Here is a 111,892-nt window from a genome sequence, read left to right on the forward strand (position 1 = left end):
CCTAAAATGCTTGAAGAATTTAAACAAGATATGATGCAACACTATGAGATGACAGACTTGGGTCTGTTGCATCATTTTCTTGGCATGGGAGTGGAACAAACTGACAAGCATATTTTCATTCAACAAAAGAAATATGCCATGAAAATTCTTGAGAAGTTTGGAATGAGAGACTGCAAGTCAGTGGCAATTCCATTAGTGGTGAATGAGAAATTGTGTAGAGAAGATGGAAGTGAAGCAGCAGATGAAAATGAATTCAGACAGATTGTAGGAAGTCTACTTTATCTGACTGCCACAAGACCAGATGTCATGTTTGCATCTAGCTTGCTTGCTAGGTTTATGCACAATCCCTCAAAGAAACACATGGGAACTGCTAAAAGGGTGCTGAGATACATACAAGGCACATTAGATTTTGGAATTGAGTTTGCAAAGGGGAAAACAGCTACTCTAATTGGGTATTGTGACAGTGACTGGGATGGGAGTGAGGATGATATGAGGAGCACCTCAGGATATGCCTTCACACTAGGCTCAGGCATGTTCTCTTGGGCTTCCATCAAGCAAAACACAGTTGCTTTATCTACAGCCGAAGCTGAGTATGTGAGTGCTGCAGAAGCAACTTCACAAGCTAAGTGGCTCAGATTTGTGCTTGAAGATTTTGGTGAAGAACAGATAGAAGGGACTCCAATTCTATGTGACAACACCTCTGCAATTGCAATGGCAAGGAATCCAGTTCATCACCAAAAGACAAGACACATCAGCAGGAAATTTCATTTTATAAGGGAAGCCATTCAAGCAAAAGAAATTGAACTGGAGTACTGCAAGACAGAAGATCAGATAGCAGACATTTTGACTAAGGCTCTGCCTAAGGATCGGTTTGTGAGGCTGAGAAGCTTGCTTTGAGTGAAATCAGCTAAAGGATTAGAAGGGAGTGTTGAAATATAATCCTTCTACAGATTTCTTAGAGCTGAAGTCATTTCCTATTTTTCTGTTAAGTCTATTTTAAATGATGTAATGAGAACCATTAGATCATAGTCTAGGTGGATTCTCTAGCTTAGATTTGGTATGACACGTGTAAGCACCTAATAGGGTGACAGTTGTAATTCTGTTAGGAGAGAATCACATTTCTCTCTCTGTCAGACACACTATGTAAGCTGCAGATTGTCAGAATTCAATAGAACAGTGCCTTCCCCATTTTCTCTTCATTCTCTCTAGCTAAAATCTCCAGAATATACACCTCTTCCTAATCTGAAAATACATATATAAACAGAGAATTCTAACATTATGCATCTCATTTGAAACATGACTGTGACAACTTCTGCAGAATGGTTGCACCTCAGTTGAAGAACTTTGAAGGGATTTTATCAACTGACCTAAACTCTGTGAGTGCAATTGTTTATCGAAATGCTGAAAGATGGAGTTTGAGCTCACTATGGCCCTCTGTGGTTGCCCTGGTGTTATGGATATTACCAGGAGCCATGTGAGAACAGAATGTGATAAACTCCACTCCATGCTTTAATTTGTTTTAGAAGCATCAAAATGAAATAATGCTTCGGAAACTGCTTCAATTAACAGCTATCGGAAATCAACTTGTTTTTTCTTCTCTCTCGTATTGTAGTTCAACTTCATTAAACGGCAGGTTAAATTTATATTTACTACGGAAGTGATAGCATAACATGTGTTTACGGGTCACCGAAGAGAACCATCTTTCGGAAGTCAATTTCCTATGCAAGGTGCGTAGCTTTGATCAGCCTTTCACACCGATACATTCAAGTTGCTAGGCGGTAGGACACCGCTGCCATTTCATCCTAATCGTAAGGAGTAGGAGCCAGGCAGTTGGGCGCCGCCTAGGCCTCCTAGCCCCCGCCTAGGAGGCATGGGCTGGTCTGGGTGGGCGTTTTGCCATTGAGGCGTCGACGAGGAGCGATTGAAGGGCGCAGGAGGCGGCGACGCTTAAGGTGGCTGCTTGTTATGAAGAAAGACCGAGAAAGAGATGGAGTCGAAACAGCGAGAGGAAGGAGTAACCGCCAGGGAGTTGGGCACCGCCGAGGCCGCCTAGGCGGCTTGGGCTGGTCTAGGCGGGCGTTTTGCCGTTGAGGCGTCGACGAGGAGCGGTTAAAGAGCGCAGGAGGCGGCGACGCTTAAGGTGGCTGCTTGTTATGAAGAAAGACCAAGAGAGAGATGGAGTCGAAACAGCGAGAGGAAGGAGTAGCCGCCAGGGAGTTGGGCGCCGCCTAGGTCGCCTAGCCCCAGCCTAGGCAGCCTAGGCCACCTGGGCTGGTCTGGGCTGGCGTTTTTCCGTTGAGGCGTCGACGCTTAAGGTAGCACTGAGGCGCTGCATGAAGAAAGACCGAGAGAAAGAAAGAGATGAAGTCGAAACAGCGAGAGGAAGGAGTGTAGGCTACGCTGGGAAGAAGACATCTAACCTAATTTTTAATATAACTAATGGGTTGGGTTTTGTAAAATGGGCTTAAACATTGTATTAAAATGGCCCTATATTAAAAAAAGTAAACTTTTTTTAAGCAGTTTTTTTTTTTAAAAAAAAATATTAAGGTTACAGAAAATACAAAAGTAAAAGTTAGAAGTTTTCTTTTATATATTCTTTCATTTTGCATGATTTTGGTATAAATTTATTATACAAAATAATTATATTTATATATAAAAAATAAACATCTAAGTGACCCCTTAGGCCCCAATTACTCCTCTAAGCGCTAGACTCTATGCCCACTGCTTAGCGATTTTTCACTAGGCTTGAGCACATGTCGATTTGGTACGATAGAGGCCTTAACCCATCAACCGTATCGAACTTTCAGTAGAGCAAAGGAGGGTACAGTCTAAATTTTTTTTATTTTTATGTCCTGTAAAAATGTGATTTAAATACACTCAAATTTTTATATTTATTAAAATTTAAATTGAATACATTTAAACTTTTATACTTTATTAATTATAAAGGGAATGCTAATAACCTTCTCTCCAACCTTTTTTTTTGGACCTTCTCCATTTTCCTCATGACATGTGTCACTTCCTATACACTTAAAATAATGACATTAATACATCAAACAAACCACCTTTAGTTTTCCAAGTTTACCCTTATTAAATGTATTATCCTTCAATTTATCCAATTTTTCTTACAACTCTCTTACCATATGTAAAAAGTTAAAAAATTATGTTTTTAAAAAAAGAAATTTTCTATTTTTTTAGAGGAAAAACCGTTTTTTTTTATTATAAAAAAAAAACACAATGACCTTTAAAAAAAATCCACAAAAGATATTTCTTTTTTTTATACAGACAAAAGACGTCCTTCTAAGGAAGTTTGTTTTAAAAAGAAGTTCATTGATTGCATTTTCAAACCATTAATTCGGTAAGTCTGATTATTGAATTTTTTTTTTCCTAAACCATTAATTAGGTAAATCCTATTTATTGGAGTCTTTCAAAAAAGAAAAGAAAAACTAATGTTTTTCCTAATTTAATTTTTTAACAAGGTGATAAGAAAGTTGTAACAAATTTGGATAATAAGTTTAAGGAAACATTAAAATCCATACAAAAAATAAGGGTAATTTTGGAAACAAATGTTATCTTATTTGATGCATTAATTATATTATTTTTAGTGTAAGGAAAGTGACACATGTCATAAGGAAAAGAGAGAATGTCCAAAAAAGAAGGTTGGAGAGAAGGTTGCTAGCATTCCGCCTACTTTCTTCCCCTCCATGAATTGGAGTATTGTAGGATTTACATGAGGTGGTAGGAATGGCTATATTTTAATCAATAACACTACATCACATTGGCTAATCACATTGTTAGGAACCTTCATCATTGCTAAGCTGGATTAGTGATAAGCTGGCATAGTCAGTTTGTTAATCGATTAGTTAAGAAATTAGTTTCTAACCGAATTGGTTAATGAGAGCTTACAGCTATATTATGCAATTATTGTATCAAGAATGAGTTGTTTAGAATATTGTACTGTTTTGATAATTCAATAAGTAATACTTGTTACTCTGTGTAATTCTAGGGTTAAGGTTAAAAGGGATTTAACACACATAATCATATGTGACAACTGTTAAAAGTCTTATATAGTTCTGCTAGTAACTTTCTCTCCGAGGAGGGGCCTTGTGTCTGATTAGGTAGTTGGTAAAGCAAAGCTAACTAAGGCAATTAGGAAGATCAACCACACTAACTGAGACACAACCTGTGGGAGCATATATTTTCGTCTCCAATCAGGGCACGCCACGTGGAAAAGAAGATTATCTCTTAAATTAATTAATTAAACCAGTTTATCTGGCTAATTAATTAATTAATTGGGATAAATATCTTAATTAATATGATATTATCTTTATTTAAAGAGTTAATATCATTAATTAAGATATTATTCTAATAAAGAGAAGATCATATCATTTAATTCAGATATTATCTTCTTAAGAGATAATATATTTAATTCGGATATTATCAAAGCCGACTCGATCCCTACGAAACCCTAGCCCCGAGGCTCCTATAAATAGACGACCTCATTCATCATTCAAGGTACTTCAGAAAACCTACTCCTTATACCCGAGAAAAATATCTGAAGCTCTCTCTCCCTATCCACTCTCCATATTTTCTCCACACTCCTCCGGCCACCCGGTTTACACCATACATACAACTCCGTACCCTTTGCTTAGCTATTGTTTTCCTACAAACACTTGAACTAACTTAGGCATCGGAGGGCCTTTGGCCAACACCCCCCGGGTGTGGTCTATTTACTCCAGTCTTTTTTACAGGAATCGAGGAAGAGAGAGAAGGAAGATAAAGGTTCAAGGATCTAGAAGCGAATATTCTCCCGTGAAATTATTTGCACAAACACAACCCATACTCATACCGAAGGCAGTAGTGGGGAATTCTCCGCAATGGGAGAAAGCCCGATAGGGCAATGTCGCGTGGAGGTAGAAGAGGCAATGAAAGCATCGGCTCTCTTTGTGCTAGCAGTCGCGGTAAAACAGAGGATTTAAGCATTATATGTATGATCAGGCTTAAAACTGTAGGTGGCTAGTATAGTCCACTTGCTACTAAAGTTATTTGCAAATTGACACATTATCTACCACATGATATGGTATAGTCCTCTAGTCTTTCTCCAATGAGTTTTAACACCTACACACATGTTCCCCCAACCAAAAAAGGAGCCGTTCATTGGTATTTAAGTCTTCCACTAGTCTTCATTGATTGATTGGTAAAAGCCTTCCTCAAAGCCTTCTAAACACCCACTTTTGTCCCACTCCTCAGAACAAATGAGGAGGACATGTATTTTACTTTTTCATTTATGAGCACATGTATATCATTTTCTGATAAGTCTACCATTTGAATTTTCTTCATCATTTAATATGAAAATTACATAAAGAAAAAGCATAAAATTCCATACATTATTTCATTGACTAATCTGTCTTCCTCTAGAATTTTCTGATTCATTTAATATAAAAATTACAAAAAGAAAGAGCAAAAATTACATACATTATTTCATTGACTAATCTGTCTTCCAATAGAATTTTCTTCGTCGTTTAATATGAAAATTACATAAAGAAAGAGCGGAAATTCCATACATTATTTCATTGACTATCTATCTTCCTATAGAATTTTTTTCGTCATTTAATATGAAAATTACATAAACAAAGAATGGAAATTTCATACATTATTTCATTGACTAATCTATCTTCCTCTAGAATTTTTTTCGTCATTTAATATGAAAATTACATAAAGAAAGAATGGAAATTCCATACGTTATTTCATTGACTAATCTATCTTCCTTTTTGTTTGTTCCCCCAATACACGATAGGAACTCATACACATCAATAAGTTTAGACATAACAGAAAATTGACAGAGCAATTAAGGAAAGGCAGTGTGCATGTGAAGAAGTGAGAAATGTAAAAATTTCAACATGAGAAAGAACTAACTGTTAGCGTTTGTTTCATTGAATGATGGGGAATGCTAATAACCTTCTCTCCAACCTTCTCCCTTTTTCTCATGACATGTGTCACTTCCTATACACTTAAAATAATGACATTAATACAACAAACAAACCACCTTTTATTTTCCAAGTTCACCCTTATTAAATGTATTGTCCTTCAATTTATCCTTTTTTTTTTTTTACAACTCTCTTACCATATGTAAAAAATTACAAAATTAAAAAAATTCTGTTTTTTTCAAAAAGAAAATGTCTATTTTTTTTTAGAGGAAAAACGTTTTTTTTGTTGTTAAAAAACCAAAAAAAAAAAAAAACACACACACACACACACACACACAATAATGACCTTAAAAAATTCCACAAAATATATCCTTTTGTTGTACAGACAAGAGATGTCCTTCTAAGGAAGTTCATTGATTTCATTTTCAAACCACTAATTCAGTAAGTCTGATTATTGAATATTTTTTTTTCCTAAACCATTAATTAGGTAAGTCTTATTTATTGGAGTCTTTCAAAAAAGAAAAAAAAACCTAATGTTTTTCCTTATTTAATTTTTTAATAAGGTGATAAGAAAGTTGTAACAAATTTGGATAACAAGTATTAGGAAACATTAAAATCAATACAAAAAATAAGGGTAATTTTGGAAACAAATGTTATCTTATTTGATGCATTAATTACATTGTTTTTAGTGTAAGGAAAGTGACACATATCATGATGGAAAGGAAGAAGGTCCAAAAAAGAAGGTTGGAGAGAAGGTTGCTAGCATTTTCCCTACTTTCTTTCCCTCCGTGACTGGGAGTCTTGTGGGATTTACATGAGGTGGTAGGAATGACTATATTTTAATCAATAACACTACGTCACATTGGCTAATCACATTGTTAGGAACCCTCATCATTGCTGAGCTAGATTAGTGATGAGTTGGCATAGTCAGTTTGTTAATTGATTAGTGAAAAAATTAGTTTCTAACCAAATTGGTTAATAAGAGCTAACAGCTATATTATGCAATTATTGTATCAAGAATGAGTTGTTGAGAATATTGTACTGTTTCGATAGTTCAATAAACAATACTTGTTACTCTGTGTAATTCTAGGGTTAAGGTTGAAAGGGATTTAACACACATAATCATATGTGACAACTGTTAAAAGTCTTATATAGTTCTGCTAGTAACTTTCTCTCTGAGAAGGGGCCTTGTGTCTAATTAGGTAGTTGGTAAAGCAAAGCTAACTAAGGCAATTAGGAAGATCAACCACACTAACTGAGACACAGCCCATACTCCTACTAAATGCAGTAGTGGGGAATTCTCCGCAATGGGAGAAAGCCCGACAGAGCAATGTCGCGTGGAGGTAGAAGAGGCAATGAAAGCATCGGCTTTCTTTGTGCTAGCAGTCGCGGTAAAACAAAGGATGCAAGCATTATCTGTATGATCAGGCTTAAAGCTGTAGGTGGCTAGTATAGTCCACTTGCTACTAAAGTTTTTTGCAAATTGACACATTATCTACCACATGATATGGTATAGTCCTCTAGTCTTTCTCCAATGAGTTTTAACACCCACACACACGTTCCCCTAACCAAAAAAGGAGCCGTTCATTGGTGTTTAAGTATTCCTATAGTCTTCATTGATTGATTGGTAAAAGTCTTCCTCAAAGTCTTATAAACACCCACTTTTGTCCCACTCCTCAGAACAAATGAGGAGGACATGTATTTTACTTTTTCATTTATGAGCACATGTATATCCTTTTCTTATAAGTCTACCTTTAGAATTTTCTTCATCATTTAATATGAAAATTACATAAAGAAAGAGCGGAAATTCCATACATTATTTCATTGACTAATCTGTCTTCCTCTGGAATTTTCTAAGTCATTTAATATGAAAATTACAAAACGAAAGAGTAGAAATTCCATACATTATTTCATTGACTAATCTGTCTTCCTCTAAAATTTACTTCGTCGTTTAATATGAAAATTACATAAAGAAAGAGCGAAAATTTCATACATTATTTCATTGACTAATCTATCTTCCTCTAGAATTTTCTTCGTCATTTAATATGAAAATTACATAAAGAAAGAATGAAAATTCCATACATTATTTCATTGACTAATCTGTCTTCCTTTTTGTTTGTTCCCCCAATACACAATAAGAACTCATACACATCAATAAGTTTAGACATAATAGAAAATTGACAGACCAGTTAAGGAAAGGCAATGTGCATGTGAAGAAGTGAGAAATGTAAAATTTTCAACATGAGAAAGAACTAACTGTTAGTGTCTGTTTCATTGAATTATGGGGAATGCTAGTAACCTTATCTTTTAGACCTTCTCCCTTTTTCTCATAACATGTGTCACTTCTCATACACTTAAAATAATGACACTAATACATCAAACAAACCATCTTTTGTTTTCCAAGTTTACCCTTATTAAATGTATTATCCTTCAATTTATCCAATTTTTTTTTTACAACTCTCTTACCATATGTAAAAAATTACTAAATTAAAAATTTTTGTTTTTTTTTTAAAGAAAATATCTATTTTTTTAAGGAAAAAAAAAAACACACACACACACACAATAATGACCTTAAAAAAAATCCACAAAAGAGATATCCTTTTTTTTAATAGATGTTCTTCTAAGGAAGTCTGTTTTAAAAGGAAGTTCATTGATTGCATTTTCAAACCATTAATTCGGTAAGTTTGATTTTTTTTTTTTTAAAACCATTAATTAGGTAAGTCTATTTGTTGGAGTCTTTCAAAAAAGGGAAGAAAAAAAAGCCTAATGTTTTTTCTTATTTAATTTTTTAACAAGGTGACAAGAAAGTTGTAACAAATTTGGATAATAAATTTAAGGAAATATTAAAAATTCATACAAAAAATCAGGGTAAATTTGGAAACAAATGTTATCTTATTTCATGCATTAATTAAATTATTTTTAGTGTAAGAAAAGTGACACATGTCATGAGAAAAAGAAAGAAGGTACAACAGAGAAAGTTGCTAGCATTCCTCTAATTATAATTAAGATGGTATTCACAAGTGACACATCAGTCAGGTGTCACAACATGGGACTATTTCAAATTATCTTCTCTGTTCCTTTGTCGGGCCCACATAAACGAAACAAAGTCATAATTTACCCTGGAAACAGACAAAAACAGTCCCAGAACAGAATTAGATTAAATAGCACTCATTCCAATACGATTCTCTATCTCTCATCCAGAATTTAACAAAGAATTTAGTCCAGAGGTACCAGACTGTCATACTGGGTAGTGGCTCTCCAGTTCTTCAGGACGAAAACAAATTTTGGGTTTTCCTAGTCTCAAGTCATAGGTATGTGTAGCTTGTAATTTTGTTTTAAGATCAGCTTATTTGATTGGCATGTCAGCATGAATGCGCATATTTTTAGGATTGCAATGGAATTCAGTAGTTTATTTGACAAACAAAAATTGTTTAGGATTGCAATGGAATGGATGTTCGCCAAGTATTTTAGATTCTAAGTAAATCTATTGTCCTTTGCTTGTATTTTTCGATGTTTATGTCATATCATCAAGGATGGATTGTTCGAAACTCGAAAGCTATGATTGATCAATGTTTATGTTCCCAGGTAAATGGCCTCCGAACCTGTCAATGTGAATGAGTTCCAAGAATTGGCTAGGCAAGCCCTTCCAAAAATGTACTATGATTTCTATACTGGGGGAGCTGAGGACCAGCACACGCTAAAAGAGAATGTTGCAGCATTTCGCCGAATCATATAACGTTTAAACCTGCTGACAAATACTGTAAGATACGTATAATTGTTTGAGTGATTCCTGTGTCTTTCTTACAGGTTGCGCCCTAGAGTTCTTGTAGATGTTAGTAGAATTGATATGTCAACTACTATATTGGGTTACAAAATCTCAGCGCCTATAATGATTGCTCCTACAGCTATGCATCAGTTAGCACACCCTGAAGGTCTAAATCTTCTTCCCAGAGTTCTGAGTTGAGATTGGTTTCAGACACTAACTTTTACCTGATCTTTATGTTTAATGCAGGAGAGGTTGCCACTGCTAGAGCAGCAGCTGCGTGCAACACCATAATGGTATTTTTTATGAGTTATTATGACATGTATTGAGCTAATGTGTGTAGTTTGGTATTTGAATTGTAGTGTTTTTCATTGTAGATTTTGTCGAACATGTCTACCTGCACCGTGGAGGAGGTTGCTTCCAGCTGCAATGCAGTTCGGTTCTTTCAATTATATGTATTTATTCTCTCGTGAGCTCATTTTAGTTTCGCTAAGCTAAATTTGTTCTTTATAGCAACATTTCTTCTTGTTTCCGCTATATCCTGCCAATCAAAGCTCAAGCTATCAAATGGTACCCTTTCTGTAACAGGTTCTCAAGAGACGAGATATATCAGCTCAGATAGTTCACAGAGTTGAAAAAAATGGTTACAAGGCTATTGTCTTAACTGTTGATACTCCCAGACTTGGTCGAAGAGAGGCAGACATAAAGAATAGGTTGAGATCATCCTGCTTTTTTTTTTTCCTTGTTTCTTGATGCTGTGCAATTTATTGCTTTTGAAGTACAATAGGAGGACAGTAACTTTTCTGTGCAAATCAAGTCGAATGTTGTGCGTTGAACTATATATGCATCTCATTTGAAACATGATTATGACAATTTCTGCAGAATGGTTGCACCTCAGTTGAGGAATTTTGAAGGCCTTTTATCAACTGAAGTAGACACTGTGAGGGAATAGTTTTATTGTGAAACTTTTCATTTAAATGTGCTATATTTTCCTCAGTTGTATGCATGACACTTTCTCTGCAGGATAAAGGATCAAACTTGGAAGCTTTGATCAAAGGAATCTATGATACTTCTTTGAGCTGGGAGGTATAAGTCAGTAGACTCCTCTGATTATATGGTCATATGCTTCTAGCCCATATGTTTAGAGACCTTTTTACTAAGGCTAATTTCTTTCTTTCCCTTTCATGGGACTACACTACACTATACAGATGCATGACTTATACGGATTTTGTTCCGTTGTAATATACGGATTTTGTTCCGTTGTAACTTTCTTTTGAGATTGAGGCTATAGAATACCCATTGACGTTATATATCGAATCATATATGCAGGACATAGGATGGTTGAAATCTATTACAAACTTGCCAATTCTAATCAAGGGGGTACTCACTCATGAGAATGGTAAACATCAACTACTCAAGGCTTATCTTTACCTTTTGCAAATATTATTAACTCATAGAGGGAAAGCTCAATTTACGTATAAAGGAAACTAGACATTACCCCTACTGAATAGTAGTTGTTCTGCCATTTCAGCAAGAAAGGCTGTGGAAGTAGGTGTTGCTGGGATTGTCGTCTCTAATCATGGAGCCCGTCAATTGGATTATACACCTGCCACTATTTCTGTCCTGGAAGAGGTAAAACTCTGTCTCTAATTCATCATTATTCTGGTGTAACTTGTAAGGCGCAAAAAGAATGCAACTTCCACTTGCTAAGCTTTTTTAAACCCAAAATAATATTTTGACAGAGTCGTCTTTAGAAGAAACTGTGCCATTTTTGCAATAAAAGGGAAGCTTGTTTTTTCATAATGGTTATTGCAATGCTTTTTTCTATCACAATTTCAGTTGGCAAAGCTGTAAAAATGTTCAATCATAATCTATCTATAATGTTTTCAGGTGGTTCATGCCGTTGGAGGAAGAGTTCCCGTTCTTTTTGACGGAGGAGTACGGCGAGGAACAGATGTCTTCAAGGCATTAGCTCTTGGTGCACAAGCTGTCCTTGTAAGATATCCACCACACTGTCTAATCATCTAGCATATCAATCTTCTGATATACTCAAATGTAACTGCAGGTTGGAAGGCCTGTTGTCTATGGCCTTGCAGCAAACGGAGAACGTGGAGTGAGACGAGTCATCGAAATGCTGAAGGATGAGTTTGAGCTCACTATGGCCCTTTCTGGCTGCCCCAATGTCAAGGATATTACCAGGAGCCATGTGACCACAGAATTTGATAAGCTACGTTCGATGCTTTAATTTTCTTTTACAAGCATCAAAACAATATTCTGCAGAGAGATGAATGAGAACGACTGCACATTGTTATTCTTGTCTCTCATATTGTAATTCAACTTTATTAAACTGTGATCACAATGTTAACGTATGTGATAGTGTGAGTGATAGCACTTTCATGCCGAAGTTAAATAGTCATTGAGAAATTAAATAAAATGAAGAACAATAAATTTATATATACAATCCAATCCAATTAGACATTGTTCCTAAGCACAGTGAAATGATGCAATTGTCCCCCGTTTTACTGTTACTCAGCCTCTTTTTTCCCAATAGCACAGTAAAATGTCTAAACTGCCATACACTAAAACTTTTCTTTCCGTTTGGGGCGGCGCGTTGTGAATCTCACCCTTCTTTTGGTCTTCATCTCATCGATTTGTTCGTTGGTTGAGAGATTTTTCATCATTTTGTAGAGTATTGGTCTGAGAGAGATTCCATTTTTGTTGGCTGCAAGTTCTTGTATCGTTTGTCTTCAGGTTTGCATTCCATCAACTTTTTAACAAATTAATGACTTGCTGATGGTTTGCTAAGCAAACTGTTGAATCCTTTAATTCCTTGCTCAAATTGGTTCCTAGAACGAGTTAGTGATAGGTTTAGAAGATAAGCCTTTAAGAACAATGGTTGTTGGCATATGAGAGTTTATTTTCTCCTACCGAGCAAACAGTTTTATTCTCTGTTTTAGAAACACTTGCTTTCGTCCCCCAACAAAAGCAATCAATTCATCAACTGTTGTTGGGGTTACTCTAAATTGTGTAATGATCTATTGTTGTTAATATTTGTTTTTTTATTATTTTTTGTTTTTATGCTCATATGTTTTTGTACTAACTTTGTGTAAATTAATATATATTCATTTGAGACTCGAGGCTTTTCTCGCTGTAATGTAAATAATGTACTACATACTAAGAAATTACGTGTTACATTATAATAATTTTGTTTTTTTAGAATTGTGTGTTACTCATTTTGTTTATTTGTGATGTTACAGAGGTTGTTCTATGACTGTAAGGTTTTCTATGCTTTATAAATATGTTGCTTGGGGTTTTAAATTTTCATCATAATCCACTCATAAATGGAAGATTTTGATTCATGTAAGTTGTCTTCTAAGTTCAAACTGCTCCTCTCTGCAAATGGTTGGTTGCAAGTCACAATTACGGGCCATTGAACTAATTTCCACAAACAAATTCATCCCGTTGGCTTAACTAATTATATAGGATTTGGTGCATGTTTGGTTTTATGGAATTTGTTTTTTATTAGACATTTGACATTGGTCTACACTGTCTTGCATGCATATGGATTTTGGATTTTGGATTTTGAAATGAGTTGTGTTGTGTTTATTTAGTTTTCTCTTTGTGGTATTGGTTACTTTTCAACCAATTAAGATGTGATTGTCCTCAAGGAATTTGAAAAGAAACCAGTCTTCACTTCATATCGTCATATTTTCATGTTTTCATTTGTTTGTGTAAGAAAAGGAAATGTAACAGAATTTTAACTTCACTGTAGATTCAAATTCAAGTTTCTGCTCTTTCATTTAATACAAGAACATAACTTTATTTCAATTTATAATTTATGCGATTTATTGTTGTGCAAAGGTGAAAACAGAAGCGATCTACTTATTCAACTTGTGTTTGATGACAGACTACAGCTTCTTGAATCAGGCTCAGAGCCATTTGATCAAAATTTGGTTAAACATGAGAAAAAAAATATTGCTACCCAAATGCTTCCGCTCACTCCACCACTTTTCTCAAAACAAGATCCGCCTACATCTCTCACTGTCTCACCCAACCTTTCTCTAGCAGAGCCCATTTCGGATTCAATAAAGAGGTATAGACTCGCAGTTAAGAGAGCTCTTTTCACCTCTCTCATCGGGAAAAAAACTAAAAAGATTAGGATTTATATAACAATTAACTCCTTCGTATCGATATTTTCACATTATCTAACATTTACTAATACTTTTCTCAAACATCTTTTATAATGCAATTAGGTTTGATTCTTTGGTCCAAAACAAGAGCCAACATGTTTGGTTTTAAAGGTTCTGTCCTACATTAATTTTTGTACTTCACTCAAGTGATACACGTTATATTTCAATTCTTCCCAATTCTAATATTTAGTTGCTGCAAATTTTAGTTCATAATAAATAAATAAAAACTTGCCTTTTTTATTTAATATAAAATATTTATGGAAGTTGCAGTATGGATATTTCATAACTTCAATAAATTTATATGTCTCCATGAACTTAAAATATACTTCTTTCTTTTTTTATTTACTATTTTTTATTGATTATTAGAATTTTCTTATTTTCTTATTTTCTTATTTTCTTATTTTATTAGAGCTTCCATATGAACTAATTTTCAATTAGATTTTTCAAATTGGAAACATCATTACATACTCTACATACAGCGGAAACAACATTATTCTACAAATTTGATCCAACTTGGAATTTTGTTTTAAATTTGTTCATCTGCCTACTATAACAAGTTATAAAACTTTAATGTGGATTATTATATCAACGGAGGAAATAAGTATTCATACACAAATTATAGGTTGCTTCTCTGGTATATCTGTCTTACCCAAATGCTGTTTTATTTAGTTTCGCATTGTATGCCTTCGTATGAGAGTTGACAACTGGGATTTGGGGCTACCCATTTGTGCCTTTGGTAAAGATGGTTGAAACTTTTGCTTCTTTTTGGTGGCTGCAGAATATAAACTTATGCTTCTTTTTTTGTTTAAATAAGGCAATACCCACATAGTTTTTCATTGTTCATATCTTCTTTCCCCACCCAATTTCTCTATATTAAGTGGTAGTTCATTGTGTCGAATTTGGGGACAGTTTCTTTTTCTCATGGTTGTCTTCAACTACAATTCGATTGCAAAAAAAGTATATTAGCTTGTAAACTTAGTATCCTCCAAGTATAATGAATGGCCTGGATAGGGATCCAGTTCAGGGCCTATACCTCAATCTTCAAGGGTGAGAAGTAACTTGTAGAAGATCTGCACACTAAGAATAACTATCAGGATTGGAGCGAATTGGGGGTGATCGCAGTTATACTCCCTCCAATGATTAAGTTAGATGTGTTTATCATGTGGGGAGAAAGGATGTAGGGTTTACTTAGTGAGAATATTTATTACCTTTGTCCAGAGATAGATGAGGGGTATTTATAGGGGTTAGAAGGGGAGACCAAGATATTTTATGGAAGATATCTTTTTCTCTATCCCCCTAGGTTGAGTTACATTTAATGTTCTATTTCTGATCATCCTACTTCCTGACAGGGATCAGGTGGCGAAGTGACAGGTGGACAAGAATGGGAGGTGTATTAAATGATCCTTCTCCATCACCAGCCTGTTCATCTAGAGATCGAAGGGTAAGGCGACACCTGGTTAAGGATGGGATGTGCATCAACCGACCTTTCTTGCCTGCTAGGCTGTCCCATTTAATGCATCTCTAGTTGGTCATGGTGCCATAGTGGTCGGGTCGGTTCCTGAACACCCGATCACTGGTCTCCTCCTTGATTCGTCATATTCTTCCTAAGGAGCTTATTGTTGAGGCCGAGTGGTATCATACATGATCGGCTCGGTATAAAGGTGTCTTGGCCTATCGCGTCATATGGTATCTTCTGAGGGGCTCATAGTGATAGTATGAGCCATTAACATATAGTGATAGTATGAGCCATTAACATAGCTAATCTTCTAAAATATGAAGAAAGAAAAAAAATTTCCGAACATATTTTACAATGCACAATTAGGTTCATATCCTTTTGTCCAAAAGACGACCCAATATGTTTGACTTTAAAGATTCTATCCTACATTAATTTTTGTAGTTCACTCAAGTGGTATACGTATACTTCAATTCGTCCCAATTCTAATATTTAGTTGCTGCAAATTTCAGTTCATATTAAGAAACATGGCTTTTTTGGGAAAGATGAGTGAAATGTGAGAAAGATGAGCAAATCTGGGAAAGAATAGTGAACTATGCTACAAATTCTACCCATTTGTGCATTTGAGAAAGATGAGTGAAATGTGGTTGCTAAATATATAAAGAATTTACGGAAAGGGTTTAAGGTCTGTATTCTTTTTGTAGCTGCATAATATAAACTTTTGTTTCCTTTTTTCTTTAAATAAGGCAATACTGCTCAACTTATTTCCATTGTTATGATCCATAGAACAAATCACACATATTTTATTGTCTTATTTTCACTAGAACTTTGTCATTTATCTACACTGACAAATACCATTTTTCCAATTTGTAACAAAGAAGTGAAAATACCTGCACATGAGAAGAAAGAAGAAAAAACACCTACGCAGCCAAGCCAACAAAAGAAAAATACCCTTCCTGAAGACATCGATGAAAAACCAAGAACCAGTGGAGAGAAGTAATGCCACATCAATGTATATCTTAGTGTATAAAACATGTTATTTATCTATCTATTGCAACAGCTGTAATAGTTTTTCAAACACTACTTCACCTACATAACATGTTACTGATCTCTCTTTTGTAACTTAAAACTTTCACATGTATGTAAATAATATTGTGTTCCCTATATGTTTTTACAACTTTTTACATATATTTTAATACCCGTGACATCGCACGAGCACCTTTGCTAGTTTCTAAATTAAGATTATTTTTTGCTTTCTAGTTTCTAAATTTTATTTTACTACTCAGTTTTAGTCCCCTTTCTCCCTTCCCCCTTTCTTTTCAATAAATAAGTAGATGAGGAAATTCCCAATCACGCCCTTTTCTTCTTACTGAGTCAACAAATTGCATTGGCCAAAACGAAAACAAAAACAAAAACCAAACCAAACCACTGAGAAATGACAATCTGGATAAATACTAACTATTTGAGTTAACAGTAAACTTTTGTGAGTCAAATAAACATTTAACCAATTCCCAAGAACTTATACACTTATACAGCACAATGCTTCTTGATGGATCTTATTTCTCAGCGCTCTGGAGCCCAGTAAAAGTATTCACCTTTGCAACTTTCGCAGGTGACATCGAGTACTAAAGTAGTACTTCTGCCAGACATTATTGAACTATATAAATGTTGTAATGTTAATTCCTAATAATTCTACAGGTTGACTTATCTCTGAAATTCAAAGCCAATTCCTGCCCACATCAGCTTTTGCTTCAACAATTCCTGAACTTGAGGAGGAGGCTTCTGAGAGGAGCAGCTGAACCATTAACTCCAGAAAACAAGCCCAAGATTTCATAATTTTACTATGCATTACCAACAGAGTTGCTCTTGTTCACACCTTGAAGGTCCATAGGAGAATTTGTGATACTACCAACTGAACCAAGCGTTTGAGAGCTCAGCTGTGGGCTTGCAGGACAAGCCTCTGGATTACCAGCACTCATGCCATGGATTGCCCCTGAGCTCATCTGCTGTGGACTCATTGGAGTTCTTTGGCTCATTTGCTGTGGGCTAGCCTGCTGCTGTTGCTGCTGGCTTTGCTGGTTTAGTTGTGAAATTCCCATCGTTGATGGGGAGCCCACCTGCTGAGGCGAAACAACAGCCTGTAGTGGTGAAGTTGTTTCTTGTTGCTGCTGTTGCAATTGCTGCTGCTGCTGCAATTGCTGCTGTTGCTGCAACTGCTGTAATTGTTGCTGCTGTAACTGTTGTTGTTGCTGCTGCTGCTGCTGCTGGTTCATGTACATATTCATCCCCGCCACCAGCTTTGGTGGACCCATAGGTTGCATAGGACTCATGTTAGTTCGGCTCAGAGACTGACCCAACATTGAGAGACCAGCAGTTCCCTGATGCATCTGTCTGGATCCTGACATCCCAGCCATGCTTGACTGAGGGACCCCTATCATGCTGCCTCGGTTCTGTTGCATCCTAAATTTAGATGCCATGAGAGCAGCTTGTGTTAATCTTCCAGATTGAAGTTGCTGGGTTAAATTGCTAATATTTGAAGCCTGGCTTAAATTCATTGGATTCTGACCCACATTTCCAATTCCAGAAATAGGTGTCATGGGTGCTGACATTCCTCCTATTCCCCTTGCAGCTCCCATGCCAATTGTGTTTCCAAGGCCTGAAAGCCCAACCATGTTATTGCCTATGCTCCCCATACCCATAGCTGTTCCAAGTCCCATCATCATTTTTCTCTGCATTTGTGGCTGCTGTTGTTGTTGTTGCTGCTGTTGCTGCTGCTGTTGTAAAAGCTGAAGTTGCAGGGTGGAAATCTTATTCACCATCTGATTACCCAACTGCATGTTGGGATTCTGTCCAATTGCATTCAACTGTGAAAGTGGATTTGCAAGCATCATTGATCTCTGGAGCTGGGGATGCTGCTGCTGAATCATGGAGTGTTGGCTGCTCTGCTGCTGCGGCTGTTGTTGCTGCTGCGGTTGTTGTTGTTGTTGTTGTTGGTGGTGGTGCTGCTGCTGCTGCTGCTGTTGCTGCTGCTGCTGCTGTTGTTGTTGCTGCTGCTGCAGCTGAAGTGATGGCTGTGATTCCAGCTGTTGTGGACGTTGAGACATTGAAGTCCCAGTCAAGAGCCCTTGAGACATCTGTAAGGCCTGAGGGTTTCCAGGAGGCAGCATCCTTGTGCTTGGTAGAAGATTCTGGGCCGGATTTAAGGATGAATTACCACCATTAATTGGCTTAGCAACTTCATTGGATGCCTGACCTGAAACTGATTCTGCATATTGTTGCATCTCAACTGCTGAATTATTACGAGCCAGTCCAGAAGCATTTGATTGATTTCCTGGGCCAAGATTCATGCGGGTTGGCTTTGGTTGGATTTGATCCTCTTTACGATAACCCTCATGTTCCATCTGTATAAGAAGATAACATAAATCACAAAGGAAAAGTGTAACTTAAACTCTAAATGAACTTCAAGACCTTCTAAACCATACCAGTGAAGAGAACTGTGCTGCAAGCAAATCCGCCAAGTGCTGTTGCAAGGAAAAAGGTAAATATATATGTCAGTTCAACAGAAAACATAAGAAACGATAAATTGTGAGAGTTATCCTGACATAGATTTCAGTCAAGCTCTCTTAGACAACCAAAGCTACTAGTGACTCTTCAGAAGGTTATGTATTATCATCAGCCAACAAATTATTCTGAACGTCAAGCCAAGCTTGATGATGCAGAATGTTTATAGGACAAATATGACAAGGAGCATTTTGCAACAAATGGCAGAATTTTTTTTTGAAGAATGTAAAGAATATAAATGCAGGACACCCAAGGACCCCATAGGATGAGTTGAAAGAGCGAAAAAAAAAATTCTGAAACAGTGATGTGAAATTGAAAACAAATAAAGAGTATAAGAGCTTAAAACTGAGAAACCACAAAAGACGGGTACTTATGGGAATTTATATTTTGATAAAATGAATTATCAATAAGATAGAATGATGAAAAAAATTGTTGATTGCCTCAACTAACTGGTAGTACACTGAGTTCGCTCAAACAGATGGATCACCTCAGACAGTAAAGTTTAATCTGTACAAAAACACTTACAGTATTGGACAACGTAGGAAGATAATCCTCAGCAGCCAGAAATTCAGCTTCATCTATTTCGCCATAGTACATTGCTACAGTACCATCATTTGGTTTCTCTGACATGATCAATCTAGTTCGTGCCTTCGGAACATCATAAGCAGTTCCTCCTGTAGAAACAAATGTAGAATGTAAGGGGCAGAGATTCTACTAGAAGTTTAAACAAACCCAAAAATATGGCCCAAAAGTTGAATAAATATATCAAAACACATATTCGTGATTGATATGATATACTGCACCTTGAACTATACGATCATGCTGCGTAAAATTCAAAACTCTAGTCTTGCAGATATTCATGTTGCCACCAACAAGTGACTTCGACAAAGATCTCATGGATGGATCCTCTTTGAAATCGTCATTATTGGAACCATTTGAGAGGGAGGTCAGAAGTTGTTGAGCTGAAAATGTATTTGGCTTCCTGTTGGGTGGATCATCAACCTTATTCTTTCTTCTGCTGAGTTGATGCCTAAAACCAAAAACCGGACAAAACGAATTAAATGCTGTTATTTCCATATAATTGACTAGCAGGTCTTTTACCACAAAGATGATAGGATCTTAAAATTTTGACCTCGCATCTTTACAAGTTAAAGAACACTCGATGAAGGGCAAGTAATCAACATAGTGGGAAAGAAATCACATAGATAGGCTGTAGAATCTATAGCTATCTCCTTGAATTGAAACTATTAACTGATTAAATGCTTACAACAATTAGGGAACATACATTTAAAAAATTTCCATTTTCTATCCTGCCCTTCACTTTCTTTTGTAGGATCAGGGAGAGAAAAGAAAGTGCTGGTGATAAAGTACAAAGAATTTATATAAATTCAAAACTAGTATGGTATTATGATGAAAAGGAAGAAAAACAGGAATTATACCTCATGACAGCTTCAATTTTTGAGAATCTTTCAAGCATGCTTTGATCAGTAGAAGATGGAGTTCCGACAGAAGGACTGCCTGCATTTAGTGGAACGCTTATATTACTAACACTGGCAGGAGACCCAACACCGCTCATTGCTGAGGTCTTAGGGAGGGAATTTGACTTTCGCTTTGCAGCAACTTGAGACTGGTGTTGCCGTTGCATAGAGTCATTAGCACTGGAGGTCAAAGATGGGGTTCCAATAGCAGGAACTGCAGTCATTGCTGCCTTCTCCTTCTGCGATACCCCTAAAGCAGCAGTTGCTGCAACTGCTCCAAAGTGGGGTCCTACAGAACCATTAGAAAATTCCCCTGATTTTGATGATAATGGGGATTGAACCAAAGACACAGAAGATAATCGGGGACTTTGAACTGATTTTCTTTTTTGGAGTTGGTCATCCTTTCTTGCATCTTTCTCAATATTCTGACCAAAATTATTCCAGGATTGCTGAGAAAAACTAGATCTCATGAATGCATGCTGTGGTAATCTTTGGTGATGCCGTGATATATGTGGGTCAAGATGGCCTGTGTCTCCTTCCACCATCTGCATATCATTCTTAATCCCAGTGAGCTCTGACCCATCTAACTTACCTGTCTCAAACTGCTCTTCCTTGGCACCATATCTCATGTTTGGCTGTCCTACAGAAAATTGCATTGTCCCAGCATCCTGACTCGGTGCCCCTTCAAACACCTGCTGAGGAAACTTCTGAATACCTGTATTAGAATACTGAATTCCTTTGGCAATTGTTTGCTGCTGCAACAATGTATTCTTCCAGTTCATATCTGATCCATGGAAGCTGTCTATATGTGGCCCTATATGCTGATGTTGCATTCCGTCAAGGCCAACTGGTGAAGGCCTCTGTCTTTTATTAAAATTAGATAAGTGTGACATTTGCCCATCTTGATGCTCTCTCTTTCCATGAAGAGGTACATTGGTGCTAACATTGTCAGCATATGAGATCATCGTGTCCTGCCCAACAGGTGAAGCTGATGCATTGGCAACAGTTCCTGATCCATGGTCCTGCATACTTCTTGGGGTTCCAACCCCCATATGATACCTAGATTGGTTGGGTGGTGCCGGAACAGAAGCATCGGACATAAAATTCTTAGATCGGACCAACATGTTATTTGGGCTCAAATTTTGAGTGTTTAAATTTTCATGGATGTGATGTGGCATCATATTGCTTGGAAGGATTCCTGAATCTCCCAACCTACAGTTGGAGCTTTCTGGAACTCTATCAATGCAAACTTTCTTCCCATGTGTCTTGCTATTAGATGTGATGGTAACTTCTGGCATCTGCCTCAACCGCTTTCTCCTCATACTGGTCAAAGCCAAATCGAGCTACAAGCACAAGGCTTGATATGGTTAAAATGCATCAGTTCATCCAAATGAAAAACATCAAATGGATCAAAACTTAATTACCTTTGTGGGAACTGGATTCTTACAGAGCCTGTCCAACTTCGGAGCTGGATCCAAGTGAAGTTGTGGCTGCAAAGCTTTCAATATTCGGGATTCCACTTCCTGCAAGTTAAAGTGAATACAAAATGTTGACATCACAACTCAACATATGACGGAGATCTATTTGGAAAGGATGGGAGACATCAAGGTACTTACCATCAGATCACCATAAGCCCAAGAATTATCTGAGATCAGTGGGATATCCTTCACTACATTTTCCAATGACATTTTAAGGCATACTTTATTTACAACAAGGGATCCTTCAGTAGGCGGACTACCGGGCCCTTGTTCAGAAATACATTTGCGATAATCACGAACCTGCAAGAAATGGCATATAACCAGTTTTTAAAGCCTAAATATAGCTAAATAATAAAAACTTCACATCTAACTGAGCATTTTGAAAGGTACATTTATACAGTATCATAAAGGTAATCACAACAACGTCACCAATGCTTACGGAAGAAACTTGAACATCTAGAAATTAAACCTATCTTTAACATAGGCTTTTAGCCTAGTCAATTTTTAAGCTTGCAACTCTACAATAAATTTATGCATAAGACAGTATTCTCCAATAACATATTCATGCATGGAACCTTTTACCCCCTTTCAATAATGTAGACTCTGAGTGATAATATAAAATTAATTATGTTCCCTGATAATTGGTAAAGCTTCCTTCATCTGAGTTTGCCTAGACCAGGATACCACCCAAATGGAAAAGGAGTGAAAAAGAGAGCCTCGTAAAAGGAATATGGGATACTAATAATATTATGGTAATTGACCATTGCTAAAGATTTTTTTCATTTAGAAACAAACTGAGCTCCTACTTTATACGCATAATTAAGCATGCATGCAGAAACTGCATGATACAAATATCTTTTTGGGATCAGAAACAAAAATTATATATGAAAGAACAGAATCACAAAAGGATCTGCACAAGTAATCCGCCTATGCATGACCAACTAAAAAATGGAAAACAAGAAAAGTCCCACTCAAAACAAAACTCCAGCATCATGGTGAGTTACTCCAAAGGGAACATCCATAAAGTTCAAATAAAAGTCAATTTTCCTGAAATTTATTCGTCTCAAATAAAATTCAAATTCCCTTACCATCTTTAAAAAAATTCGTGTTCCTATCATACCACACAACCCAAATAGAAGATGACTGCTTGATACAAATATGGTTATCTCAATCTGAAGAGCTACTATTATTTGTTTATATAACAATTAACAAAAGTTGATAGGCGTACTATTCATATTTCAAAGTACTTATTTTATAGGAACATTTCACGGTACTGGATAAAGGTAAGCTTAAGGAATAGGATAACTCGCCTCACACAGAAGTGTTCCATCAACATACTTGCAAGGTATATCATCTAGAATATCTCCAGGCAACCGGCCAGATTCAATTGCCTGCAAAATATATTTGTAAATAAGAAAGGAAGAGAAATTTAAAATCAAAGAAGCTACAGTAAATATTAAATAGAAAGTAAGAACTTCCAGATAGTAATTGTGAGGCAGACAACAAGGAGTTATAGGTGGCATAAAGTGATTTACAAGCTATTTAAATTCAAATAAATAAAATGATGAAACATTTTTTGACAAAACCATTATTCTTTCTCTTTCGTTTTTTGTTTTTTTCTTTGTTTGGTTTTACACACTCAGTCCATGTCATCATGCTTGTTGATGGGTTAAGTCTATTGATATATGGATCTAATGAGAGAAGCTCATCAACAGTCAGCTTGCTGGAGTTCACTGAACCAACAAAACAGCAAAGATTTCATATACAATTTCTCAATATAAGAGTTGTCATAATGCATGCAACTATTTGATATTCTTAACAAAAGTTGCAAATTTCTAACCCTAACTGGATGCACAAAAGATATAGGAGGAAAAGGTTAAAATGACTAGACATTTACCGAAAAAAGAGTTTCAGATGTCCTATCATACGGGTGCAACAACTTTGGAACATCTTGAAGTGTAACTTGATGAGCATTCTCATTCTGAAAATTCATAAAATACATAATACCTTAAAATAACAAATAAGATGTAAAAGAATCAGTTTTTCATGAATATATATATAATGTTATCCATAATTTATTTTTCTTTGTAACAAACCTCTGAGGGTTTTCCAAAAGAATATCCATCTGGGAAGAGATTCAAAGTGAAGGAAACTTCATTCTCTGTCAAAACAAAGGGAAGCAAAATCAAGGTAAAACAATGAATATGCACCCAAAAAAAACGAAACAGAAAAACAAATTGTGAAAAACCTGGAGATACGAGAAGCCCTTCAGAAGACATTGATGAACCAGATACCCCGGGCACACTACCATGTCTCTCAATGACATCACCCTACATGGTCAACCATTAGAGAATCTAATTTGTCAAAAAACAAAAATAGAATGCAAATTGTACATCAAACCCTCTACTCATTCTCCTTATTCAAAGGCTCTCACTCAAACTATAATCAAAATTCTGTGGTTGCACATTCCATATCAGGGCACACAAAAAGTTATGTCCATGTATATATTGATTGCAAGAAAACAGGATAAGAATATAGATTCCGTATGCATCAATCTCATTTACCACCGCAGAAAATGTAACTTACAAAAATTGAAAAGCTGTATTAGACTATTAACCAGTTAGACTAGGTATATTGATCAAAAGCGTCAACTCTCAAAATTTTCCTGCTCGTCACAAATTAAACCAAAACAACTAAAACCAACCGACAGAAAGGAGTAAAACAACAAATTTTACAAGCAGAACTTTAACATTTTCGTTGAGTCCACATAGCAACTCTTCAAGTCTAGTTCAAGAATAGATTTAGCTTCAATGATCAGATCTTTTAATCATAAGACGCCAAAGCAGCTAAAAACTCTAGGAAATTAATAAATTCCCCCTTAAGTAAAATGCCCGTTGTGAAAATAATGAGCTGGATCTGAAATTCTTTTAATTTCAACATCCAGCTTCCACCCCCAAAAATAAAAATAAAAATATGCACTACGATTAAGCCAAATATTCAAATTAAGACTCTGTACAACGCCTGAACACACTCGTGCAAAACCCATATGCCAAAAGATCGAATTAAACTGAAAAATTGAAAACCACTACGTCTCTTCTTTCCTGTATATTCTGGGTAACCAAAAACAAGCCCAGTAATTAATCCTCCACTTGATTACACAGAACAAAACAAAAAGAAAAAGAAGAGCCCAGAAAACTGAAGAAGAAAATAAGTTAATTTTTCACTCTGCAAAGTTCAATTTTGCTTATATACATACGCACACAAATACACAGAACCAGACCCAGATTTTCAATTACTTTTCTCGCATTGCCTCGCTCATTTTCCCACGTTTTATCAGCAACTAAACAGAGAGAAATTGACCAATATCAAAATTTTACCTCGAGCACTCGAGGATTGGATTCATTCCTGGGGGCAGCTCGGGAGCTGCTTCTGGAAGTATCGGACACGTCATCGTCAACAACGCTGGTCTCGGATTGCAGAGGAGGCTTGGGACGGAACCTGGTACCGGTCTTTGAGACCTTAAACGAAACACCCATGATGAGATTTTATTGAATTTTCTCAGAATTTGAATCTGAGGTCGCTGTGGAGGAGAGTTTGGATCATGGGAAAGAAGTTGGAAAATAATTTTATTAATTTTATTAACAAAAAAAAAGGGGGAAAAGAAGAAGAGAAGCAAAAACCCTAAAGAAAATTTGTGTCTTTTTCAGTTAGTTTTGAATTCATGAGAAAGTTAACAGAAAACTGAGAAGAAAGAGAGGCGGGGGGAGTTGTGAAGCTCGTTGAAGAAAGTGTTTTCTGTTTGTGTTGTCTTCTTCTTTGTGAGTCTGATATGATTTTTATATGATTAGCAATTCGGGGAGTCATTGGCTGCGCTGCTTAGTAGTTGCCTATATGCGTCCTGATTTGGATTAAGCAAATTCTATTTTCATCCTCCTTTTTCTCAACACATGAATTTTTCTATCATGTACTTTTTTTTTATCAGAATTTGTTTTTCACACGTATCACTTTTTTTTTAGCATACATACATGTGACATAAATTTAAAAACAATTTTGTTATTGTATATATACAGTCTTAATTTCTTGGACTATAGGAGTCCAAGAGATTTGTGGTCACTCACCTTTGGATGTAAGTTCAACAGTTTACTCACTCTTGCACTCCTTTTAAGAAACTTTTTTGAACCATTGGATTAATATCTAACGGTGGGTGACCACAATCTCTTGGACTCCTATGGTCTACGAGATCGGAACTGTGTACATATATTATATTTTCCCATCCACTTTTGAATGAAAATTTTATGTTTTCATTAAACTAATGGCGGCAAGAGGTAAGAAACGAATGTCATGAGGAGAGGGGGCTCTCCATTGCCCCAATACCCGCCAAGAGGTCAAAAAGGAATGACAGAAGAATGAGTGCTTGTGTGCGCGAATACCTGTCAAGCGATAAGAAATGAATGTCGGGAGAGAGAGACGACTCTAGCAGCCGCCTCCAAGAGGTAAGAAAAGAATGTCAAGGAAGATAAGGCTTTTCATGCGTGCCACCAAGAGATAAGAAAGGAATGTCAGTAGAAGAGGAAGTGTTTGTGCGCGCCAAGAGGTAAGAAATGAATGTCAAAACAGAGGAGGCTCACGCGCGTGCGAAAACATTATTTTATTAACCAACAACCTTTTGATATTAGGAGTATTTTTCTTTCCAAAAGAGATTCCAAGCCTCCTCTAATAACAAAAACAAATTTAGAATTATCTTAATTATAATATTTGATAAAGTCCCCGATCATATTTAGTCGAAAGATCCTTGAGGGATCCTAACATTTCGTACATCAAAACAAATCTTAGGTACCACACTAAAAAGGAAAATTTGAAAACTAGACACTTAGTTGTACTCAGTAAGTTTTTGCATATTGAAATTGTTTCATTAAACTATTTTTATGTAGCAAAATTCTTGTTGCATAATAACCTCGCCATGCCATCACTCGTATGAAAAATTGATTTCCCAATATATGCTGCTTGGGCTCAAATAGATCACGCACAAAACACATCATAGGGGTTTTCCTATTTATGTGATGCTCTTCCTATTGGGAGAAGAAAACTAATGCATTGCTGGCTGAGGGTGTCTTTAGATTAGATTAGATTAGATTAGATGGGCTGCTTTGTGCAAGAGCTTGAGGGATTTCTGGGAGGCTGAGATGACAACCAACATTCATCAAGTTCTTTGAGGTCTATGTATTCTTATTCTATGTTTCTCATGTTCTAGCTTTGGGCCCAACGAATCATATGCTCAGTCCATGGAGTCCCTGTCTTGGCTTATCAACCAAATAAAAATATTTTTTAATCGTCTGATTAGATGGTAATCATTTTATATTTAAAAAAATAGTATTTTTTGAGAAATGCATGTAGGGACTTTTTCGTTTCGGCAGCTACTACAGGCCTGGGCTGTCGTAAATAGTAAAAATGGATGAAATTGCCCCTTGAGCCTGAGTTCGAAGATCAAGCCCCAAGAATGCTTCGAAAGGATAGTAGGGCCTTAGGAAACACCATGGTTACCTTCACCAATAAAAATAACAACAGCTTACAGATAAATTTTCTAGCTTGGCATGAGAAGCTTGTGGCATGGGAGCAAAATTGTCATGAGTTTAGCACTGAAGAGAAAACTAAGTTTTCCTGGGGGGAAAAGGGGTACTAAGGCAGGAGATGAAGAGTTTGCAGAGAGGTTTGGTTGAGCATGAGGAAAAAGAGAGAAAATGGTGGCTTGAGTGTTTTTCCGGCAGCTTGACAGAGACTCTGTCAAGTGTTAGAACAGCTTGCCAAGAGGGAAAATTAAGGGGAAAGGATCGGCTGAGCACGAAATTGCTGGGTTTGGGGAGTAAGAGAGGAAGCTTGCTCTCTGATTTGGTTGATCTTGTTGGGTAGAAGAGGCCCCCTTTTATAGCCGCCGGAAGCTGACATTTTCCAAGAAACCCTAATGGTTTCTATCCAATTTGGCCAAGTCTTTCCCTTCCTTTCTCCCCTCATTTCTTCAATCATCTTATTTTGGTGAAATCTACTCCGCCCATTTCACAAAATCAGCGATTTTTGGGAGCTCAAGGCTCCCTTTCCCGCGGCTATTTCAGACTCCTATTTTCAGCCATCTTTCTTCCTTCTTTTCTCCCCTCTTCCAAGGCTAGGTCTGATTAGAGAAAGAAATGGGTATGCATGCTAGTTCAAAGGGTGATCTGCGCTCCAATATCCCTTGGTTATTTGGAAGTTTTGTGTAAGAACCCAAAACAAAATATCTAGAAAAGAAAGAAAATATCTAAAAGGTAAAGAAATATCTTTTAGCAAAAAGACGTTTTTGCCCTCGCATTTTTTTTAAGGGGGAAAATTTGACTTTTTGATCGAAAATGAATTCGGGAATTCTGCTCGCGCCGTTGCGTAGAGTACGGCAAAACTAGTCCGTAGACACGAAGTAGACCCGAATCGGAGTTTTAACGAAGAAATTACGATCAAAACATCGCGAAGGGCAAAATGGTAATTTGGACAAAAATCAGATTTTTATCCCTGTTTCTCTCTCTCCCCCGTCATTTCTCTCTCCTCTCTCCCGATTGCACCCAGCCCGCGACCTCCTCCCCTTCCAGCCATCCTAGCCGCCACCACACCACGACCCGATCTCCGGCACCGGTCCCATCCGAACCGCAGCTCGCCCGCCGACATTTTCCGACCAACCCCAGCCCTGCGCGCGCCGGAGCCGGGCCGGAATCGGCCATTGTTGCCGTCGGTTGTGTTCGAACTTTCAGTTCGAATATCTCCCTCATTTCTTCACCAAATCTTTCGAGTGAGGCACCAGGAGTCCAGTTAATCCACAGGAGGGACCTTCGAGAGGTCCAGCTAGCTCGGACCAGCTGCCATAGAAGAACGAAGGAAACCACCCGGGCCATCAGCTTAGCTTCCGACCCACCACCAAAGTGTAGGAGTTCGTTGTAATTTTTCTTGTAAATCTTGTAAATATGCTCTGATATCTCGTTGGACTTGAGAAAACTGGAGTTAAGTTGTATTTGTTGTATTAGTCTGGCGGTTGGTAGGATTTTTGAGACTTTTTGACAGGAGGAAGACTTGGGATTTGGTCAATTTACAGGGGAGACTCTGCCGAATTTTTGGCAGAAGTCGGAAGGAAATTAATTAAGGAAAAGGTAAAAAGGTCATTTGTGTCCGACGTTCGCCAGGTGTCGGACACGCACAGGAGTCGGCTCGGTTTTCAAAGAGAAAATTGGGTCGGGTCCTGTCAACTTGGTATCAGAGCATAGGTTTTACTTCCTGTAGACCTTACTACTTGTTATTGAACCCTTGTTCTTATTTCAGTTGACTATGGGCCCGAAGCGTGGTGGTTTCCGTAGGGGGACGAGACAGTCGTCCCGAGTAAGGGGACAGGACCCTCCTCCCAAACCTGAGAACTTTCCTAACCCATAACCGGTCCAGGAACCGGTTGAACAGTCGTTTGTGGGAGGCCCCTCAGGGCCCGCTCCTCCTATGCCCACAGTGATGGGAGACCCAAACATCCTGCAGACTCTAGAGCTTTTGACACAGGCTTTATCCCGGGCCGGGCAGTCCCGAGACCCGTCCTTGGGGTATGCGGACCAAGCAAAAAGAATTGGGGCCACAGAATTTGACGGAGACGGTGATCCAGCTGTGGCTGAGGAATGGATTGAAAAGATGGAACGAATTATGGAGGTAATGGCCGTTCCCCAAGACCGTAGAGTGACATTGGCCACCTTCTTTCTGACTCGGAATGCGAGATTTTGGTGGGAATCGGTTAGAAGAAGGTATAGAGACCCAACAACTATCACGTGGCCAGTTTTCAGAGCGTTCTTTGATAGTCAGTATTATCCTCAGGCTTACCATAACATGAAGATGGAGGAATTTTTGCAGCTAGAGCAGGGATCTATGACGGTACTGGAGTATGAGAAGAAGTTCAATGAGTTATCGAAGTACTGCTTACCGTTAGTAGAAGATGAAAGTAAAAAGTGTCAACTGTTTACCAGGGGATTGAAGGCCTCTATTAGAAACATTGTGATTAGTCAGCGATTGACTAATTTTGGAGATCTGGTGATGTCAGCTTCACTAATTGAGAGCAGCCAGTTGATGGTTAGAGCCCGAGGTGAACCTCGGAGGAGACAGTACGAGACAGGTGGTCCCAGTCAAGGGTCATCCAAGAGAGGCAGTTATAGCTCTGGATCATCTAGCGGTCGCAGTTTCGGAAGTTTTCGACCAGGAGTCAGTTCCAGTGGAGGCTCAAACCAGACTGGTAGTTCTGGAGACCGACCTACGAGCATTTCAGCTAGGGATTCTGGTGGGCATCCACCATCTTCGGCTGGCAGGATGAGAAGCCCCCAGTGTGTAGTGTGCGGTAGATTTCACACTGGGACCTGCAGACAGGGTACCACAGGGTGTTTCCACTGTGGTCAACAGGGGCATTTCTTGATAGAATGCCCAATATTGTTATCATGTGGTGAAGCGACTGTTGCATCACCTCGAGAAACAGGCACACAGAGTAGAACACAGTTTGGTGGAGCCTCGTCCAGTGGCGGAGCCCAAACCAGTGTTGCAAGTAGAGGTGGCAGTCAGCAGCAGGGACGGGGTAGACGTGCCAGAGCTACCGGCAGGGTGTACCATATGTCTCAGCAGCAAGCGCAAGAATCTTCAGATGTGGTTACAGGTACTTTATTAGTTTTTGGGACCTCTGCTAAACTTTTAATTGACCCTGGGGCTACGCATTCATTCATTACTCCTAGTTTTGCCCACACCGCTGATGTCAATTATCAGCCTTACGGAGTGAGCTAGCAATCTCTGTACATACAGGAGATATCTTTTATATTGGTACAGAGTATTGCGATAGTCCAGTTTTAGTGGAAGAGTCATACAGTGAAAGAGGCTACCTGGGAATCTGAGGATCAGATCCAGGAACAGTACCCGTATCTCTTTGAGTAGCAGGTACGTAAATTTCGAGGACGAAATTTTCTTAAGGGGGGTAGATTGTAAGAACCCAAAACAAAATATCTAGAAAAGAAAGAAAATATCTAAAAGGTAAAGAAATATCTTTTAGCAAAAAGACGTTTTTGCCCTCGCATTTTTTTAAGGGGGAAAATTTGACTTTTTGATCGAAAATGAATTCGGGAATTCTGCTTGCGCCGTTGCGTAGAGTACGGCAAAACTAGTCCGTAGACACGAAGTAGACCCGAATCGGAGTTTTAACGAAGAAATTACGATCAAAACATCGCGAAGGGCAAAATGGTAATTTGGACAAAAATCAGATTTTTATCCCTGTTTCTCTCTCTCCCCCGTCATTTCTCTCTCCTCTCTCCCGATTGCACCCAGCCCGCGACCTCCTCCCCTTCCAGCCATCCTAGCCGCCACCACACCGCGACCCGATCTCCGGCACCGGCCCCATCCGAACCGCAGCTCGCCCGCCGACATTTTCCGACCAACCCCAGCCGTGCGCGCGCCGAGCCTGGCCGGAATCGGCCATTGTTGCCGTCGGTTGTGTTCGAACTTTCAGTTCGAATATCTCCCTCATTTCTTCACCAAATCTTTCGAGTGAGGCACCAGGAGTCCAGTTAATCCACAGGAGGGACCTTCGAGAGGTCCAGCTAGCTCGGACCAGCTGCCATAGAAGAACGAAGGAAACCACCCGGGCCATCAGCTTAGCTTCCGACCCACCACCAAAGTGTAGGAGTTCGTTGTAATTTTTTCTTGTAAATCTTGTAAATATGCTCTGATATCTCGTTGGACTTGAGAAAACTGGAGTTAAGTTGTATTTGTTGTATTAGTCTGGCGGTTGGTAGGATTTTTGAGACTTTTTGACAGGTGGAAGACTTGGGATTTGGTCAATTTACAGGGGAGACTCTGCCGAATTTTTGGCAGAAGTCGGAAGGAAATTAATTAAGGAAAAGGTAAAAAGGTCATTTGTGTCCGACGTTCGCCAGGTGTCGGACACGCACAGGAGTCGGCTTGGTTTTCAAAGAGAAAATTGGTTCGGGTCCTGTCATTTTGGCTTGAAACTTGTTCTTCCCATGTGCTGGAGCCTCCCAGCAGCTCTGCATAGTGGACCTCCAGACTTCCCTTCGTGGCTTCTGTTTTTTCAGCAAGGTGCTGAGGCTTTTGCAAGTTCCTATTTTAATTATATGGGCCTTCTAGGATAATGGGTTGGTTTGTAAAATAAATGGGCTAACCTCAACAAGTGTTGGCCTATTTTTATTGAGCTGATGGGCTATTTTGGTTGGGCTACTTTCCCTTTTGTGCTCATCCATATATTTGGGCCTATGAAATGGGCTTGGGTTCTAAGGCTCCCAAGCAACCCGGAACCTCCATTTCTCGACCCATCAATGGGCCTCATGACAATTTATTACCATCTATATCACAACCCACTCAAGCAAGCCTCGGGCATCTTGCATGGCTTGGGCCCACTTAAGCTTGTAGTGTGGCGTGTTGCTTATTTGCTTGGCGTGGCATGTGTGCAAGCGCATATGACGAACTTTCGCGTGCCCAAATCGAGTTTCTTCTCGGTAAGGTATCGCATTGGGCCGAGAATTTAATTGGGCCGAACCGTGGATTTTTTGGGCCTCAACAATGCCATGTTCGTATATTTATTTCATTACAATTAGATGTCTTCGTAGTTGGTAGTTAATGATTTGTGTCATTAACGATCCATAAATAAAGACTTGAAAATTATGGTAGTTTGGTAATCATTTCTGTTTTCAGTTTTCAATTTTAAATTTTATGTAAAACTTAGAAATGGATTTTTTTTTTGGGGTCAAATTTTGATTTTAAAATCATAAAATGAAAGTGTATGTTACAAAGAGTTTGTAGTACTTTTTTTAGGATGATTTTATTTTTGTGAATTTTAGATATGGAGTCCCAAGACTTAGATTGAGTCCCTAGCTGAAGGCAAGAATTGAACAGGTCCAAGTTAGGTGGTCCTAAATGCCGAATTTTGATAATTAGAGTGCATTTCATGTATGATGATGTAAAATTAATGAATGAAAAAGGCCAATGGAGAGATAAATTTTTTTAAAGAAGCCAAAATGGACAAAATTGCCCTTATTTATTTTTGAATTTCCTAAGAAATCCTTTACATTTGCATGTCTTTTGTTTGAAAGTTGAAAGACTTTTCTGTCTTTTTTGAAAAAGTTTTGGTTTTTTCCCAAAAAGAAAGTTTTTTTGTGGCTAAAGCTTAAATTTACTTTTTTTAAATATAGATGATTTTGAAAACTAAATTTCACCATTTTGAAAACTGAAAATGAAATTTGTTACCAAAAAAAGTGATTATGAAAACTGAAAACGAAATTGTCCCTGAAATGAATTGAGTTCAGGAATTGCTCAATACAATGGACTAATATCAATCAGATTATGTTTACCAACAATAAAATACTAACAATATCATCGATACTTCTTAATATTAGATACAATATTTGTTCTTTCAACCCCAAAAAAAATTATACAACATTTTTTCGATATTTTCATTTCGTAATTTGGTTCGATATCAATCTCTTGTCAATGTTTCTACTTTCTATATTTTCCAAAATCATATTTCTAGACATGTCCATCAACGTCGATATGCTAACCAAAATAATTAAGTCGAGAAAGCAAAGATCTTCATCATATGTAGTATACCATTTTACAACTCTATCAACCTTGCAGTTGGCACCAGAGGCCCACCTTGTCATGCTCATGACCAACAACAACAGTCAAGTCAAGAAGAAAGCTCCTCTTCAAGCTCCATTTGCCTTATGGAGTATTCCCTCTCAACCAATAAAAATTCCTACACATGAGACAGCCGTTCAATAAATCAGCTCATATCAATCGACAACGGCTTCAAAAGAGCAAGTAAACTAGGGAGAGCTTCACCGAAGCTCTTCAATGGTTATCCGTCGAAACTTTGACAGTAAAGATATTTAATTTACACTACAAAAGTGCCTGCCCCTAGGACACACGCATTTTCATCTGATTGTTTAAAAGTGGAGACTGCTCAATAGACAAAGGAGAAATATGGTTAAAGCATCAAGTTATAAATGTCTGCCCTGTAAATAAATGACAAGTACACATTAGCTTACCTGCAATTGTTGGTGACTAAACAAATGAAGAACCCCAGCCTCGGACGAAGCAACTAAGCCAATCAACTGATCATGACCTTCAGGTGGCATACCCAACTCTATAAGCGAAAGAGAGACCTGCGTATAGTGACATGCATTACACCATGAAAGGGGAGCACAGTTTTTTTGTTATTATATAAAATGATTTAAACAGACTTCAAATCGGGGCTACCAGGGAAGAAAGTTACCTCCATGCACCGAAGAATGACTTCTGGAATACAGCACCTACGACAAAGGCCCTGCACAATGTATGTTGCTGGGCTCTCTAAGGAACCAGCTTTGCTCGAATACCAGGCATCTAATCGGGAAATCTCCATTGTGACTCCAGATTGAAATCGAAGCAGCTCACCTGCAATGACAATTAATCAGTTTAATCACCACTTCTGCTATTTTTTAAATATAGCATTTGATGAGTACATTCTGTTCCCTTCATAACCCTGCTTTGTTTCACATTGATCCTTTTCTTTCTAAAGAAATTTTGTTACCAGTTGATTAGATTTTATTCAGTTTTGATTCTATACCAGCACAACTGTACTTTGATCAACTGATCAAGATTGGGTTAGGTTGAACATAGAGAACTGCGGAATGCACCCAAAAGAAAAACAATCCATTTTATTTCAACATAACCTTTGGTTTTTCTTGAAATTCCAATATAACAATTAGTTCCAGAACAAGTGTAGCCGACATGCAAGGCACAAAAGAACTGCAGTATCAACAATATTGCTTACCTTTGAAGCCAGCAGCCATAACAGTACTAAGAATACCACCATCATTGTGTTCCTGTTGCCCAAGACCATCACCTGCAACTGCCAAACAGCGAAGCACAACCTCTACACAGTAATTGTCCTTTGAGGATATGGAGACATTTATCTACGGAAAAAGAAAATTCCTATTTGTAAGGAAAATAAAAATTAAGAAACAGAGGCATTAATGCATAATAAATTACGTAGGCCTAGCCAATATTCTGGTCAGCACAAGTCTCTATTATTGTTCTTGCCATTGAGATCCCACACCAAGAGGAATTTGGATTCTTACTTAGTTTTGAAAATATGTCAATCCACATTTACTTTACCCTTTCTTCCCATTGGTTTCCGCAAACAAATAAACATACCATTAGTTGCCGATTTAACACATCTTGCTCGCTCACTGAAGAGTAAAGAGCACTCATTAAAGTAGCGCACACAGTTGCATCAGGAGGCAAGCATTCACCGGAACGCAAGCAAAGCATTGCAGTGGCATGCAATTCAAGAAATATAGGTTCCACAGATTCGTACACATGATCTTCACCAGGAGCTAACCAAGGATTTTCTTTTCCTATAGCCAAAAGACAGAATATTTATATGTCAAGCCATTCAAATTCAATCTGAAAAGCTGAAACAAAAGAGGACACAAATAATGGATTCTGTCAAGCAATTAAAATTAAATATGCAAAGCTGAATCCATTTTCCTCAGCAAAATCCTTAGTGTTTAAACAAACACCAGCCGAACCAGATCTTCTTTTTTTTTTTTTTTTTTTTTTAAGCCAATAAGAGAAATAATCAACTTACTCAATAACAATGACAAAGACGAATTCAGAGTCTCCTTGGCTGATAAAATAGCCCTTTGTTTTTCCTCCATTGAGAGTTCAAGTGGAGAAACCTCTGCATTCTCTAATTCAATTTTGAGCCAATTGCGATATTTTGCATCACAAGAATAATACTCATTCTGTTCAAAATGAATAATGATTCAATACCTACATTTATATAAAATTTCACAGGGATGGGATAGCATCCTAATAAGTTGTGAAGGTTAATTGGAGAGAGAGAGAGAGAGAGAGAGAGAGAGAGAGGTACAAAAATGAAGCATACCCAATCGTGGAACTCTTCCAGGTTCTGAGAAACATTGTAATCCTCCAAGCTATCAGAAGATTCTGAAAGTTGCTTCAAAGGTTCAGCAAGAAAACTAAGTAATGTGTGAGCACCAATGGGCATTGCAGGAACTCTCCACATTGAAACCAGGGCAAACTCCCGGAACAATATGTTGCTATAGGAAAAAGAAAAATTAAAAAAAAGGTTATATTTGAGGAAGCCAAGAACCTAGAATAGTTCGCATGCAGTGTATTCATTTTTGTTTGATTTCAGAGCTGCATACTGACGAGAAATCAGCTTCATATTCCACAATCCTAATATCAAGCTACACCGCATGGTACAACCATTACCTGTGCATCAAAGCTCTCAGAAGAAGTTTTGTACTGACATCCTCAACATTAGTAATTGTGGAGGGGGGTGTGAAGCAGAGCCACTGGATAACCATAGCTTTCGGAAGGCTCTGCAGCCGGTGCTGCTCTGCAACATCTGATAGCTTATCATACTTACCAACTTTGATTTCCCGAGATCTTGACAAAACCCTGTTTAAACAGTTTGTTAGAAGTAGAATAACTTATAGCAAGATCAAATTGCATTCTTCCCACCCGAAAAGTAAAGTAGTATCAAGAAGAAACAGAAAAACCTCTCAACAATTTCTTCAAAACTTCCTTTCGAGTTGTCCACAGGGGAAAATTGTAAATACTCCATAGCAGAAAGGAAGATCTTATATTTGACATGCACACTGTTAACAGGCAACAAAGAAATCATATATAAGAAGTTATCGATAAAGCTGCACATGGACCCTTGCACAGAATACCCTACAAACTGAAATATCTTGCTAACATAAAATTATGATACAATCTGCAAATCTTGAATACCATATATACTTTTGTTTAAAAAAAAATATATATATATATATATATATGCATAGAAACATTAACCTCATAACCCAAGTACGGAATCACCATTACCTGCTGTTCAGCCTCAGTTCCATCATGTGCACAAAGAGGTCAATGCATCGGTGGCGTGCAAGTTGAGAAGCATATATACCCACCAACTCCTCATGTTGCTTGGAAAACAAAAACATGGCATACCTGCAAACGATAAGACAAAATTTAAGCTTTCTCCAAAGACACCCTCTCTCCGCACTGAGCTCATTCAAGGGTCAGTGAAGGTAGACACCTCTACATGGGAGCCAAATCCACGTCAAGCACATGTTGAAGAATTCCACTACGAAATATAATTTGGAAATGTGCCATATATCTCCACTTTTAAAAGAAAATATTTTAACTTTTAATTACGAAGGGGGGGAGATTACAGAAAAATAGGATGATAAAAAATCCTAATAAGGTATAAGAACAAGACTCCAATGGAGCAATGAAGCAGTAGAAGATAAACACGCTATTTTATGGTAATTGTCATCTCTTCTTGGTAAGATTCTCTACCATTATAAACCTAAGACCTTCCCCAACACCTTCTGTGAAGACAAATTTGGCAATTTCGGGGTCTTTTCTGTATACCTCAAAAGAAAAAAGAAAAGCAGAAAGGAATACAGCCATAGCGAAGAACTCAGCTTCAGCTTTGGCCTAAAGATAATTACGTGGTTAAATTTCTGGGATATCTATTTACCAACATGATAGAAAATAAAAGCATATTGTAATTATGATTGTAAAAAGATTTGGTCTCCTAGCTTGTTAGGGAGTGTCATAGTTCCCTGAATTAAGTGACTTGGTTGAAATTTAGTTTTCTCGTGTCAACAGAGTTGTATTCTATTTAATCCCTTCAGGGGGTTATAGAATACATCTTATTTCCTCATATTGTTTCCCCAAGTTTTCTTTTTGTTGTTCATCATGGTCATTGGTTTCACAAAATGGTAATTAACTATAGTTTGGGTACCTCATCACATCGCAACTGCATTAGACATTATTTGAAACTACTTACATGTGTACAATGAGATCACCAACATTCATAATTTTCTCTCTGAAAGCATCCATTTCATCACCAAGTAAGTATCTGAGCACAAGCACTAGATGAGCACCAAATCGAATCATCTGAGGATCTCCATGAGGCCTGACAGAAAAAAAAAAAAACAGCGCCCATTAGGCATTCAGCAAATCCTAAGCAACTAGAGAACCACTTGATGTGTTTGGTTTAGTGGAACATGTAGGACTACAAGAAATTTGTTTGCAAAAATTTATTGAAACTGAGAATACTCATGTACGAAAGAAATCACCAAAACACATTAACATGAAAAATCATAATATCATCGTGATCATCCATTGAAGAACTTGCATGTTGCATTGAGCATCTGATACATTGTCACTGGGACTTTTCCAGTGGGCAGAAACAACACTTATTTGTATGCGTTAGTATTTGGTCATACCAAATGTTAAAAGGCCCAGGAATAAAGAGTTCACTTGGTTTGTCCTCTGACACATATATCTAGAACCGAGTTGAAGGCAACTAACATAACCTTACCTGAAGACATTCTGATCATCTTCTGAAGGTGCTATCCATGACCATATAAGGTCTAGCAATCGTGCAATATCCCCTAACATTAGAATCATCTGTGAAACAATGTGTCGTTATAAGCACACAAAAATTTGTATCCTTCCTTTGGATAAAGAAGAAATAGTGGGAACTTAGAATCATCTGTGATCACCAAATAATGGAACACAGGCAGGAGTGGGAAATTATATATATATATATATATATATATATAAAATAGTGCACACATATTCATAGAAGAGTGAGCAAATATTAGTGGTGAATAAAATAGTATTAGGAGCATACATAAATAAAACAAATCATTAACACCTTCCAATTCTTTTGTCAAGACAAATAAACATGAACATAAGATTCAACAGAACACATTTACCCAATATAGTAGAAACACCGAACAACTTCACCTGGAAATCCAATTCTAACTAAGGCTCTAATTGTTAGGAAATCAGATTTCTTTGAGGAAATTTTTTTCCCACAATAAAATTTTCTTGATTATATTCTGGTCAAGGCTTTAACCTAGTACAAGTGTTTGAGAAACCTTTTTCCTTCATATTTTCTTCGACTATATATATATATTTTTTTTCTTTCTGTTTTGTAGATTTTAGGGGAAAACATTTTCTAACAGAAAGAAAATGCCTGTGTCCGAAAGAAGTTTCCACATGAGAAAGCTTTTCCATTCAAACGAACATTAGAAAAAAAAATTCAATGCAACTATTTCCATCGAAACAAACAGAGAGTCAACTAACTTATTTCCTTTTCAAGATACCTCAATTTGGCGTTGCTGCTCCTTGCATCCTCGAGTAACACTTTCATGGACCATTTCCCTAATTCATATAAAATAAAATTTGCATATTGAATAAATTACACTTTTGTTACCATTAAGAAACACTGCAGAATGGACAGCTCAAAATCAGAACGAAAATCGCACTGTAAACATTACCCTGAATGAAGTTTCTGAAGAAGATCAGAAAGTTGTCGTGGTTGCTGGTTCAAAACTTGAAGTGGCCAAATTCCTGGTCCATTTGAAGGCTGAACAGCTCCATCACTATGTCCAGGACTTCCATCAATTGCATCTCCAATGCTTTTAAATTGATCCAATCTTTCTGGTTCTAAATGAGCCAATTCCAAATCCAGCTGAACATCTAGCCATGACTTTGCCATTGCCCAGCATGCTGACTGAAAATATGTTTGGTCAGATTTCAAAAAAGGCATCTAAAACTGACAGTGATGTTACAAGGAAATAAATAAATAAAATCAATATTATCAACATAGAACTCCAAGAGAACAGCATTCCTAGACATATAAACTTGTTTTACAATGCAGCAAACATAAAAATATTTTCACCATACAAAAGTGGACTTGGCAAGCAGACTTTGTATAAACTTTGATGGTTGGAAACCTTAGGAAGTGGAACAACATTATTATCAATTTATGTTGCATGCACAAGAGTAGTGCCAATACAGTTGATCTTGACCATCTTTTGTTGAATTGTCTGCTTACCAGGGAGCTATGGTCTTTTGTGTTTTCTTTGCCTGCAGTGAATAGGTGATCCCAAGTCTGTGACTCATATTCTTGCTTGTTGGGAAGACTTTTTATCAGCCTTAAAATTATAAAATTTATTGTTCTGAGACACTTCTTTTGCAAACCTCCTGTGCATGAGTAGAGCCAATTTTTTAAGCTCTTTAGGAAATTTTTTATATAAGTTATGAAGGGACTGTAACACGCTGGCACTTAACAATTAAAAATCTCAATATATGAACCATTAAACAGTAAATACAAAACATGCTATTGACTCCTCAGAAAGAAAAACCATATAAAAATTAGTTACAACAACATATGAGATTAAAGGAGATTTAAGGATTTTTGTAAGTTGGGGAAAAAACAAATACCTCCCAGTCAGTACAGATTGGAAGCATGCGCTTTAAATTGCTACATTGTGCTGCATAGACTGCTGATTCATATTTGCCAGCATCTTGCTCCGCTATTTTCTTCCAAACAAAGATAGAAAGGAAATTTAGCATGTTACAATACTTCAGGTATTAAAATAAAACAAGCAACCTCTAAATCACAATTGGACAAAAAATTAATTGTAAAGAAAATGCAACAGATAATTTTATGACAGTAAGAACAATGAGAAAACCATGGAGAGAAAACAAAAAATTAAAATTAAAAAAAAAAATTTATATATATATGTGCGTTCGCAGGACTTGCCTTCAGCCGCAAAATGCATTCAATTTTATTATTCACGCATGTTGGAGAGAGATGTTATAAAATTCATAGAACCTAAAATGGATTAAACAACATATGAACTTCATCTAAAAGGACAGAATTTTCAATTGCCAAAACCTTCAAACCCTACCTCTGATGCACAATAAGAAGCCCACTTCCACAGATGCCATTGGTGGCCAATGCCACTTTCCAACTCAATGGCTTGCAAAGTTCTATCCTTTCCATTTTTCACCAGGGCTTCAATTGAAGGAAACTGATCAAGTCCTCCAAATACGCACAAAGTTGCAGCTCTCCATGGCTACCAAAATGTTAATATGTATCAGGACAGGAACATGAAACCTAAAATAAAAGTATTAATCTCATATTTTTCAGAACTTCTCTTACCTGTCCTGCAGATCGGCAAAGGTGACATGCCTCTTCCAGTCTTCCAGCTCTTAAAAGAGTCCAGACATCTTCCAAAAGAGATTCATCTTGTTTCTGTAGGAGTAAAACTGTCAAAATGTTATCTGAGACGAGCATACATGCATAAAAATATATACAAGCCCCTTTAGGTAACAGTCCTCAACATCGAAAAAAGTACAAGTCAATCACTTACGTTAAAAGTAGATTTGTATATCCCTAGCCCGAAAAAAAGGTGAGGGTTGGAGCCCAGTATATAGTTAATTGACTCTGACTTGACAACACCTGTCCCCTTTAATACAAAAATAATGTAAACCTAGATACTATTTTTGGAAGACCAATTTGTGTTGTGTTGCAGCACAAAGGCACACATACTGCATTTGTTAAAACTCTACAGAATCTAAAGTACTTTCCATAATTTTAAATGCAATTTCCAGACAACAGACAAGACAGAAAGTTCATATTCTTATAAGAAAATATACAATGCTGGTAATCTTCTACTTACAACTTGATAATCTTTCCATTATACTATGGTGTCTTCCCTACGTGTTCACCTGGTCAAATGTAAGTTTTGTAATCATGATAGTAAAAGTATATTATTCCTCTGATTGGTGTTTGTGTCTGTGTTTGTACACCTGGTTGCATATTTATGGGTACTACAAAATAAGCCAGCAATGCATTGAGAACTTAAGGAGGGGAAAGGGGGCAGTTATAAAAAGAAGTCCACTAAACAACCTATTTAATTTAAAAATCCATTTTTATAGTAGATAATTATTTTTAAAAGTGCATAAATTTTATATACAAATGAAGAAACATGGCCACAGGAAACATCAAGATGGGACTGCAAAAGCGAAGCAAACTTCAAAGAAATTTGTAAGACAAGCACAAAGAATACTTTGTCATCAGGTAGTTGTTGAGCATGTTCACGTGTTGGAGCATCAAAATCCAAGTGATGAATCGTATTTGTACTGGATGCTCCTTTCTTAAGATAGCACTGAGTCTGGTACCAAATTCCAGAGCTTGGGAGACAGGCACCAACATGAGACCCTCGCACCTGAAAGTATTGACAATTTTCCATATTCAAAATTTCTCAGTACACAAGAAGCTGTGAGAGCTCACTGTCTTTTCCAAAAAAAGGGGCTAATACAGGCCATCGTGTGATACCAGCACTCAGAAATTTGCATAAGAACAGATTGGCATATTAGCCAGATCATAACTTTTTGGGCACAATTCCAGATATTTTGGAATAAAAAAATGTAGCAGTAAGTAATAACCTTTCTTTCCAAGTCAAGTGCTTTGGAGGCTAAGCCTTCCAGCCATTGAACAATCCGTAGACATAATTGTGCCGTATGGTCCTCAGCGACGAATTGGCAAGCCTCCAAGTGTGATGTTGAGGGCAACTGTCATGAGTCAATATATTTAAATGAGAACAAACTCCTCCCTGTAACTGGCTAACCTCCCCGTATGTAATGTACTAAATTTTCTGAAAAAATAAATAAGTAAAGGAATTCATATGTTTTCCAATCAAACAACTAACGACAAGGAAAATGCCTTACCAGGATAAGCTCTTTAGGAATCTCTTCAGTCCCTGCAAGAAGAAGGTTAACTGTCACACTAAAACCCAGAGCTCATAAGTGTAAGACTCACAGCCAAAAGCAAATGTTAGTAACCTAAAGGGAACACAAGCAATTAATTATTCTTTTCACCAACTAGAAAATAAACATAACTCAGAATATAGCTGAATAAACCTATAAAATAACCAAAACATTTACCTAGTTGTCTCTACAAACAGTTTTTTTTCCTAGAAGATGGTAAACTTTTAGAAGAGATTAGTAGATTAGAATAAGCAAAGATAAAATATTAAATCTTGTCGGATTGCCTGCAATTGCAAATTATTAGAATACAGGTATCATAAGGTATGGCAAGTTAGTATAGAAAGATTTTTTTATTTTTATTTTTTTTTTTGACACAGATGGCTTTTCACATTTACAGACATTTATTCATATTTCCATTTGGACACCAAATCTACAAAGCATTAAAAAACAGGATTGGCGAGTCCAAGAACTGAAATCCATCTAACAATGTTATGGAAGATGGACTTAAAGTGTAGTGTTCACATAATACATGAATGTTTATAAGCATGCATGTTAAATTGTAACATTTTGGAACGGGAGATAATCCTCACCCCTTCTGCATTAAATCAGAGAAATTACGCCTCATCAAATTCATTCATTATTCAAATACTATTTCATTATCATCAGAAGATTTGTACTAGCAAATATATGACATCTGAGATACTTTATTATTAAATTCACCTGGATTACAGCATCCTTATAACCTAATTACATTACATGTATTTGTGTGAACATCTATATGTGGTTGTGTGAAGGAAACCAGTTCTAGCATAAAAAGTTCAGAGGTTAGCGATGGATTTCCTTTCCCAAAAAGGTACCACAGGAGCAACCATGAAGCAGCCTCATCAAGAAGGAGCTGAGCCTTCTGCCTCATAAACTTGTCCTCTACTATACGATGCCGTATGTTGGAACCATACCTGTAGAAGAAACCCAATGGTTCATTTATGTGTATCTGCAATACTAACAGCTTCTATACCAGCTTACAAGTGTTCTCAATAACAGGGAGCATACCTAATTGACTCTGAAATGTCTCGGCAGGATCCTTCAAACCTTAGTATCAAGTCAGGAAAAGACATCAAACCTGCATATCACCAATGATGCAATTAAATGCTACATCAAGCTGCTCATTAGGAAACTTTGATACAATTTTTAAAAATGAGAAGAAGCTTGAGATCACAAACACTCTCAAAGGAAATGTTGAAAATGGAGGGAAAAAATATAATAAATAGAAATCTGAATTTCGAGTACAACATTATTTAGGTATGTCTAGTTCAAACACCTTGAAGAGCAGAATCAAGTAAAGAAGCAAATAACGCAAAGGTTGTATCTCCATCATCAGCCAGTGAGTCCTCCTCCTGCTTGAGCAATTTTATTGAATGGTGGACTAAACCAGAACCGGCACCAACATCCACCTCTGTCCCATCAATGGGTGACCTCCTTTTTGAGACAGGAGTCTTTCCAGGAGTTCCTTCCAAGTGATAAGGATCAATGCTTTCAACCTCTTGCTTAATATTTTCCAGAAGAAGTGCAGCATTGGTCGGGCTATGTATACTCAGCCCATCATAGAGTAGCCCAGATTCACTAAATTTTGAAGCTGAATTCTCTTGGTGCGGAGATATGTTTGAACCCAGGTGCCTTTTCCTGGCATTACATTAAAGCAAAAATAAATGTCACACTTACTTACAGTTCCAAAAACACCTAAAAGGGTTCACTTCAAACATATAAAATGGAAAACCAGTAGGAACAATACCCAGATTTTTCAGTAAACCATAAAGGAGGATACTATGAAGGGTGCAAAAGGGAAAAGGGAAAGATAAAACAGATTGGAGCTCTCTAAGGGCATTTGAAGCACAATTTTGAACATGAATTGCAAAATACACACACATCATGCCTAATTCATTCTGAGCCTTTACAGTCTGAAATCATAACCCTAATGCTTGAACCAATATTTACCAATCAAAAGTAGATAAGTTTCCATTAAAATGGCACAATAAGACTAAAAATTCCATTTATTAATCAAGCTTCACCCAGCCAAAACCAAATCACCCAAAACAACAGTATCTTGAGCTAAATTGGAAATCTTGGAGTCGAACCCGTATCGACGAAATTTCTCTCTGGTTGAGAGATCTTCAGGGTCGAAGAAGCTTGGAGAAGTATCCATTTCGACGTCCATTGCCACCAAAACGACGCTGTCCTCAAAACCCTAGGGTTTTCCAGTGGCTTCTAGGTAGCTGGTTCTCGCTTAAACCCAAGAGGAGCTCAAAGCGCGGGAAGCCGTAGTGCTGTGAGGGTTTAATTAAAACCCTTCGTCTGCTTCAGAGACAGACAGAGACATGAAAGACCGAAGAGAATTATCATATATATATATATGGAGGCCCTATATATATATATATATATAGCCAAAATGAATTTCAAATATAGCAAAGAGACAAAGATACCCTTGAAAGAAACTCTGTTATTCATAAACCCAATCTTTTGCCCAATATCATCTCTCTTCAATAGAGACCAATGATCTCTCTGTCTTTGTCTGTCTCTCATCCAAGTCACAATATCAAAACCCATGCTGAAATGCTCTCTCCATCTACCGCTGCTATATCCAAATCCAATCTTCTCTGCTTATTTTCTCACTTGTCACCCAATAGAGCTTCTCTGCTCATCCATTGTAGCAAAACCCTTTAACTCCAATTATCTCTATAATGGAAGGTACTTTCTTTCCACCCAGACCAGCATATCCCCTTCCAACAAACAGACCAATACAACCAAGCCCTCCTGTGAAATTCAATTCAACAACATTGCCACCCCCTCCTCAGACTCCATCTCCTCCATTTCCTATTGACTCCCTTCTCCAGCACCTTCTGAGCCTCTCTTCACCACCTAACACTCCCCCCAAGCTCAAACCTTTAAACCCACCTCAGCAAACCAATGGCAATTTCCCTTCTCTTCAAATTTCAGTTGATTCAACCCCAAAACAGTATCATCAACTGAAGAAACCCGCTTCAATTTTGGTCCCAAATTTTGAGGACGATAAAGTAGAGGTGAAACCAGAAGATGGGCTTCTTGACTTTTTGACAATAAAGGGTAAGTTGATGTTCAGTTCCATTGTAGAGCAGCCTTTGCATAGTTTGAATGATTTCTTTGATTCTGCTAAGTTTGAGTTGTTTGAAGTTGATTTGATTAGTCTCTTGAAAGCATTGGACCTCTCTGGCAATTGGGAAAGAGCCCTTTTGTTGTTCGAATGGATTCTGTCCAACTTAAGCTCAGAAAATTTGAAATTAAATAATCCGATGATTGAACTAATGGTTAGAATTCTTGGTAGAGAGTCACAGCATACGATTGCATCAAAATTGTTTGATGTGATTCCTATAGAGAAATACTCATTAGATGTTCGAGCTTACACGACTATCATTCACGCTCATTCTCGTACTGGCAAGTATGAACGTGCAATTGACCTGTTTAACAAAATGGTGGAGATTGGTCTCTCACCAACTTTGGTCACATACAATGTCATGCTTGATGTTTATGGGAAGATGGGTCGATCTTGGAATAAAATTTTAGGCCTCTTGGAGGAGATGAGGAGCAAAGGATTTGAATTTGATGAGTTTACTTGTAGTACGGTGATATCTGCTTGTGGAAGAGAGGGGTTGTTGAATGAGGCAAAAGAGTTCTTTGCTGGATTAAAGTCACAAGGCTATGTACCAGGAACTGTTACCTACAATGCTTTGTTACAAGTTTTCGGCAAGGCGGGGGTATTTACAGAGGCCTTGAGTATATTAAAAGAAATGGAGGACAACAATTGCCCACCTGATGCTGTTACTTACAATGAGCTTGTGGCAGCTTATGTGAGGGCAGGATTCTCTGAGGAAGGTGCATCTGTCCTAGAAACCATGACCCAAAAAGGAACAATGCCAAATGCTGTTACATACACGACTGTGATAAATGCATATGGTAAAGCTGGAAAGGAGGAAGAGGCTCTAAGGTTGTTCAACCATATGAAGGCGACAGGCTGTGTTCCTAATGTTTGTACCTACAATGCTATCCTTGGAATGCTCGGAAAAAAATCACTACCAGAGGAGATGATAATGCTGCTTTGTGATATGAAGGCAAGTGGATGTGCCCCTAACCGTATTACCTGGAACACAATGCTTGCCATGTGTGGGGATAAGGGTAGGCACAAGTATGTGAATCGGGTCTTTCGAGAAATGAAGAATTGTGGTTTTGAGCCTGACAGGGACACATTTAATACCTTGATCAGTGCATATGGACGGTGTGGGTCGGAAATAGATGCTGCACAGATGTACGATGAGATGATCAAAGCAGGATTTACTCCATGTGTTACAACTTACAATGCACTTCTAAATGCTCTGGCTCGGCGAGGGGACTGGAAAGCAGCAGAATCTGTTGTTGTAGACATGAGAAGTAAGGGCTTCAAGCCTAATGAAACCTCATATTCATTGATGATCAACTGCTATGCTAAGGGAGCGAATGTGAAGGGGATAGAGAGAATTGAGAGAGAAATTTATGATGGTCATATTTTTCCTAGCTGGGTTCTTTTAAGAACTCTTGTTCTTGCAAACTTCAAGTGTAGAGCACTGAAGGGTATGGAGAGGGCATTCCAGAAATTGCAGAGCAATGGATACAAACCTGACTTGGTTCTATACAATTCGATGCTTTCAATTTTTGCTAGAAACAACATGTATGACCGGGCAAATGACATGTTGTACATGATTCGTGAAAACGGCCTTCAGCCAGATCTTGTAACCTACAATAGCTTGATGGACATGTATGCCAGAAAGGGAGAGTGTTGGAAAGCAGAAGAAATACTTATGGCCCTACAAAAATCTGGTGGGAAACCAGACCTAGTCTCTTATAACACTGTCATCAAAGGGTTTTGCAGGCAAGGGCACATGCAGGAGGCCATAAGAATTCTCTCCGAGATGACAGCCAGAGGGATTCGGCCGTGTATCTTTACCTACAATACTTTTATCACAGGCTATGCAGGGCAGGGAATGTTCTCAGAAATAGATGAAGTGATTAGCTATATGACTCAGAACAATTGCAAGCCCAATGAGCTAAGCTACAAGATTGCAGTGGATGGTTATTGCAAAGCAAGAAAGTATAAAGAAGCCATGGACTTTCTCTCAAAGATTAAGGAGATTGATAATTCTTTTGATGATCAATATGTGCAAAGACTTACTTCCCGCATTAGGGGTAATTTGGAATCATAACTTCATCATGTATCACTGTTGGTTTCGATTTGCTTCTTGTTTCGGGATGTGCTGGTCAGTACTGAAAAAAGGCTTGTGAACTAATTTTCCAGCTACTTTGTTCAATTTGCAATGGATAAGTGAGACAGGTAGTCAAAGTTATATGGAATCTTGACATGGAAGACAAATTATGGGTTTCAGCTTCTGAATTCAAACCTATCAACTGCTTTTCTGTGCAATTGTTGCAAATTGATAGTGGTACAAATTAAAAGCTCAAGAACCAGTTTGAGTGGAGTTCTTTTGATCCCAAGACCTGCATAACAGGATTTCAAAGTGAATCTAATTGTAACGGAATGTAAAATCAGCTATGTAGCTGTCCTAAAGAGACGTTTGTTACTTTGTTGTTGGGTATGCGTATGAAATTTTTAAGGCTAAATTATTGAAATACCCATGCAAGTCAATTTCAGTCTCAGTTTCCCCCCTGAAAAGGGAAACTGGTTTACTGCTTTTGATTAGAAAAGGGAAGCTGGTTTATATGTTTTTATTTTATTAGAGATATGAAGCTGCTGGGGATTATGTTTTGATGTAAAAATATGTTTTTTATGGCAATTGTGTTGATTGCTTTTGATTAGAAAAGAGCTGATGGTTTATATGTTTTTTTTAATTAGAGATATGAAGCTGCTGGGGATAATGTTTTGATGTAAAAATCTGCAGCAAATAGCCGTTTAATGGCAGGTTTATATGTTTTTAATTAAATATATGAAAAGATATACGAGGCTACTGTGGATTAATTCATGTAAAAGTCCGCAGCAAATGGGAGCTTGCTCACACATCGTAATGCACCATTATTTCATGTAAAAATCGCATATGTGAAGCTTCAGTTTGCATATAGGTTTTCTGTTAGTTTGTCTATGAGTTTGTGGATTACATACTACTTTAAAATATACCCTAACCCTATGCTTGGACAAAGAATACATAGAATTCTAAAATGACAGTATTTAGATTTTAGATATTTGTCATTTAAATTTCTGGCAATTTAAATCTCATGTCCCAATTTCCACGATTTTTTTCGCGCATCATTTAATAAATTACGTGTTTAAGTTGCCAAACAAAGAAATTATCAAATTTTCCATTTAAATTCCCGACTTTTACCAAATTCCGAGTTATTTTTCTTTATCCAAACGAAAGATTCGAGGTGCAAAAGTGTGGATCAGACGAAAACAGTAGGGAATTGCATAAGACGACATCTTGTTGGGCTTCTCTTTTCTCGCTCAATGTTGCTTATTGGGTATGAGCCCAGAAAATTACCAAATAGCACCAATTAAATTGCAAGCCCACTCTTGACCAAAAACAAATTGCAGGTCCACCAGCAAGTAATAGCCCAACTTATGCTGTTTAACTTTTTTTAATATTTTTTTAATAAAAAAATTGAAGGTGTGGTAAATCTGAGTTAGGCCAATTCAAATCAGTGTGCCCACTTCCTCTAGGGTAGCTTATAAAAAAGTATTCTCCAAAAAAAAAAAAAATTAAGTTGAAGCCCTTGGTTCATTTGGTTGCATGGAGAAAAACTTACATATTTCACATTTCATCTCGCTCTCTATTTGTCTTAAAAGTTTTACTTGATATCATAAGAGGCAAAAGGCAAAAATCAGCCCAAGTCCAGCTCCAGCGCGAGCAAAGCAGCCCAGGCAAGCTGCGAGTCCCACGAGCCCGGGCAGGCCCAAGGGCGAAAATCGACTGGGCTCGAGCCCGAGTTCAGGTGACGTCAGCGCTAACGTCGTCGTGACGTCAGCGCTGATGTCACCACCAATGGTTACCCGCCATGTGTCGGCACCGGGTGGCTCCAATTGGATTTTTTTCAGAAATCCTATGGTTCTCATTTTTTTGGCCAAAAAAATTTTAAAAAAATCCTTAAAAATTCGAAAAAATTCTGAAATTTTTTTTAAAAAAATACCAAAAATGTATGTATTTTTTCCCTATAAATACCTAACCATTTTATCTACTTTCAACACCAAATCTTCATACAATTTCTTCTCCATACAATATTTTCTACTCTCCACTCACATAATTCATTTTCCACACCAAATCTCCATACAAACTCATCTCCTTCCAATATTTTTTACTCTCTACTCATATTTTCCACTTTCCACACCAATTCCATACAAACTCTTCTCCTTCCAATATTTTTTACTATCCACTCACATTTTTGTACTACTTTCCATTTGTAGAAAATAAACAAATGGCATCTTCTGTTGAAATCGGAGGCTCGTGGTCAACCCAGGAAGATATTGCATTGTGCGAGTCTTGGGTGAACGTTAGTCATGACCCTATCACGGGCAATGAGATGAAGTTCCATCATATGTGGAGCAAAATTCATGGAGAATTTTGTCAAAGATCGGGTTCCATTCGGACCGAAATGGCTTTGTCTAGTAGATGGAAAATTCTAAACAAAGAGTTAGGGAAATGGAGAAATGCCTTGACAAAAGCAAAGGAGAACATTCGGAGCGGTGCGAATCTTTCCGATGAGGTAAAATATTTTTAATTGCCATTTTAATCAATTTAATGTAACTTTTTTTTTATTGCATATTCTATTTATTTTTTGTTGCACAATGTTTATTTTATTTTTGCATTTCCTAATTGGCTTTATTTATTTACATAATCAATTTTATTCTTGCATTTCAAAATAGTTTATAATTTCATGCATAATCTTTATTTTTGTTTTTGCATTTTCAATTTGTCTATATTTATTTACATAATCAATTTTATTCTTGCATTTCAAAATAGTTTATAATTTCTTGCATTGTATATTTTTTTAATGCACTTCCAATTATTTATTTTGAATAGATCATACAAGCACAAATGTGGTTCGGTGCCACGGGGCAAGGGAAAAAAAGTTTTGTGCATTTCCAATGTTGGGAAATTGTCAAGGATTGTTCCAGATTCAAAATTATTCCTACCGCACCCCCGGTTGTGTTGCATGAGACGCCGCTCCACGAATCGCCATCAACCGATTCGCCATTAGACTCCCCAATGGAAACGGAGTCACCACTCCCACGTCCGCCGAGACCTATTGGGAGAAAGGCGGCAAAGGCCAAGAGAGGGGCCACTTCAAACATTGATTGTGTTCAAATATTCGAGCAAATAGCTAAGAACAACTCTCTAAGATTGGAGAGAGACTTGAGGAGAGATGAAGCGGACAAGGCACGATTGGAAGCCTTTGCAATTGAAAAGCAACATGCAAAAGAAAAAGACGACGATGAAAGAGAGATGAAAATCATGGCCATGGATACGAGCCATATGTCTCCTGAAACAAAGGCCTATTGGAAGCATAAACGAAGGGATGTGATGAGAAGAAAACTTTTCCATGACGACGGACCTAGCAATACGGATTGGCTAAATGATGAAAACCATTAGATTGTATTGTTGTATTTTTTTATAATTGTTGTATTTTTTTTTAAATTGTTGTATTATCCTTTAATTTGTTGTATTGTTTCTTTTTTATTCAATCAAAAAAGCATTCTATAATTGGACTATTTATTAAAAACATTTGAGCATTCCTCACAAAGATTAATTAAAAACAAACCTTCATTTATTGCAAACAACACACAAAACAAACCATACATAAAAGCATAATAATAAAAAAGACCTCGCAATAATTCCACAAAACACAACACACAAAAACAAAGCATAATTAAAAACAAAGCATAATTCCAAACAAAGCACGAATCTAGCCTTCATCCATTGTGATTGCCTTTCATCTGCCACAAGTGCTCGATCAAGTCAACTTGACGTCTTTCGTGAACATATGAAGATTGCATTTCTTGATAACGATCAATCATGGGGTTGTTGAATCGACCATCCTGAAGTAACGGTTCGGGCTCCAATGGTAGTCCATTTGGTCCCATCGGCCTTTCATATATTCTTGTCAACGCCGTGTTCATAGGATCGGGTTCAAACACCTCTGGAGCATCGTAGTCATACTCATCCTCCACAATCATGTTGTGGAGGATGATGCAAGTCATCATAATACTCCTCAGCACCTCCTCGTCTAGCATCCGAGCAGCACCCCTGATAATTGCCCAACGAGCTTGCAAGATACCGAAACACCTTTCCACGTCTTTCCTGTAACCTTCTTGAAAGGAAGCAAAGCTTCTTTCCTTCTCGGATTGGGGATTCGGAATTGTTTTCACGAATGTCGTCCACCTAGGATAAATTCCGTCGGCAAGGTAGTATGCACCAGAGTATACGGTATTGTTGATTTGGTATGTGACCTGAGGGGAATGACCTCGCAATACCTCGTCGAACACCGGGGATTGACCAAGGACATTGAGGTCATTCTGAGATCCGGCAACCCCAAAAAAGGCATGCCAAACCCAAGTGTCGAATGAAGCTACGGCCTCCAAAATGATACTTTTTTGGCCCTTCCGATTCCCATACTCTCCTTGCCACGCAGTAGGACAATTCTTCCACTGCCAATGCATGCAATCGATGCTTCCGATCATTCCTGGGAAACCTCGAGCCTCGCCTTTTTGTAGAAGCCTTTGCAGGTCCCTCGGAGTGGGTTTGCGAAGGTACTCCCTCGTGTACAAATTTTCCACTGCATCACAGAATCTCACCAAGCACTCTAGGATAGTAGATTTTCCCATCCTTGCAATCTCATCCACCTGCTCTGCAGATGCCCCATAAGCAAGCATCCGCAAAGCAGCTGTAAGTTTTTGCTCCGGGATAAGACCCAAAACTCCAACAGCATCATGCTTTTGAATGAAGTATGTGTCGTAATTACAAATATCATGCATGATTTTTTGGAACAAATGTGGCTGCATTCTATATCTCTCTCGAAACTTATGAGCAGGATATAACGAATTTGGGATAAAGTAATCCTCCAAGAGATTCTTACCCCGAGACTCTCTGCGTCTGTCCACATTCGGGGCACGACGACGATGGTGTTGGCTTGATTGATTCATCATACACACCGCCGCTACTTCAAGCATTTCTTCCTCTTCTTCATCGCGTCCCGATCTTCTTCCTCACGTCTACGCCGGATTTCTTCCCATTCTTTCTGTTGCCTCTCCAACACCCTCCTGAAGTTTGACATTGAGAGTATAATGTGTTTTGTAAAATCAGAGAAATGAAGGAATATATCAGAGATGGTGTGAGAGGAGTGGTGTTGATGGTGTAGTTATATAGAGGGATTCAGAAGATAGAGATGACACGTGGCACAATTTTAGAGGGTGAAAATCTTATCTGAAATCTGAGATCACTATTTGTAAAAAAATATCTGAAAATCTTATCAGACATGGGACACGTGGCACAATTTTAGAGGGTGAAAATCTTATCTGAAATATGAGATTATAATTTTTTAAAAATATCTGAAAATCTTATCTGACATGGGACACGTGGCACAATTTTAGAGGGTGAAAATTTTATCGAAAATCTGAGATTATAATTTTTATTAATGAATATCCGAAAATTTTATCTGGAATAAGACACGTGGCAACCGAGATTCACATCAGAAAATCTTATCCGAAAATTTAATTACAAAAGATTATCAAAATTAATGATTTAAAGTATAAAAAAATAGGAAATAAAGTACAATGAATAGTAATTGCCCTAGACTTGCCCTAGACTTTGCCCTTGTGGGTGGAACCACAAATGGCAAGGCTGACACTATTCACGTGAATAGTGTCAGCCCTTGCTTGCCCTTGCCTTAGACTTTGTCCTAAGGGGTGGAGTTGCTCTAAGGTGAGCTATGAAAAATTCCTTTCAAGAAGTGTCAAACAGACTCCAATGCCTTAAATTGCCATTTGCACCATTATACATGGCTCTACATGGGTAAATTTGAACAAAATTGAGGTGAAAAGTTGGGTTTAAATTGGATATTGGTAACTTGCTTAACCACAAGGATATTATTAAGAACTTTTACAAAGAAAGGGACATTGACATATGATTCATACCACAAAGGATCTGTGTAATTTGGCAACTAAAGAAAAAATAAATATTTATTTATTTGTTTGAATAGCTAATGGCATGATGAGGCTGTAATTGATATTTTATGTATGAGAATTAGGGTTGGTATTGAGATGTGTTATGTTAGACTAATAAACGTGTCAAGAATGTTCAATCCAAATTCGACCAATTTAATAAACTTGTTGAGTCAGGTTTGGATTGTGTCAAACATGTATTCTGTGATTTGTCCCAAAAAAAACAAAAACAAAAACAAGCATGTTGTTCAATAACATATTTAACCAATTATTAAACAGGTAACATCTTTTTTTTTTTATTTAAGAAATTAAATTCAATGAGAAAAAAAAAATATCACGTGTTTAAGAAGAGACTAAATTCAAAATACATATGAGAATTAGAATCAGAAGATCGACTTGGTCTAAGAGCAAGTCCAACAGCCTGCTGGGGGGGAATTAGTTCCAGCGATGAGCCCAAGCCAGGGCTGGGAGTGGGTCCCACCAACTCGGGCCAGCCCGAAGGCCAGTTCAGCTCGAGGTGAAGCCCGCAGGTTGTGATGTCAACGCTTGTGTCACGCTGACGTCAGCGAGCTCGCACGGGCCAACGGTAAAAAAAAATTTGAACCAGCGCGCGCTGACGTCAACGCGACGCCAGCTCCAACGGGAAGAAGCCACTTGTCGCCCCCCCAGCGCTCCAATCAGCTTCTCCGAATCTAATCCAAAGGCTGGCATTTTTTGGGCAATAAAATTATGAAAAAAAAAAAATCTAAATTTTTTTTAAAAAAATCTGATTTTTTTTTCTATAAATACCTATCAATACCCTTCACTTTCAACACCAATCCTCATACATTTCATTATACTTCTACTATTATTCACTCTTTACTCAACATTTTCCTCTTTTTCACCTTGTATTTTGATTTCATATTTTTATGGCTTCTTCTATCGAAACCGGAGGGGCTTGGAGCACCATGGAAGATGTTTCCTTGTGTGAGGCTTGGCTCCAAATTTGTCATTGTCCCGTGTCCGGCAATGAGATGAAATTTTTTCATATGTGGAAAAAAAATTCATGCCGAATTTTGTGAAAAAATTCCGGGGTCTACTCATACGGAGATGACATTATCTAGTAGGTGGAAAATTCTCAATAAAGAGTTGGGAAAATGGAGAGATGCCCTGGCAAAAGCGATGGACAACTATAGAAGCGGGGAAAATCGTACTAACGAGGTAAGTATTTTATAATTTTTATTTTATTAAGTTTAATCTCCTAATATATATATTTTGTTAATATTGCTTGCATTTTCAATATTTTGTTAATATTTCTTGCATTTTAAATATTTTGTTCATATTTCTTGCATTTTCAATATTTTGTTAATATTTCTTGCATTTTCAATATGTTGTTAATATTTCTCGCATTTCCAATTGTTTCTTAATTTTCTTGCACTTCTAATTTATTTGTAAGGTTAATTGCATTTCCAATTTTTATTTTTTTTGGTTACTTGCATATCCAATATATTTTAAATATTTATTGCATTTCCATTTTTTTGTTAAATAGATGATTCAAGCACATATGTGGTTCGGTGCAATCGGGGGTAGGAAAAAAGTTTCAACCATCATGAATGCTGGGAGGTGGTGAAATATTGCAAACACTTCATAATTATTCCGACGGGTCCTGCCGTTGTGTTAAACGAGACGCCACTCTGTGATTCAATGGCATCGGATTCACCTCTCGATTCCCCTATGAGTCAAGACTCACCCATCGAAAAGGAGCCAAGGCCTATTGGCCGAAAGGCCACAAAGCAAAGAAAGCGGGTAATTCAAGCAATAATAATTCAAAGTTTTTGGAGGAAATTGCAAGGCAAAACGGCATAAGAATTGAAATAGAGCAGAAACGCCAGGATAACGAGTTGGCCCTTCAAGTCGAGTATGCACGAGAAATGAAGTATTTGCGCAAAAAAGATATGGACAAGACGGATCGGGAAACCATGACGATGGATACAAGTCACATGTCCCCCGAAACAAAACAATTTTGGAAGCTAAAACGAAGGGATGTTATGAGAAGAAGACTTTTCCGGAATGATGGGCCTAGCAACACGGATTGGTTAAATGATGGAAACCATTAAATTAGTTAGCATACCTTTTACGTATTTGTATTTTTCATGTTTTCTATTAAAGTTGTTGTAATTCATGTATTTTGTTTGAGTAGTAGTAATTCTTAACGACTTGTATTGGATTTCTTTATTTAATCAACAAAGCATTCAATAAAATACCTTTTTATTCAACATATTCCATACTGCAAACAAAACAAAATTAAAATAAAAAAACTACAAACAAGGCACAATAATAATAATAAACCACAACCAAACCATAATAAATAAAAATACAACACAACCTAACCATAACTAAATAAAACATAACCAAAGCATCTATATTCCATCATTCATCTTCATTGCCTTTCACCGCCCATAGATGCTCTATCAAGTGAACTTGACGCATTTCATGAATATACGAAGATTGCATCTCTGTATATCGATCTATCATCCGGGTCATGAAACGACCATCCCTCACCAACGGTTCCGGCTCAAACGGTTCTCCACTTGGCCCTATGGGCCTTTCATAAATCCGTGTCAAGGGCGTGTTCATTGGATCCGGTTGGTAGACCTCTAAAACATCATAATCGTACTCATCCTTCACAATCATATTATGGAGGATGATGCAAGTCATCATAATGCTTCTGAGGATCTCCTCATCAAACATACGGGCCGCACCTCAGATAATCAACCACCGAGCTTGAAGGATGCCAAAACACCTTTCGACATCTTTCCTGTATCCCTCTTGATATGTAGCAAATAATTTTTGCTTCTGGATCGGGGATTCGCAATGGATTTGACAAAAGTGGTCCACTTAGGGTAGATGCCGTCAGCTAGATAATACCTCGTCTGGTACACTGTATTGTTGACTTGATAGGTGATATTGGGGTCCTGGCCTCTGAATACATCGTTGAAGACCGGGGATTGACCCAGCACGTTGAGGTCATTTTGGGATCCTGCAACTCCAAAGAAGACATGTCAAACCCATGTGTCGAAGCCAGCAACGGCTTCAAGGATGATACTTTTTTGGCCTTTTCTATTTCCGTAATCACCTTGCAAGACAGTTGGGCAATTCTTCCACTGCCAGTGCATGCAGTCGATGCTACCAATCATTCCTGGAAATCCTCGAACTTCGGCTTTTTGTAGAAGCCGTTAGAAGTCCCTGGGAATAGGTCTACGCAGGTACTCCCTAGTGTACAGAGTTTCAACTGCTTGACAAAATCTTACCAAAGCCTCCAACGTAGTAGACTTCCCCATCCGGGCAATCTCATCCACCTGATCAGCAGATGCTCCATACGCCAACATTCGTATAACAGCTGTAAGCTTTTGCTCCGGAAGAAGCCCCAAAACTCCAGCAGCATCACACTTTTGAATAAAGTATGTAAGAACCCAAAACAAAATATCAAAAAGAAAGAAAATATCTAAAAAGGTAAGGAAAATATCTTTTAGCGAAATGACCAAATTGCCCTCGCATATTTTAATGGGGAAAATTTGACTTTTTAATCGGGAAAGAATTTGGGAATTCCGCCTACGCCATTGCGTAGAGCGCGGCGAAAGGAGTTCGTAGACACGGAGTAGACCCGAATCGGAGCCGTAACGAAGAAGTTATGGTTTAAAAACCGCGATGGGCAAAATGGTAATTTGGTCAAAAAGTCAGATTTTTATAGCTCTCTCTCTCTTCTCCCCCGTCAGCCCTCTCTCTCTCCTCCCGTTCGAATTCGACAGCGACCTCCGCGCCTTCAGACCGCTCCCCAGGCCACCACACTTGGGGCCGATCTCCGGGACCGGTCCCAAATGAACCACGACACGACGGCCAACAACCCTCGACCCAGCGCCGCCGCTGCCGTGGCCGGAGTCGGCCGGAAAAAACCATGGAAGCCGACGGTGCGACACGAACTTCCAACCGCTCGATCTCCTCCGTTTCTCAACCGAATCAGTCGAGTGAGGTATCAGGAGCCCGACAGAATTTTAAAAGGACACCTCCGAGGGATCGAAGTAGCTCGGACCATCTGTGAGTGGACCTTCTTTTTATCAATCAGATTTCATGAATGAATTAATGTGCTTTTATATGAATTGATGTGCTTTTATATAAATCAATTTTATAAATGATTTTATATAAATGAGTTTTATAAATGAGTTTATTTGAGTAAGTTTCTTCATTCAGTCTTTGAGTAAGTTTTATTACGATTTTGAACATGATCAGTACAGTAATAGTTCAATAAGTCGGTGCTGCTTATTTACCAGTTAGAGAAACAGAGTTTGATTTTCGAATCAGTAGAGACGCAGTACGACTTGAGTTTTACAGTTATTATTCAGATATGTCTTTTTAAAAGGAATTTATTTTTAAAACCACCTCGTATCCGTTTTTCTTTATGGTGATTACCCAGAGTCGGACCGATGTCTACGGACATCCAGTCTGATTATAGTTCAGTCAGTGCACTTGACTTGCCTCACGAGTTTCGGGGACGCTCGGACCGTGAGTGCCAGGATTTGCGGCTCGGCAGACTTGGTGTCCCGAGACCTGCCAGGATTGCGGCTCGGCTGACTTTATGTCCCCGAGACCTGCCAGGATTGCGGATCAGGCTGACTACGGTCCCCTGCATCCTGCCAGAGCGACTCGAGTTGACTTGGTGTCATCGAGGAATCTGCCGGCGGGACAGGCTGATCATAGTCCCCTGATTTCGCCAGTTTGCGGCTCGGGTAAGTCTGTGTGACGCCCGAGACCTGCCAGGGAATTGACGGAAATGACAGGGGTACATACTGGTGGTATTTTCAAAGGATTCTGAGTTTCTTTATTAAATGTTGATTTTCAGCTACTATAAATCAGTTTTTCTGATTTTTCGGACATAGATCCCTTTTTATTTGTTCAGTTATGAAAGGTCTGAGTACAGAGTTTTTATTCGCGTTTGATTTCAGTACTTTTATGAAAGTTTTGAATTCAGTGGTTTGTATGAAACTTTCAAGCTTGAATATGACTGATATAAAATGCCTTGAATTGACTATACGTGATATAAAAAGTAAGTATTCAGTTTTATTTAGCTAAATTTCTTTTACAATGGGGGATATTATGTTTATGAGAATCGTTTTGAAGAACATTATTTTATGGTCCACTCACATTTTCAACCTGTTTTTCGCCCCCAGGCCGTAGAAGTACGCGGGATCCACCACCAGGCCAATCATAGTTTCTGCGTCAAGGTAAAGTTTTGCAGAAAATCCTTGCACCCTTGAAAACCCTAGAAAATGCTCTGATATCATGTTGAACATAAGGAATTGAGGTTGGAATCTGTTTGTTGACTTAGTCGGGCTGTTGGTAGGGTTTCTGAGATTGTTTGACAGGTGAAAATTTTGGGTTAAATCAAAAATACAGGGGAGGTTCTGCCGAATTTTTGGCAGAAGTCTAAGGAAATTTAAAGAGAAATTGAAGTCAGAAGGGTAAAAAGGTCTTTTGTGCCCGACATTCGCCAGGTGTCGGACACGCACAGGACTTGGCTCGAATTCCAAAGTGGAAATTGGGTCGGGTCCTGTCAAAGTATGCAACATAATTGCAAATATCATGCATGACTTTATTGAACAAATGGGGTTGCATTCTAAATCGCCTTCGAAAATCAACATCAGAGTACAAAGAAGTTGGGATAAAATAATCTTCCAAAAGATTCTTACCCCGAGAATGCCTATGTCTGTCCACATTCCAGCGGCGGCCGACTTGTGAACCACGACGGTGACCTTTCTCTTCATCTTGCAAAACCACTGCTATGACAACTTGTTCATCGACTTGTCTCTGCAACTCATTGATTTCATTTGCTCTACGGTTTCTCTCATTTGTTTCTCGCTCTTGTCTCTCCAAGCATCTCCTAAAATCTTCCATTGAAAATGAATGAAATATGAATTCTAAACTCTGAGAAATGAAAATATAGAAAGATGTGGTGTGAGAGGTATAAGCTAAGCCTCTGGTTTTATAGAAAATTTTGGCAAGATAGACATGCCACGTGGCTTGATTTGATTGGATGAAAATCTTATCTAAAATTTGAAATTGATCTGAAATTTGAACCCAAATTTGTATGAATTTTGAATTTTGAAATTCATCCGAAATTTGAACCCAAATTTATCTGAATTTTGAATTTTGAAATTCATCCGAAATTTGAACCAAAAAATTTATCTGAAATTTGAATTTTGAAATTCATCCGAAATTTGAATCCAAAAATCTTATCCGGAAATTTTATCCGATTATGAATAGTCTTGACACGTAGGAACCCGAAAATCTTATCCGAAAATATTATCCAAATTAATTATTTTCATTAAAAAATTTGTAAAAAAACAAAAAAATGAATAGTAATTGCCCTTAGCCATGGCAATGGGTGGAAACACAAAATACTATTTGCAAGGACAACCACTATTCATGTGAATAGTGACTGCCCTAACTCCCCCTTTGCCATGGCTAAGAGCATCTCCACCCATAAGGGCTAAGGCAAAGGCAAGGTCAAGTAAGGGCTGCCACTATTCATGTGAATAGTGGCAGCCTTGCCTTTTTTGGTTCCACCCCAAAAGGTTACGGCAAGGGCAAGAAAAAAAAAAGGAATATGCAACAAAATATAAACTTGTTATGTACTTATAGGGAAAGTGAATAAAATTGTTATGTATTTATAGGGAAAACATCCATAATTTTTTCGTATTTTTTTTAAAAAAATTTTGATTTTTTTTCCTTTTTTTTCCATTTTTTTTTGACTCGCTGATGTCAGCGTGACATCACCACTGACATCAGCGCCCTAGGGCTGAAGCCCAGGCAAAATCTGCCCTTGGGCTTGCCCAGGCTGGTGGGACCCAGGGCTTACCCGGGCTGCATGTAAGAACCCAAAACAAAATATCTAAAAAGAAAGAAAATATCTAAAAAGTAAAGAAAATATCTTTTAGCGAAAAGACCAAATTGCCCTTGCATTTTTTTAATGGAAAAAATTTGACTTTTTGATTGAGAAAGAATTTGGGAATTCCGCTTGCGCCATTGCGTAGAGCACGGCGAAAGGAGTCCGTAGACACGGAGTGGGCCCGAACCGGAGTTGTAACGAAAAAGTTATGGTCAAAAGAGTCTCAGTGGCATAACCGTAAATATTTCGAAGTTGCATCTATATAAACCCAGACTCTGCACGAAACGGGCCACCGACTTCCAGAGGGTGCTGGGGCCGCCTCCGAGCTCCAATGGCCACGGGACCGGTGACGTTGGAACCGCCATCGAGTCCCCTACCTTTTCCAACCGACATCAAATCCGGGGCCGCCCTGAGATGGCCGGAAAATCGTGTTTTCCGACGGAGGTTCGTTCGAAGCTACCCAAACTTTCAGCTCGAAATTCTCCTTCGTTTCTCCACCAAATCGATCGAGTAAGGTATGGTTTTTGAGCTCTTTTTCGTGATCTAGCTGATGGGTGTATGGGCTTCGATCGATTTTAGCGTTAAGGGGTTCGATTTACGACTTGAAGTTTGGCCGAAACTTCGGCCCTTCGAAACTACGGTTTCTGGTCACTTTTTGGGAGTAGTCCAAGAACAAAAGTGACTCCAAATGGGGTGTTTTACCTAGGGTAGGAGTTTGGAGTCTTGGTTCCAAGATTTTTCGGCCACCCGGTATCGCTTTGGACACCCAAAGCTGCCCGCGCGTGCTGTAGCGCGTGGGCGAGGGTACTGATATAATTCTGTGCATATTTGTGGCCCTCGTGTCGTCACGAGCGTGTGGAATTTCGCGGATCTCGATTCGGAGTCCGTTTGAGCCCCGAACAGATTTTCCATATCGCGCGATCCGTGGGTGCAGTGTCGTGTAATAGTTGGATCGCGCTGAATTTTGGATATGTCGGTCTACGTGATTTCAGGATCACGTAGGATTCGACGGATTGCGAATCGGAGTCCCGGATACTCCGGAATCGCGAACCCTGGGGCTAGGGTTAGGGTTTTAAGCGATAATGCGATTTTGGCCAATCCGACCATCCGTTTCAGACCAAATTCACAGAATATAGTTCCCGTTGGGTGAGAAACCTTCAGGGAAGTCCAGATTGGCCATCGGAGATCGTGGACCCCACGGGTCCCGGGTCGGCCGATCTGACAGTTATCGCTTAGCTGAGTGTCGGACCTCCCAAAACTGGTCCAACTGTCCGAAAAGGCTAATGTGGGCATAGGAGTATTTTTGTAAATTGAAAAGCACGTATTTCTAGGAGCCGGGGGCAGGGTGTTTAGTTGAAATTCGTTTTATTTCAGCAGTTTATTAATTTAATCTTTCGGGGTAATCAGGCACCAGGAGCCCGGCAGGATTTTAAAAGGAGACCTCCGAGGGATCGAAGTAGCTCGGACCATCTGTGAGTGGACCTTCTTTCATAAATCAGATTTCATGAATGAATTGATGTGCTTTTATATGAATTGATGTGCTTTTATATGAATTGATGTGCTTTTATATAAAATAGATTTTATAAATGATTTTATCTACATGAGTTTTATAAATGAGTTTATTTGAGTAAGTTTCTTCATTCAGTCTTTGAGTAAGTTTTAATACGATTTTGAATATGAGCAGTACAGTAATAATGCTATAAGTCGGTGCTGCTTATTTACCAGTTACAGAAACAGAGTTTGAGTTTTGAATCAGTTAAGACCGCAGCACGACTTGAGTTTTACAGTTATTATTCAGATATTTCTTTTTAAAAGGACATTATTTTAAAACCACCTCGTACCCGTTTTTCTTTATGGTGATTACCCAGAGTCGGACCGATGTCTACGGACATCCAGTCTGATTATAGTTCAGTCAGTGCACTTGACTTTGCCTCACGAGTTTCGGGGACGCTCGGACCGTGAGTGCCAGGATTTGCGGCTCGGCAGACTTGGTGTCCCGAGACCTGCCAGGATTGCGGCTCGGCTGACTTTATGTCCCCGAGACCTGCCAGGATTGCGGATCAGGCTGACTACGGTCCCCTGCATCCTGCCAGAGCGACTCGAGTTGACTTGGTGTCATCGAGGAATCTGCCGGCGGGACAGGCTGATCATAGTCCCCTGATTTCGCCAGTTTGCGGCTCGGGTAAGTCTGTGTGACGCCCGAGACCTGCCAGGGAATTGACGGAAGTGACAGGGGTACATACTGGTGGTATTTTCAAAGGATTCTGAGTTTCTTTATTAAATATTGATTTTCAGCTACTATAAATCAATTTTTCTGATTTTTCGGACATAGATCCCTTTTTATTTGTTCAGTTATGAAAGGTCTGAATACTGAGTTTTTATACGCGTTGGATTTCAGTACTTTTATGAAAGCTTTGAATTCAGTGGTTTGCATGAAACTTTCAAGCTTGAATATGACTGATATAGAATGCCTTAAATTGACTATGCGTGATATAAAAAGTAAGTATTTAGTTTTATTTAGCTAAATTTCTTTTACAATGGGGGATATTATGTTTATGAGAATTATTTTTGAAGAACATTATTTTGGTCCACTCACATTTTCAACTTGTTTTTCGCCCCCAGGCCGTAGAAGTACGCTGGGATCCACCACCGGGCCAATTATAGTTTCCGCGCCAAGGTAAAGTTTTGCAGAAAATCCTTGCAACCTTGAAAACCCTAGAAAATGCTCTGATATCATGTTGAACATAAGGAACTGAGGTTGGAATCTGTTTGTTGACTTAGTCTGGCTGTTGGTAGGGTTTCTGAGATTGTTTGACAGGTGAAACGTTTTGGGAATGGTCAAAATACAGGGGAGACTCTGCCGAATTTTCGGCAGAAGTCTACGGAAATTTTAAAGAGAATTTGAAGTAAGAAGGGTAAAAAGGTCAATTGTGCCCGACATTCGCCAGACGTTGGACACGCACAGGACTTGGCTCGAATTCCAAAGTGGAAATTGGGTCGGGTCCTGTCAGCTGCAGGTGCTGCGCTGAAAGTCCAAAACTGAGAGAATAAGTCTCTTACCCTGGCTAAAGTCCCTGCGGTGGACATGCTCTAAGAGCAAATAAATGGAGTTGCTCAAAGAGTTTTCAATTTGATGGGTTGAAATCCACTATCTTAAAATGCACGGTGAAATAAAAATAGAATATATCAATATATTTATGCCACATTTATTATTATTAATAAAATTAAAAATTAAATAGTAAGGAAGAATGTTATCCATTATCAATATCCAAAATACAATCCTCCTGCTCGTCATGTCGGATGACCAGTGGCACCAATGTTATTTATGAATTAAAGTTATTTTTTAGTTGACAAAGATTCTGCTTATCTAAAAGCCCACAGTAACGCCACCAACGTTTATCCGAAGCAATGGCGGTGGTAGCCCGTTTCTCCTGCTGCTTATTTACTCACCCGAAGAACTCCGGCCGATCTCCACTGTCCGATCAAATCTCCGTCAAGTCCAGTCTTCCTGGTTAGTAATGACTTCTTAAAGTTCTTTCTTTTAGGTGCCAATTTAGTGACCTTGAGTTTTCCGGGGGATTTTTAACTTGGGCTCCTGTTTGGTTGCTCAGAAAGTTAAGGAAAGAAAATGGGATGTTGTTGACTTAGAATTCTCAGATATAGGTGACTTCATAATTGAAAATTTTCCCTCTTTTTAGTTTTTCTTCCTAGATTGAAATGAATAAATAAGCTTGGCATGGTCAAAGGTGTGAGTGGAATGTGAGGATTTAAAGCTACTGCATTATGGGATTTTTCTTGTCAATGTTCTTGGGCAGTAACTTGGTACATTGTTTGTTGCAAAAATGTGTTGGTACACTTGAATTGAAGCTGGTCTGCAAATTGACATGGAAGTTTTTTTTCATTGTAAGAACCAGGGAAGTTACCTTCTCTTCCATTTCAAGCCGAAAAGCTTAGGTCAGCATTTGGAAATACTTTAGATGGACTGTTTGAGATCCACCATGTGTTGCCAAACAAAAAATGTCAGGTATGATGGTGAGTTCCTGTACCAGCTTTTTATGGTTTATTTTTATTTTTATTTTTGGGAGATTGGGGTTTTTCATATTTGTCACCGTAACTTGCCTGCTTTGTGACTTGTGTAAAGCCAGTCTATAGAAAAAGTATTACAAGAGGAAAATATATGTTACACCCTTTTATGAAGCCAATCTATAGATGACAACATCATTTGTATTTTATTCGAAGGTTTATGTAGAAACCTGATGAGTATTGCATTCTGGTGCTCCGTTCAAGTATCTTAAATCCCCCTGTTGGTTGATTTTCATCTTTTGACAGATGCATCATTATGAGGGAATAAAAAGATATTTGAGTTTGTCTAGTATCATGAAGATGCGTGTGCTCCAAATTCCTATTTTTTGTTACCCTAAATCCTTCGCATCTATTATGATCTGATGATCCCTATTTAACAATTTTTTTTTTCCACTCCTGTGGAAACTATCACTTCAGCAGGGAGACATACAGTTGAGATTCCCAGCAATGGAACTTTTGGTTGGTAATACCTTAATACTGACAACACCTTTGAAGGCGTTAGCAGAAACATGTGAAGCTGAAAACTCTGTTTTCAACATGAACATGCCTGTACTGCTGTTTGTAGCCCTCGTAGGGGCCACTGTTGGTGGTAAGATATTACTGGGTTTATAATCAAATCAGCATTCATGCTGTTCCATAGGATTTAAGGGCTTTGCTTATGAACACGTTTTAAGTAGTTCTATTGCATTTCTTTTTTCAACCTGTATTCAATGTATTCCTTATAGCCATGTTGAGTAGTTTGTTGATAGTTTATTGCTTCTATGATAGGCTTGCTTGCTCGGCAAAGGAAAGGAGAATTACAGCGAGTGAATGAACAGTTGCGTCAAATCAATCAGTCTCTAAGAAGGCAGGCTAAGATTGAGTCATATGCTCCCACTTTGAGTTATTCACCTATTGGTGCAAAAGTACTACCAGAGAATGAGGTGATAGTTGATCCAAGAAAGCATGAGTTGATTTCTCGATTGAAGGCTGGGAAGAACTTTTTGAGGAATCAAGAAACAGAAAAAGCACTGGGCGAGTTTAAGACAGCTCTTGAGCTTGCTCAAAGTGTGAAGGACCCAATTGAGGAAAAGAAGGCTGCAAGAGGTTTAGGTTCGTTTCCGTTACTCTTGTTCATTACTTTACTTTCCTGTTTTCACATATAATATTATTGCGGCAGTTCAAATATGAATAAGAAGTACTAAAGAAAAGTAGCAAAATTGGAGTGCCCGTATCTTGGGAACAAACATTTTCTGTTTCTTTTTTGCATCAGTTAAGTTGTGTTATTGAGTCGTTTGTAATATAAACTACATTGAGCACTCCCACTGAATGTCTCATTCACTGGCAGATGAAATTCTTTTGCAACTTTGTTTTGACAACAAATAAGAAAAACTAGATGCAATTGTTCATGTTCTCTATCTAATTGAGACTGAGCATACTTGGTGCACAAATTCACTTTTTTGTTCATTTGCTTCAGGTAGCAGTGCGATGTTGAACAGTTTGCAATTGTACTTGTCTTAAATTATGTTGGTTTGGGTATTTTTCTATTTTGAAATTCTTTTCTAATTCTATTCTTTTTAATGCGATTTGCATCTCGTAGGTGCCTCGCTGCAAAGACTGGGCAAGTACCGAGAAGCCATTAAATACCATTCTATGGTTTTGGCAATCTCCGAGCGAGAAGGAGAAGACTCAGGAAACACAGAAGCTTATGGAGCAATTGCTGATTGTTATACCGAGCTCGGAGATCTCGAACGGGCAGGGAAGTTCTATGACAATTATATTGCAAGGTTGGAATCTGACTGAATCAGCTTCATGACCCAGAAGTTTGGTCTCTTATCTATGGATTACAGAGTTAGATGTAGCCTGCGGATCCCGGATCATTTTGTTTCATTCTGTTTCATTTTGTTTCATTTTTTGTGCTTGAAGTAGTTTGATGCATAATGCCTTGTTAATCCATCTACTCTTTCCAACCTTGTCTGTGTCACTTTAGATTGTAGAAGAATATAGATGTTCCATTTTTAATTCGTCCAAGAAAATAAATTACAGATCAGTGGGTCTTAATTGTCCAATCTTAACTTGAACCCCCGTTCGTGCCTTTGCCTCCAATGTTTCAACTTTCAAGGAGCTATGTCAAAGAGAAGTCTAAGTTACTTCGAATTGTAGCTTCCGGATATGGGAATGAGTGAAATTGTATACTGACTTCCATGTATTGATCATATCTTCAGCTATTGCTGATAGCTTAAACAAAGGTGGGTTTTACCATTACAAAATCAATAACAGCTAAAATGACAACAAAAGCAGAATAAATAAATAAAGGGGGAAGAACTGAAAACAAATTTGAAAAAGCCTACTCCCTCTAATAATAATAACCACTCGTCATAACGCATTAGAAAACAGAGATCATACATGATACATATCCAGAGACAGCAAGCACATAAGGCAGGGTAACAAGCTCACCGCTCAAAGGGCGGAAATAATAAAACGCTTCCTAAGGGGTTTATAACTCAGATAACACCTGCATAGTGGCAGGAAATATATATATATATATGTAGGTTGTAACATTTAACAGAACTCTTATGTATTATTACTGGTAGTACATGAGCTGCTGGGCAGCAGCAACATTCTGGAATCCGCCGTCGTATATAGCTTGGCTTGCTCCAGCAGTGCCCATTCCCATTGCTGCCTGCTTAAGGGGATGCTGCCCCTGGGGGTGCATGAGAGCATGGACACCACCCATCTTGCTCATTGCAAGTTGCCGTTCATAGGCCAAGAGGTCTGTTGCAGAGAGGCCTGGTAAAGGTGCTGCTGCTGCTGGTGGAGGGAGTGGGTTTGAAATTGTCCCTGGTGGAGTAGGCTTGCTACCCCAAGAGCACTACATACACAAAAATAATATGAGTTCAGCGATCAATGTAGAGACACAAAAAGTAGAAACACTCGGACAACATACATGCATCACTAAGAGAGAGAGAACCCAGTCCTCTACTATTTCCAACTTCCTGAAATTCATAACTCTAATAATAAGCAGAGAACCACACCTTTATTTGTCTACCACACAAAATTGACTGAGTATTTCCCATTTGAATAGCCAGAGCTGCCTCAGCATGGGTACTGAATCTCACAAAACCAAAGCCCTTGTCACGCTGGAGCCGAACCTCCTCGATCACCCCAACACCAAGAGTATGAAAATGCCGATGAAGATCAAGCTGAGTGACCTGTAACGAAAAGACCAATTTAACAGGTTTTCAAATAAACTAATAACAGTGGAATTTCTATGATCTACAAGTACTGAAGATATTCATTTAGTTCTCTAAATCATTTCCTCTTTCAAGAAACTAAAAAGCACCAACTCAAGTTGAAAAGCAGTTAAAAGTAAAAAATTTCATCTAAGGCATGGCAGAAATTAATGTGTGACAGTGCGGGTAAGTATATGTGTGTATCTGAGTGTGTGCACGTGTTACACAGAGAGAGAGAGAGAGAGAGAGAGAGAGAGAGAGAGAGAGAGAGAGAGAGATATAATAGATAAGAAAATTTCTTGCCTCTGGAGCAAGATTGCCCACATAAACAGTAGTATATTGAGGGTTGTTCTCCGGAGCCTCACTGTTTGTTGTCTCCTTCCCATCTTCTGCACAATCAAAACTGAATATGAGTCTGTCACAGACAGAGGGCTCTATCCTTTCACATAATAAATTTGAAACTAGCAAAAACCAAATTATTTTCCTTTCGACATAAAAAATGACCACGGTGGGCTCACCTGATGAGCCATTTGTAAGTTCCACAACACTTTTAGCATCTGAACTCTGCTTATCCTCATTGGAACCAGCACCTTTTGTTGCCCAGTTGCAACGTATCTGTCTACTTCCAAGCCACTTACCTGGCATCACAGCCAAAAAAAGTTTCAAAGTACGATGAGAAGCAATATGAGAGAAGAAGCCATAACCACGTACTCAGCATCTATGCATTTTTAAAATATTTTTTAAAGAAGGAAGAACATCGTCCTTACCAGTTAAGTCATTTATCGCACTTTGAGCATCCTGAAAGAGAAAATGGAAGTATGATGAGAATCAATTTAAGCACAAATCTACATAATTAAATAAATGCAGAGGCTTGGTTTTGGCTAACGCGTTATTGACTCTTTAAAAGAAAATTTGAAATTTGATGTCACTATATCAAAGCCGTTACCTAATTTCCCTCATCCTAATCCCTTGCATTCAGTTACCAGTCCATCAGAACTACCATTCAGACTCAGAATAGATTATTAACAAAAAAGAATTCAAGATCCCATGCATTCCAAAAGATACGAAAAGTAAAGAACATACTACCTGTTGGTTTCGGAATGAGACAAACCCAAAGCCTCTTGAACGCCCTGTCTTCTGATCCCACATAACCCTTGCATCTCTAACACCAACAAAACAATCAAATTAGATACGTCATAAACACACTGGATTACAAGGTAAGCTTAACGAATGTTAACGGATGACCTAAAACTTCCAGGAGTTCTAACTATTGGCCATCAGATGTCCTATAAAAAATGATAAAATTAAGAAAATGGGTGTCCGAGAAGACACTTACGAACAACTGGGATAAACAGAAAAGCATGCAAATAACGTAGCATCAGTAACCTCAGGGCTTAGATCACCAACAAAAATGTTGAAATGACCTGCACATCAAAAAGACAATATCAAAACTAACCTAGCTGATAAATGCGAAACCTACATCAAAATTAGTTCCGGGAAAGAAAAAACTTGAACTAACCTGATGTATCCTCCCTTTGACCACTAGCATATGCCCAATTTACTTTGATAGGCTGCCCAAACCTTGAAATCACATATCAAAATTTTAGAGACAATCATAACAAACAAAATAACCAGGAGAGTAATTAAGATTTGTACTTACAGATGTCTGCCATTGAGAGACAATATTGCAAGGGCAGCTGATCTGCGATCAAAATAGTGAATGAACCCATACGATGACTGCAAAAGGCAGAAAAAACAAAAATGATTGTCAGCTGGTAAATTTGAGTTAGGCTCATAGTAAACTAATTGATTCAAGAAATTTTCAATAGCCACCAAGTAGACTTCTTTGGTGAACAGCAAAACAGTTAAAATAAACACCAAGGGTGGCTATGTGGACCATTGCGAACTTACCTTTTCCTTTCTTATAAGTTTGCAGCTTTCAACAGCACCGGTACTTGCAAAAACCTCTTGAAGAAGTGGTTCAGTCACCTGGGTATGTATGTTCCCCACATACCTGAAATTTCTCAAAAATAAAGAAACTGGAAGTTTTAAAACCAGAAGAGAAGAAAGAAATTAAATTAATCCATAAGCAATTACTCGATCAGAAATGACAAAAATATAATGCAAGTAACACATAGTTAACATCATATTGATATTTTTGGAAAGAGAGCATGGCCAGGGAATGGGTAAAACTGCAATAAAGGTGCATAATTTAAGATAGTTGAAAATTTAAAATACTTTAGGAAGATAGAATGGGGTAAGTGAAGAGCAACAATGAAAGAAACAAAACAATGACAAAAAATCAAATATTCAATGAAGTATTGATTCAAGGTATGAAAACTACGGAGAACTATAACAGTTACATAAGCATAGAGGTGAAACATAGAAAAACACAAGATGAAAAGAAAAAAAATTGTCTAGACAAAACACTCACACACTGCGGCAAGTACTTGGATCAAAACCAGGAGGCAGATTTCCACTTGGGATTGGCTCTATCTGCAAAATAAAAATATGAAAAAGAAAAGAAAATAAAGAAACCTAAAAAATACAAGCAAAATAAAAGAAACCTAAATCAAAATAAACTAAAATCCCCTACTTCTTTATCAACCAAGTCAGGAGTACTTCAACCGGAAAGCAGAATCCACTTAAATAGGTACTTGCACGAGAAACTAACCAGGACAATTTAAAACACTAGTGCTCCGCCGTGAAAAAGAATGATTATGCAAGACAAAAACATGGTTGGCAGGAAAACTAAAGTTAACGAAAAAAAGGGCAACCCTACGCAGTTAATCAAAATTCTAAGATAGGTCAAAATGACCATTTGGTTTACTTCTATATTTGAAACTCTTTTCTGCAACTTACGGGAGCCTTCAAAATCACCAGGAACAACATACTTAGAAACAATTCAAAAAAACCAGTGTTCAGAATGGATAAATCAGTACGATATTTTTATTGCCATTTCACTACGACATAATGATGAGAAAGTTACACAGATGCCTATAATGCTTCACCATATTTGAATTCCGAAAAAGTTTTTTAAAAAATGATTAATCTAATTAAACATGAATCATTTTACCCCAACACTCGAGCTCCGCTTAGCTCCAAGACATAACACGGAGAAGAGAAAATTCAAAAAATAAACTAAAACTCAACACCCTAGCTCAATTTCCACTATCGAGAAACAATCAAATTTAGAACGTTCGCACATCAAAAACTATCAAAAATCCAAGCTTGGAAATCAGGTACTTCCAAAACAAGAAAGAAGAGAACTTAACCCTAGGTCGCTAGCTTCCATAATGCAATCACATAGAAAGACAACCGGAGCTCGAAGATCAACACCAAAATCCAAGCAAAACTCGTACCCAGAAACAGAATCAAAGTCACAGGAAAAGAAATAAAGAAGAGAAAAAGCTCGAACCTGAGGGGGAGCTAATAGGCCAGGGTGGTAAAGAGAATGCTGCTGAAGAAGAGCCTGTTGCATCAGAGCTTGTTGCTGCTGCTGCTTCAGCCTCTGGTGCTGCATTTCCTCGGTGATTTTCCGAGAAAGTCGGTGTCTGGCCGAGAAATTTGAGGTTAGGGTTCGAGCAAGGGCCTCAATCGAAATGAAAGAGAAGGGTAGAGAGCGAAAGAAAGAGAAGGGTAGAGGGTAGAGAGCGAAACAAAGAGAGAGAGAGAGAGAGAGAGAGAGAGAGAGAGAGAGAGAGAGAGAGAGAGAAGAGGCCTCTGACAGAGAAAAAAAAAAATCATTAATGGGTCTTGGGATTTATATAGAGGGATATACCAAAGACAAAAGAGGGACAAATGCTAAGCTAATGAATTTGGCTCCCCTGACCCAATCTCTTGCCACATGCCACTTGGCCACTTCGATTTAAACTTACTTCAATCAATGAAATAATAAGCTAATTATTTCTGGATTAGGCACTAAAAAGTCTTATTTATAACTTAATTGGGCTTTCCTAAATGGGAATCCACACTTTTTTTTTCAACTATTTAGGCCTTGGGGCTAAGGCTAGGAAATTGAGCTTGGATTTTGAGGTGGTGTTGGACTTGTTACATATGGAGTCCACTCCAAAGTTGGGCTTCAGCCTTTCTTTTGTAGCCCACTTTAGGTATTTGTCATTTAATTTTCAATTCCTTTTTTTTTAGAAGATGACGATTTATTATTATTTTTTCTAATACAAGTAATAGTCTAAACAACTCAAATTTGAGCAATATATTTTGAATAATACCATTTGGTTCTTTTTCATTGCAATGAAATTTAGGGTATTACATTTATGTTGTTTCGTGTTCATCTAGTTCAAGTCTTCACCCAAAATTTTCTCGTTTATTCATTGTGTCCACACTTTTTGACGTAGATCTCATGTACCTTTGGAAAAATGTTTACATTGGTCTTCGTCATAGCATATCTTCTACATCCATATATGATCTTATGATCATCGATCTACACATCTCTCTCGGTTTCATCGTCTATGTTATGCCATTACTCTAACGACTCTCTTGCTCTTTGCCCTTGCTTTTTTGCTAGGCATCTCCTTTGTGTTTTATTTTGTAGATCATTATTTCGTCCATCTCAAAAATTGCCTCTACAACCGAACTAACGTTTAGCCTTTATGCTCATTGATCACACCAAATTGTTTTCTCAGTTAACTAGTGTGGTCAGCAAACGCTTTCACTTATTTTGTGTAAATCTTGCATATTTTGCCTACGGAAAAGTTTGATTCAAGAGCCTGTTATGACCATGAACTTCGTTGGACCACATTATCCATGGTTTTAAAAGAAATTATTGTGTATGCCCATCAAACCACATGACGTGTTCGACCACGCTCACACAATAGGGAGAGCCTTGTATTTTGGTTCCACCCATCCCACAATAATCCTACCAAAGTAAATGTGATGTCGTATACTGCAACTGCACACAATGATTTCTTAAACTTTAAGGCGTGAATAGAATAAGAGTGGGAGGGTGTAGAAGGAATGGAAGGTAAACTTTAACAACTTTGTGGATTAAGGTGCTTTAATTAAAAGTTAATTAAACAAAAGTTGACCACATTAACTAAAGTGATGTCCATACAACTCAGTATGAATCCAAAACAACCCTAATTTCTTTATTTCTTTATTTTTCCTTTATAACCATCCACTGCTAGTTGATCAACTTTGACTAATTCAGACGCGTAGAGTTTCTTTCCTCTGTTCCTTCACTTTTCAAGAAGAAACAAAGACATAAAATTAGGGTTAGGAAATAAAATAATCTTCTTCATATCGTCTCCTCTGAAAAGTAGGAAACATAAATTCTTTTCGTGCTTCTCTCCAAACAACAACAACAAAAAGTGTACGAACTTGATTTTCATTTTCATTAAGATCTAATTTTATTTATTTATTATATCATTTGGATCTAAATTATCATATTAAATCTCTCAAAGAAATTTCGGTTACACACATAGTAATAATATCCATCCATAAATGGATCCAATCCCATTTATAAAAAATAATTACAAAAATTAAATTTTGATGGAAGAATAAATTGGGCGTTAACAAATTACAGAGTCAGAATCATAAAGCCGCTAGGAACCCTATATATATATATATATATATTTTATATAATAATGACAATAAAATCTAAATCTAATAAAAATTGTGAGCCCACTAAATCAATATAGCCTGAGTTCAAGCTGCTTTGAACATTGGCCTTCTACTTGATCCCTTGAACTCATTTCTTCCTCAGACTTGGAAGGAGATGCTCTTTGGTGGTTCACTTGGTATGGTGCTATGGCTGCCACCCTGAAATTAAAAATCCCAATAAGAATCTCTTCACACATATTTACCCAAATTGGGGAACAAGACTTTTCAACCTTGAAATTAAATTATTTTTCAGAAAGCAATTTACCTTTCTTTCCTCTTGGCTAGGAACTTGTGAAGCGAAGCTCTTCTTGCAATTGGCAAATCTGTTTGTACAAAAAAATTGTAGCAAAAAAAATCAAAATCCAAAAAACTACAAGCCTAGCAAATACACAACCAATAGCTTCACTCTTCCACCTCTGGGAGGATGTTCGAAACTCCAGACACCCAATGAATATTATTGTAAACTCCCTTCCCGAATCGCTTACTAAAAAAAATCGAGGTAATTTAGTGGGGATGAACAATTTAATTACCTGAACCAATAACTTGAGAATGAACTTTCTGAATGTCCTGAGAATTAGCTGAAATATTTGGCTCAGAAGCCACCATTTTGGTCACAGAGGCAGAACCGAATTTGTCAATACCATTAGAAACAAACCCAGAAGAAATCTTGGAGCTTCCCTTGGTAGCGAAATTCATGATTTCTCTTGCCTTTTCTGCTTGAAGATCATTGAAAACCAGCACCTGGCCACCATAAAAGATGGTCATTTGGGCAGATCCAGGCTGATTTGAGAAAACTGCTTCTGGGTTCTTAGCAAACTGTGGAAACAAATCAATACTGGGTTTTGAAGATGGAGTCTCAGCAGCTGGGCCGGTCTCCATGTTAGTCAACAAGTCCATGGTTGTGGGGACTTGCAGGCTTCTCTTCTCCTTCAAGTACTGGCTCAGGAGGTTGCATGTTTGTGCAAAATTGACCTTCTCTGCCATGGCTTTTCCAATTGATGGTGATGAAACAGAGAGAAAAATCAAATCTTGTTCGGTGATGATGATGCTTGAGGGGCTTGAATTGAGAGAAATATTAATGGTGAAGAGAGAAGGGGAGGAGGAGGGAGAATATATGAAGAGAGCCAAGTGAGTTTGCCTAGCATGTTCTTTGAATCTTATAATCGGCCATGAGCTTTCTTGGTGTCTTTATCTTTGAATATAATATTAAAATTAATTGGTTAATGGGTATTCTATTTTTTTAAGCACGTGTTTTTTGCATTGTAAAAAATTCGAGGCAAGCGCAAGCAAGTGACATGATTCAAACACGTGGACTCAAAGGGCAAGAGGGGAAGAGAAGAGACCTTCCTACATAACGATGCTTTCCCACTTGGGCTCTAATTACAAAACTGTCCTCGACCACTACGAGGAGGAAACTTCGTAGGTGGAAAATGTTCCGTCGAAGCGCGTAATATTTCGACACGTGGCGATCACTATGGCCACTCAAGTGAAGTGACGATATTACCCACGGAGTATTGAGAATTGTGTATAACGTGCTCTTGCTCAACCGAAGTCTCGAATCCCGAAGACACGAAGAAGAGAACCACCTGCTCGTAATTGTCACGTGTGGGCTCCGCCACCCTGTTGGTCCTTGTCGGCACGAAATCAAGGAACCAAACTCTACGCCTCTGCCTAACCTTGTTAACTCTAACTCCGTCAAGTATATGAAATTACCAATATACCCCACACATTATTCATTAAAAAGAAAATATATTTTTTTAAAGAAAATAAAATTTATTATTGTTACTCCAAAAAATTTATTTTAGTAAATGTGAGTCATTGCATCCAATTTCAAGTGCTCTCGATATATTAAATTAATTTTGAATAGTTTAGATTTGTAGCTGAAGTGGTTAATAACATTGATTCCCATATTCGAGGTCCTAAATTCGTCCCTTCATTTCCAATATCACTTGTAGAAAAATAACATCATGATATTCATGTGGTTACATTACAGTAGGAATTTATGTATAATGTTTGAAATTTTTTGGCTTATTTTGTGGTTGAACTTTCTTATTTTCTTACATTAATCAAAATATTTATTTCATTTTTTTTCTTTTATAGAAGAAATTAGGAATTATTAGGATAGATATTTCAACCTCAAAATGTCATTAAATTAATATCTAATTAGTTCAGTTCATGTTGCTTAAGATAAAATTAGCGCAATAATTAGATGTGGTTAGCATAACTTATTTTTTCCTCCAAAATTCATAACAAAAACTACAACCTCCATGTGACATGAGCTTGTTTATTGATGTAACGTTTGCCCACATTATATTATCACTCGTTTATTATTCTTATAAAAAAATTATTTATTTCCTAATAACTGAATTTGATAGTAATTGAATGACTGATGAGCAATTGGATTGCATGCCATGTACTAGTTATATTTTTTCATAATGCAAATTTCCAACTATTTGAAATGAGTTATATGAGTTGATATTTCTCCTCTTATGTGCCTAGTTTTGTACAATGATGAACTAATGTGATGTTATGTTACTTTTGAGAAAGAAGCGATATTTGGATGTTGTAACAAAAAATTACAAATTTTTTTTTTAACAAATCATCATATACATACAATATCGGGAGACTTTATCAAACCAATTTAACATATAACAATCTAATGATATAGCATAACGGGCAAGATAATGAACAATCATATTAGTTTCTTGAAAAACATGAGTTAACGAAGAATCATGAAACTGAAGAAAACCATCCCGAGCATAATCAATAATCTTTCCCAAATCAGATGTGTCCGAAATTGAGCTCCTGACATAATTGCAGTGCTTGAATCACTTTGAATGGAAATCTACATTGCATCATGAACTTCCCCTAGCTAATATGTATGCATGTTACATTGAAATTACATGATTGCAATGTAATACTCTAGCTGCAATACAACTGCCACTAGCCTCCCGAGCCAATACCCCCTCCCCACTTACATTAGTTTTTTTTAAACGATTTTTGACCGGAATTAAGGGTGTGTTTGATAATTGTTTTAGATAATAAAAGTGATTCTGACAATATTTGACAAAACAAGTTAAAGTGCTTCTCACGTTAAATAAAATATTTTTGTGTTTTCGAGAGAAAAACTTCCAAATGAATTTTCAACACCAAGGGATGTTTGAAAAATCAAAAGCTATTGTTTTGGTCTTTTATCTTCAGTCTTTTATAAGTTAAAAGGTGCCCTATGGTTTTATCTTTCTATTTTTAATCCGAAGCAGATTTTAAACTCACCTTATTTATTCACTCATGCATATTAAAGAATGCGATTTGAAATCTCCGACGCGGTTTGTTACTCACCCACTCTCATTGTTTGTACACATACAATATAACATTGACAATTCAGACCAAATAAATAATAAATAAATAAACCCATTAATTAATAATGCCACAAAATATAAAAAACTTCTGCTTGGTGGGAACTTTCCACACGTGTACTCTCAATAAAGAAACCCTTACATAAAACGGGGATAACACTGTTTTGATATTCTAGACAATCATTGTATGCCACATGTGTCAGTATGTGATTGATCAAAAATAACAAAATAGTATTATTCTCGTTTCATACATGTTTTTATGTATTTAAGAGGGCACTGTGCTCCAATCCAAATGCACCTCTTTTAAATTTTTTTAATTTTATTTAAAGCATCTCTACTAAATATATATTTTAGTTGACCAAGAGAGAGAATTGACGAAGTACCAGCAGCCATATTCAAAACGTGTTAGCTTTAATGGGAAGGTCGGGTCACCCATCAACATAAAGGTTGCCAAACAAGTCAAGAAAATGTTTGAAATTGATAGGGGTTTTGTGGTGGTGGTAGGGCAGAGCCATTTGGATAGGAATCTTTCAAAACATTGGTCAAATAAAAAAAAAGATAGGGCACATGATCCATATGTGTACTTGTATTTCTAGTAAGTATAATAATTTTAATTGAATTGAATTAGTTGGTTGGGGGTCCTATGCTCAATTTGCTCTGAAATGTTCAAAGTCTTCTTGGCACCGAAGAAATTAAAAAACGTTTCCCATCACATCAGACAAGTCTGAAAACGCCGACTGACAAGACAAATCAAACTATGCATGCACCACACAATTTATTTTTATTGATAGTATTTCGTATTTCGTATAGGGAGCTAATTTTCTCATTTTTAATTTATCCACTTACTTTACCTCTTGTTTTTCAATATTTTTTAATCAATTTTATTCCTTCTCTTTTTTATTCTACTCTTATTTAGAGATGATAAAAATTCCCGCAGGGAAGGGTCCCCGTCGGGTCCCCGATCCTAATGGGGGGAGATTTCGGGGCCAAATGGTTATCGGGTATGGGGATCCCCGAACTTAAAAAATTCCCGACGGGTATGGGGAGGGGATGGTATTGGCGTCCCCATCCCCGAATCCGACCCGAAAATATATATGTTTATATTTAAATAAATAAATATATAATTATAATATTTATGTTTGACCCTAAGCTAACCTCTCTCTCCTAATTCTTCCTAATCTTTTCTAGAATTTCATATTGATGTGATTTTGAATAGTTGAGTTGAACTTTATAGTTAATTTGGATGTGTTGAATGATAATTTAATATGAAACTTAATGTTAAAATATATGATAAATATTTTTTATGCCAAAAAAATCGGGGATTCGGGGCGGGTATGGGGGCTAGTCCCCCGACGGAAACGGGGACGGGGATTCCCCGAAACCTATTAAACGGGGATTGGTTCGGGGATGGGGGCGGGGATGGAGAGCGGGGACGGGGATGGTATTGTCATACCCGGCCCATACCCGGCCCGTTGCCATCCCTACTCTTATCTTATATTAATTTATTTTTATTTCACTTTTATATTATTTTTTTCTTTATACTTAATTTTTCAACTTGCACTTCATTTTTAGTTTTTTTTTTTTCCTCATCGAGTTAGAAATAATTAACAATATATATTTGTCTAAGCAAAATTACATAGCCCACCTGTTGCAAAAACTCATGCCCCATGAATAAGGTCTTTAGTTTGGATTTAAAACTAGGGTTTTATGTCAAAATATAAATTTTTTTTTAGTACAAACGATAGTCTAAACTATAGAAAAGGGGGTTTCTCATGCACACACAATTGATGTTATAGGAGTTTGAACATGAGACCTCATGTATGCAAATCAAGGACATTTTCCACTTGGCTAGACTATGTAGGCAAAATGGACCATCTTTATAACCCTTATTCCATAATAGACACTTCCACAAAGCTTTATCTCATATTTTCTTAGATGCCCCTCCTTTAAATACCTAACACATAGCAGTAGTGTATGAGTAGTGACTACTTATTTAGGGTGATAATTTTCCTACACCTCTTTTGTCCACTTAGGTCCTGTTTGGTTCACATAACGGATTTGAGGGGAAATCACTTCTTATGTCATTTCCTAATGAATGGGACATGGAAGATTCATTTCCCGCATTTAGTAATGCCGAGAAAGTAACCGGGAAATTTCACTTTATTTTCTTTCCCATGTTTGTTTTGAGTAGAAATGGAAAATAAAGTTTGTATAATTTTTCAATTATACCCATATTAAATCAAATAAAAAAAGAGTGCATTTTAATGATATATTGTAATTCTAAATTGTTAATAGAGACAAAATGGTCATGAAAAATGAGCATTGAATGTTGACTCATTTTCTCAAACTTTCCAATGATTAGGGAAAACAAAATGCAAGTTAGGAGAAGGGCTTCACTTTCCCCTTACTTTCCGATATGATAGACAACCATTTCCCATGTCCGGACTTACCAAACATGGGAAAACAATTGATTTCACATCCTAAGCCTCCTTTTCCATGAACCAAACAGGGCCTTAGAGCACTTCCAGCAAGAGGCCCCCTAAGCCCCCATTCGTGTTTCCAGTTCCCAAGTCTTGCCAGGACAAGAGCTAGGCTCCACCAACTTGGGCAAGCTGACCTAATGGTGATGTCATTGTGATGTCAGCAACCAATTTAAATAACAAAAAATTGAAAAAAAAGAAAAAAAAATCATAATTTTTTTAAAAATAAATAACTAGTCATATTCTTTACTTCTCACACCAAAACTCTATACAAATTCCTCTCCTTATATCTCATGTGAATAGTGGTTGCCTTTGGGTTGTTATGACACTGGGTAAAAAACCAACAAAAAAATTGCAAGGGCATATACTATTCACATGAATAGTAACAACAATTGCATCCCCTTGCCTTTTACCATGGCAAATAGGTGGACATTCTCTTCTGCTCCTTTTTGTTTTGTTTTAAATACTTTTTACTATAACAAAAAATGGAGTGAAGAGCACTTTCAGGAGAGTCTCCAAACTTTAACCAAATTCTAGCTAAAATAACTAAAAGGCTATTATAACAAATCACTTAAAAGGTATTTCCTCCAGCAATGTTCTCTATTTTGGCTAATATGAAATATTTTATTATTATTTTCTCTTTCTCTTTCTCCCTATTGCAAATCAAATATATTAAAAAGAAAAGTAAAAACCCAACCCCATCAACCTCCCAAATGTCTTTATCTCTCTCCCCCATTTTCTCTCTCCTCCTCTCTAGATGTAGAGAGCCAAAAGTTGATTCTTCAAAATAGAGAGCCAAGTAGGGAGTCTGCTAGAAGGAGGATTTTCCTTCTTTTTAGCCAAACTAGCTAGGGATGATGGGATAGAAAGTCTGCTAGAGATGCTCTAAGTGGACAAAAGATGAGTGTGAACGTACAATTTCCAACAAAGGGAGTGAGAAATTCAGCTCCCTTTATTTATAATGTCTTAATTTCTTTGAAATGGAATTGGGTGCTCTTGTTCTCTCTCTTTGCTCCAATTCTTATCCGAAGAAGTGTTGTGAGGTGTTCCATTTTGTTGTGAAGATGTTCTCTCTCTCCCTACTCTTGCTTCTGTTGGCCTCTATGCTTCTTCTTTGTTGGTGTAAGTTAAATGAATTCTAGAGTTGTGCAGGTGTCTATTATGAAATAAGTGTAGTGAAGAGGTCCATTTTAGACAATTCTGCTAAAAACCAAGCCCTTTTTTACTAATTAGGGTAGAAGAAAAGTCATAGCCTCCTTTGTTTTACTAATTTTACTTAGACTCAATTAGTCAAGTCCTTCTAGCCAAAAATAAATAAAAGCTCAAGTCCTCAACAATAGCACATGATATATGAAGTCTCCTGGATTTATGGTAGACTAGGGACAAAAATGATCAATTCTTTTATGGTCCAGGGAGAAGAAGTCGTACTTCTAGTTCTAGTCTATAAGCTACAAACAGGATACTTCGACTCTTAACCCTTCTCATTCTCTAAAATAATAGCCCCAAAAAAAAAAACACACAAAAAAAAATAAAAAAATCAATGGGGCCAGCAAATTATGTTCAGATCTTGATGGGCTTAGAATCATTACATTGAAATAGCTGTTGGGCAAAGCAAATCAACTATACAAAACCAGGCTTCATTATAATCAAAATCCAACCCAAATTTGCCATTTTTGTGGTCCAACCCAATTTTTATTTAAACACCATCTCAAAGTTGGGTTATTTGTAGTGAGCCCACTACTAACCTTTGTCAAGTAAATATTTTTGAAAGATAACACCAAAAAAAAGAAAAAAGAAAAAAAAAAGAACAGTTTGCAACCTTTTTTTTTATACACCACCTTCCTATCTATCTCCTCAACTGAGGAGTTTCTCTCTCCCACGGAAAAGGATCCTCTACTAAGATTTTTCATGCTTGGCAGTTGGATCTATTGGGTTTTCCTCTAAGCATGCATGGACATCATTTAAAACTCTGTAAACGCTGAAAAAAAAAAACTAAAACAAGTTATTCTTTTTCTTCTGTTTGCTACTCCATCTTCCATGAAGTAAAACCAACACAACCCGCCAAGGCTTTTTAATTTTCATAAAGAAAACACAAACCAACATTTTACCACAATATACTATTAGGGTGTTAGTTGGATTGACTCAGGTCTTTGGTGTACTCCGAGGTGGTCATTGATTCATACGGTATCCGTGTGTGTGAGTTTTCCCTCTTTTCCCTTTCTAATTTTGGAGGGGGAAAAAAAAAAAAATTTTACCTCAATATTTAGTAACATAATTTTTTATTATTATAAGAAATATCAATTTTGTGGTGACTCTAACCCTAGAATAGAATTTATTTACAATGTGATTGCAGCTGGAAACCCAGGTAAGCAAAGTCCATAATGTTCAATGAAAAAGAAAACGGTTATAACGGTTTTTTGAACCAGGCTTGACTTGTTCAAAGAAAGAAAGGGTGTTCACCAAGTCCTTTAGGCCTCCCTCTCATTCTGAGGCTCTTTAGGCCTCTCTGATTTCTGAGGCTCTCTTCCTCTCACCCACCAAAAAAACACAAAAAACAGTCACCCCCAAAATTTTTGCACACCCCAACTACGATGCAGCACACAACCAAAAAAACTTTTTCCGACTAAAAAATTATGGCCGTAACCTGGTTTTTCTATCACCGGCCGCACCACCTCCTCTTCTTCTCCATCATTTTCTTTGTCCTCCCTTGTATAGCATACTCGCTAGCCGAACCCGAAGCCTTGCTCAAGCTCAAAGAATCCTTTAAAAATGCCGAGGCACTCAATTCTTGGACCCCCGACACTGCGCCATGTGCCCGAAACACACAATGGGCAGGACTTATTTGCGCCGATGGCATCGTCACAGGGCTTCGTCTCGGGGGAATGGGTTTAGCAGGGGAAATTGACACGAAGGTCCTCGCTGAAATCAAGGGCCTTCGCACCATGAGCTTCGCGAACAATAATTTTTCGGGGCCAATGCCCGAGTTCAACACCTTGGGTCCTGTGAAGGGTCTTTACTTGTCGGGCAACCAATTTACAGGGGAGATTCCGTCCAATTTTTTTGTCAAGATGGAGTCTCTGAGGAAGCTGTGGCTTTCGAATAACAAATTCACTGGCAACATCCCTCCTTCGTTGGCCACGATTCCCAATCTTCTCGAGCTGCACCTCGAAGACAATGGATTCAGTGGGAGCATTCCGGTGATCAATCAATCAACGTTGGTGTCACTCAACATGTCCAACAACAAATTGGAGGGGGAAGTTCCTGCCAGCATGTCGAAATTCGACGCGTCGTCGTTTGCTGGGAATGCCGGCCTCTGTGGAGGGAAATTGGGCAAGGAATGTGCAAAGCCAGAGCCTCCACCTGCAGCATCAACAACCCCTAATGACAACAACAACAACAACAACAACAACAATGGTGGAAATGGTTCAAATTCGAAAGGCAACGGGGGAAGCTCCAAAGTTGTTGTGGCAGTGTCAGTAGCTTCGGCGGTGGTGCTGGTTGCTCTCATCGTCCTGTTTTTCGTGAAGTCGAGGCGGAAGGGGGAGGAGGAACATTTCGACATGCCTGGGAAGGAGAACATAGAGAAAGCAGATCATCCGGACTCGGTTGAGCTGAATGTGTCGGAGATAAAACAAAAGGAAGTGGTGGTGGACCGCCCCTCAAGCTCGAAAAGGACAGGAAACAGCTCGAGAAAGGGGTCCAACAATGGCAAGGGAGGCGGAGGAATGGCGGAGCTTGTGATGTTGAATGAGGAGAAAGGTGTTTTTGGGCTGCCAGATTTGATGAAGGCCGCCGCGGAAGTGCTTGGAAATGGGGGCTTGGGGTCATCTTACAAGGCGGTCATGGCGAACGGGTTCGCGGTAGTGGTGAAGAGAATGCGGGAGATGAATGGCATGGGAAAAGATGGGTTTGATGCAGAGATGAGAAGGTTTGGAAATCTACGCCATTGGAACATCTTGACACCTCTGGCATACCACTACAGAAAAGAGGAGAAGCTCTTGATCTATGAGTACATTCCCAAGAGTAGTTTGCTTTATATATTACATGGTATGAAATTAATTTAACCTTTCTGTTTTTCCTTTTTTTTTTTTTCCTCTCTTTACACTGGAAGGAAATCGAACTCTAAACTTGCTGATTTTGTAGGTGATCGGGGACCGTCCCATGATGAACTTGATTGGCCTGCCAGGCTAAAGATTATTCAAGGCACAGCAAAAGGGCTGGCTTATATTCACACAGAATTTGCATCATGTGATGTGCCCCATGGCAATCTCAAATCAAGCAACATACTACTTGGCCCTGACTATGAGCCATTGCTCTCAGACTTTGCATTTGGGCCTTTGATCAACACTGCAAATGTAGCACAAGCGTTATTTGCATACAAAGCCCCGGAAGCTGCAGAACATGGCCGAGTCTCTCCCAAATGTGATGTGTATTGTCTAGGGATCATAATTCTTGAAACCTTGACAGGAAAGTTCCCTTCTCAATACCTCAACAATGGGAAAGGAGGGCTTGATGTGATCCAATGGGTTCGATCAGCAATCTCCGAAGGGAGAGAATCCGAATTGTTAGACCCCGAAATTTCAAGCACGAAGGGTTCACTAGGTGAAATGGAGAAACTCTTACACATTGGGGCAGCATGTACGGAGAGCAATCCAAATCAACGATTAGATATGAGGGAGGCCGTTACAAGGATAGAGCAGGTACAAGTTTTGGGAAGTGACCATGTGCCACACACAAGTCATGCACCAACTTTGAGAGAAGGGGTTGGAGAGCTCCCCGGGGAGACGAGGCTCGAATCAAACACCATCGGAAGTAGATCAGGGCGCCTTGATGGAGACAATGACGCTGCCTTTTCCATATCTTAATTGTCGATCGAGTTATGTTAGGCAAAGGCAAAATGATAGATGGTGTGACCTCAAAAGAAAACTTGAGCTTCAAGGAAGGGAGTCAGAGTCAGAGTCAAAGTCAGAGAGACCTCCACAATGGTTTTTCTGGGGCATTAGTGTACAAGTCTTGGGAAGGACAGAAAGGAAAAGACAGAATGAAGATACAGCAATGCATGTATTAAAAGTATAAATATACAAACATTAACACATTCAACTTCTGCTTGAGCATGTGTTGCTTTACTTGTAAAAAACAATAGATAAATTTGCTTGAAGATAGACCAAAATATCATTTGTAAGCTTGCAATGCGATTTTATTAGCTATTGCGTTTGAAAAATTATATATACTTAACTAAATATAAGTGTTCCCTATTCTGCAAAATTTTATGATAAAGCTCTTTCATTTTATTGTTTTAGGAACCTTCTCATGTCTGTTTTATAATCAGCTTTAAAATTGATGACGTCTCAACTGGAGTGAAAATCATAGCTCACGTTAAATATTAATCGATCTTATTTCAACGTGTATAATTAACCGTGTCAAATGACTTGATACTAAGCTATAAAAAACTTCCACTTCTACAAAATTCGTGGCTAATTTCAAGTTAGATTCATACAATTGTAGTTTGCTAATTTCAAGTCTAAGTCAACCCTTCTCTGGTTTAGAAGCCGTGCATACAGTTGGAAAACAGCTACCCAAAAAAAGAAAAAAAAACGTCATACAGCTGGAGATATGTATATTATAAAGGGATAAATTGTCAATTTGTGATAGAGCAAAAGAAACCGGGCGCACAACAGAACAATGGCCAACTATTTTGCACCGAAAGCCTCATTTAAAATTTGGAAACTGTATGTTAATAATTATTTTGTACTCTACTTGACATTTACCGATGCCAATTCACTGAACCAAGATCGTAATTTGTCACTATATTCATTATAATCCCAGGTTCTACTAATAAATAACATAATTAATCGATACAAAAACTATGCATCAATGATATTATTTTAAACGTAAAGAAAGTGACACATGACATAAGGAAAATAGAGAAGGTTAAGGAGAAGGTTACTAAAATTTCCCTTTATAATAAAGAAAATTGTCATCAAACAATTGTAAGATCAGAATTGAGCTACTGCATATTGAGAAACATGTATATAACAGGATAATATTGTTTTGCTATATTCAACTAATTACTTTCTGTCATATGTGATAAGGATTTCACATAGCAGAGCATGATCGGATGAAGATAGTAAAACAATATTATTCCCATGACATGCAAGTTTTTTTTCATTGCATGACACAAATCTTAATAAAGCGCATTTATTGGGACCAATAGTACTTCTTATGCTCCTAAGGCCGCTTGGGTCTAACTTGAAAGAAGGGTGAAGGTAACGACAAAGGGCGGGGTTGGAGTCGGGTATGTCATTATATCCTCATCTCGTCGGGTCAAGGGCAGAACTAAGAATTTTTCGAAGGGTGGGCTAGCTAAATTTTTTAGTTTAAAATCTAATTATATTTTTTAACTTACAATTTCTATATATATATTTTTCTATAAATAAAAGTATACATTAAATCATATAATCCTAATTCGTAGCCCTATTAACTAATTTTCAATAAGTTTAGAATATAAAAAATACAGATTAAATGCAACAAAAGGGTTAATTTACGAACAATGGGGAAACCACCAAGAAGACCACAAAATAGACTTTGGAAAAATAATATTTCCCTATTCATAGAAATAGTGGGGAAATTGCCAAAAAGACCACAAAACGAGGGCCCCAACCACAAGTGGGAACAACAAGTTGATGGGCTATATAGGTTTAATTTTGTTTTTATTTAAATATGGGTTACAATAGGTTAAAAAAATTATCTTCAAAAAACTACATGGGCTGGACTACAACCTAGGGTAGCCTTGTAGGTACGCATCGGGTAAATGGTGTCATAGGAAACTTATCTCTTCGAGTTGATCATCCATCAATTTCGAATCCCCACAGTATCATAGTTGTGTGTATGTGAGAAATTCCAATTTTTTCTAGTTTTGACTATCGTTTGTGCGCAAAAAGAAAAAAGAAAAAAGAATGCTAATTCCATGTCTTTTTGCAAAGTTGAAATTAAGTCTCCGAATTACAAACAAAACAGAGGCCTCAAATGTTAAAAACTTGCCCCTCCTACCGTCAACCATGGGAACTTTTCAAAGTACTAGAACAACATAGGGCAACAAAACACAGAGCAATAAATGAGCACGAAAAATAATTTGCTTCTCCTTAAACGCAGCCCGCAACACTCGTGCAACTCTGAAATTCAAACAGTTTTCTCTCTGTCCCTTCTAGATTGTTCTTACCAAAATAATAAATGTATAGTGTGTTGTACTAGTAGCCACGTACCTTACACCAATCAATAAATAATATAATAATATTTATTTTTTTAAAGACAATACTGCACACAATATGCTTATATGATCCCTTTAAATTTTACTTCATGGATTTTTTTTTCGGGGGGAGAGATATGGATGATTATAGCGTGTGTACGTGCAAGCAAGCATGCATGCACGTGAATGTCGGCCTATTTTGGCAGTAGATTAGTTGACTTCATTAATTTCATCATTTAATTTCGTGATTAGTTTAAGTTTGCTCTTGTATGTGGCCAATAATAATAATAATAATTATTAAGGCTAATTAGTATATTAATTATAGACAGAAGGCTTAGTCCAGAGAGCCAGCAAATCATGCTCTTGTTTCGCTGGCATTGCACAGATTTCTGCTTTCATGATAAAGGATTAATTAAAATTAATGACTGTAGAAGCAGAGCCAAATGTCAATACTTAACTAGGCCTTTGGGCTTCCATCTGTGTGCAACAAGCCTCATTTGAGTAAGTTTGGCCCATCACTGTGGTAATATAGATACAAAACTCATTTGAGTAACTCAAATTTTTGGAAAATAACTAAATAGGGCTCATCTGGTAATGTTTTCGAAAAAAAAACTATGGGCGGGGATTTTCCTGCCATATGACATAATGAATCTAGTAAAATCTATAATTTCTTCCATAATTTTGATTATAGAAAAAACGTTATGATAAATGAAAAATCTTATATGAGGAGGTCAATTACTCAACTTGTCACGTAACAAGAAAGAATCAAGCGAAATTTTGCGTACACTAATTTCTTTGGATATAAAGAGATAATTGAAGTATGACCATGGGTTTTCAAATACGTGATAAGCCCGTATGAAATTTGATGTGACCATAAAGCAAAGCAATGCCGTAGATGTTTATTTTTTAGGTCACATTCTGTCACAAAAATGATAAAAACTCAAGAGAAGAGGAGTAAACCCAAAATATTGTGTGCTGAAAGGGTGAGCCAATCCGACACGCCGTCAACATGTTGAAGAGGAGAGTAGTAGAAGTAGTAGTAATTCGGGTACGATGGTTTGAATGGAACGGTCAAAATTCAACCCAATCAAGTCTAATATAGACACACATATCTCCCTTCCTTCCGCTTTCTCTCTCGCTCTTTTGTCCTTTTTTGGGTAACGTCTTAGCATAACCATGTCATGTTGGTTCATGTTGGTTGTTGGCATTACCAACCTCAACAACATTATCACAAAATTAGAACAAAACACCTACTTATCCCATCTTAATTAACCTTGTATTGCAATTTACACCACTTTTATAATACAAATACGATACGCCCCATTTTATATATAGCACCACTTGTAAGTTGCGTTATGAGTGTTGTACTTGATTATTATAAATTTGAGACGATTAAGTCCGACTATCTATGGCCCTGTGTGACATTAAGTTGATTCTGCGTAGCTTTAAATGGAGGTGCACCATATAAGAATAATATTATCACATTAATGACTCAACTACTTACATATCTAATACTTCTATTTAGAAGCGTTTTTTTTAGAAGTGTTTCTATTCTACTAGAAGAACAATGTGAAAATTTGTATTGAAAATTAAAGTGCTTATTGGAAAATCACTTGAAAGTGATTCTTAGAAAAGTACTTGAAAATGATTCTTTAAAAAGTACTTAAAAGTGATTCTTGAGAGGGCTTATGTGACTTCGAAACACTTATAAATTTTTCTGCTCAACGCTATGAAAAGTTTTTATCTATTTTAGAATCATTTCTAAATAGACCTTAACATCGTAAGACCCGTACACTATCAAAATGTTATAAAGTTCCAACACTGCTAAATGAACATAAAATTACTAGTCAGCAAAAATGAACACTGCTCGGCTCCTTGTTAGTTGAAAAGTTTCAATTTCCGTACAAGAAAGATTCAGTTTTAATCACAAAATACAGCGGCGGCATACGAGCCCCCGTGTCTTGGACAAGTCATGTTTGAGTTGCAAAAGGAGTCAAAACTGTCAAAAATTAAGTCTTTCTTGCAATTTTACCTTCTTCCATTTTCCCATTTTCCCATTTCCACAGTGTCTCTCAACGACTGACGCTACGGTCGCTATTACCACCACAATTGACAAACGCAGCAACAAATTTTTTTCTTTTCCCACAGCTGCCTTTCGAAGACCATCGTCTACTTCCTGAACTTCCAATCTTTTTTCCCCCAATTTTCAACTATCGCCACCACCACCAGCAGCTCAAAACGCAGCGTTTCATGGAAGCTCCAACTCCGCCTTCGCCTACAGAGCTCGACGCGGCGGAGAGGATTATTCTCCTGTGGGACTCGACGGCCTCTGAAGAAGCCAGGGAACGAATGATATTCGAAGGCCACCGCGACGAAGTCGATCGCTACTTGCAGGCCGTCGATGAAATCCAACGCTCCATGTCCTCCGCCTCCCTCGTCTCCGACGACGACCAGGCCAAGCTCAACTCCGCCATCCAGATCGCTATGGCGAGGCTCGAGGACGAGTTCCGCAACATCCTCCTCAACCACACCTCTCCCATCGAGCCTGACTCGCTCACCTCCACCGATCCGAGCTCGTCCACTCACTCCTGCTCCGCTGATTCGGTCTCCGAGTTCGAGGATTACTCTGCCGAAGACGACTCCGGTTTGACCACTCCCAAGGCCTCCTCCGCCTCCGTCGGCGACGCCGACGAGCTGCTTCAGCGCGGCGATTCGTCGAACACTTGCAGCTACAGGTCCACCAGCAGCATCCGTGAGCTCGATCTCATCCCCTCCGATGCCGTCGTCGATCTCCGCAATATCGCCGAGCGGATGATCGCCGCCGGTTACCTCCGCGAGTGTATTCAGGTGTACGGTGGAGTACGGAAGTCCGCAGTCGACTCGAGTTTCCGAAGGCTAGGGATTGAGAAGTTGAGCATCGGCGATGTTCAGAGGCTTCAGTGGGAGCAGCTCGAGGCCAAGATCCGACGCTGGATACGCGCCGCCAAGGCCTGCGTCAGGATCGTCTTTGCCTCGGAGAAAAAGCTCTGCGAGCAAATCTTCAACGGCATCGGCACCGCCATTGACGACGCTTGCTTCATGGAAACAGTGAAGGGCCCCGCGATTCAGCTCTTCAACTTCGCCGAGGCGATCAGCATCAGCAGGAGGTCGCCGGAGAAACTCTTCAAGATTCTCGACTTGCACGACGCTCTGATGGACTTGATGCCGGATATCGAATCTGTGTTTGAATCGAAATCGTCCGAATCGATTCGGATTCAGGCGGTGGAGATCCTGTCGAGGCTCGCGGAGGCGGCGAGGGGGATTCTGTCGGAGTTTGAGAACGCAGTGCTTCGCGAACCTTCTAAGGTCCCGGTCCCGGGTGGGACGATTCATCCATTGACTCGGTATGTAATGAATTACATCAGTTTGATATCGGATTATAAGCAGACTTTGAATGAACTTATTGTGTCAAAACCCTCCACGGGGTCGCGGTACTCCGGCGACCCCACCACCCCGGATATGGAGTTTGCCGAGCTGGAGGGAAAGACCCCTTTGGCTCTGCATTTGATTTGGATTATTGTGATTTTGCAATTTAATTTGGATGGCAAGTCCAAGCACTATAAGGATGCTTCAATAGCTCACTTGTTTATGATGAACAATGTTCATTACATAGTTCAGAAGATCAAAGGGTCCCCAGAACTGAGGGAGATGATCGGTGACGATTATTTGAGGAAGTTGACCGGGAAGTTCCGCCAGGCTGCCACTAGTTACCAGAGAGCTACTTGGGTGAGCGTGTTGTATTGTTTGAGGGATGAAGGGTTACATGTGAGTGGGAGTTTTTCTTCTGGGGTGTCAAAGAGTGCTCTGAGAGAGAGGTTCAAGTCTTTCAATGCCATGTTTGAGGAGGTTCATAGGACTCAAGCTACTTGGTTGATACCGGACTCTCAGCTTAGGGAGGAGCTAAGGATATCTATCTCAGAGAAGTTGATCCCAGCTTATAGGTCGTTTCTTGGGCGGTTCAGGAGCCATATAGAGAGTGGGAGGCATCCGGAAAATTACATCAAGTATTCGGTCGAAGATTTGGAAACTGCTGTATTGGATTTCTTTGAGGGGTACTCGGTATCCCAGCACTTGAGGAGGAGATCTCAGTGAATGTGATCAAATTGAAGTTAAGTTTTGCAAGTTTAGAAACTAGGACACATTCTTTGAATTTTTTTGTGGAGTGTTCGGGTGATGATGGTGCTGGTCAGTCTGAGATTCAATGAGCTTTCCATTTTAATGCAAACCCTACATAGTTCAATATTCTGTTGATTGGAGGAGATCAGATTGTTTGTGAAGATCTCAGTTGTAGCTCTACAGAGTGGCCAAGTCTACAAGCCTGAATGCTTCTGCCCTGTAAGCATGTTATTTATTATCATTATTATTACTACTACTACTACTACTACTAGGATCTAGATTTTGTTTCATTTGTTCATATTGGAATTGTTGTGTGTGTGCTTTGTTCCACTCTTTTTAATAATATCAAGAAGCAGTTTCTTATAATTAGTTCCAGGTGACTTGTATACCACGTCATATTTTAGCCTTTTCATAAGGAAAATTTGGAAAATGAAATCTTAGATAAGTTTTGACAATTATAGCAATTTCAAACACAAGCTTCAGATGATTTCTATGCCATATCGTAACTTTCTGGCCATGATTGAGATGCATATGGAAAATGTTGTATAAATAGGCTTCGACATCAAAGAGGAAACCTTATGGACAATTGCTTCTAATTTTAGTAAGTAAAACCGGGCATGTGGAGTCGATTTGAATTAAAGTTCATTTGAAGTTGTTTGCATCTCTGAGTAACTAAACTACCATGTATAATATGTAGCTTTGCCCCTTCAACTGCCCCTCCCAAATTGCATTACGGTGCCTCTGCCTTCTCTGCTTCAGTTGAGGTTTCTGTATGTTAAACGAGTTAGTTTTCTAATTACCTTAGTTTTGCTCCTTATGTTATTTATGATATATAACAAATTTAGGTTTACACTTGGCATTTTTATTGAATTTCTCTCGGTAAATGTAAATATGTTATTATAGATTTTATAAGAGAAGGTTCTGTGATTAATAAGTTAGCTGTAGCCTGGATCTAGAATATATTTGGCAAGAAGAGTTGGTGCTTCTGTTTGTTCTGAACCAATATTTTGGAATTCCTATTCCTTCCAACCCTGCAAATCTAGCTTAACTTGGGCACAGCCATTCTTTCATCATGTGGAAATGTTTCCCATGGCCGAGAGAGGACTTCCAACCAGGCCTCGGGGTATCGATCTCTCGTCGGACCTGCAAGATTTTGCATCCACTAGTACAGAGCAAACAATTTCCTCACCTTTACATTTCATAATATAACCTTCAGGATCAGAGGATGATTTGTTAAAATAAGACATTTCCATTGACATAGTTCATTCAATCTGTCGGTTCTAGGTATTCTAACAAAATATTTGAACTCGTCACTTATTTTCAGCCAGATGGTGTTCGCACAATCCTTCTACAAAAGCTAACAAATCATTTTTCATGCAAAGGTGCTATGGTATCAAATGAGTTCCACGCGCATCGTAGTTTCTCTGTCGCCGGAAAAATTCCCATAACAAGGAAAATGCAAAGGATCCACTCTATCAGGTACTAGATCTTACGGTAAAGAATCACATACGTGCAAACACCTACAAACCGTGCGCTCGAGATATTAGAGCATTGTAGCTCAAGTGGTTAACATTTGTTCCCCCACCCGCACCCATGTTCGATCAACAAATTAATATTAAAAAAAAAAAAAAAACACAACCAAGGGCTTTACCGAGATAATATGTGAACCGCCAATGATATAAATATATTTATCAGAAAAGAACACAACAGATCTCATTTGCGTATCTTTGACTACTTGTAAGTGGAACATTAATAATAACGAAATAATCGAATACACAAGGGCATGAAACAAAACTAACTAGCTAACGTTATAATCCCAACATACAATTTGAATTTTCTATCCCATGATCAATTCTGCTCCACTGTATATCATACGTTCCCTTTGTAGCATAGGAGCAGCTGGATATTGTTGCAATGCAAACAAAATATTCCAGCTGGGTGGTTCTACTTTACTCTATCTTGTCTTCTTCATCACCACCTTTTGATAACCCATTGCTGCTTTGCATTGCTCTAGCTTCTGGTGCACTAAGGACATCCTTAGCAGGCGTTAGAGATGGCTTTATGAGTGTCAAGGTCGTATCGTCCTTGTCAAACTCTTCGCTTGCATCTCCCGAGTAAGCATATCTAAGAAAACAGAAGAGAGATAGGGTGGGGACAAGGGATAATTCATATACCAAAAGAAGGAAGGGTTGCCAGTTTTCAAATAAAATATACGAAAAGGGTAGATTCATGTAACAAGTTTAAACATGAAAACTTTTCTGAGTGAAAGGATGGAAGCCAGATCTTTACCTTGTTGAGTTCTGCGATGGTGCCCAAAGAACGCAGATGACAAATAGGAGAGAGAAAGATAAAACTTGCCAGAAGGCGGGGATGATCCATGCATTCTGCCACTGCTCATTGTACACATCATTTGATTTGAAATATAGCTGCAAGTACAAAGTTCAAAATGCTTGACTTGCCAAATAAAAAACAAAGAGAGCTGCACACACGATAATGTTGTATTCAACAGCTAATTTTTCTGTGATGATTAATGGAAGACCAAGGGGTAAATTTCGTGCCTCTAGGGGTCTGAGACAAGGAGACCCGCTCTCCCCTTTCCTATTCACTTTGGTGATGGATGTATTAAGCAGAATTATGGAGAAAGCTCAAGATGCTGATAAGTTTCATGGACTTTCCCCGGGGAACGGGATGGTAGAGATATCCCACCTTCAGTTCGCTGATGATACCATTTTTTTCATAGAGGATAAAGAAGAGTACTGGAATAATCTCCTTCAAATTCTGGAACTGTTCTGTTTTGTGTCGGGTATGAAAATTAACAAATCAAAATGTTCTCTAGTTGGAATTAATCTTGACGATCGGATGGTGAATGAGCTGGCTGGGGCGTGGGGATGCGAAGTGGGGGTCTGGCCTATGTTGTATTTGGGTCTTCCCCTAGGTGGGAACCCCAGGGCGATCAAGTTTTGGGATCCCGTTGTGGAAAAAGTGGAGAATAGATTACAAAAATGGAAGCGAGCTTGCCTATCCAAAGGGGGAAGACTCACAATGATTCAGGCTGTGTTGTGTAGTATTCCTATCTACTACATGTCCCTTTTCAGGATTCCTATTGGAGTAGCCAATAGAATCGAGAATCTTATGAGGGATTTCTTGTGGGAAGGTTTGGATGGGAAAAGTAACCACGCTGTGAGTTGGGAGGTGGTGGGCAAGGCAAAATTCTGTGGAGGGTTAGGGGTGGGTTCGTTGAGGGCTAGAAGTGCGGCTTTGCGGGCAAAATGGCTTTGGCGGTTTCCTAACGAACCTCATGCTCTTTGGCATAAAGTGATCAGAAGTATTTATGGAATGGATACAAATGGGTGGGATGCAAAACCTGCGACTCGGGGATCTTGCCGCAGCCCTTGGAGGGACATTTCTAGCGGCTATAATTTGTTTCTTCAAGGCTGTGTTTTTGCGGTAGGTTGTGGAGTTAGGGTCAGATTTTGGGAAGATGACTGGAGCAGGGGTGGTGTTTTGAAAGAGGTGTTTCCTAGACTCTTCAATCTGTCCAGGAAGCAAAACCACAATATTTCCTCTTTTACGAGCTTGGATGGGCTCCCTCTCAGCTGGGATTTTGGTTTCAGAAGGAATCTCAATGAATTGGAGATAACGGAGGTGGCTAGATTGTTGGATCTATTGGAGGGTGTGAGGTTGTTCACCTCCAGATTGGATAAGAGAATATGGAAGCTTGACCCCTCTGGTCTATTCACCTGTCATTCTCTCTGTTCTCATATTCAGAATTGTGGTGAGGGGGAGATCTTCCCCCCGTACACTCAAATTTGGAAGGCCAAGACTCCTCTGAAAGTTAAGATCTTTGTGTGGCAAGCGGTGTTGGGAAAACTAAATACTGGGGATACTTTACAGAGACGTTGTCCCTATTTGTGCATTAGCCCTCACTGGTGTGCTCTATGTAATAAGGCTGGGGACAGCGTGGACCATCTCCTTCTTCATTGCCCTTTCTCCCTAAAGTTGTGGGAAACATTATTGCAGGAAGTTAACACGGTGTGGGTAATACCAGAAGGCTGCTTTGAACTTTTTTCCATCAGAATTGATGCTTTGGGAAGGGGAAAGAAGGCAAAAATTCTCTGGGGTAGTCTGATGCAGGCAGTGGTTTGGAACCTATGGCTGGAACGTAACAGGAGAATTTTTGAGGATTATAAGGGAGTGGGAGTGCCAGAGTTATGGGATGGAGTGAAGTTTTGGGCTGCCCTTTGGGCATCAACTTCCCTTGCCTTTAAGGATGTACCCTATCCTTCAATTATGCGCAATCTGCTAGCCGTAGTATCTTAAGGGGCTGTTTTATGTTTGGTTGGTTAGTTAGGTGTTGAGTGGCCTTGTGTCTGTTTCTTCGGCTAGTGTTTTCTTTTATCTGCAGTCTAAATGCCCTTGTTTTGATCCTTACAATTTGAATAAAAATGTTTCTATTCAAAAAAACAGATGCAAATCATTTATCTGTAAGTAAAAAATTATCCTGAACATGCACCCACAACCAAATCACAAATACTTTATTCATCTTCTTAGGTGAAAGTGCACGCATTTCAATTTCGAGATTACCTCATAGCATATCCAACCCACGGACACAATGACAGTCACTGCCAAAGCGTTGGTAAACTTCCTGTAAATATCAAGTTTAACCATCATTCGCCTAGCCTGCCACATCACAGAAGCAAGAAGAAGTTATCAGCCAGATACTTATAAGGTAAAGTTCTTGACAGAAATTGGTGGCATCACATCATGCAGCATACATTGAACCTAAGTATACCAACAATACCCCTGGATAAGCCACAAACAAGAGATGAATGGTAAACTATGGTTGACTAAGAGTATGATTTTCCTTAATTTGTTCTCATATAATTTTCCTCAAGATTCAAGCATCTTGGTTTTTCATTTTGGTAAGACAAATTGGCAGATTATATGAAGCAAGTGCAGAAAATTAGTAAATGAAGTTTATATTGAAAATAATTCACTAAATATCCTTGGAATCAAAACCAAAGCACGTACCTGAAGCTTATTTAAAGTTGCGGAGAGGGAAGTGAATATCCAAAGAATGAAGAAAGCATCCAGTATTGCAACAGGAAGAACCAAGAACAACCTTGCCTTTCCGGAAAGATCACTTACTGCACCTACGTTTTCTACCATCTCAAGAACCTCGGATGCCACAAAGAAGGTCAGTCCAAGCAAAATCACCTTCGATGTAAGCCCACCAAGGGAAGGCCTTACAACACCGAAGCCCATAGAGACCATTAAAAGTATCACACGTGCCACCGTACGTTTAACCGTCCCAAAGGTAACTGCCCATACAGTTATTCCAGTTGGGCGGACTCCAGTCTCGTTGAATTCAGCATACTCAAAATACCATAGAGCCATCTCAAACATACCCAGTGTTATTACCAGAGTGATACAGTTCTGCAATGGGAAAACTTCTCTCCAAAATCTTGCATACTGTGAGAACCAAAAGATCCCAAGTATGACAAAAGCAAGGGACATAAACCCATAGAAATTCATAAAAGGTGCCATTCTACCAGGTAAATACCCAGTAGGGTTTTTCCATATAGTTTTCCCCTCAACAATCAAATCGTTCAGCTTCAGATCGCAATGAATGAAATACAAATTGTACATCCCAGTTTTAGTAATCTGTATGGATTTGGATGGCAATGTGGCAACTTTCTCATGTGCTTCAAATGAGACACCAAATACCTGAGGCCAACCTGGATTCTTAGTAGACGGGCGGTGTATGATTTCGCCTTGGGTACAAACTCCCAGTTTTGCAAGATCCCCTGTGCAACACACTGCTCTTTGACCACCATAGGCTGAACCCCCAATAGTCTCTCTATCCTCCACCTCAAAAACAATGGCATGGACAGGCCATGAGCTCAAGTTAGCAGATTCTTTGCTTCTCCTAAATGTAATCTTTTCAAAGCTGGTTCCAAATTATAACACAAAATCAGACAATGGGTACAAACAGAGTGCAAGTAAAAAATAAAATAAAAATAAAAATCAGCTGCAGCCACTAACACATGAACTGGCCAATCACATTCAAAATTCCCATGAAAAAGCTTGGTTTCTTTACAATTTACAAACCAGAATTACCAATTATGCACCCAATTAATCAAATATTAAAGTGAAGCAAATTGGGCAGCAGGATCTTATCCAATTACAAAGTAGACAGACTACAGCTAGAAAGCAAAGAGAGGAAATGGGAAAATGAAAATCATGATTTACCGTATAAATGAGTCGCCGTTGGCAGAGACGGAGGTCGATTGAGTAGGGGCAGAAGAGTAAATTCCCTCGCTACCGCCATGGACGACAAAGGCGTTGCCTTTAGTGGCGAATCTCTCTTCGGCGTACTCGTGGACCGAAGCTTCCACGCTCAAAACGCATAGCAGAAGAGCAAGAGCTGAAGAAGAGAACCACATTTCAATTTCAAAGCCCTAAATTCCAATACCCCAAAACCCAAATCTAAGAGACAGAAGAGAAAGAGAGGAAGCTTCTCTCTGAAATCTGATCTGTTTTAGCTTTCTTTCAGCTGCCTTTGTCTCTCAAGACTCTCTCTCTCTCTCTCTCTCCCTCGTTTCTACTCTTTCCACTTGAGGCTTGCTGAGACTGTGTTTAATTAATGTTTGTTTAATGTTGAGGTGGGAGAGACAGTCTTGTGTATAATGCACGTATGGCTTGGTTTTCGTGTGAGTGGGGTTAAAGCCGTTGAACTGAATGCACGAGGGAAAGTGAGAAACCACGAGCGTCCGATTATTTACTTTTCATATAATAATAATTTATTATTTATGGATTTTGAATATAAATAATGTGTTTGTTTGGTTTGGGCTTTGAGACTTTGAGTAAAAGCCTGGGCAGTAAGATTTTCATCCTTGTGTTGTGAACTTGTGGACTTGTGACGAGACGAATGCCATCAAAGTCAATGCTGTCGGTGTTTAGAAGAATTGGACACTCCATTTTCCACACTCTTGTTCTGTGTCGGCCGCCTGATCACGTGAGTTGTCCAGCTATCCGATGAGAAATTACTGGAATTAGTACCGTGTCGACTTTGATGCGTCATTCTTGGTGTTCATTTGATTCTTTGATATTCTTTATTGGGTCAAAAGGGTTTATAAACAAACTAAATCGGAGTCCCTTGGACTTTCGAATCCACACAAATTTTTCTCATACTACTAAAAGCAAAGGGATACTTCCATTCAACTCAGACAAATATTACAGAAACAAATTTGAACTATTGTTCATTACAATTATAATTTCCAAGGATTTTAAAACCTCTAACCATCTACGAACACCAGACAACCTGAGGGAGAAGACGACAAAGAAAAGAAGCCGCTATAATATTTGCGGATGGACGACAAGTGAATAACTCCATGAACTTGGAGCAAAATCCTTTAATCCATGTCAAGGAACTCCATTCTTTTTCTCATGGTACCTTTAAGATCAGACGCTTCTCGTTCTGCTTTCTGTGCCTGCACAATTACAAGGCAAATCATTTGTACAGGATTCCAATAAAAGTGGCAAAGCAGAGCACATCAAAATATAACAAACAAAGCAGAACCAAATATAACAAGAACACTGGAAAGGAAAAATGGAAAACCATTTATTCATGTACCCTACCACCAGGAAAGCCCTAATTCAAACCCCACTCAGGGACCAACATCTTTTGGCCAGGTTTCTAGACATTCTGCCTCTTGGTATGACTTTTGCAAAATGGCTTACCAAGTTTACTCAAATTCACAGAATTATTTAACCCCAGTTTTGGTTACCTAGAAACCTTTTCTGTTGATCTGTTGACTCCAATACATGAAGTAAACAGAAATACAAGTAAACATTTTTATGAAGGTCATTTGAAAAAAAGGGCATAGACATTAAAGGTGCTTAGAATTTCATCTACTAACACAAACTCTTCAGAAAATATATCTGGGCTAATCATTACAATCACCTTTACTCTAGCAATGTCAGACATTTCTCTCTTCTAGAAATATTAATGATTTCTCTCATGGATACTTAAACACACATAGAACAAGTGATCCTATTATCCCGCCAGACATTTGTATGCTTACATTTTGAACATATAGCACAAAATTAAATACACCGGCTCAAGCATTCTATACACTGGAATCAAACTTCCAAAGTTGTGCCGAACATATGCTTCTAAACTGCATCATTCACCTACTAATTTCCGTTGTGAATTTTATTCCCCTAACCTTCTCAATATTTATTTTCAAACCAAGTGTTTTAAAATCATGCAGCTTTACAAACTCAATCTGAAACAACTCAGTAACTTAAACAAATTGAAGTCCAAAACAAAGTTTTACTTCATGAAGGAACTGTGGGAGTTCATATCAACACACCATTCATAGATAACATCAAGCTGGTAAGACTTACACTTTTGATTTCTGCAGCCGAAACACGAGTCATGTGTGGTGGAAGTTCCTCTCTCTCCGAATCCTAGAACATCAAATGCAGATCTTAACATTATTCAAAGATGCAAAATTTCAATCTCTTATAAGTTGTAGATGCCAAACCAACTAATAACTAATCATACCAGCTCGCCAATTAGAACAACATTCTCCCCACGGATTACATAAAGACCTAAAGGGATGTCACAGTAAAGTTCACCGACAATGACTCGCTCACATGCACCCTCGAGAACAGCATTGGCTGCAAATCAGAAATAATAATAATTTTAAAAAATTGAGCAAAGTTTAGCATGCGTTTCCCACAACAATAGAGGAGATAATGTTGGTACCAAATTGATCAAAAGAACGAAGAATTCCCAAAAGCTTCCGACCATCTCGAAGCAGCACAAGAAGTTTTTCTGCAGCATGAAAAATAACATCAGACCACTGGGCCTTTACTGCAAGAAAACTAAAAAGCCACAACTAAAACCATCATGCAATCTTCGAGTCAATTCATTGACAGCGAGATTTAAAGAAATATTGTTATGCACCATGCACCAACTTCAGACCACATAACATACTTTTACGCACTTCTGAAGTATTAATGTATCTATAAGGTAATTCAAACACGAGAGGAAGAAAAATTCAAATGGAAACCTATAAATAACATAGAATACATTGAAAAAAAAAACCTTGAGATGAAATTGAATAAACAAATTGAACCATAAATAACACAAACAAGAACAAATCAATGGCACAGTGACAAAGATGCATGAAAACAATCAGGAAAGAACTAGAAATGATATCATAACTTCATGCAACCATTAAATTCATAACCCCAGAAAAAAGTAGAACTTAGAGAAAGCATACTGTCAAGATAGCTGGCAAGAGAAGTGGAGAGGTAGACATCTTCGGGGCCCGCCCAAGACATTGGTGTTTCTTCCTAGCTCTAAAAACTTCAACTTTTTCGGTTTATCAAAAATCACCGAAAAATTTACCAATATCCAAACCAAAAATGGCATTGGCAGCTCAGGCTTCTCTCTGATGACCCGCCAAGACCCTTCAATTTCCTCCAAGATAAACAACACCAAAACCAAGGGCCTAACTTCGAACAAAATAAGCAAAAGACCCTAACTTTAACGAACTACGCAAGAAAATCCTAGCCTTTTCAGATCCAAAAACCCTAGAAATTGAGGAGAAACAAAGAATTCGAGGCTTCTCTTCCGGATTAATGGGACCGGATAAATTTGTAATTAAAAAAACACTCAGATCCAATCGCCCCCGGAAGAGTACGAGGGGGAGAATTTGGCCGGGGAACCGAGAGAGAAAGTGAGAGAAAATCCAGAAATAATGGGGGCAAGGGGTTATTTTATTTATTGGGTCGAGAATTACAATTATTCTAGGGTTTGGAGAGTGACATGGTTTTGTATGGAAGTTAAGCAAATATCTTAGGAGTGGTTTTTTTTTTTTTTTTTTGGGTGTTGTTGATCAAACATCTTATGGTGCTTCTTTAGAAAGTACTTATGCTTATAAGCTTTTTTCATATAAAAATCTAAAAATTTTTTTTATAAAAAAACTAAGTGCTTTGTGACAAAGTACTTGGGTTTGCTTCGTGACAAAGCACTTGGGAATGCTTCCTAAAGAATAATATTGCTCTAGAAAGTGCTTTTAAACTTTTTTGCCAAACATTATCAAAAGCGTTGTTAGTTGTTAGAAAACGCTTTTAGCCTTTTCAGAAGCAATATCGGAAGTGTGTTAGTAGTTCCTCTATTGGTTTTATCTAATTTATCATTTGATTTTTATTTATTTTTTTGGGTTGAAATCTTTAATTTGAATTTGATTCATAATTGGGAATCGTTGGATGATTCATAGATGGAAATAGTAAATGGTAAATTGTGACAAGTAATTAAATAGAAGGGTAACACTACTATACTAAATGAGTGCTGCTATTTTTATGTCTGTCCTATTTTCCTAGTTACCTTGTAAATTTGAAAAAACACAATCTTATCTTTCCACCCACTATTATTCCTGAAATACCTTTTAATTATCAATTCTATTTTTCTCATTCTTTCTTCTCTTCCTTCTCCCCTCCTCTGATTCAATCTTCCACCATGAAGCAAGCTGGTTCCTTCATCTTCGGAAAATCTTGAGAGGTCCTTTTTTGTTCAGTTTGAAAGGTCTCTTTTTGTTATTTAAAATTTTAGCGTTGTAGTTGGGTGAATGGCTGCTGAATTTTTGCTTCTATTTTTTCTTTTCCATACAAACTTGAACAACTCACTTGCCCAGTAATCCACCATGAAAGCAACATGTTTGAAGCAAAGAGAGAGCCCATATAGATGGAATGGAAGTACGTTAAAAAAATAAAGAAGCAAACACAGTTTAGATATATGTCATTTTAGAAGCAAACACAGTTTATTTTGTACAAAGAATATAAAGCACAAGCGCATGACCTCGCAGTACAAAAATCCTATAGAGTACTTATTCTAGTTCCGAACCAGTTGGCGTCTTTTAATACATTACTACATCAGGTTTTGTTTTGTTTTTTTCCTCTCTCTCTCTCTCTCTCTCTCTCCCTCTCTCTATGGGAACTGAAGACAATTTCTTTTATCTTTCAAGAGAGCAAAACAAAAATGAATGGGCTTGTTTCGACCACCAATTTTAGAAATACCGAGTGAAAATAACAGCACCCTACTAAATTTTAATTTTGTCAATTTAACAGTTGTATTAGAATTCGGTCTGATTTGACTCAATTTAGATCTAAAGCACATACTAAATTTGTGTAATATTACTGTTCGAATTATACGCTTTAGCCTTATACTATAAGTATAATCAAATCAAACCAAACTATTTTGTAACCGATTTGATTCAGTCGTTTGATGAAACAATCAATTGCAGTTCCTCTAGTACATGTCAAATATAAATTCATGTTGTATTCTTTGACGTAGATTGAACCGAATCAAATCAAATAATTGTGATTTGGTTTGATTCAATCTAAGATCATATTATTGGTGTAAAACGAACTGAACCACTCAAGTTGATTTGGTTTGCCCAATTTAGGCCCAATTTGGGATTGCTGTCACTTTAAAAAAAAGTTGCTTCTGTTGTGCTCTGAAAATAATTAGCTGTAAAGTAAAGCAGCTCCATGTTTGGTAAACAATATTTTTAAAATGCTGTTAGTACAAAAAGCAGTGTCAAAACCGTTTGGTAAATTTTAATATAAAAATGTTGTAACTATGAATAATGACTAAAATAGACATGATGTTAAAAGTGTTATGTACTAATCATGTGGTGGTAGTGGTAGTGATGGAGTGGAGGTAGTGGTGGTGATGAAGGTGGAGTTGGTGGTTGTGGTAGTGGTGGTGGTGGTGGTGGTGGTGGTGGGGTAGGTGGAGGTGGAGGAGGTGGTGGAGGTGGAGGTGGAGGAGGTGGTGGTGAAGGTGGTGGAGGAGGTGGTGGTTGTGGCGGTGGTGGCGGAGGATGAGGAGAAGGATGTGGTGGTGGTGGTGGTGATGGCGGTGGTTGTGGAGGTAGTGAATGTGGTGGTGCAAGTGGTAGAGTTGGATGTGGAAGTAGATGTGGTGTCATTTTTTAAAATGAATGATGGTATTTTGAAAATTAAAAAAATTCATTAAAAGTTCATCTCTGCTTCTTTTGAAAGCAGCTTTGAAAAGCAACCCAGAACCTACTTTTAAAAGCTGCTGTCAAAATGCCACTGCTTTTAAAATAATCAGGATATTTTATTTTTACGAAACACCTTAAACTGCTTAACTTTAAAGTGAATCAGGTTTTGAGCGAAAAAAAGCAATCCCAAACGGGGCCTTAAACAATTCAAATGGTTTTGTGCTCACCTTATCTATGTTTTATTCTCTTAACACAATTTTTATTATCCTTCGACTTAATTTGGGAAAAACTTGCATCATTTCCCAAGTAGGAAGTTTTACATTCATGTCCATAACAGTTGGAATTTAATACGTGTGTGTTTTTATTTTCATGTTGTTGACGCATTGTTTTTGCACATGTGTGGGTTGATAAGCATGGATTGTGGAAATGGTCAATACTGCAGGGAATTAAGCGAGCTCCTCCTAAGTTTGAAGGAGCCAAATTTTTTCTTTAATAAAAAACAAACCAAAAATGGGTTGGTAAGTGTGGATTGTGGAAATGGTCCATGAAGTGCAAAGCCCAGTTTATTTCAATCCTACCTTATTAGGCCTTCTCACAAAATTTTATCATATGATCTCTCAATTGCAATCTCCCTTTTCTTAAAGTGTTCTTATTCATGACATCCCTGATTCAACAATTTGACAGTCTTATTTTCCATTTAATGTTTCTTATTGTGCTCAGTTCAACCATGTTTATAATTCATTATATTAATGACGCAGCACAAGCAACAAAGGTTTCAAGCGAAACCTTGAGTAACAAGAAAAACTGGATTCCACCAGAAAAATTAAGAGAAGCTCTCTTGGATTAATGTTGATAAAACTGAGTTACAGAAACATTAGACAAACCTGTCTAAATACACAATTCTCAACAACCCTCAACCCTTCAACTACCAGGGAGTTATTACATAAAACTGAAAAACAACAGAATTAGTTTGGAGTCTTAATAACGTAACTCCTAAACTGTCCGAAACAGAAAAAAACAGAATTAAGTTGGAGTCTTAATAACATAACTCCTAAACTGTCAAAACAGAATTTATTGGAAAATTAACTACCAAGCTTTAACTGCAGTTTTGGAAGGCCAAACGACCTCAGAATGCCAAAATCCATCATATGTCACGGGAATGCTGTGAGTTAGACTCGTGGCGTCGTTCCCTTTCCGAAATGGTATTTTCCGTCCTAATCGGAGCTTGGATGACAAAACTGCAAATTCCCACTACATCCTTTTTCTAGCTCAACCGCGATAAAATCTGCCATCTGTTCTACATCAATTAAAAGTGGTTTTGTGTAATCTCACTTGGCATTTAAATGAAGAAAAGAAAAGAAAATTGATGGGCTAATGGTTGGCATTCAAATTGAACTTCATTTTGAAAACAAGGGGCTCTGGGCAGGTGAAGAGAATCAGAAACTCTGAACCATGCCTTCATAAGTTCATGTCAATCTAATATTTATTCACCTCAAACTATATTACAAGATAGCAATTCAGCCACAAAAAAAAAAGGAAAAAAAGAGAAAGAAAAACAAAAGACAGAAAAATGTGTAGAAAATAAATAGGATGAAAAATGTAGATATCGTCTAGCTCAATTTGCCAGCACAGACTACAGAAATCCCTTGTCCCCTTGAAATTTCATAACATGCATTGCAACTGTTTACACAGATGCAACCATGAAAAAAAGGGGAACCGTTGCCGTTAACAAAATAGAAAAGCTGTCTCAGTCATACATGCATATTTTATGATCATCTCAGAAGCCACTGGGGATGAACTTATTGATGATTTGGTGTTGCCCCTATGAAATTTCTCAGACTTTGCCAATTTGAAGTATTTGATTTGAGTTCATAATTGTATGAAGCATAAACTTCTGGCTGCAGATAAAAAAAGAAGAAGAAGTTTAATTAGCATATATGAAAGTGAAAAGACTGGCAGTCTCATTTCAATGAAATCAAAAAGGATTCTCTTACCTTTGTAATAACTAATAAGAATGCCAATAAAGTCAGAGGCACACTCAAATTTCTAGGACTATATCTGCAATGAAAAAAAAAAACAGGTCACATCAGATCCACAGAGTTTGTGCAATTTGGTTCCCTTCTTTCTTCCCCCCTTCTAAATTTGAGCATGTTATAAATCATGCTATTTGAAGAAAAGAAAACAGCACTTACATTCAGAATCTGTCTTGACCCATTTACATCCATTATTAATTTTCTCTTTTGTATCATCTTCAGTGTTACTTTCCTTCTTTGTTGGAATCTGTCTATCCTCCAGGTATTTCTTCATCGATGCTGCTCGAGAAGATCCTTGCGGATTGATGATCTTCTTGTTAAGCATTACCCTCAAAAGCTGCAAGTCAAAATACGGATGATCAATTAGGATGGTACTTAATTAAATAATTGACATAATTTTATAATGCATATGTGCATGTTCATGTTCATGTAAGCTTTTCACATAGTTTTTGTGAGCGAAGTCATGGTTTCATACCTTCTCCATTCTTGACTCTTGAAGTGTATCTCTCAAACTTGGTTGTGGTGCAAATCCACTTCTGCAAACAAACATCTTCTTGAGAAGAAAAGAAATGGATTTCTTCCCAATTGCCTTCTTATTATTATCTCCACAAATTTCTTTGCATCTACCAAGTATGACACTAATAGTCTTCTCAATGTCTTCATCCTTGTGATCATCTGCTGAATCGGAGCAAAGCGCATTGCTGTTTCTCCGATCAACCTCCAAGCTTGATGGGCAGTTTAGAAATCTGTCCAATGGAAGATCTGCGATTTCCTTTTCGATGTTTGGTTTTCGCGTTAAGAGCTTTGTTAACTCTTTATGTAATTTGCCAACCTCTTCAGGAGTGAAATTATCTAGTATTTCTTCTGATGAAGTTGGATCTTCCTGAATATCTTGGCTTTCAGCTGCATTTTCTTTCAAATCATTGTTTCCAAAAGTTCCAATTGCTAGTAATCCATGAGGCCAGTCACTGAATTCTTCACGAGGCTCTTGTTTTGCAGGATCTACACAATAAATACATAATTACATGACAAATCCTAAACAAGATATATATGATAAGAAATTAAGATCATAACTGACATGAATGATATGGGAGTTGAAATGCTGCATTACCCTTATATTTATTATATATATGGACAGGCCATATTGAAAATAGTGCAAGCCTTTTTTTTCTTTTTTCTTTTTTCTTTTTTTTCTGCCTTTCTGTATATATAACTTTAACTTGTGCAGCATTTTCAAAGTGTCTTTTTGTAAAGACAGTAGATCTACTTTGTGCTCCAGAAAAATGATCCTTTTAAGATCCCTACATCACATGCACTTTCCTATTGCTTTAATCTCTATGAAAAAGTACGTGAAACCTCTTACTGAAACAAAAAAGCACCAAGACTTGATCAAAATCAATAGCTTTGGGATCTGATCATGGAATATTGTTGGATTTGAAACTTACAATGAGGTTAAGAGTATGCAATTTGGCAGAAATTGCATATACTGTAGATCTGGATCTTTATACACAATGCAACTGGTTAACTTAGTTCATTGATAATTCCATAGCTCATTGATAATTCCATGTTCTGAATCTTAATCAATTTGAAGTACACGTCTGCTCATTAACATGATCCTAGAATGCTGGTGTTATCAACAAATCGTGGATTACTATGGATTCATCTTGAGATCCACAATTGTGCATGACTCACCCACTTATATAATACACGTGAACGACTGTTGCTAGCACAACTCTTTAATTAATTAAGATCCTCGTAAACTAATTGCTTTTCGCTTCAAAATGGCAAATAACCCTTAACATTGCATATATAGCTTGTTAAAGAAAACAATTCCCCTTATATAGGAAGCAAATCCCATCACTTAGATTGAAGCACAAACTATGGAACATAAAAGCAACATAGAAATGCAGAGTTTTTTTTTTTGGGGTAAAAGAATAAAGCTTACGAGTAGTAATAGGAACTGTATTTGGTTTCTTGTTCCCCTGCTTTCCATTAAGCTTATTTTGCATCCAACCAAAAAGCTGCAATCAAATAAAACCAAGACCATCATTGAAGAACTTCATTTGCCAGTCATTCAGACCTGTTTCAGCTGGAAAAAACAAAGGAAAAAAAAAACCAATCTCTCTGTCTCTCTCTGTTTCTCTGACACACAGAAACAAAGACATAAACACAAATGTAAGTTTATGTAACAGAAGCAAAGTCTCACCTTCATTTTCTGATATACAAATAGCCAAGGATCTTCTGAGTTCTGACAGAAAGGTGGTGGAGATGGTTGGAGGAGAGTGGTGGGTTTTGTTTTGCAGAAGTGAGGTGTTCAAGAGCAGATCTTAAAAGCCAATGAGAATTGAGCTTTGGGAGAATAAAACTAAAGATGGAGGGTTTTGTTGAATTTCATGGCCAAGCTGATCAAAGAGGGTTGGCTAGCTAGCTAGCTAGCTAGCTCGATTTCTACTGGTTCAAGTTCCTAAACACAGGCTTTATATCCTTGTATCTAGACACTATCTTTGCCAACTCTCCTCTTGCCTTTCTCTCTCTTATATAATAACTCACACTACCATACACCACTAGCCCAAAAAACATTCTGTTTAATTCTTTACTTTGCTTTTAATTTATTTACTCATATAGTTTAAGCCGCACCCATACTTAATTACACATGGGTCAATCTGATTTTGCGGACACATTGTTCTGGAACATCTGCTGTGAATTGTAGCCTCTGTGTCACCAATTTTATCCACATGAAATTTGGAACCAATCTCTATACAATTTTGCTATGCTACATTTTGTCCAACTTGTGATTTTTAATGCCTTAATTGTGTACTTAAATCCCTTTTAATATTTCATAGTTTTCACCAACCTCTTCGACAACCTTCTTCTTCTTCTTCTAACCTCAATACATGCACAAAAATCAGTCACTTTTGTACTTTGTACTAGAACTCTGCAATTTTGCAAGTAGTCAAGTCATTTACTTTGGAATGAAGCATATGCTTAGTCTATCATGGTTTGCACAAAAAAGTTGCTTGCTTCAAACACTGCTTTTGCTATTAATTCTCACAAAGATGTCAGTAGATGCCCCTCCAAAAGTGGCATTGTTAACATAATGCAGTTTCAAAGTCCAGCCTATCAATATGCTAGCTTTTTGTCACGGAGGGCCGTTTGGGAGTGATTTTGGATAGGCCAAAAATCACGTCTACAAAGAATCACCTCTCCATATAATCACTTAAGGTGGTTTTAAGAGATTTTATAGAGAAGTGCATGGAAGCTTCTCCCCAAAATCACTTAAAATCACTTTAAGTGATTATATGAATAAGCACGTAGGATATGCTTCTCCTCATAAGTGGTTCTGGGCTTCCCAGAATCACTCCCAACTTACTTCTGAAAGTGCTTTTTTTCCTTCTTCCATTAATACTAACATTTCATACAGATGGCAGATGGGAAAATGTTGCTCCCAAAAGGGCATCTTGGTAGCATAATTCAGTTTTGAATCCTAAAACAAATTATTTTGCCACTGCATTTGCTTCTCCAATGCACAAGCTTTCAGCAGGAAAAAAACAATGAGCCTAATGGGAACAGAACAGAGTAGAGGAAGCCTTAAGAAATTTTACTCTGGCCAGCAGATAACAGTTGGAGGCTACCTAGCAATATACATCAGAAAACTTTGCTGAAAAGTTTATGAGAATAAAAATGACATATTGATGGCAGATCCAGACAAATGGTTTAGGTTATAGGAAATTGGAGGCATGGGCAGCATGCAACATTAGCAATTTATCCAAATATAACTTAAAATAATGGGGCCATGAACAAAAGGCCATCAATCTTCAAGTGAAGAAAAACCTCACGTTCGCGTGGGAATGTCCCTCACTCACCGGACTGGCAGCCTCATAATCTCACCTGCCACCCCCCAAATCTTGTAGGGCACAAAAAACCTCTCACAACAATGCCAAGCTGCTTCAAACTCATGGACCCTTTGGCCAAAAAGAACGTCTCATGGACCCTGTTCTTCTAAGGACCAATAGAAATGCTACACTAAACACTAGTGTTATGTAGTTCGGCAATGTTTGGGACTGTTTTTGGAATAGTTAAAAGTGTTTTCTAACAACCAAAAGTGCTTTTGACAACATTTGATAGAAAAAGTTAAAATGACTTTTTTGGAAAGCATTTTGAAGCAATTGGGTTTTTAATAAAAATTTCAACATGCTTCTGTTAAAATTGCTAAAAATAAAAATATTCACAAGCAGTGTTTTCTATAAAAATAGCTGCAAACAAGCCCTTATAGTACGTAGTTAGTGATTGTCTATTTGTTAATTTCCCTTTTTTCATAATAAAAGTACAACTAAAGTTTAGTTATCATTCAAGAGGAACGTGTATTTTTGATTACATTGGGAGGAAAGAAACCCCTTGGAATTTCGACTCTGGGTGTCAAACAGAGGGAAAAGAGGAGGCCATCACTGTGTTACCTGCTCTCGACAGAGGAACATGTATTTGATAGCAATGAAAACTTACATTCTTTGAAGTTAAATTATACCTGAAAGGGCGAAAGGATAAATAATATACCACACATGCTAAAAGTACTATTGGTCAAGTTATTGGAAAGATCTGGTCATTTCCCAAGAGATATTTCAAAGTATAATCTCATTTCATGACCACCGTCACCAAGATATGCAGGAAACACAAAATGAAGATGAAGAACATGTTGGAAAAATCTCATTGAAACATGAGCAGAACAAATCCCTCTGCAACAAAGAGAAGCAGAAAATTCTTCAACTACAGATCTCTATTTTGAAGGGACACCTGGTATTATGGAGACATATTAATTGACTTGAAATGAACCATATCAAGCAATTTGATGACTGCCCATTTTTCCAAAATCCTACTAAAAAACACCCCCATTGAATCCCAAAATTGATAAAAATGCATGGTTTTTGTTGTGTTTATCAAACCCTCATGAAACCAAAAGATAATATATTTCATTGCAAATTATGAGTTGATTGGCCAATACGAACAGAGTCTAGTCTAATAAAAAAAAAGATAGACTTGCGGACCAGTGATTTCACGGTTGAACTCCTATATGACTTTGGGAGTGTGTGTTTATATTAAAATGAACAAACTGGCCAACTTTGAGATGTGAAGAAAGTTTTCAATTCAATGTAGGCTTCCACATCATCGTCTTGTGGACCACCACAGTGGAGCCGGGTTAGGTTATAGCAGTTGGCCACGTGTCACGACAAAGAGAGTCCCATCATCTTCTGTCGGACCAACACGTGTACCAAAGAATGAGAGGTTGACTTGTACCAAAACTACCATGATTCATATCGTTCCTCGACTGCCCGAAAAAGGCAAAAACTCTCTCTCTCATGATCTGCTAAATATCAAACAAATAGCAGCAAACCATCCTTCTGATTTCTGCATAATTAATTATATAGTTAATTCATTGCTTCTTTCAAGACCTCCCCATCTTCTTCTATATCTTTCTTAAACATGATTAATTTGGATTATACCAATATAAACAGTAGTATCTTAGAGACAAACCCTGAGAATTATAATTAAGTGAGCATAATTAAACACAGTTTACTTGGCTGAGTGTTGTGTTCTGTCACTCTCACATTGCAGGATGCCACATCAAATAAAGGCATTGCCCCAAAATCCAAGGCCAAAGCTTGGCTTAAACAAACCCTTTGATTGGTGCAAAGTTGCAAACCACTCTCACATGCATGGACAAAACTTAATTAAACAAAAACCAACATGTGAGATTGTGCAGTTCGTACAGAATTTTTTACATTGCTTAATTACTACTCGCATGTTGAACAAATCAATGAAGCTATGTGTAGGATGTTCTGTGGTTTATATTCTTAATACACGATTAACACTGCTAAACCGCACCTTAATTATAATCTATGAATGCAAGTGAAATTATGAAATTGTGAAAATATCCAAATATATATTATGTATATATGTATCGTCACTGCATTTGTCACACTTCAACTTATATGCCTAAAAAGTTGCTCAGAATTCGAAATTTTTCTCGAGATGCAAGCAAGGGGCAAATGCAAAGAGTTTGAAAGAAAATCACTCCCACCAAGATTCAACTTTAATGGAGAAAAGAAAAAGAAGCCATGTGCATCTACTAGATGTCTAGGGTTTAGAATCCCAGCTAAATTAAGCAACCGTAGATTCTAGACTTTCTAATTTTGGAAAGCTATTCACTTTGTCCAACATAAACTAAGGCCTTGTGAGATGTGGAACTCTCTAGGCCAGAAGGCTGGTGCCATCATTGTAATTTGTATTGACCAAGCTCTTCTTTTATTGGATCTTCAATTAAATTAATAAATATAATGTGTCTTGCATTAAGTCTAAGCAAATGTTTCATCTTGCAAGAAGGTCCTTAAGGACCTCAGAGCAATCAAAATGCAATATGTCAGTGACATGAAAGTAATAAACTATGGCCCGTGTCTCTCAGAACACAGAGGAACCCCTTATTTTTGGCTGTTGATTAGGACCTTGTTGGTCTAGTCTAGCTGTAGTTGGAATTTAATTAATTAGAGGGTTAAGTGTTTTTTTTTTTGTACAAACGATAATCTAACTTAAACTAATCTAACTATGGGAAGGGGGATTCGAACTCGGTTGCAGAGTGAGGAGCACATCCGCTCTAGCCAACTTGGCTAAGTCCATATTTGCTTGAGGGTTAAGTTTAGATAACTTAAAAAATGAGAGTAAAACAAGTTTCAAGGCCAGCATCCTACTGGCATGCATACTTATATCGAGCAGTACCGGTTCACACTGAGCTTGTATGAAACCTTCAGGAAACCCTTTTCAGTATATTTCATTTGAAATCTTAGTGAAGAATGGACTCAACGGTCTACAACTCTTGAACCACCAGATGGGAAAAGAAAAAAAGGGAAATCCAGCATTCAAGATACTCAAAACCAGTTGGATAACCTTCTGATATAGGCTTATTCTCCAAGTAGTTGATCCATGCCACA

At 37.9% G+C, this 111,892-nt stretch overlaps 13 protein-coding genes across 18 annotated transcripts; 6 read left to right on the forward strand and 7 right to left on the reverse strand.

Annotated features, from left to right (window-relative positions):
* The first annotated feature begins 9,109 nt into the window (after nt 1-9,109).
* Nucleotides 9,110-12,141, forward strand: LOC117622051 (peroxisomal (S)-2-hydroxy-acid oxidase GLO4). Of its 2 annotated transcripts, XM_034352565.1 has the most exons (12): nt 9,110-9,235; nt 9,510-9,656; nt 9,732-9,856; nt 9,937-9,983; nt 10,065-10,142; nt 10,276-10,400; nt 10,570-10,627; nt 10,711-10,773; nt 11,017-11,086; nt 11,219-11,319; nt 11,578-11,682; nt 11,753-12,141. In XM_034352565.1, exons 2-12 carry the CDS (start codon nt 9,514-9,516, stop codon nt 11,930-11,932), a joined length of 1,095 nt encoding a protein of 364 aa, XP_034208456.1. In that variant the 5' UTR covers nt 9,110-9,235; nt 9,510-9,513; the 3' UTR covers nt 11,933-12,141. The 2 variants fall into 2 exon arrangements, with proteins under 2 accessions (XP_034208456.1, XP_034208457.1); XM_034352566.1 differs by lacking the exons at nt 9,110-9,235; nt 9,510-9,656 and having other exon boundaries at nt 9,772-9,857; nt 9,954-9,983.
* Nucleotides 12,142-16,765: 4,624 nt separating this feature from the next.
* On the reverse strand, nt 16,766-25,729 carry LOC117621285 (protein PHYTOCHROME-DEPENDENT LATE-FLOWERING). The gene is made up of 12 exons (XM_034351666.1): nt 25,225-25,729; nt 24,096-24,177; nt 23,944-24,008; nt 23,745-23,828; nt 23,158-23,238; nt 21,986-22,147; nt 21,794-21,892; nt 20,331-21,712; nt 19,695-19,921; nt 19,417-19,565; nt 18,813-18,851; nt 16,766-18,731 (listed from the first exon to the last, which is right to left on the reverse strand). Exons 1-12 carry the CDS (start codon nt 25,381-25,383, stop codon nt 17,172-17,174), a joined length of 4,089 nt encoding a protein of 1,362 aa, XP_034207557.1. The 5' UTR covers nt 25,384-25,729; the 3' UTR covers nt 16,766-17,171.
* A 3,630-nt stretch (nt 25,730-29,359) lies between these two features.
* LOC117620937 lies at nt 29,360-30,658 on the forward strand. The gene has a single exon (XM_034351198.1). The coding sequence runs from the start codon at nt 29,360-29,362 to the stop codon at nt 30,656-30,658; it is 1,299 nt and encodes a 432-aa protein (XP_034207089.1).
* Nucleotides 30,659-33,309: 2,651 nt separating this feature from the next.
* Nucleotides 33,310-44,921, reverse strand: LOC117620751 (nuclear pore complex protein NUP107). Its single transcript, XM_034350945.1, has 24 exons — nt 44,671-44,921; nt 43,857-44,218; nt 43,589-43,658; nt 43,379-43,494; nt 42,500-42,531; nt 42,218-42,343; nt 41,839-41,997; nt 40,929-41,021; nt 40,675-40,842; nt 40,205-40,303; nt 39,256-39,491; nt 39,082-39,139; nt 38,289-38,377; nt 37,752-37,880; nt 36,782-36,904; nt 36,454-36,552; nt 36,164-36,352; nt 35,814-35,988; nt 35,514-35,670; nt 35,078-35,280; nt 34,695-34,836; nt 34,155-34,315; nt 33,928-34,044; nt 33,310-33,635 (listed from the first exon to the last, which is right to left on the reverse strand). Exons 1-24 carry the CDS (start codon nt 44,748-44,750, stop codon nt 33,567-33,569), a joined length of 3,252 nt encoding a protein of 1,083 aa, XP_034206836.1. The 5' UTR covers nt 44,751-44,921; the 3' UTR covers nt 33,310-33,566.
* Nucleotides 44,922-44,995: 74 nt separating this feature from the next.
* On the forward strand, nt 44,996-48,433 carry LOC117620753 (pentatricopeptide repeat-containing protein At2g18940, chloroplastic). Its single transcript, XM_034350946.1, has one exon. The coding sequence runs from the start codon at nt 45,274-45,276 to the stop codon at nt 47,800-47,802; it is 2,529 nt and encodes an 842-aa protein (XP_034206837.1). The 5' UTR covers nt 44,996-45,273; the 3' UTR covers nt 47,803-48,433.
* A 15,517-nt stretch (nt 48,434-63,950) lies between these two features.
* Nucleotides 63,951-66,768, forward strand: LOC117620890 (protein FLUORESCENT IN BLUE LIGHT, chloroplastic). 5 transcript variants are annotated; one of them, XM_034351130.1, is made up of 5 exons: nt 63,951-64,195; nt 64,593-64,708; nt 65,185-65,356; nt 65,536-65,859; nt 66,347-66,768. In XM_034351130.1, exons 1-5 carry the CDS (start codon nt 64,093-64,095, stop codon nt 66,547-66,549), a joined length of 918 nt encoding a protein of 305 aa, XP_034207021.1. In that variant the 5' UTR covers nt 63,951-64,092; the 3' UTR covers nt 66,550-66,768. The 5 variants fall into 5 exon arrangements, with proteins under 5 accessions (XP_034207021.1, XP_034207024.1, XP_034207022.1 ...); XM_034351133.1 differs by having other exon boundaries at nt 63,952-64,195; nt 64,599-64,708; nt 66,347-66,707; XM_034351131.1 differs by having other exon boundaries at nt 63,966-64,195; nt 65,188-65,356.
* Nucleotides 66,769-67,082: 314 nt separating this feature from the next.
* Nucleotides 67,083-71,677, reverse strand: LOC117620889 (oligouridylate-binding protein 1B). The gene is made up of 12 exons (XM_034351129.1): nt 71,398-71,677; nt 70,414-70,475; nt 69,891-69,993; nt 69,640-69,716; nt 69,499-69,560; nt 69,316-69,403; nt 69,066-69,141; nt 68,747-68,777; nt 68,498-68,617; nt 68,283-68,368; nt 67,782-67,958; nt 67,083-67,618 (listed from the first exon to the last, which is right to left on the reverse strand). Exons 1-12 carry the CDS (start codon nt 71,500-71,502, stop codon nt 67,331-67,333), a joined length of 1,275 nt encoding a protein of 424 aa, XP_034207020.1. The 5' UTR covers nt 71,503-71,677; the 3' UTR covers nt 67,083-67,330.
* A 1,731-nt stretch (nt 71,678-73,408) lies between these two features.
* Nucleotides 73,409-74,771, reverse strand: LOC117623358 (protein TIFY 10B-like). Its single transcript, XM_034354304.1, has 3 exons — nt 74,129-74,771; nt 73,864-73,921; nt 73,409-73,757 (listed from the first exon to the last, which is right to left on the reverse strand). Exons 1-3 carry the CDS (start codon nt 74,580-74,582, stop codon nt 73,628-73,630), a joined length of 642 nt encoding a protein of 213 aa, XP_034210195.1. The 5' UTR covers nt 74,583-74,771; the 3' UTR covers nt 73,409-73,627.
* Nucleotides 74,772-81,898: 7,127 nt separating this feature from the next.
* Nucleotides 81,899-84,637, forward strand: LOC117620514 (pollen receptor-like kinase 3). Its single transcript, XM_034350591.1, has 2 exons — nt 81,899-83,481; nt 83,578-84,637. Exons 1-2 carry the CDS (start codon nt 82,068-82,070, stop codon nt 84,297-84,299), a joined length of 2,136 nt encoding a protein of 711 aa, XP_034206482.1. The 5' UTR covers nt 81,899-82,067; the 3' UTR covers nt 84,300-84,637.
* Nucleotides 84,638-88,685: 4,048 nt separating this feature from the next.
* LOC117623140 (exocyst complex component EXO70A1-like) lies at nt 88,686-91,290 on the forward strand. Its single transcript, XM_034354007.1, has one exon. It carries the CDS (start codon nt 88,931-88,933, stop codon nt 90,809-90,811), a length of 1,881 nt encoding a protein of 626 aa, XP_034209898.1. The 5' UTR covers nt 88,686-88,930; the 3' UTR covers nt 90,812-91,290.
* A 1,201-nt stretch (nt 91,291-92,491) lies between these two features.
* LOC117622476 (transmembrane protein 87A) lies at nt 92,492-97,451 on the reverse strand. Its single transcript, XM_034353151.1, has 5 exons — nt 97,088-97,451; nt 95,867-96,785; nt 95,420-95,515; nt 93,125-93,261; nt 92,492-92,959 (listed from the first exon to the last, which is right to left on the reverse strand). The coding sequence occupies exons 1-5, from the start codon at nt 97,279-97,281 to the stop codon at nt 92,785-92,787; spliced, it is 1,521 nt and encodes a 506-aa protein (XP_034209042.1). The 5' UTR covers nt 97,282-97,451; the 3' UTR covers nt 92,492-92,784.
* A 575-nt stretch (nt 97,452-98,026) lies between these two features.
* Nucleotides 98,027-100,761, reverse strand: LOC117623594 (sm-like protein LSM1B). The gene is made up of 5 exons (XM_034354642.1): nt 100,132-100,761; nt 99,612-99,680; nt 99,408-99,523; nt 99,248-99,310; nt 98,027-98,328 (listed from the first exon to the last, which is right to left on the reverse strand). Exons 1-5 carry the CDS (start codon nt 100,190-100,192, stop codon nt 98,251-98,253), a joined length of 387 nt encoding a protein of 128 aa, XP_034210533.1. The 5' UTR covers nt 100,193-100,761; the 3' UTR covers nt 98,027-98,250.
* Nucleotides 100,762-104,413: 3,652 nt separating this feature from the next.
* On the reverse strand, nt 104,414-107,390 carry LOC117622850. The gene is made up of 6 exons (XM_034353631.1): nt 107,122-107,390; nt 106,861-106,936; nt 105,391-105,917; nt 105,075-105,252; nt 104,877-104,940; nt 104,414-104,780 (listed from the first exon to the last, which is right to left on the reverse strand). The coding sequence occupies exons 1-5, from the start codon at nt 107,125-107,127 to the stop codon at nt 104,921-104,923; spliced, it is 807 nt and encodes a 268-aa protein (XP_034209522.1). The 5' UTR covers nt 107,128-107,390; the 3' UTR covers nt 104,414-104,780; nt 104,877-104,920.
* Nucleotides 107,391-111,892: the final 4,502 nt, after the last annotated feature.

The sequence above is a fragment of the Prunus dulcis genome, chromosome 3 (assembly GCF_902201215.1).
Source record: "Prunus dulcis chromosome 3, ALMONDv2, whole genome shotgun sequence".
NCBI lineage: Eukaryota > Viridiplantae > Streptophyta > Magnoliopsida > Rosales > Rosaceae > Prunus > Prunus dulcis.

Coding starts and splice junctions, on each gene's coding strand:
- LOC117622051 (XM_034352565.1), top strand. CDS start 9,514: ATGGCCTCCGAACCTGTCAATGTGAATGAGTTCCAAGAATTGGCTAGG. Junction 9,657..9,731: donor GCAGCATTTCGCCGAATCAT/ATAACGTTTAAA, acceptor TCTTTCTTACAG/GTTGCGCCCTAGAGTTCTTG. Junction 10,628..10,710: donor TATCAACTGAAGTAGACACT/GTGAGGGAATAG, acceptor CTTTCTCTGCAG/GATAAAGGATCAAACTTGGA.
- LOC117621285 (XM_034351666.1), bottom strand. CDS start 25,383: ATGGGTGTTTCGTTTAAGGTCTCAAAGACCGGTACCAGGTTCCGTCCC. Junction 23,239..23,744: donor CATCTGAAACTCTTTTTTCG/GTAAATGTCTAG, acceptor TATATTTTGCAG/GCAATTGAATCTGGCCGGTT. Junction 18,732..18,812: donor CAGCACAGTTCTCTTCACTG/GTATGGTTTAGA, acceptor CTTCTTATACAG/ATGGAACATGAGGGTTATCG.
- LOC117620937 (XM_034351198.1), top strand. CDS start 29,360: ATGGGAGACCCAAACATCCTGCAGACTCTAGAGCTTTTGACACAGGCT.
- LOC117620751 (XM_034350945.1), bottom strand. CDS start 44,750: ATGGACGTCGAAATGGATACTTCTCCAAGCTTCTTCGACCCTGAAGAT. Junction 39,492..40,204: donor CAATCTGTACTGACTGGGAG/GTATTTGTTTTT, acceptor ACATATTTTCAG/TCAGCATGCTGGGCAATGGC. Junction 36,905..37,751: donor GGTGATCTCATTGTACACAT/GTAAGTAGTTTC, acceptor TATCGTTTGCAG/GTATGCCATGTTTTTGTTTT.
- LOC117620753 (XM_034350946.1), top strand. CDS start 45,274: ATGGAAGGTACTTTCTTTCCACCCAGACCAGCATATCCCCTTCCAACA.
- LOC117620890 (XM_034351130.1), top strand. CDS start 64,093: ATGGCGGTGGTAGCCCGTTTCTCCTGCTGCTTATTTACTCACCCGAAG. Junction 64,196..64,592: donor CGTCAAGTCCAGTCTTCCTG/GTTAGTAATGAC, acceptor TTTCATTGTAAG/AACCAGGGAAGTTACCTTCT. Junction 64,709..65,184: donor TGCCAAACAAAAAATGTCAG/GTATGATGGTGA, acceptor CTATCACTTCAG/CAGGGAGACATACAGTTGAG.
- LOC117620889 (XM_034351129.1), bottom strand. CDS start 71,502: ATGCAGCACCAGAGGCTGAAGCAGCAGCAGCAACAAGCTCTGATGCAA. Junction 69,404..69,498: donor TCAAAGGGAGGATACATCAG/GTTAGTTCAAGT, acceptor TTTGATGTGCAG/GTCATTTCAACATTTTTGTT. Junction 69,142..69,315: donor TCTGTTTATCCCAGTTGTTC/GTAAGTGTCTTC, acceptor TGTTGGTGTTAG/AGATGCAAGGGTTATGTGGG.
- LOC117623358 (XM_034354304.1), bottom strand. CDS start 74,582: ATGGCAGAGAAGGTCAATTTTGCACAAACATGCAACCTCCTGAGCCAG. Junction 73,922..74,128: donor TTCTCAAGTTATTGGTTCAG/GTAATTAAATTG, acceptor TTGTACAAACAG/ATTTGCCAATTGCAAGAAGA. Junction 73,758..73,863: donor CTAGCCAAGAGGAAAGAAAG/GTAAATTGCTTT, acceptor TTTTAATTTCAG/GGTGGCAGCCATAGCACCAT.
- LOC117620514 (XM_034350591.1), top strand. CDS start 82,068: ATGGCCGTAACCTGGTTTTTCTATCACCGGCCGCACCACCTCCTCTTC. Junction 83,482..83,577: donor TTTGCTTTATATATTACATG/GTATGAAATTAA, acceptor CTGATTTTGTAG/GTGATCGGGGACCGTCCCAT.
- LOC117623140 (XM_034354007.1), top strand. CDS start 88,931: ATGGAAGCTCCAACTCCGCCTTCGCCTACAGAGCTCGACGCGGCGGAG.
- LOC117622476 (XM_034353151.1), bottom strand. CDS start 97,281: ATGTGGTTCTCTTCTTCAGCTCTTGCTCTTCTGCTATGCGTTTTGAGC. Junction 96,786..97,087: donor AACGGCGACTCATTTATACG/GTAAATCATGAT, acceptor ATTTGGAACCAG/CTTTGAAAAGATTACATTTA. Junction 92,960..93,124: donor CCATCGCAGAACTCAACAAG/GTAAAGATCTGG, acceptor CTGTTTTCTTAG/ATATGCTTACTCGGGAGATG.
- LOC117623594 (XM_034354642.1), bottom strand. CDS start 100,192: ATGTCTTGGGCGGGCCCCGAAGATGTCTACCTCTCCACTTCTCTTGCC. Junction 99,681..100,131: donor TCTTGCCAGCTATCTTGACA/GTATGCTTTCTC, acceptor TTCATGCTGCAG/AAAAACTTCTTGTGCTGCTT. Junction 99,524..99,611: donor TCGTTCTTTTGATCAATTTG/GTACCAACATTA, acceptor TCTGATTTGCAG/CCAATGCTGTTCTCGAGGGT.
- LOC117622850 (XM_034353631.1), bottom strand. Junction 105,918..106,860: donor TACAGTTCCTATTACTACTC/GTAAGCTTTATT, acceptor TTTATTGTGTAG/ATCCTGCAAAACAAGAGCCT. Junction 104,941..105,074: donor GGTCAAGACAGATTCTGAAT/GTAAGTGCTGTT, acceptor TTTTCATTGCAG/ATATAGTCCTAGAAATTTGA.